Source organism: Hyla sarda, chromosome 9 (genome assembly GCF_029499605.1).
Source record: "Hyla sarda isolate aHylSar1 chromosome 9, aHylSar1.hap1, whole genome shotgun sequence".
Classification (NCBI taxonomy): Eukaryota; Metazoa; Chordata; class Amphibia; order Anura; family Hylidae; genus Hyla; species Hyla sarda.
In genome coordinates this window covers 1474962-1619140 of record NC_079197.1, presented here as the reverse complement: position 1 = coordinate 1619140, position 144179 = coordinate 1474962, and positions in this window count along the sequence as shown.

The following is a 144179-nucleotide window of genomic DNA, read 5'->3' as shown; positions in this document are numbered from 1 at the left end:
CATATATATCACCCTATAGACCTGACCCTATGTACATCAGAATATCCCGCGCGGTGATTACCCGTTTGCCGTAATGTTTTGTTCTTGGATTTGTTAATATTCAGATTTTAAGCCGAGAGATAAATATCTGCAATAACCATAAATAAAATCCAAATAAACGTTGCGGTGACTGTGACCCGACGCTGAAGCTTTTACAATGAGGTAACATGGGATGCGTGCTCTCCAATTTACTGGCGCGTTTTATGTGCGCTGACACCGGCGTAAATCCCTGACTAATAGAGTCTTGGCGGCGTATTTCAGCTCCGGTTAATGGGATTTGATGGCGTTTGTTCTTCAGGCGCGCGCGATATTACAGCGAATCAGACCGGGTGATGAGTCGTATGAACGGGAATCAGATGAAGTATTAAAAAAAATCCCAAAATAATTTCGGATATTGGGATGATCCGTCCTGAGCAGCCGAATGAGACATTTAATGTAATCTAACTAAATGGAATATATTGGAGGGGGAGGAATCATTGTTAGATGGGATATGATCCCGGCAGGTTCTCAGCTGTGCACACTGGGTGCGACATTGTCAGGGAGTGCGGAGAGATGTGACCGGCTGATATAGTCCTCCGCCATGACAGTGATCTAAAGCCGTGGTCTGCAAACTGTGGACATCCAGATGTTGCAAAACTACGACTTTCAGCATGCAAAACTACAACTCCCAACATGCAAGACTACAACTCCCAGCATTCAAGACTACAACTCCCAGCATGCAAGACTACAACTCCCAGCATGCAAAACAACAACTCCCAGCATGGAAAAATACAACTCCCAGCATGCAAGACTACAACTCCCAGCATGCAAATTACAACTCTCAGCATGCAAAACTACAACTCCCAGCATGCAACGCTACAACTCCCAGCATGCAAAACTACAACTCCCAGCATGCAAGACTACAACTCCCAGCATGCAAGACTACAACTCCCAGCATACAAGACTACGACTCTTAGTAGTATGCTAAACCACAACTCCCAGCATGTAAAACTACAACTCCCAGCACGCTCAGGCAGTCGATAGCTCTCCATCAGATGTTGCTTTTTGGGTCTGAGTCTTACAGTGATCAGCGTGCAGTAGACGTGACGCTGATCCCCATAGTCTCTATATGATTTTCCGTCCAGTGTATTGGGAGGGAAGGTTGATAATTATAAGTCAGTGCCGGGATCCTCCAGGGGTCGGGTGTCTGTGGTAACCAGGTAGTCTGTGATGTGGTGGTGAGCAGGGGCCCCCAGGGGCCCCCAGGGGCTGAACAGACACCGCTGCTCCCCCGGCTATTGACTGTTTTCTTTGCAGTCGGAATCTTGCGTCACATTGGGTCAATATGTTCACGGCCAGAATGGGCACTAGGGGGCGACACCACCTCAGCTCCGCACAACACATAAGGCTATAAAGCCAATGGGGGACATGTATCATTATTGGTGGATGGTAGAAGCAGTTTACCCCTTTTGCCGAATTCTAAATTATAGTTTCATAAATTGCGGCCAAATACCGTCATCTCCTCAGTCCACTCTTTGGAAAATACAATCGATGGTTTAGAGCATCTTGCTACGCGCAGTCCATGATGGATTATATTTGCGTTAAAAATGTGGTCATTGCGCAAGATTTCTGCGGGTAAATGAAATGTACGCAGTTAATAAATTCGTGCGTTCTAAATATGTCACACAAGGTTACACCGAAACATACACATCCGGAGGAAATACACCACCAGAATGTGCGCAAAAAAAGACGCAAAAAAACTGCTTGCGCAAAAATGTTAACACAAAACGGGTAAAATCTTTGATACATGTCCCCCATAGAGTACACAGAGACAGCAAACATATGGTTAATGCGTTCACACTGCAGACTGGTCTCTCCAGATATAAGACATGGATCACCGTGTGATCACCGACTGATCCAGTGACCTAGCAGAATCTATAGATCAGTGTTTCCCAACTAGGGGTGCCTCCAGCTGTTGCAAAACTACAACTCCCAGCATGCCCGGACAGCCAACGGCTGTCCGGGCATGCTGGGAGTTGTAGTTTTGCAACAGCTGGAGGCATACTGGGAGTTGTAGTTTTGCAACACCTGGAGGCACCAGGGTTAGGGAACAGCTGTACAGGCATGCTGGGAGTTGTAGTTTTGCTACAGCTGGAGGCATACTTGGAGTTGTACTTTTGCAACAGTTGGAGGCACCAGGGTTAGGGAAGAGCTGTCTGGGCATGCTGGGAGTTGTAGTTTTGCAACAGCTGGAGGTATACTGGGAGTTGTACTTTTGCAACAGCTGGAGGCACCAGGGTTAGGAAACAGCTGTCCTTGCATGCTGGGAGCTGTACTTTTGCAACAGCTGGAGGCACCAGGGTTAGAGAAGAGCTTTCCGGGCATGCTGGGAGTTGTAGTTTTGCAACAGCTGGAGGCATACTGGGAGTTGTACTTTTGCAACAGCTGGAGGCACCAGGGTTAGGGAACAGCTGTCCGGGCATGCTGGGAGTTGTAGTTTTGCAACAGCTGGAGGCACCAGGGTTAGGGAAGAGCTGTCCGGGCATGCTGGGAGTTGTAGTTTTGCAACAGCTGGAGGCATACTGGGAGATGTAGTTTTGCAACAGCTGGAGGCACCAGGATTAGGGAACAGCTGTCCGGGCATGCTGGGAGTTGCAGTTTTGCAACAGCTGGAGGCATACTGGAAGTTGTACTTTTGCAACAGCTGGAGGCACCAGGGTTAGGGAAGAGCTGTCCGGACATGCTGGGAGTTGTAGTTTTGCAACAGCTGGAGGCATAATGGGAGTTGTAGTTTTGCAACAGCGGGAGGCATCAGGGTTAGGGAAGAGCTGTCCGGGCATGCTGTGAGTTGTAGTTTTGCAACAGCTGGAGGCACCAGGGTTAGGGAACAGCTGTCCGGGCATGCTGTGAGTTGTAGTTTTGCAACAGCTGGAGGCGCTCTGGTTGGGAAACACTGGTATAGGTTATGGTGCAACATTCCCAGAGCTGGAGGATTGGTTGGATAAATACTGGTTCATTGCATTTCCGGTGCTTTTAATATAAAATACCGTCAGGATGACCAAAATAGCGGCTGTGCTGGGAAAATACCGACGAGGTGGCGACCCTACCATCCGGCCATTATTAATGTGTTTTTATGTGACAGGCATGCTGGGAGTTGTAGTTTTGCAGCAGCTGGAGGCACCCTGGTTGGGAAACACTGCTATAGATTGACAAACGCCATGGCGAGCAGAGGTGCGCAAATGTATCAGCGCTTCTCCGTCTCATTGTGGAAATCCATAAATAAGACAAAATCTTTAATGAATTTCCCGTATATTGAGGGGACGGAGCACGTTCAGTGTCCGCACTCCTGACGGTCGCAGAATCCTCGCTGTACGCTCATCTATGAGTACAGAGACAACTCATTCACGGCTGAGATCGCCCCAGACTCCCTGGCGGGCTGCAGACGCCGCTTCATCATCCCTTTATACACCTGTCTCATGGTGTAGGCAGCAAATAGATCGGGGAGAACAATCCCATTACCAGGACTCAGATATATGTCAGGACTTGTAAATAAAGCTCAGGAGGATGTGTAGGAGGCATCACACCCCACATAGGGGGCACCGATGAGCGTAATGCATTGGGCTCCTCAGATAGTGACCACAGCGCCCCTACAGGACAGTGAGCAAATCACACAACCTCCAACTGGGTCTGTGACCAGAAGTAAATCCTGCAAACCTCCAAAGAAAAAGGTCAAAACAGGAACCAAAATATCAAGGTGATCACCCCCCCCCCCCCCCCTTACTGAGGCCAGGGGCCCGGTGTGTAAATGGTCGCTCTCATTTATACACATTTTTACTATTGTACTCCTTATGGTAAATAAAAAATCTTTCTAATGTGTTTGAAAAAAGTTTTCTATGTTTTATTTGTGGTTAAAAAGGCTGCCACTAGGTGTCTCCTTACTAGTCCAGAGCACAGTCCCCCCCCCCCCCCACCCCAATCTCTTGCACAGACTTTGGACTCCTGCTGGCCTGGCAGAAGTCCAAAATCAGGAAATGCAGTCTGGAGTGCTGAGGGGTGTGTGTGCAGCCTTAGCCAATCATAGCTCATCTCACACTGAACTGCTCTGGTCTGTGTGTAGCAGAGTGAGGGAGGAAGTTCTCCCCTGTATGGCTTCAGATGATGTCACGCCTGCTGGGGAACGCCCCTTCCCAATCTGTGAATCTGACTGAGACTGAGCAGAAAATACAGAACAATATCAAGGTGGAAATCTAACAAATAATAAAAATAAAGGCCGGGGGGGGGGGTTATCATGATGGGGGCCGTGACCTGGGAGGATTTTAAAATATAACAAGATCATGAGGGGTTCTCTTTAATGCATGAAATGTGTATATCAGATACTGGAGAGTTTTGCAAATGTATTTTTACGTATTGCACATGATGTATACACAGTGTCAAGGGTTAACAGAACTGCATATATTGTATACAAGGGATGATGCTTTGGTCACATGACACTCCTAGCCAGTTGTTGCAGGAGTACTTAGTGTTTAGTCCTCCCCTCCTCTCCTATGGAAAGAAAGGATCTGAGCCTGATAGAACCCGTCTAGGCCTTGGCAGAGGGACATCTTCTGGCCCTTCGCTCCCGGAGACTTACCTACACAGGGGCCACATGTCTCATCCTACAGGTAAGTCACTGCTCCTAATTCTGGTTCCTGTCTACACAGTGAGGATGCGTTGTACATGATACCTCTCCCCGAGAGCAACAAAACCAAAGAAAAGAAAGTGGAGTCACTGGGGGACATGTATCAAAGATTTTACCCCTGTTTTGTGTGTATTTTTTTGCCCAAAATTTTGCGCACGTTTTGGTAGAACATGTCCTCCAGATGTGGCTGAATCAGGGCACCTTGGAGTGACATCTATAGTACACATGGATTTATTCACTGCGTACTTTTTTTTTTACACCAAAAATTTTGCCGCAAGAGCTGTTTTTTTTGCGCAAATATAAGCCATCTTGGACTTAACGTAGCGAGATGCTGTAAATCATCGATTCTATTTTCCAAAGAGTGGATTGAGGAGATGATTATATTTACCCGCGATTTATGAAACTCATTGCGCTTGATTGATAAATTTAGCGCTTCTGCACATAATTTAGAATTCGGGAAAAGGGGTAAAATGCTTCTACCATACACAAATAATGATACATGTCCCCCTTTGAATAGAAATAAAATGCCAAATGTTATTAATATGTATTAAAAACAACAGACACAACAGGAGGAAACAAAACATCAACACACGCGGCATCACCGGACGCCCTACATACAGAGGTGTCAATCACGCGGCATCACCGGACGCCCTACATACAGAGGTGTCAATCACGGGGCATCACCGGACGCCCTACATACAGAGGTGTCAATCACGGGGCATCACCGGACGCCCTACATACAGAGGTGTCAATCACGCGGCATCACCGGACGCCCTACATACAGAGGTGATAATCACGCGGCATCACCGGACGCCCTACATACAGAGGTGTCAATCACGCGGCATCACCGGACGCCCTACATACAGAGGTGTCAATCACGGGGCATCACCGGACGCCCTACATACAGAGGTGTCAATCACGCGGCATCACCGGACGCCCTACATACAGAGGTGATAATCACGCGGCATCACCGGACGCCCTACATACAGAGGTGTCAATCACGCGGCATCACCAGACGCCCTACATACAGAGGTGTCAATCACGCGGCATCACCGGACGCCCTACATACAGAGGTGATAATCACGGGGCATCACCGGACGCCCTACATACAGAGGTGATAATCACGCGGCATCACCGGACGCCCTACATACAGAGGTGTCAATCATGGGGCATCACCGGACGCCCTACATACAGAGGTGATAATCACGGGGCATCACCGGACGCCCTACATACAGAGGTGATAATCACGCGGCATCACCGGACGCCCTACATACAGAGGTGTCAATCATGGGGCATCACCGGACGCCCTACATACAGAGGTGATAATCACGGGGCATCACCGGACGCCCTACATACAGAGGTGATAATCACGCGGCATCACCGGACGCCCTATATACAGAGGTGATAATCACGGGGCATCACCGGACGCCCTACATACAGAGGTGTCAATCACGGGGCATCACCGGACGCCCTACATACAGAGGTGATAATCACGCGGCATCACCGGACGCCCTACATACAGAGGTGATAATCACGCGGCATCACCGGACGCCCTACATACAGAGGTGATAATCACGGGGCATCACCGGACGCCCTACATACAGAGGTGTCAATCACGCGGCATCACCGGACGCCCTACATACAGAGGTGTCAATCACGGGGCATCACCGGACGCCCTACATACAGAGGTGATAATCACGGGGCATCACCGGACGCCCTACATACAGAGGTGATAATCACGCGGCATCACCGGACGCCCTACATACAGAGGTGATAATCACGGGGCATCACCGGACGCCCTACATACAGAGGTGTCAATCACGGGGCATCACCGGACGCCCTACATACAGAGGTGATAATCACGGGGCATCACCGGACGCCCCACATACAGAGGTGATAATCACGGAGCATCACCGGACGCCCTACATACAGAGGTGATAATCACGGGGCATCACCGGACGCCCCACATACAGAGGTGATAATCACGGGGCATCACCGGACGCCCTACATACAGAGGTGTCAATCACGCGGCATCACCGGACGCCCCACATACAGAGGTGATAATCACGGGGCATCACCGGACGCCCTACATACAGAGGTGTCAATCACGCGGCATCACCGGACGCCCTACATACAGAGGTGATAATCACGGGGCATCACCGGACGCCCTACATACAGAGGTGTCAATCACGGGGCATCACCGGACGCCCTACATACAGAGGTGATAATCACGGGGCATCACCGGACGCCCTACATACAGAGGTGATAATCACGGGGCATCACCGGACGCCCCACATACAGAGGTGATAATCACGCGGCATCACCGGACGCCCTACATACAGAGGTGATAATCACGGGGCATCACCGGACGCCCCACATACAGAGGTGATAATCACGGGGCATCACCGGACGCCCTACATACAGAGGTGTCAATCACGCGGCATCACCGGACGCCCTACATACAGAGGTGATAATCACGGGGCATCACCGGACGCCCTACATACAGAGGTGTCAATCACGGGGCATCACCGGACGCCCTACATACAGAGGTGATAATCACGGAGCATCACCGGACGCCCCACATACAGAGGTGATAATCACGGGGCATCACCGGACGCCCTACATACAGAGGTGATAATCACGCGGCATCACCGGACGCCCTACATACAGAGGTGATAATCACGCGGCATCACCGGACGCCCTACATACAGAGGTGTCAATCACGGGGTATAGTATATACTGGTATACTGATAGTAACAGTGAATAAGCACCCGCAGCTAATATATATATATGCATGCAAGTGCACTGCGTGTTTCGGCACGCTGACCTTCGTCCGGGAGGCCCGAGAGGCAGAATTTTGTCTTTACAAGAGAGGAGAAGTTGAACAAGGGCCTGTCAGCCCCATCGGGTGGACTTCCCTGGACGCAGGTTTTCGGTGTCATGTCACAAATTTACCACCAATGTAAAATAAAGTCTCTATTACACCTTACACCACGGTGGAGCGACTAGTGAAGATCCTCATCCAGCAGAGGTGCAGGGACCCTGACAGTCCTGAGGGGGGTCCTCATGTACCACCATACATCCAGGACATGGCCACAGTGGCGGTGGTTGGCGGTCGGGGGTGGGGGCAGGGCTGGGCTCCATTACCCTCTGTGAGGATAGACAGGATGATACCATCTGATGCTCGGGGGGGTCCAGGAATAGATTTTGTATCGAGTCCAAAGAGTCTGGAGCCAGAAATGAAGCATTAATAGAGAATGGATCTCCTTTACGTTGCGAAGTTGCCATTTATTGGCAGCGCCCTGAGGAGACGCCATCGTCTTCCTGATCGGGCTCCTTCAGCCGCCGCACTAATAGATTTTATAACAGATGGTTCATCAATTTCCTTACCTGTCCGGAGGGCGAGATTTACACCCCCTAAAAGCGCATAATCTAATTATCCCATTGATTCATCGGGCGGAGAGAATACGTTCCGTTCTCTTGTAGGGTATCAGGGACTTGGCGCAGGATTTTAGCTGCGGATTTATTCTCGCTCATTAGCTTTAACTTTCTGAAATATCAGGAATTGGCGCAGTGGCCGCCTCTGATGTCACCCCGAGGATTATACGCCTCCTTATAGCGGTCATGAGATTCCGCTACTGTCTGATAGAAAATGCTGGAAACTACATTCTGTCACATGACCTGACATTTATCGAAAACGGAGGAACAAGCGGCCAGATCTGCGAATTCACAGGAACCACATTGTTTCTACTTACTATGTTATTTTATTTGTTTCCCAACCAGGGTGCCAAAGGCTGTTCGGGCATGCTGGGAGTTGTAGTTTTGCAACAGCTGGAGGCACCCTAGTTGGGAAACACTGATCTATAGAGTCACATCACAAGGGGGGGGGGTCCAGGTTTGGGGGGTCACATCACAGGTCTATAGAGTCCAGGCCTCTAAGGTCACATAACAGGTCAATGGGGTCTGGGCCTTGGAGATCACATACATCACTGGTCTTTGAGGTTGTGGCCTCGAAGGTCACATCACAGGTCAATGGGGTCCAGGTTTGGGGGGGGGGGGTCACATCAAAGGTCAATGGGGTCCGGGCCTTTGAAGTCACATCACTGGTCTTTGAGGTCCATTACACTCTGTGAGGATAGACAGGATGATACCACATCACAGGTCAATGGGGTCCGGGCCTTGGAGATCATATCACTGGTCTTTGAGGTCCATTACCCTCTGTGAGGATAGACAGGATGATACCACATCACAGGTCAATGGAGTCCGGGCCTTGGAGATCACATCACTGGTCTTTGAGGTCCATTACCCTCTGTGAGGATAGACAGGATGATACCACATCACAGGTCAATGGGGTCCGGGCCTTGGAGATCACATCACTGGTCTTTGAGGTCCATTACCCTCTGTGAGGATAGACAGGATGATACCACATCACAGGTCAATGGGGTCCAGGCCTTTGAAGTCACATCACTGGTCTTTGAGCTCCATTACCCTCTGTGAGGATAGACAGGATGATACCACATCACAGGTCAATGGGGTCCGGGCCTTGGAGATCACATCACTGGTCTTTGAGGTCCATTACCCTCTGTGAGGATAGACAGGATGATACCACATCACAGGTCAATGGGGTCCAGGCCTTTGAAGTCACATCACTGGTCTTTGAGGTCCATTACCCTCTGTGAGGATAGACAGGATGATACCACATCACAGGTCAATGGGGTCCGGGCCTTGGAGATCACATCACTGGTCTTTCAGGTTGAGGCCGCGAGGGTCACGGCACAGGTCAATGGGGTCCAGGCCTCTTACCTTACAGGATCTGCTGCTGATACCCCAGAGGACAGAATTCTAGATGCAGCTTTGGATGTGACTGGAGTAATCATGTAACTGAAGATAGATACAAAGTATTGGTAAAGTCTTACACAGAGATGATGTGATGGAGCAGAGCGGTGCCTCGAGGTCTATAAAACTTTAAAGCAGCATCAATGTTTTATGACGCTGAACCGTTCGCGGTCTGATTATCTCTCGACAATTAATCGGCGGGGTCACTCACTCCAGTCTCTCACTTATAATAATAGCGCTTCCAGCTTTTCCACATCGGAGACCTCTGTTTCATGTATAACAGGGGTCACTTCCTGTAATGGCTGCGGCTACAGTGAATACATCACAGCCGATCGGAGAAGCACCTGACACCGGATTCACCTCCTATTCAACCTTCCCCGGAGGGGGCGGCGAGCAGACGCTATAACAAGCGCATTCAATGCAACCGCCAGATCAAAACCTCCCGTCCCACGTAAGATTTTGTTATTCTTTCATTCGGAAAATCTAAGTCTTTTAAGTCTTCTTGCAGGGGCGGTGGGGGGGGAAGTTCTTTTTTGGTATTACGGTCGCACAGTCTACGGCTTTTTGAAGCGTTTGCCGAGATTTAATTTTAATGGCTATTCAAAGCAAAAACAAGAAGAGATCTCGTCTGGCATACAAAACTGAGGAGACGCGGGGCGCAGACGTGTGGACCTTGGATTTAGGTTAGAAGGAGAAAAGCGGCTGGTAAAATACCGAGACCCACTACACCGCGCCAAAACCGAGCAGACATCAAACGGCGGCTCCCTCAGCAAGAAGCTGTCAGGGGAGGGAGATGAAAGCGGCGGCTGCGCTGGTGGATTTGTAGAATTCTAATAAACAGCAATGGAGGGGATTTTCCCATAATTAATGATTCTTTCTTACTGGAGGCTCTTTGAAGGTTCGCCCTTGTTCCTCGAGAGCTGAATCATGGCCGACTGTATTCGCGCGCAGTTTCGTGGATTTTTCCAGTGAGGGTGGGGGAGGCATGAGGCAAACTGTCTCCATTTATCATATTGACCTTGTTTTTTTTTCTTTTTGCATTGTTTGCTATATTGAGTCCTATAGGACATGAGTAATTTTGACAGTTCATTGCAATATAAAGTTCACTTCAATATAAAGTTCACTGCAATATAAAAATCACTGCAATATAGAGGTCACTGCAATATAAAGTTCACTGCAATATAAAAATCACTGCAATATAGAGGTCACTGCAATATAGAGTTCACTGCAATATAGAAATCACTGCAAGATAGAGTTCACTGCAATATAAAGTTCACTGCAATATAAAGTTCACTGTAATATAAAGTTCACTGCAATATAGAGTTCACTGCAATATAAAAATCACTGCAATATAGAGGTCACTGCAATATAATGTTCACTGCAATATAGAGTTCACTGCAATATAGAAATCACTGCAATATAAAGTTCACTGTAATATAAAGTTCACTGCAATATAAAGTTCACTGTAATATAAAGTTCACTGTAATATAAAGTTCACTGCAATATAGAGACCACAGCAATATAGAGATCACAGCAATATAGAGTTCACAGCCATATAAAGTTCACAGCAATATAGAGATCACAGCAATATAGAGATCACAGTAATATAGAGTACACTGCAATATAGAGATCACAGCAATATAAGGCTCTCTGCAATATAGAGTTCACCGCAATATGGAGATCACAGCAATACAGAGATCAGAGCAATATAAGGTTCAAAGCAATATGGAGATCACAGCAATATATAGATCACAGCATTATAGAGATCACAGCAATATAGAGTTCACTGCAATAAAAAGATCACAGCAATATAGAGTTCACAGCAATATGGAGATCACAGCAATATAAGGTCTACAGCAATATAGAGGTCACTGCAATATAAAGTTCACAGCAATATAGAGTTCACAGCAATATAGAGTTCACTGCAATATAGAGTTCACTGCAATATAGAGTTCACTGCAATATGGAGATCACAGCAATATAGAGATCACGGCAATATAGAGATCACGGCAATATAGAGATCACAGCAATATAGAGTTCACAGCAATATAGAGATCACAGTAATATAGAGTTCACAGCAATATAAGGTTCACTGCAATAAAGAGATCACATCAATATAGAGATCACACTAATATAGAGATCACAGCAATATAGAAATCACAGCAATATAGAGGTCACAGCAATATAGAGTTCACTGCAATATAGAGATCACTGCAATATAAGGTTCACTGCAATATAGAGATCACATCAATATAGAGATCACAGCAATATAGAGTTCACTGCAATATAGAGATCACAGCAATATAGAGATCACAGCAATATAGAGATCACAGCAATATAGAGTTCACTGCAATATAGAGATCACAGCAATATAGAGTTCACTGCAATATAGAGATCACAGCAATATAGAGATCACATCAATATAGAGATCACAGCAATATAGAGATCACAGCAATATAGAGTTCACTGCAATATAGAGATCACAGCAATATAGAGATCACAGCAATATAGAGTTCACTGCAATATAGAGATCACAGCAATATAGAGATCACAGCAATATAGAGATCACAGCAATATAGAGATCCCAGCAATATAGAGATCACAGCAATATAGAGATCACATCAATATAGAGATCACAGCAATATAGAGATCACAGCAATATAGAGATCACTGCAATATAGAGTTCACTGCAATATAGAGATCACAGCAATATAGAGATCACTGCAATATAGAGATCACTGCAATATAGAGTTCACATCAATATAGAGATCACATCAATATAGAGATCACAGCAATATAGAGATCACAGCAATATAGAGATCACAGCAATATAGAGATCACAGCAATATAGAGATCACACTAATATAGAGATCACAGCAATATAGAGATCACAGCAATATAGAGATCACATCAATATAGAGATCACAGCAATATAGAGATCACAGCAATATAGAGATCACTGCAATATAGAGTTCACTGCAATATAGAGATCACAGCAATATAGAGATCACTGCAATATAGAGATCACTGCAATAGAGAGTTCACATCAATATAGAGATCACATCAATATAGAGATCACAGCAATATAGAGATCACAGCAATATAGAGATCACAGCAATATAGAGATCACAGCAATATAGAGATCACACTAATATAGAGATCACAGCAATATAGAGATCACAGCAATATAGAAATCACAGCAATATAGAGGTCACAGCAATATAGAGTTCACTGCAATATAGAGATCACTGCAATATAGAGATCACTGCAATATAGAGTTCACTGCAATATAGAGATCACAGCAATATAGAGATCACTGCAATATAGAGATCACTGCAATATAGAGATCATTGCAATATAGAGATCACTGCAATATAGAGATCACATCAATATAGAGATCACAGCTATAGAGAGATCACAGCTATAGAGAGATCACATCAATATAGAGATCACATCAATATAGAGATCACAGCAATATAGAGATCACTGCAATATAGAGATCACAGCAATATAAAGTTCACTGCAATATAGAGATCACTGCAATATAGAGATCACTGCAATATAGAGATCACAGCTATAGAGAGATCACTGCAATATAAAGTTCACTGCAATATAGAGATCACTGCAATATAGAGATCACAGCAATATAGAGATCACTGCAATATAGAGGTCACTGCAATATAGAGATCACTGCAATATAGAGATCACTGCAATATAGAGATCACAGCTATAGAGAGATCACTGCAATATAAAGTTCACTGCAATATAGAGATCACTGCAATATAGAGATCACAGCAATATAGAGATCACTGCAATATAGAGATCACAGCAATATAGAGTTCACTGCAATATAGAGATCACAGCAATATAGAGATCACAGCAATATAGAGATCACTGCAATATAGAGATCACAGCAATATAGAGTTCACTGCAATATAGAGATCACAGCAATATAGAGATCACAGCAATATAGAGATCACTGCAATATAGAGATCACAGCAATATAGAGTTCACTGCAATATAGAGATCACAGCAATATAGAGTTCACTGCAATATAGAGATCACAGCAATATAGAGATCACATCAATATAGAGATCACAGCAATATAGAGATCACAGCAATATAGAGTTCACTGCAATATAGAGATCACAGCAATATAGAGATCACAGCAATATAGAGTTCACTGCAATATAGAGATCACAGCAATATAGAGATCACAGCAATATAGAGATCACAGCAATATAGAGATCACAGCAATATAGAGATCACAGCAATATAGAGATCACATCAATATAGAGATCACAGCAATATAGAGATCACAGCAATATAGAGATCACTGCAATATAGAGTTCACTGCAATATAGAGATCACAGCAATATAGAGATCACTGCAATATAGAGATCACTGCAATATAGAGTTCACAGCAATATAGAGATCACATCAATATAGAGATCACTGCAATATAGAGATCACTGCAATATAGAGATCACTGCAATAGAGAGTTCACATCAATATAGAGATCACATCAATATAGAGATCACAGCAATATAGAGATCACAGCAATATAGAGATCGCAGCAATATAAAGTTCACAGCAATATAGAGATCACACTAATATAGAGATCACAGCAATATAGAGATCACAGCAATATAGAAATCACAGCAATATAGAGGTCACAGCAATATAGAGTTCACTGCAATATAGAGATCACTGCAATATAGAGATCACTGCAATATAGAGTTCACTGCAATATAGAGATCACAGCAATATAGAGATCACTGCAATATAGAGATCACTGCAATATAGAGATCATTGCAATATAGAGATCACTGCAATATAGAGATCACATCAATATAGAGATCACAGCTATAGAGAGATCACAGCTATAGAGAGATCACATCAATATAGAGATCACATCAATATAGAGATCACAGCAATATAGAGATCACTGCAATATAGAGATCACTGCAATATAGAGATCACAGCAATATAGAGATCACTGCAATATAGAGATCACAGCTATAGAGAGATCACAGCAATATAGAGTTCACTGCAATATAGAGATCACTGCAATATAGAGATCACAGCAATATAGAGATCACTGCAATATAGAGGTCACTGCAATATAGAGATCACTGCAATATAGAGATCACAGCAATATAGAGTTCACTGCAATATAGAGATCACTGCAATATAGAGATCACATCAATATAGAGATCACTGCAATATAGAGATCACTGCAATATAGAGATCACATCAATATAGAGATCACAGCAATATAGAGATCACATCAATATAGAGATCACAGCAATATAGAGATCACACTAATATAGAGATCACAGCAATAGAGAGATCGCTGTGAAAAATCGGCCACAGACACTATTGACTTCAATCGCCCCATTCAGATCCACAGTGGGAAACACTTCGAGTTTACAGGTAAATCCTCCGCTGTGGACGCATCCTTATGATAAATCACCCCCCCCCCTTGGTGATGCTTATCTCTCTCTGCCCCCCTTGGTGATGCTTATCTCTCTCTGCCCCCCTTGGTGATGCTTATCTCTCTCTGCCCCCCCCTTGGTGATGCTTATCTCTCTCTGCCCCCCCCCCCCTTGGTGATGCTTATCTCTCTCTGCCCCCCCTCCCCCTTGGTGATGTTTATCTCTCTCCCCCCCCCCCCTTGGTGATGCTTATCTCTCTCTGCCCCCCCTTGGTGATGCTTATCTCTCTCTCCCCCCCCCCCCCCCTTGGTGATGCTTATCTCTCTCTCCCCCCCCCCCCCCCTTGGTGATGCTTATCTCTCTCTCCCCCCCCCCCTTGGTGATGCTTATCTCTCTCTGCCCCCCCCTTGGTGATGCTTATCTCTCTCTGCCCCCCCCCCCCTTGGTGATGCTTATCTCTCTCTGCCCCCCCCCCTTGGTGATGCTTATCTCTCTCCCCCCCCCCCCCTTGGTGATGCTTATCTCTCTCTCCCCCCCCCCCCTTGGTGATGCTTATCTCTCTCTGCCCCCCCCCCCTTGGTGATGCTTATCTCTCTCTGCCCCCCCCCTTGGTGATGCTTATCTCTCTCTGCCCCCCCCCCCTTGGTGATGCTTATCTCTCTCTGCCCCCCCCCCCTTGGTGATGCTTATCTCTCTCTCCCCCCCCCCAGGCAGAGGCCGCTCTAAATTTTGTGAGGCCTTATGCGACCCTCAAACATGAGGCCCTCACTGACACTTAAAGGAAAACGGTCATCCTGTCAACCTGCACTAAACCTAATACACTGGGATATAGTTTGGGTGAACAGGGGTCCGATGAGGGGGTCACTGGCTAAAGTACAAACTTTTGGTCCAGATGTCTGTTTCAATCATCTCTGAATTGCGCACTGGAGGCGGGCCTCATCGGCTCAATTTGCATATTCATTGTCTGTGACTCCATGTCCTAGTAAGATGGAGTCGCTGGTCACGTAAACGCATGCGCTGAGTGAGCGCTCACATGACTAGCGACAATTAATATTCTAACTGAGCCTCCAGCACATAATACAGAGAAGACAGAAGCGGATCTTCAGTAGGACGTATCTGTGGATCCAAGGTGCGTATTTTAGTCAGTGACCCCCTCATCGGTCTTCTGTTCACCCCACTATAACCCAGTGTATTCGGCTTAGTGTGGGTGAACAGGATGACCGTCTTCCTTTAAATGGGCCACTGTCATGATATCAAAAAATTGATACTTAAGTGCTACAACATATCTCTAATATACTTTAATTAAAAAAAAAGTGATTTTAAACCAGTGGCAGTGACGTCACTACAGAATTTCGACAAATTTAAGCCTGGCAATGAGTCGAAATTCAGTCACTGCTGTGCTCGCTAGAGTGAGCACGCTGATAGCTCCACTGGCCTAAGCCCCCCCCCCTCCCTGTGCCCGCTAGCGGTGTCAAATGTGCCCCCCGCGATCGCTACCATCACCGCTAGCGGGATCCATGTGCTCACTAGCGGTGTCACAAGAATGCCGAGCGCGATCGCTACCATCACTGCTAGCGGGGTCCCTGGTCCCTGTGCTCACTAGCGGTGTCACAAGAATGCCGAGCGCGGCTCTGTTCCCCGTCCCTGTCAGCTCTCAGGGTACGGGAACAGATTTAAAAGCCTCGCGCGCAGCTAACGTAGTACTGCGCAGGAGCAGCACTACACAAATAGCGTAGGGCTAACGCCAGGCTCCTAGCGCTGCCTACGTTAGCCCTACACTATGTTAGCCGCGCACAAGACTTTTAAATCTGTTCCCGTACCCTGAGAGCTGACAGGGACGGGGAACAGAGCCGCGCTCGGCATTCTTGTGACACCGCTAGTGGGCACAGGGACCCCGCTAGCGGTGATGGTAGCGATCGCGCTCGGCATTCTTGCGACACCGCTAGTGAGCACAGGGACCCCGCTAGCGGTGATAGTAGCGCTCGCGCTCGCAGGAGGCATTCATACCGGTACTGTATACCGCCCAGCACTAGGCATGAATGTTATTTATCTAATAGGGTGCCTCCAGCTGTTTCACAACTACAATTCTCAGCATGGCCTGACAGCTAATAGCAATCATGGCATGCTGGGAGTTGTAGTTGGGAAACAGCTGGAGGCACCCTATTAGATAAATAACACTCATACATAGACGATGTGAGGGTGGAAGCAAGCGCCCAGTAAGGCATCAGTGACGTCGCGCCTGTTGGGAATCGCTGCTTCCTGCCCTGCTTTATAAATCTGCTCTATTAAAGCGATGAAAACATTTATTGAAGCGAGGAAGAGGTTTAGGGCTGGATTACTACTAGGCAGGGACAGATTCGATTATATAGTACTTGGTGGGAGCTGCCCTGCAATATAACGTATCCCTATTGGAAGGATAGAGGATAAATTATAGATCGCGGGGGATCCAACCACTGGGACCCCTGCGATCTCCAGTACAGGGCCACGGCAGGATGCTGGAAGGGGGCGATCTGTCCCCGCATGATGCTGCCGACACGCCTCCTCCTGTATACCATGTTTGGGCATGCTGGGAGTTGTAGTTTTTCAACAGCAGGAAATGCACTGATTTAGCAGGCACACTGTTTGGAGTCAGCGGCCTAACTGGCCTAATAAGAACGCCGCCTGCTACCGGAAAGTGCAGCAGACTGGGGGAGTCGGGGAAGAATGGCGCTCTGGATGACAATTACAATTTGCATTAACAATTCTGTAAATGTTTTCATCTCTTTCACCAGCACCAGAGCTACAAACAATACAAAGAGCAGCGCAGGTGGCGGCGCACAGGTCAGGGGTCACAGGGCTCCACATTGCGATCACATGACCCCCACGATCTATTCTCTGGCTTCATAATAATTCCACTTCATTAAGCCGTCTGCACTTCTCTCAGATTTCGTCTTTCTTCTCTTTTGTTTTGCGGGTTCCCAGTGGCTTTGAGAGCAAACTGGAGCTTGTCAGGTATAATTTTATCAAAGCCGGCCTGAAATCCCAATGAGGAACTCGCACGCGTTCCGACTCGGCGCATCATCCGCGAAGATGAATCTCTCTGAAGGAACAGCGATGGCTTTGAAATGAACGCCGCTCTCTTCGTGGAGGGTTAACATAACATATGCGCCCCTTTACCTCGCGCCTTCCTGCGTCTCATTAATAGGAGAGATGAGCGTCCCATATGTCGCCGCCGCCGCCGCTGCCGCGCTCCCCCTCTTTTTTATCGCTCGGCACAATAGAACAACGAGTTCTGCTTTTATGTTGCACATGAAAGACGCGTCGGATCAGCTCACAATTTACAAAGAAAACGCTACAAATAAAAAAGTCAATTATTTTGAAATGATAATGGGGGGCTGGGAAAGAAGCGATGGCGGCGGCAGCGGCGGAGGAGGGTTTGATGCTGATTCTGCAAACTCTGCAGCCAAAGCGTCATTAGGAGGACGGGGGATAAAATATCATAAGAGGAGCTGTAAACGGGTTCACTTTATTTCTGATATTATCTGCTCTTTTAACAGGCATGTGCCCTATAAGCAGCACAGTATGTGTGGTCATATAGTTACAGCTGCACAGTCCTCTCTATCCCCTCCCTGCACTCATCTGTATGATCATAGAGAGAACTGTGTGGTCATATAGTTACAGCTGCACAGTCCTCTCTATCCCCTCCCTGCACTCATCTGTATGATCATAGAGAGAACTGTGTGGTCATACAGTTACAGCTGCACAGTCCTCTCTATCCCCTCCCTGCACTCATCTGTATGATCATAGAGAGAACTGTGTGGTCATACAGTTACAGCTGCACAGTCCTCTCTATCCCCTCCCTGCACTCATCTCTATGATAATAGAGAGACCTGTGTGGTCATATAGTTACAACTGCACAGTCCTCTCTATCCCCTCCCTGCACTCATCTCTATGATAATGGAGAGAACTGTGTGGTCATACAGTTACAGCTGCACAATCCTCTCTATCCCCTCCCTGCACTCATCTCTATGATAATGGAGAGAACTGTGTGGTCATATAGTTACAACTGCACAGTCCTCTCTATCCCCTCCCTGCACTCATCTCTATGATAATGGAGAGAACTGTGTGGTCATACAGTTACAGCTGCACAATCCTCTCTATCCCCTCCCTGCACTCATCTCTATGATCATAGAGAACTGTGTGGTCACATAATTACAGCTGCACAGTCCTCTCTATCCCCTCCCTGCACTCATCTCTGGGATCATAGAGAACTGTGTGATTATAAAGTTACAGCTGCACAGTCCTCTCTATCCCCTCCCTGCACTCATCTCTATGATAATAGAGAGACCTGTGTGGTCATACAGTTACAGCTGCACAATCCTCTCTATCCCCTCCCTGCACTCATCTCTATGATAATGGAGAGAACTGTGTGGTCATATAGTTACAGCTGCACAGTCCTCTCTATCCCCTCCCTGCACTCATCTCTATGATAATAGAGAGACCTGTGTGGTCATACAGTTACAGCTGCACAATCCTCTCTATCCCCTCCCTGCACTCATCTCTATGATCATAGAGAACTGTGTGGTCATATAGTTACAGCTGCACAGTCCTCTCTATCCCCTCCCTGCACTCATCTCTATGATAATGGAGAGAACTGTGTGGTCATATAGTTACAGCTGCACAGTCCTCTCTATCCCCTCCCTGCACTCATCTCTATGATAATAGAGAGACCTGTGTGGTCATATAGTTACAGCTGCACAGTCCTCTCTATCCCCTCCCTGCACTCATCTCTATGATAATGGAGAGAACTGTGTGGTCATACAGTTACAGCTGCACAGTCCTCTCTATCCCCTCCCTGCACTCATCTCTATGATAATGGAGAGAACTGTGTGGTCATACAGTTACAGCTGCACAGTCCTCTCTATCCCCTCCCTGCACTCATCTCTATGATCATAGACAGAACTGTGTGGTCATACAGTTACAGCTGCACAGTCCTCTCTATCCCCTCCCTGCACTCATCTATATGATCATAGAGAACTGTGTGGTCATATAGTTACAGCTGCACAGTCCTCTCTATCCCCTCCCTGCACTCATCTCTATGATAATGGAGAGAACTGTGTGGTCATATAGTTACAGCTGCACAGTCCTCTCTATCCCCTCCCTGCACTCATCTCTATGATAATAGAGAGACCTGTGTGGTCATATAGTTACAGCTGCACAGTCCTCTCTATCCCCTCCCTGCACTCATCTCTATGATAATGGAGAGAACTGTGTGGTCATACAGTTACAGCTGCACAGTCCTCTCTATCCCCTCCCTGCACTCATCTCTATGATAATGGAGAGAACTGTGTGGTCATACAGTTACAGCTGCACAGTCCTCTCTATCCCCTCCCTGCACTCATCTCTATGGTCATAGAGAGAACTGTGTGGTCATACAGTTACAGCTGCACAGTCCTCTCTATCCCCTCCCTGCACTCATCTCTATGATCATAGACAGAACTGTGTGGTCATACAGTTACAGCTGCACAGTCCTCTCTATCCCCTCCCTGCACTCATCTCTATGATGATAGAGAACTGTGTGGTCATATAGTTACAGCTGCACAGTCCTCTCTATCTCCTCCCTGCACTCATCTCTATGATCATAGACAGAACTGTGTGGTCATACAGTTACAGCTGCACAGTCCTCTCTATCCCCTCCCTGCACTCATCTATATGATCATAGAGAACAATGTGCTGCCTATCTTAGTGTGTTTCTTGCTATATACATATATACACACACACAGTGGTAACACTTCTCCGGATCATTGTCACACCTCCTCCTCCTCCTCCTCCTCCTCCTCCTCCTCTCAGGTGCTACACACATACAGACGGGGGTTAGATTTGTCATTGACGCCTTTACCTGTTGTCTGTCGCCTCCGGCGTTGCAGTTTTCACGCTGTTCACATCTTTCTTCCTCCCTCAGATCCCGGATCAGGTCTCCGGCTGCTTCTATTGCCTGTGAGGAAGACGAAAAATACTAATCAAATAATGAGTGGCCATTAAAAGGGCGGCCTGATCAGCCGGGACAGGTACACAGCTCTCTGGCTCCTGATCAGCCGGCACAGGTACACAGCTCTCCTGCTCCTGATCAGCCGGGACAGGTACACAGCTCTCCTGCTCCTGATCAGCCGGGACAGGTACACAGCTCTCTGGCTCCTGATCAGCCGGCACAGGTACACAGCTCTCTGGCTCCTGATCAGTAGTGACGGGTACACAGCTCTCCTGCTCCTGATCAGCCGGGACAGGTACACAGCTCTCCTGCTCCTGATCAGTAGTGACGGGTACACAGCTCTCCTGCTCCTGAACAGTAGTGATGGGTACACAGCTCTCCTGCTCCTGATCAGCCGGGACAGGTACACAGCTCTCCTGCTCCTGATCAGTAGTGACGGGTACACAGCTCTCCTGCTCCTGAACAGTAGTGACGGGTACACAGCTCTCCTGCTCCTGAACAGTAGTGATGGGTACACAGCTCTCCTGCTCCTGATCAGAAGTGACGGGTACACAGCTCTCCTGCTCCTGATCAGCTGGCATGGGTACACAGCTCTCCTGCTCCTGATCAGAAGTGACGGGTACACAGCTCTCCTGCTCCTGATCAGCTGGCATGGGTACACAGCTCTCCTGCTCCTGATCAGCTGGCATGGGTACACAGCTCTCCTGCTCCTGATCAGTTGTGATGGGTACACAGCTCTCCTGCTCCTGATCAGTAGTGATGGGTACACAGCTCTCCTGCTCCTGATCAGTTGGGACGGGTACACAGCTCTCCTGCTCCTGATCAGCCGGGACGGGTACACAGCTCTCCTGCTCCTGATCAGTAGTGATGGGTACACAGCTCTCCTGCTCCTGATCAGTAGTGATGGGTACACAGCTCTCCTGCTCCTGATCAGTTGGGACGGGTACACAGCTCTCCTGCTCCTGATCAGCCGGGACGGGTACACAGCTCTCCTGCTCCTGATCAGTCGGGACGGGTACACAGCTCTCCTGCTCCTGATCAGTAGTGATGGGTACACAGCTCTCCTGCTCCTGATCAGTAGTGATGGGTACACAGCTCTCCTGCTCCTGATCAGCTGGGATCTCTATATTGCAGTGATCTCTCTATTGCTGTGATCTCTATATTGCAGTGACCTCTATATTGCAGTGACCTCTATATTGCAGTGATCTCTATATTGCAGTGACCTCTATATTGCTGTGATCTCTATATTGCAGTGATCTCTATATTACAGTGACCTCTATATTGTAGTGACCTCTATATTGCAGTGACCTCTATATTGCAGTGACCTCTATATTGCAGTGACATCTATATTGCTGTGATCTCTATATTGCAGTGATCTCTATATTGAAGTGACCTCTATATTGTAGTGACCTCTATATTGCAGTGAACTCAATATTGTAGTGACCTCTATATTGCAGTGATCTCTATATTGCAGTGATCTCTATATTGCAGTGATCTCTATATTGCAGTGATCTCTATATTGCAGTGACCTCTATATTGCAGTGATCTCTATATTGCAGTGAACTATTAAACTACCGATGTCCTATAAGACTCCTATCATGGTGGCCATGGACGACTTCGGAAGGTTTCCAGCTGACAACTAATCGGTGGCCTGTGATTATGGGAGTGGCTTCTGACCCCCTAGATTCTATGGTAACTATGGACAGAACAATCTAGGAGCCTAAATGACCAAAATAGGCGCACACTCCAATGCCGGTCACTGACCAGGAACTCAGCTACTGAGAACCCACTGGTTGGTATGGAGGGGTCTTTGCTCTCAAGTCCACTCATACATTTATAAGGGAGGTCCAACTGCTGGGACCCACCACATTTTTCGGAACAGGCCTCCCAAATGGGACTCTAATGTTCAGACGGCAGAATTTCCGATGCAGCAGCCTCCATTGTCTTCAATGTGGTCCCGCTGAACCGTGCGTTTGTTGTCCATTATTTCACCGGACTTACTTTGCATCATATGCACTGATATCTATGGAGATTGTGCATGTCCGAGCGGTCCTAGTGCCGGCTGATTCAGTCAGCACCCGCAGCTGACGCAATATATCCGCCCAAGATTTGGTAGTGTGAATGCATCCTAAATAAAGCGGTTGTGCGCAGACCGAACAGAACGTCATCATCATTGGCCCAGGTTTACGAAAGTGTAGCCAACTGGGATTTATCTGGTTGTGCGCCGCAATTTTGTCTGTGCCACAATAACAAACATACATCGGATTTCTGTAAAAACTGAATAAAAAGTGGCGTGGCCACCAACATTACCCGGCCAATTTACTAAAGTTTAAAAATAAATTAGTGAGGTATTTTACATGTTTTAGAATGTTTTTCTTTTCTTTTCACGTAAGTATCAAATTAATTAGAAACTATAATTATACACGGAAATGTGACATCTGTTTTGTTTCCAGAATTCATTAAAAAATACCTGATAACTACCTAGTAAAAAAAAAAAAAAAAAAAAGTTTTAGGTTCTTTTTTTTTTTTTTATAAAGTTAATTAACTAATTGTTGGAACAGTCGGCATTTACTCAGTTGGGTTTTCCCTGTCGCGCTGCGCCAAATTTAAGCGTGCATCAAAATGAATGCCCAGCATGCGCCAAATTAGTAAATATAGCTGAGTTTCAATACCCGGGTGCCTCCACCTGTTGTTAAACTACAACTCCCAGCATGCCCAGTAAACCAGTGGGCACACAGCTGTTGCAAAACTACATCTCCCAGCATGCTGTGTGTTGTAGTTTTGCAACAGCTGGAGGCACCTTAGTTGGGGAACACTGTCATAGACAATGACAATGGACCTGATTTACAAGGCCATGTACACATACGTACACGTGATATCACCTATACTAGCTGACTCGATGGCTGACTCTGGGCATGCTAGGAGTTGTAGTTTTGCAACAGCTTGGAGGTCCACAGTTTGGAGACCACTGATCTAGGCACCCCTCAGTGACCCTCAGCAATTCTCAGTGACCCTCAGCAACTCTCAGTGACCCTCAGTGACTCTCAGTGTTCCTCAGCAACTCTCAGTGATCCTCAATGACCCTCAGTGATCCTCAGTGACCCTGGTGACTCTCAGTGATCCTCAGTGACCCTCAGTGATCCTCAGTGACCCTCAGTGATCCTCAGTGACCCTCAGTGATCCTGAGTGACCCTCAGTGACCCTGGCGACTCTCAGTGATCCTCAGTGATTCTCAGTGACCCTCAGTGACCCTCAGTGACCCTACCGACTCTCAGTGATCCTCAGTGACCCTCAGTGATCCTCAGTGACCCTCAGTGACTCTAGTGACTCTCAGTGACCCTCAGTGACCCTAGTAACTCTCAGTGATCCTCAGTGACCCTCAGTGATTCTCAGTGACCCTCAGTGACCCTCAGTGACCCTCAGTGACCCTGGCGACTCTCAGTGATCCTCAGTGATTCTCAGTGACCCTCAGTGACCCTCAGTGACCCTACCGACTCTCAGTGATCCTCAGTGACCCTCAGTGATCCTCAGTGACCCTCAGTGACTCTAGTGACTCTCAGTGACCCTCAGTGACCCTAGTAACTCTCAGTGATCCTCAGTGACCCTCAGTGATTCTCAGTGACCCTCAGTGACCCTCAGTGACCCTCAGTGATCCTCGGTGATCCTCAGTGACCCTCAGTGATCCTCGGTGATCCTCAGTGACCCTCAGTGACTCTAGTGACTCTCAGTGATCCTCAGTGACCCTCAGTGATCCTCAGTGACCCACAGCAATCCTAAGCGACTCTCGGTGATCTTCAGCGACTCTTAGTGACCCTCAGCGATCCTCAGCAACTCTCAGTGATCCTTAGTGATCCTCATTGACCCTCAGCAACTCTCAGTGATCCTCAGTGACTCTCAACGACTCTCAGTGACCCTCCGCAACTCCCAGTGATCCTCAGCGATCCTCAGTGACCCTTAGCGATTGTCAGGGACCCTAAGTGATCCTCAGTGACCCTCAGCGATCCTCAGTGACCCTTAGTGATCCTCAGTGACCCTTAGCTATCCTCAGTGACCCTTAGCAATCGTCAGGGACCCTCAGTGATCCTCAGTGACCCTTAGCGATCCTCAGTGACCCTCAGTGATCCTCAGTGACCCTTAGTGATCCTCAGTGACCCTTAGCGATCCTCAGTGACCCTTAGCGATCCTCAGTGACCCTTAGCGATCCTCAGTGAGCCTTAGCGACCCTCAGTGACCCTCAGCGATCCTCACATGACCCTCAGCGATCCTCACGTGACCCTTAGTGATCCTCAGTGACCCTCAGCAATCCTCAGTGACCCTTAGCGATTCTCAGTGATTCTCAGTGACTCTCAGTGACCCTTAGTGACCATCAATGACTCTCAGTGATACTCAGTGTTCCTCAGCAATCCTCAGTGATCCTCAGCGACTCTCAGTGACCCTCACTGACCCTCAGTTACTCTCACTGACCCTCAGTGATCCTCAGTGACCCTAGCGATTCTCAGTGACCCTCAGTGATCCTCAGCGATCCTCAGTGACTCTCAGTGACCCTTAGTGACTCTCAATGATCCTCAGTGTTTCTCAGCGTTCCTCAGTGATCCTCAGTGACCCTCAGTGACCCTCAGCAACTCTCAGTGACCCTCAGTAACCCTCAATGATTCTCCTGTGACCTGCAGTAACTCTCAGTGATCCTCAGTGACCCTCAGTGATCCTCTGTGACCCTTAGCAAACCTTAGTGACCCTTAGCGATCCTCAGTGACCCTTAGCGACCCTCAGTGACCCTCAGCGATCCTCAGTGACCCTCAGCAATCCTCAGTGACCCTTAGTGATCCTCAGTGACGCTTAGCGATCCTCAGTGACCCTCAGCAATCCTCAGTGACCCTTAGCAATCCTCAGTGACCCTCAGTGATCCTCAGTGACCCTCAGTGACCCTCAGCAACTCTCAGCGATCCTCAGTGAGCCTCAGTGACCCTCAATGATTCTCCTGTGACCTTCAGTAACTCTCAGTGATCCTCAGTGACCCTCAGTGATCCTCAGTGACCCTCAGCAACTCTCAGCGATCCTCAGTGACCCTCAATGATTCTCCTGTGACCCGCAGTAACTCTCGGTGATCCTCAGTGACCCTCAATGATCCTCAGTGACCCTCAGTGATCCTCTGTGACCCTTAGCGATCCTCAGTGACCCTTAGCGACCCTCAGTGACCCTCAGCGATCCTCAGTGACCCTCAGCAATCCTCAGTGACCCTTAGTGATCCTCAGTGACTCTTAGCGATCCTCAGTGACCCTCAACAATCCTCAGTGACCCTTAGCGATCCTCAGTGACCCTCAGTGATCCTCAGTGACCCTCAGTGACCCTCAGTGACCCTCAGTGACCCTCAGCAACTCTCAGCGATCCTCAGTGAGCCTCAGTGACCCTCAATGATTCTCCTGTGACCTTCAGTAACTCTCAGTGATCCTCAGTGACCCTCAGTGATCCTCAGTGACCCTCAATGATTCTCCTGTGACCCGCAGTAACTCTCAGTGATCCTCAGTGACCCTCAGTGATCCTCAGTGACCCTCAGTGATCCTCTGTGACCCTTAGCGAACCTCAGTGACCCTTAGCGATCCTCAGTGACCCTTAGCGACCCTCAGTGACCCTCAGCGATCCTCAGTGACCCTCAGCGATCCTCAGTGACCCTTAGTGATCCTCAAAGACCCTCAGCGATCCTCAGTGACCCTCAGCGATCCTCAGTGACCCTCAGTGATCCTCAGTGACCCTTAGTGATCCTCAGGGACTCTTAGCGATCCTCAGTGACCCTCAGCAATCCTCAGTGACCCTTAGCGATCCTCAGTGACCCTCAGTGACCCTCAGCAACTCTCAGCGATCCTCAGTGAGCCTCAGTGACCCTCAATGATTCTCCTGTGACCCTCAGTGACCCTCAGTGATCCTCAGTGACCCTCAGTGATCCTCAGTGACCCTCAGCGATCCTCAGTGAACCTCAGTGATCCTCAGTGACCCTAGCCACTCTCAGTGATCCTCAGTGACCCTCAGTGATCCTCAGTGACCCTCAGCGATCCTCAGTGACCCTCAGCAACTCTCAGCGATCCTCAGTGACCCTCAGTGATCCTCAGTGATCCTCAGTGACTCTCAGTGATCCTCAGTGAACCTCAGTGAACCTCAGTGATCCTCAGTGACCCTAGCCACTCTCAGTGATCCTCAGTGACCCTCAGTGATCCTCAGTGATCCTCAGTGACTCTCAGTGATCCTCAGTGACCCTAGCCACTCTCAGTGATCCTCAGTGACCCTCAGTGATCCTCAGTGACCCTCAGCGATCCTCAGTGACCCTCAGCAACTCTCAGTGATCCTCAGTGACCCTTAGCGTTCCTCAGTGATCCTCAGTGACCCTCAGTGACTGTCAGTGCATCTCAGTGACCCTCAGTGACTCTCAGTGACCCTCAGTGACTCTCAGTGACCCTCAGTGACCCTCAGAAACACTCAGCAACTCTCAGTGACCCTCAGCAACTCTCAGTGACCCTCAGCAACACTCAACAACTCTCAGTGACCCTCAGCAACACTCAGCAACTCTCAGTGACCCTCAGCAACTCTCAGTGACCCTCAGCAACTCTCAGTGACCCTCAACAACTCTCAGTGACCCTCAGTGACACTCAGCAACTCTCAGTGACCCTCAGCAACTCTCAGTGACCCTCAGCGACACTCGGCAACTCTCAGTGACCCTCAGCAACTCTCAGCGACCCTTAGTGACCCTCAGTAGTCTCCAATAGGGGTCTAACAGAAGACACTGCCGGCCAGGGATAAGGAGGAGAAATCCCTCCAGCCGCCTCCACGTATCGCTCCTGACACTGAGCGACAGAATCCTCTAATTACAATTAGCCGTCAGTAATGGAACATCCGGTGGCGCGCTTGTATTCCTGACACACTGACACGACGCCACAACAAACACGTATGCGGAGGCTTTCTTCTGTAATGAATGACATATTAAACATGATTCGCCTCTGGCTACGGAAGACGAGTGCGGAGAGAGAGGCCGCAGCGGCGAATAGGGAGGGAAAGCAAAATGAGAGACGGGACCGCGGCGCCGGGAGAGCCATCGCGTACTGAATCCTAACAAGCGATCGGGGCCTCTCAGACATTTGTCAAGATGAGAGAATAAGGCCCATGTCACCGGACGCTGCCGCCATTTTATGGGCTCTGCGCACACAGCGATGGCGGATGGGCTTCGCTTTTATGCTCTGTTGTTGGGAGATTCATGGTATTTCCCCTCCAGCAATGGAGCCGTCAATCTGCTGAGATGTCCATCTACCCACAAATGGCGCAGAGAGCAATAGTACACTCCATACATCACGCTGACGAGTCCGATCGGAGGCTCTCACGTTAGGTGAAGGACTCTATGGTGGAAAACATATAAGTGTAATAAAGCTTCAACTTATTCTCTAGGTCAGTGGTCTCCAAACTGCGGCCCTCCAGATGTGGCAGTCTGGGCATGCTGGGAGTTGTAGTTTTGCAACATCTGTAGGGCCTCAGTTTGGTGACCACTGCTCTAGGTCTACAATGGTACCGGGAGTTGTGCCCCCACTGGTCTAATATTGATGGTCTCCAAACTCTGGACCTCCAGCTGTTTCAAAACTACAACTCCCAGCATGCCCGGAGAGCCGTTTCCTTACGCTGCGGCTGTATACGGATTGAGCTCTGCAGTGGATCAGTGACCCCTTCACCTCCATTGTTCTATCTCAGGATCCCGGCTTCTGCTGATGAAATCCTCTCATATATATTCCTGCGGCGTTCCTGCCTAAATGCTCTGCTCCTGATCTGCGCGCTGGCAGGGGGTGATCCGGGGGGCGCTGTATGAGCTCTGTGGTCAGGGGTCCGGGTCACATGGGGTCCCTGCTTGTCATCTGCTGCAGATCTCCGGGAACAACCATGGGGCAGGCGTCAGGGAGGCAGTAAAAACGGCTGCGTCACGCATACGGCAGAGAATTCAGTACGTGAATTATGCTCTGCGCAATTATAATACACATTAAAGGGAGATATCACCCTGAGATAAAGCGCCGCAGAACGTGATCCCCTTACATACAGCGCCGCAGAACGTGATCCCCTTACATACAGCGCTGCAGAACGTGATCACCTGACATACAGCGCTGCAGAACGTGATCACCTGACATACAGCGCTGCAGAACGTGATCACCTGACATACAGCGCTGCAGAACGTGATCACATGACATACAGCGCTGCAGAACGTGATCCCCTGACATACAGCGCTGCAGAACGTGATCACATGATATACAGCGCTGCAGAACGTGATCCCCTGACATACAGCGCTGCAGAACGTGATCCCCTGACATACAGCGCTGCAGAACGTGATCCCCTGACATACAGCGCTGCAGAACGTGATCCCCTGACATACAGCGCTGCAGAACGTGATCCCCTACATACAGCGCTGCAGAACGTGATCACCTGACATACAGCGCTGCAGAACGTGATCACCTGACATACAGCGCTGCAGAACGTGATCACCTGACATACAGCGCTGCAGAACGTGATCACCTGACATACAGCGCTGCAGAACATGATCACCTGACATACAGCGCTGCAGAACGTGATCACCTGACATACAGCTCTGCAGAACGTGATCACCTGACATACAGCGCTGCAGAACGTGATCCCCTTACATACAGCGCTGCAGAACGTGATCACATGACATACAGCGCTGCAGAACGTGATCACCTGACATATAGCGCTGCAGAACGTGATCACCTGACATACAGCGCTGCAGAACGTAATCACCTGACATACAGCGCTGCAGAACGTGATCACCTGACATACAGCGCTGCAGTACGTGATCCCCTGACATACAGCGCTGCAGAACGTGATCACCTGACATACAGCGCTGCAGAACGTGATCACCTAACATACAGCGCTGCAGAACGTGATCACCTGACATACAGCGCTGCAGAACGTGATCACCTGACATACAGCGCTGCAGAACGTGATCACCTGACATACAGCGCTGCAGAACATGATCACCTGACATACAGCGCTGCAGAACGTGATCCCCTGACATACAGCGCTGCAGAACGTGATCCCCTGACATACAGCGCTGCAGAACGTGATCCCCTGACATACAGCGCTGCAGAACGTGATCACCTGACATACAGCGCTGCAGAACGTGATCACCTGACAGCGCTGCAGAACGTGATCACCTGACATACAGCGCTGCAGAACGTGATCACCTGACATACAGCGCTGCAGAACGTGATCCCCTGACATACAGCGCTGCAGAACGTGATCACCTGACATACAGCGCTGCAGAACGTGATCACCTGACATACAGCGCTGCAGAAGATGATCACCTGACATACAGCGCTGCAGTACGTGATCCCCTGACATACAGCGCTGCAGAACGTGATCACCTGACATACAGCGCTGCAGAACGTGATCACCTGACATACAGCGCTGCAGAACATGATCACCTGACATACAGCGCTGCAGTACGTGATCCCCTGACATACAGCGCTGCAGAACGTGATCACCTGACATACAGCGCTGCAGTACGTGATCCCCTGACATACAGCGCTGCAGTACGTGATCCCCTGACATACAGCGCTGCAGTACGTGATCTCCAGACATACAGCGCTGCAGTACGTGATCACCTGACATACAGCGCTGCAGAACATGATCCCCTGACATACAGCGCTGCAGTACGTGATCCCCTGACATACAGCGCTGCAGAACGTGATCACCTGACATACAGCGCTGCAGAACGTGATCACCTGACATACAGCGCTGCAGAACGTGATCACCTGACATACAGCGCTGCAGAATGTGATCACCTGACATACAGCGCTGCAGAACGTGATCCCCTGACATACAGCGCTGCAGAACGTGATCACCTGACATACAGCGCTGCAGAACGTGATCACCTGACATACAGCGCTGCAGAACATGATCACCTGACATACAGCGCTGCAGAACGTGATCACCTGACATACAGCGCTGCAGAACGTGATCACCTGACATACAGCTCTGCAGAACGTGATCACCTGACATACAGCGCTGCAGAACGTGATCCCCTGACATACAGCGCTGCAGAACGTGATCACCTGACATACAGCGCTGCAGAACGTGATCACCTGACATACAGCGCTGCAGAACGTGATCCCCTTACATACAGCGCTGCAGAACGTGATCACATGACATACAGCGCTGCAGAACGTGATCACCTGACATATAGCGCTGCAGAACGTGATCACCTGACATACAGCGCTGCAGAACGTAATCACCTGACATACAGCGCTGCAGAACGTGATCCCCTTACATACAGCGCTGCAGAACGTGATCACCTGACATACAGCGCTGCAGAACATGATCACCTGACATACAGCGCTGCAGAACGTGATCCCCTGAATACAGCGCAGCAGAACGTGATCCCCTGACATACAGCGCTGCAGAACGTGATCCCCTGACATACAGCGCTGCAGAACGTGATCACCTGACATACAGCGCTGCAGAACGTGATCACCTGACATACAGCGCTGCAGAACGTGATCACCTGACATACAGCGCTGCAGAACGTGATCACCTGACATACAGCGCTGCAGAACGTGATCCCCTGACATACAGCGCTGCAGAACGTGATCACCTGACATACAGCGCTGCAGAACGTGATCACCTGACATACAGCGCTGCAGAAGATGATCACCTGACATACAGCGCTGCAGTACGTGATCCCCTGACATACAGCGCTGCAGAACGTGATCACCTGACATACAGCGCTGCAGAACGTGATCACCTGACATACAGCGCTGCAGAACATGATTACCTGACATACAGCGCTGCAGTACGTGATCCCCTGACATACAGCGCTGCAGAACGTGATCACCTGACATACAGCGCTGCAGTACGTGATCCCCTGACATACAGCGCTGCAGTACGTGATCCCCTGACATACAGCGCTGCAGTACGTGATCCCCAGACATACAGCGCTGCAGTACGTGATCACCTGACATACAGCGCTGCAGAACATGATCCCCTGACATACAGCGCTGCAGAACGTAATCACCTGACATACAGCGCTGCAGAACATGATCACCTGACATACAGCGCTGCAGTACGTGATCCCCTGACATACAGCGCTGCAGAACGTGATCACCTGACATACAGCGCTGCAGAACGTGATCACCTGACATACAGCGCTGCAGAACGTGATCACCTGACATACAGCGCTGCAGAACGTGATCACCTGACATACAGCGCTGCAGAACGTGATCACCTGACATACAGCGCTGCAGAACATGATCACCTGACATACAGCGCTGCAGAACGTGATCACCTGACATACAGCGCTGCAGAACGTGATCACCTGACATACAGCGCTGCAGAACGTGATCACCTGACATACAGCGCTGCAGAACGTGATCACCTGACATACAGCGCTGCAGAACGTGATCCCCTGACATACAGCGCTGCAGAACGTGATCACCTGACATACAGCGCTGCAGTACGTAATCACATGACATATAGCGCTGCAGAACGTGATCACCTGACATACAGCGCTGCAGAACGTGATCACCTGACATACAGCGCTGCAGAACGTGATCACCTGACATACAGCGCTGCAGAACGTAATCACCTGACATACAGCGCTGCAGAATGTGATCCCCTTACATACAGCGCTGCAGAACGTGATCACCTGACATACAGCTCTGCAGAACGTGATCACCTGACATACAGCGCTGCAGAACGTGATCACCTGACATACAGCGCTGCAGAACATGATCACCTGACATACAGCGCTGCAGAACGTGATCCCCTGACATACAGCGCTGCAGAACGTGATCCCCTGACATACAGCGCTGCAGAACGTGATCCCCTGACATACAGCGCTGCAGAACGTGATCACCTGACATACAGCGCTGCAGAACGTGATCACCTGACATACAGCGCTGCAGAACGTGATCACCTGACATACAGCGCTGCAGAACGTGATCACCTGACATACAGCGCTGCAGAACGTGATCCCCTGACATACAGCGCTGCAGAACGTGATCCCCTGACATACAGCGCTGCAGAACGTGATCACCTGACATACAGCGCTGCAGAACGTGATCACCTGACATACAGCGCTGCAGAATGTGATCACCTGACATACAGCGCTGCAGAACGTGATCCCCTGACATACAGCGCTGCAGAACGTGATCACCTGACATACAGCGCTGCAGAACGTGATCACCTGACATACAGCGCTGCAGAACATGATCACCTGACATACAGCGCTGCAGAACGTGATCACCTGACATACAGCGCTGCAGAACGTGATCACCTGACATACAGCGCTGCAGAAGATGATCACCTGACATACAGCGCTGCAGTACGTGATCCCCTGACATACAGCGCTGCAGAACGTGATCACCTGACATACAGCGCTGCAGAACGTGATCACCTGACATACAGCGCTGCAGAACATGATCACCTGACATACAGCGCTGCAGTACGTGATCCCCTGACATACAGCGCTGCAGAACGTGATCACCTGACATACAGCGCTGCAGTACGTGATCCCCTGACATACAGCGCTGCAGTACGTGATCCCCTGACATACAGCGCTGCAGTACGTGATCCCCTGACATACAGCGCTGCAGTACGTGATCCCCAGACATACAGCGCTGCAGTACGTGATCACCTGACATACAGCGCTGCAGAACATGATCCCCTGACATACAGCGCTGCAGAACGTGATCACCTGACATACAGCGCTGCAGAACATGATCACCTGACATACAGCGCTGCAGAACGTGATCACCTGACATACAGCGCTGCAGAACGTGATCACCTGACATACAGCGCTGCAGAACGTGATCCCCTGACATACAGCGCTGCAGAACGTGATCACCTGACATACAGCGCTGCAGAACGTGATCACCTGACATACAGCGCTGCAGAACATGATCACCTGACATACAGCGCTGCAGAACGTGATCACCTGACATACAGCGCTGCAGAACGTGATCACCTGACATACAGCGCTGCAGAACGTGATCACCTGACATACAGCGCTGCAGAACGTGATCACCTGACATACAGCGCTGCAGAACGTGATCCCCTGACATACAGCGCTGCAGAACGTGATCACCTGACATACAGCGCTGCAGTACGTAATCACATGACATATAGCGCTGCAGAACGTGATCACCTGACATACAGCGCTGCAGAACGTGATCACCTGACATACAGCGCTGCAGAACGTGATCACCTGACATACAGCGCTGCAGAACGTGATCACCTGACATACAGCGCTGCAGAACGTGATCACCTGACATACAGCGCTGCAGAACGTGATCACCTCACATACAGCGCTGCAGAACGTGATCCCCTGACATACAGCGCTGCAGAACGTGATCACCTGACATACAGCGCTGCAGAACGTGATCACCTGACATACAGCGCTGCAGAACGTGATCACCTGACATACAGCGCTGCAGAACGTGATCACCTGACATACAGCGCTGCAGAACGTGATCACCTGACATACAGCGCTGCAGAACGTGATCACCTGACATACAGCGCTGCAGAACGTGATCACCTGACATACAGCGCTGCAGAACGTGATCCCCTGACATACAGCGCTGCAGAACGTGATCCCCTTACATACAGCGCTGCAGAACGTGATCACCTGACATACAGCGCTGCAGAACGTGATCCCCTGACATACAGCGCTGCAGAACGTGATCCCCTGACATACAGCGCTGCAGAACGTGATCACCTGACATACAGCGCTGCAGAACGTGATCACCTGACATACAGCGCTGCAGAACGTGATCCCCTTACATACAGCGCTGCAGAACGTGATCACCTGACATACAGCGCTGCAGAACGTGATCCCCTGACATACAGCGCTGCACTTCAGTACAGTGTTCCTTTGGCTGTCTGGGCATGCTGGGAGTTGTAATTTTACAACAATCCATTTTTTTCTTTATACTGTAAGTCAATAGATAACACATTCTGTTGCGCGGCGCACAATCCGTTTTTAAATTGATAACATATAATTTTTTTTCTTTGCTTTGTATAAAACGCACGTGTCAGCCAGTGTGAACGCAGCCCGACGTGCCGTCCCGCAGACTTGGGACTTTGCAGGGGACTTTGGATCTTCGTTGTTTTGCGCCATATATTCGCATTCATCTCTCGTTGCGTCGCCTGTGCTCCACGGATTCCCTATTTGGCGATCGGATTGTGTTTCCCCCGCGGTCAGACAGTGTAATATGAAATCAATTCGCCCTTCTCCCTGACCTTGAGCGATGGCGGCGGTGGGAAGGGATTTCGTGTCAGTGGGGGACGCGATGGTGGAGAGTGATGAAGCTCGTGTCACCTCCGAAGATGCGGCCCATAAATCTTCCAACATTATGTGACCCACCGGGGGACGCACCATGACTGACAGGTACGGGGATCCCCGCTCTGCCGCCGCCGTGACTATTTCTCCACCGCACAAATAAACCTTCTCTTTGTCTCTAATATACTTTGCATATCAAGATCTCTGCTTGCTGTCACTGAAGGAGAACCTGATCACTCAGAGCTGTGGCTTTGTTACAATGTATCAGTGCAGGTAACGCTAAACTCGACAGCAGATACAAATCTCTCTACTGTCCCAGTGTCCGACCTTCACTGACACATTGTAACGAGTCCATCAAAATGCGGAAGCTAAACGCAGCATCAACCGCACATCCCTGGACTCCTGATAAGACGCTGTTCCCACCTGCATTATAGGCTCCGTGTGTGTAGAAAAATAGTGCAGAAAAATGTCGGACGCCGGCCCTGGCAGTTCCCATTAAAGTAGCACTCCGGAAATGTAATGTTTGCTTATACACTGCGCAAAAAAATAAAGGTCTCACTGCGATAACACAGTTATCAATGCAAATGAAATGTATCAACCCATGGAGGTCTGGATATGGAGTTGTGGTAGCTATGGGGGTGTAGGGGATGGGGAGTGTAGCTGTGCAGGTAATAAAGGGTGCTTGTTTACCCTTACTATTCGTGACGCCAGGGTGAGGGCTCCTCAATAAAGCTTTTCCTACCGCCGCCCTTCCCAGGAACGATAGGGAGGTAGATGATACTGAGTAGATAGTAATAATGGATTGTCCACAACCGGAAAGCTTCTGCAAACAGCGTTAACTTTACTGAAGATTTTCTGCATATTCATCAACATAACAGTCTCTCATCAATACAGCTTCCTTTTGGAGATTGACAATGGTTGGGACTTTAGCTTTAAGAGTCTCTAGACTATTGCGCTGCTCCACTGGATTTAGGGGAATTAGTTGCGGTCCAGTAGTCAGGCTAGTATTAGCAGGAATTGGAGTAAAAATCACGATTTTTGGTTCTGCTGAGGACGTAGGTTTTGAGGCCTAGCGTGTCGTTGAAAGTTGCGCAGAACCGTCCTGTTAGTCCGGCGTCCACGAGAGCAGCAACCCAAGAGAGCAATAATATGATGCAGCTCCCTTATATGGGCAGGGGCTGGACTAACGCTAATTGGTCCATACGGATGTCAATCACTATTACAGAGAATGCTGGGTAACACGTGACCCAAGGACCTCCTAAGGTCCTGCAACATACCATAGAGGTTACTAACTTGGTCACATGACCGAAGGTCCTGCGACGCTGAACAAGGTAAGTGCTATACATTCCTATATAATATAGATAGAATTACTAATATATACATTTATTAATATACAAATTAAACTTAAGGAGAGGCGACTAGGGGCTGTCCCCCCTGAGGAACCCTACCTGAACGTAGTTACTCTGACTTTGGGGACCTCTACACTAGGTACTGGATGAAATACGGTATTGGGACACCACAGAGTCACACTCAAAATCAAAGTGGAAAACCCCACTACAGGCCGATCCAACTTTATGTAATGTCCTTAATACAAGTCCCAATGAGGCTCAGTAGTGGGTGTGGCCTCCACGTGCCCGTATGACCTCCCTACAACGCCTGGGCATGATCCTGATGAGGTGGAGGATGGTCTCCTGAGGGATGTCCTCCCAGACCTGGACTAAAGCATCCGCCAACTCCTGGACAGTCTGTGGTGGATGGAGCGAGACGTCCCAGATGTGCTCAATCGGATTCAGGGGAACGGGCGGACCCTCCTATGGCCTCCTCCACATCTCCTGATGTACTGGCCTGTCTCCTGGTAGCGCCTCCATGCTCTGGACACTACGCTGACAGACACAGCAAACCTTCTAGCCACAGCTCGCATTGATGTGCCATCCTGGATTAGCTGCACTACCTGAGCCACTTGTGTGGGTTGTAGATTCCGTCTCATGCTACCACTAGAGTGAAAGCACCGCCAGCATTCAAAAGTGACCAAAACATCAGCCAGGAAGCATAGGAACTGAGAAGTGGTCTGTGGTCACCACCTGCAGAACCACTCCTTTATTGGGGGTGTCTTGCTAATTGCCTATAATTTCCACGTGTTGTCTGTTCCATGTGAAATTGATTGTCAATCAGTGTTCTTCCTGAGTGGACAGTGGGATCTCACACGAGTGTCAGTGACTTGAAGTTACATTGTGTTGTTTGTTCCCTTTATATTTTGTGCAGTGTATAATGCAGCATAGTCTGTTATTAGAGATTAATGTAGAGGTTCTTGTGTATGACTTGTGCTTACCTGTTTTGGCTGATGTGGCTGTTTAGCTGAAGTTAGGAAACAGCGCTCTAGTACATTGTTTCCTAATCTGTGTGCCTCCAGCTGTTGCAAAACTACAACTCCCAGCATGCCCAGACAGCCTTTGGCTGTCTGGGCATGCTGGGAGTTGTAGTTTTGCATCAGCTAAAGAGCTCCAGGTTGCAGAACAGTGCTCTAGTACAGTGTTTCCCATTCAGTGTGCCTCCAGCTGTTGCAAAACTACAACTCCCATCATGCCCAGACAGCCGAAGGCTTACTATCTTTAATCCTATCTACACTGACACACTGTAACGAGTCCATCAGACGTGGGAGCTGGATAAGGGGAAGTAGAGATTTCAGTGCTGGAATCCGGACTGACACACTGTAACAAGCTCATCAGCTGTGAGAGGCAGGTAAGAATTCTCCCATTCACTGACAGCAAGCAGAGAACATAAAGCTGTGACTTTAGTGACAGGAGGCCCCGCTTTCTCATTGTGCCGGATCTAATCCTGCTGTAAAAGGCGTCCGGGGCCCCGAAACATTAGTGGGTGTTTAATACAATCCCTGCGCCATTAAGGAGATTACAGGCCCCATATTGCCGGCTCCGGCGCTGACACATTTACGGTTAAACCTTCTGGGCTTTATCCGTCTCATCTGTGTAAGATACACGAGGCCGGAGAATCCTCGGCGCGGCCGTCATCCCGGGGACTTCTGCAGATTAATTGTAATCTAAAACTCAGGATTTAGGAGATTTTATCCTGGAAAACCCTAATGAGAAACCCCGAGTCTGTACATGGGGGGAGGGGGGCGAGATCTGACGGGGGCACCTCTCCCCTGACAGGCGTCCCCGCTGTGTGTGAGGAGGAAACGGGGAACATAAATTATTTATCGCCTTTAATCCACAAGACGCTGAATGGAGGAGAAGTAACCTAGATTCCCTCATCGTGTATTCTGCGCCACGGAGAGCAGCCACGTGCCGCACGGATCGGATACACGCCGCCATAATACAGCAGACAGGGCCGCACCGTATAATGGCTGCACAATGTAACCAATCAGACGGGGCAACTAGAACATTCTGCCCCCAATGTTATACGGATCAGAGGGCGTCACAGAATACAGAAGGATCCGGGGACATCTTCTCGTGCGGACTACACCAAGACATCTGTGGCCCCTGACGTCTCCAGCCGTCCCCACATACCGCTATCCTGCTGCTACCACCAATACTGTGCTGCCCCATGTGCCCCCATTACCGTGCCCACAGCGCTGCCCACTGCTCCTATAGGGCCCATAGACATGGATAGAGATCACGGGGGGGTTGTCACTAGGAAATGATGGGGCCGAACCAGACTGCAAAATGAACTCAGACCCCAAATCAGACCAATAAACTTCATACATCACCCCCATTGGTCCCCCATCTCACATAAACTCCTATTATTGACCCCCCTCTCACATAAACTCCTATTATTGACCCCCCTCTCATACAGACTGCTGCTCATGGCTCCCCCTCTCTCACACAGACTGCTGCTCATGGTTCCCCCCCTCTCTCACACAGACTGCTGCTCATGGCTCCCCCTCTGTCACATAGACTGGTGCTCATGGCTCCCCCCTCTCTCACACAGACTGCTGCTCATGGCTTCCCTCTCTCACACAGACTGCTGCTCATGGCTCCCCTCTCTCACATAGACTGCTGCTCATGGCTCCCCTCTCTCACATAGACTGCTGCTCATGGCTCCCCTCTCTCACATAGACTGGTGCTCATTGCTCCCCTCTCTCACATAGACTGCTGCTCATGGCTCCCCCTCTCTCACATAGACTGCTGCTCATGGCTCCCTTCTCTCACATAGACTGGTGCTCATGGCTCCCCCCTCTCTCACATAGACTGGTGCTCATGGCTCCCCTTCTCTCACATAGACTTCTGCTCATGGCCCCCTTCTCTCATATAGACTGCTGCTCATTGCTCCCCTCTCTCACATGGACTGCTGCTCACGGGTCCCCTCTCTCTCACAGACTGCTGCTCATGGCTTCCCCTCTCTCACATAGACTGCTGCTCACAGCTCCCCTCTCTCACATAGACTGCTGCTCACGGCTCCCCTCTCTCACATAGACTTCTGCTCATGGCTCCCTTCTCTCACATAGACTGCTGTTCATGGCTCCCTTCTCTCACACAGACTGCTGCTCATTGCTCCCCTCTCACATAGAATGCTGCTCATTGCTCCCCTTCTCTCACATAGACTTCTGCTCATTACTCCCCTCTCTCACATAGACTTCTGCTCATTGCTCCCATCTCACACAGACTGCTTCTCATGGCTCCCTTTTCTCACATAGACTGCTGCTCATTGCTCCCCTCTCTCACATAGACTGCTGCTCATGGCTCCCCCCTCTCTCACAGAGACTGCTGCTCATGGCTCCCCCCTCTCTCACAGAGACAGGCAATTATAGTCCCCCTCTCACAGAGACTTATAGCCCCCCTCTGGCATAAGCTGCTGTTCATGGCCCCCACTTTTTTTTTATATTTTATTAAATTAATTTTCCTCTTTAAACATAGCACAGTACCACATTACACCAACCACATTTAACATATGAAGCATGTCACTTTTTGGAATATATGCCGCTCACGCCAAGGGGGAGTCGAAGAGTGTAGCTTCCAGCTACTGGAAAACTACAACTCCCAGTATGCCCTGACACATTAGTTTTGCAACCGATGGAGACACACTGACTTAGTTTCTTCCTTCTTTCTTGCAGCTTTATAACTTTTCTCTCACTTTTGCGCACGGAGCCGTAGAGGGAGTTAAAAAAAAATACAACATTAAACCTAATTCTGCTGAATTTTCTTATTGATATTTCATTTAAAGCCCAAATGATTTTGATTCTATAGATTTTTAACGTTTTTCCTCAGCCTTCAGTCAATACGGCTGTGCGGGGACATTTACTACAGGACGGGAAGGAAATTTTCACCTCCGTTTCAGAATCGCTGAAACGCGAACAATGGGAAATGTCAAGGATTCTCTCAATATATTCAATACGGCAAGAAAATGGCCAAATTAAAAATGATTCCCCCGAAGTCTATAAATATTCATAACTACGACCTGAGAAAAAAGATCAGAATAAAGTAAATAAAATGAAATAAAAAAGAAAAAAAAATCTTTAAAAAATCATCAAAAACAAAGAGAAAAAATCAGAATAAAGAGATTGATGAGAGAATCATCGAAGTCGCTTAAAAAATCTTTAAAAAAATCAATTAAAAAATATGAATAAAGATATTGATGAAAGGGTCATTGGTCAAAAAAAAAAGAAAAAAAATTATTTAAAAAATCATTAAAAAAATCTAAATAATCAGAATAAAGAGATTGATGAGAGGATCATCAAAGTCCCCCGAAAAAAATATCATCAAAAAATCAATTTAAAAAATCGCAAAAAAAATTATTTAAAAAAATCGTTAAATATCTATTATAAAATCAGAATAAAGAGATTGATGAGAGGATCAACGAAGTCACAAAAAAGAAAAAAAAATCATTAAAAAAATCATTAAAAAATCTAAATAATAATCAGAATATAGAGATTGATGAGAGGATCATCAAAGTCACAAAAAAAGAAAAAAAATCATTATAAAAATCATTAAAAAATCTAAATAATAATCAGAATATAGAGATTGATGAGAGGATCATCAAAGTCACAAAAAAAAGAAAAATTCTTTAAAAAAATCCTTTAAAAAAAATCTAATAATAATCAGAATAAAGAGATTGATGAGTGGATCATCAAAGTCACAAAAGAAAAAAAATATCAAAAAATGAATTAAAAAATCAGAATAAATCGATTGATGCAAGGATCATCAATCACAAAGAAGAAAAAATTATATTTTAAAAAATGTATCAAAAAATCTATTAAATAATCAGAATAAAGAGATTGATGAGAGGATCATTAAAAAGAAATAAATATTTAAAAATATCATCAAAATATCTATAAACAAAATCAGAATAAAGAGATTAATGAGAGGATCATTGAAGTCGCAAGAACAGAGGAAAAAAAAACTTTAAAAACTAATTTAAAAAAAATCAGCATAAAGGGCGGCAGCTGTTGTGATGCCATGGAGGCACTCCCTCTCAATATGGACAGACACCGCGGCGAGCGTCCTGGATCTGCCTAATGAAGTCGTAAAGCGCGATCTGTTAATTGCGCGTCGTCTTTAATATCTGCTTTTAAATGGAACGGTGAAAATAACGCAGATTTACAGCGTGGTAAAGGAGCCAGGACGTCTACAGAAAACAGCGCCGCTAAGTGTGGATTAAAGGGGCACTAAAATCCCACTTACTGCAATGGGGAGAGATGGAGCGCACACTTCATTAAATCACCACCCCCATTAGAGCGATTATGGACATAAAGCGGCGCTCCGACTCCGAGCCTTGAAGTTTGTGTAATACAGGGGATTCTAGGGTTTTCTTATAAACGATTCTCCCTCCATACTTGTCTCGTACCAACACATCTGACCAGCAGAATATGTCCCATAGATCATCCATAGAACCACATGACGTCACATGACACCGTACACGTATTGTGAGGCTGCGTTATGTCATATACATGTTCTGGTTGGTTTTACATGTAATGCGTCCATATTACGCCTGAACGTCTCAGCCGGACCTCGGGTCTGATGACCAGGACTTGTGCAAAAAGGTTCCCATAATGCACCCATGAGAAAGGAAGGAAATAATTATTGTTATGTTGATGTGTATTACCTGCATAACATGGCCGTCTGTCTCTGTGTGATATATAACATGGCCGCCTGTCTCTGTGTGATATATAACATGGCCGCCTGTCTCTGTGTGATATATAACATGGCCGCCTGTCTCTGTGTGATATATAACATGGCCGCCTGTCTCTGTGTGATATATAACATGGCCGCCTGTCTCTATGTGATATAGAACATGGTTTCCTGTCTCTATGTGATATATAACATGGCCGCCTGTCTCTGTGTGATATATAACATGGCCGCCTGTCTCTGTGTGATATATAACATGGCCGCCTGTCTCTGTGTGATATATAACATGGCCGCCTGTCTCTAGGTGATATATAACATGATCTCCTGTCTCTAGGTGATAGGCTGAAGCGCCGTGTGACGTACCGGGCTAAAGGAAGTAGGAAGCAGACTGCCCAGCCGACCGATCAGCTGTTGCGGAGCTCCGGGGCAACATATGGAGGTAAGTGAAAGCTTGTTTTGTCTTTTTTTGCTGCCCGGGCAGGGCGGAATAGAAAAAGTCTGCGCTGGACATCTCCTTTAAGGTCTCTGTGTCACTGGTCACCTCCTCGGGCCCTGGCTGAACTGTATAGACTTTACCATCTGTCTACCCATTTCCGTAACTTGGTGTTGGAGTCTTTATTGCCCCCGTGCCTAGCCCAGGATCCAGCGGTATACCTTCGGGTGGTTTTAGGCTAAACCACACCCTGGCGTCAAGAATACAAGGGGTTAATGCCATCTGCCCCTAGGGTGGGTAACAATATCTGTCCTCATCACACACCCTGCTACCACACATCTACCTCTGCTTCCTTGGAACCCCAGCAATGGGGGGTGAGGGGGCCAAGAGAATCCCTGGCAACTTTTCGATCCAGAATCCATGCAAAGATGGAAAGATGGCTCAGTATGAACAGTGTGAACAGTATGAACAGTATGAACAGTGTGGACAGTATGAACAGTGTGAACAGTATGAACAGTGTGGACAGTATGAACAGTATGAACAGTGTGAACAGTATGGACAGTATGAACAGTATGAACAGTATGAACAGTATGAACAGTATGAACAGTATGAACAGTATGGACAGTATGAACAGTGTGGACAGTATGAACAGTATGAACAGTATGGACAGTATGAACAGTATGAACAGTGTGAACAGTATGAACAGTATGAACAGTGTGAACAGTATGAACAGTATGAACAGTGTGAACAGTATGAACAGTATGAACAGTGTGGACAGTATGAACAGTGTGAACAGTATGAACAGTGTGGACAGTATAAACAGTGTGAACAGTATGAACAGTATGAACAGTGTGGGCAGTATGAACAGTATGAACAGTGTGAACAGTATGGACAGTATGAACAGTATGAAAAGTATGGACAGTATGAACAGTATGAACAGTGTGAACAGTATGAACAGTATGAACAGTGTGAACAGTATGAACAGTGTGAACAGTATGAACAAGTATGAACAGTATGAACAGTATGAACAGTGTGAACAGTGTGAACAGTATGAACAGTGTGGGCAGTATGAACAGTGTGAACAGTATGAACAGTGTGAACAGTATGAACAGTATGAACAGTGTGAACAGTATGAACAGTATGATCAGTATGAACAGTATGATCAGTGTGAACAGTGTGAACAGTAAGAACTGTATGAACAGTATGAACAGTGTGATCAGTATGAACAGTATGAACAGTGTGAACAGTAAGAACAGTGTGAACAGTATGAACAGTATGAACAGTATGAACAGTATGGACAGTGTGAACAGTATGAACAGTGTGAACAGTAAGAACAGTGGGAACAGTATGAACAGTGTGAACAGTATGGACAGTATGAACAGTGTGAACAGTATGAACAGTATGGACAGTGTGAACAGTATGAACAGTATGAACAGTATGAACAGTGTGAACAGTATGAACAGTATGAACAGTGTGAACAGTATGATCAGTATGAACAGAATGAACAGTATGAACAGGGTGAACAGTATGAACAGTGTGAACAGTATGAACAGAGTGAACAGTATGAACAGTGTGAACAGTATGAACAGTGTGAACAGTATGGACAATATGAATAGTGTGAACAGTTTGGACGGTATGAACAGTGTGAACAGTATGGACAGTATGAACAGTGTGAACAGTATGGACACTATGAACAGTATGAACAGTGTGAACAGTATGAACAGTGTGAACAGTATGAGCAGTGTGAACAGTATGGACAGTATGAACAGTATGGACAGTATGAACAGTGTGAACAGTATGAACAGTGTGAACAGTGTAAACAGTATGAACAGTGGGAACAGTGGGAACAGTATGAACAGCGTGAACAGTATGAACAGTGTGAACAGTATGAACAGTGTGAACAGTATGAACAGGGTGAACAGTATGAACAGTGTGAACAGTGTGAACAGTATGAACAGTATGAACAGTGTGATTAGTATGAACAGTGTGAACAGTATGAACAGTGTGAACAGTATGAACAGTATGAACAGTATGAACAGTGTGAACAGTGTGAACAGTATGAACAGTGTGAACAGTATGGACAGTGTGAACAGTGTGATTAGTATGAACAGTGTGAACAGTATGGACAGTATAAACAGTGTGAACAGTATGAACAGTGTAAACAGTATGAACAGTATGAACAGTATGAACAGTGTGAACAGTATGAACAGTATGAACAGTGTGAACAGTATGAACAGTATGAACAGTGTGAACAGTATGGACAGTGTGAACAGTGTGATTAGTATGAACAGTGTGAACAGTATGGACAGTATAAACAGTGTGAACAGTATGAACATTATGAACAGTGTGAACAGTGTGAACAGTATGAACAGTGTGAACAGTATGGACAGTATGAACAGTGTGAACAGTATGGACAGTATGAACAGTATGAAAAGTATGAACAGTATGAACAGTGTGAACAGTATGGACAGTATGAACAGTATGAAAAGTATGGACAGTATGAACAGTATGAACAGTGTGAACAGTATGAACAGTATGAACAGTGTGAACAGTATGAACAGTGTGAACAGTATGAACAAGTATGAACAGTATGAACAGTATGAACAGTGTGAACAGTATGGACAGTGTGAACAGTATGAACAGTGTGGGCAGTATGAACAGTGTGAACAGTATGAACAGTGTGAACAGTATGAACAGTATGAACAGTGTGAACAGTATGAACAGTATGATCAGTATGAACAGTATGATCAGTGTGAACAGTGTGAACAGTAAGAACTGTATGAACAGTATGAACAGTGTGATCAGTATGAACAGTATGAACAGTAAGAACAGTGTGAACAGTATGAACAGTATGAACAGTATGGACAGTGTGAACAGTATGAACAGTGTGAACAGTAAGAACAGTGTGAACAGTATGAACAGTGTGAACAGTATGGACAGTATGAACAGTGTGAACAGTATGAACAGTATGGACAGTGTGAACAGTATGGACAGTGTGAACAGTATGAACAGTATGATCAGTATGAACAGAATGAACAGTATGAACAGGGTGAACAGTATGAACAGTGTGAACAGTATGAACAGAGTGAACAGTATGAACAGTGTGAACAGTATGAACAGTGTGAACAGTATGGACAATATGAACAGTGTGAACAGTTTGGACGGTATGAACAGTGTGAACAGTATGGACAGTATGAACAGTGTGAACAGTATGGACACTATGAACAGTATGAACAGTGTGAACAGTGTGAACAGTATGAACAGTGTGAACAGTATGAGCAGTGTGAACAGTATGGACAGTATGAACAGTATGGACAGTATGAACAGTGTGAACAGTATGAACAGTATGAACAGTGTGAACAGTGTAAACAGTATGAACAGCGTGAACAGTATGAACAGTGTGAACAGTATGAACAGTGTGAACAGTATGAACAGTATGAACAGGGTGAACAGTATGAACAGTGTGAACAGTGTGAACAGTATGAACAGTATGAACAGTGTGATTAGTATGAACAGTGTGAACAGTATGAACAGTGTGAACAGTATGAACAGTATGAACAGTATGAACAGTGTGAACAGTGTGAACAGTATGAACAGTGTGAACAGTATGGACAGTGTGAACAGTGTGATTAGTATGAACAGTGTGAAGAGTATGGACAGTATAAACAGTGTGAACAGTATGAACAGTGTAAACAGTATGAACAGTATGAACAGTGTGAACAGTATGAACAGTATGAACAGTGTGAACAGTATGAACAGTATGAACAGTGTGAACAGTATGGACAGTGTGAACAGTGTGATTAGTATGAACAGTGTGAACAGTATGGACAGTATAAACAGTGTGAACAGTATGAACATTATGAACAGTGTGAACAGTGTGAACAGTATGAACAGTGTGAACAGTATGGACAGTATGAACAGTGTGAACAGTATGAACAGTATGAACAGTGTGAGCAGTATGAGCAGTATGAACAGTGTGAACAGTGTGAACAGTATGAACAGTGTGAACAGTATGAACAGTGTGAACAGTATGAACAGTATGAACAGTGTGAACAGTATGAACAGTATGAACAGTATGAACAGTGTGAACAGTATGAACAGCATGAACAGTGTGAACAGTATGGACAGTGTGAACAGTATGAACAGTATGGACAGTGTGAACAGTATGAACAGTATGGACAGTATGAACAGTGTGAACAGTATGAACAATTTGAACAGTATGGACAGTATGAACAGTGTGAACAGTATGAACAGTATGGACAGTATGAACAGTATGAACAGTGTGAACAGTATGAACAGTATGGACAGTATGAACAGTATGAACAGTATGGACAGTATGAACAGTATGAACAGCATGGAAAGTATGAACAGTATGAACAGTGCGAACAGTATGAACAGTATGAACAGTATGGACAGTGTGAACAGTATGAACAGTATGGACAGTGTGAACAGTATGAACAGTATGAACAGTATGAACAGTGTGAACAGTATGAACAGTATGAACAGTGTGAACAGTATGAACAGTATGAACAGTATGGACAGTATGAACAGTATGGACAGTATGAACAGTATGAACAGAGTGAACAGTATGAACAGTATGAACAGTATGAACAGTGTGAACAGTATGAACAGCATGAACAGTGTGAACAGTATGGACAGTGTGAACAGTATGAACAGTATGGACAGTGTGAACAGTATGAACAGTATGGACAGTATGAACAGTGTGAACAGTATGAACAATATGAACAGTATGGACAGTATGAACAGTGTGAACAGTATGAACAGTATGGACAGTATGAACAGTATGAACAGTGTGAACAGTATGAACAGTATGGACAGTATGAACAGTATGAACAGTATGGACAGTATGAACAGTATGAACAGCATGGAAAGTATGAACAGTATGAACAGTGCGAACAGTATGAACAGTATGAACAGTGTGAACAGTATGGACAGTGTGAACAGTATGAACAGTATGGACAGTGTGAACAGTATGAACAGTATGAACAGTATGAACAGTGTGAACAGTATGAACAGTATGAACAGTGTGAACAGTATGAACAGTATGAACAGTATGGACAGTATGAACAGTATGGACAGTATGAACAGTATGAACAGAGTGAACAGTATGAACAGTATGAACAGTATGAACAGTGTGGACAGTATGAACAGTATGGACAGTATGATCAGTATGAACAGCTCGGCAAGCAGCTTCGAGGCCTTAGAGAAGAGCTAAAGTTTGCAAGTTGGCAAATCATGCAGCTAAGACCAAGAGGGCAGCATTTTCTGCTAGAGTGAAAACTCTGAAGAAAGAAGTGGAGGACATGGTGCGAATGAGATCGGACATTATGGAGGGTGCCGGTATATTGAGGGAGAAACTTCTCAATGATGATCGTTTCTCCAGCATGTAGGTCTCCAGAGATGACTGCGACAGCGAGGAGGAGGAGATGGAGGAAGGTGATGGAGGTGAGGAGGAAGAGATGGAGGAAGGTGATGGAGGTGAGGAGGAAGAGATGGAGGAAGGTGATAGAGGTGAGGAGGAAGAGATGGAGGAAGGTGATGGAGGTGAGGAGGGAGAGATGGAGGAAGGTGATGGAGGTGAGGAGGAAGAGATGGAGGAAGGTGATGTAGGTGAGGAGGGAGAGATGGAGGAAGGTGATGGAGGTGAGGAGGGAGAGATGGAGGAAGGCGATGGAGGTGAGGAGGAAGAGATGAAGGAAGGCGATGGAGGTGAGGAGGAAGAGATGGAGGAAGGTGATGGAGGTGAGGAGGAAGAGATGGAGGAAGGTGATGGAGGTGAGGAGGAAGAGATGAAGGAAGGCGATGGAGGTGAGGAGGAAGAGATGGAGGAAGGCGATGGAGGTGAGGAGGAAGAGATGGAGGAAGGTGATGGAGGTGAGGAGGAAGAGATTGAGGAAGGTGATGGAGGTGAGGAGGGAGAGATGGAGGAAGGTGATGGAGGTGAGGAGGGAGAGATGGAGGAAGGTGATGGAGGTGAGGAGGAAGAGATGGAGGTGAGGAGGAAGAGATGGAGGTGAGGAGGAAGAGATGGAGGTGAGGAGGAAGAGATGGAGGAAGGTGATGGAGGTGAGGAGGGAGAGATGGAGGAAGGCGATGGAGGTGAGGAGGAAGGTGATGGAGGTGAGGAGGGCGATCTGAGTGAGGGGGATATGGTCACTGGATCTGTATGTGACACCATTGTTACCCCTGACCCCCCACTTACCCTGAGTGCAGACCTTGTGAATCTGGCTCAGGTGGCCTTACCTCTCTCCAGTGATGATGATGATGGCAGTGACTGCAGTGATGGCAGCGGCTTGGCAGATGGGGGTCTCCTGCGGGCGATTGTAATGCAGGAGTCCCCCATCCATCCAGACAACTTTTCTTTTGGAGAAGATTTGGGCCCAGAGGAGAGAGGAAAAATAAAGGAGCAAAGGGCAAAAAAATGAAATGTGGTAACCTTGGGGGATAAAGCCTTGTGGGGTGTAGGGAAGTTAGGGTGTTGCTGTTCAGAATCGTGATGCCAGGGTGAGGGTTAAATTCTGTAATCTTGATAGGCCTATTGCCACCCTTCCCAAGAGCAATAGGTGATGCAGAAATAAAGGATTGTCCACAACCACTTTTAACTGAAAACTTGCAGGAACTTTTACTGAAGAATTTCTGTACATGCAGCAATAGTAACAGTCCAGATAACAGTCTCTATAGATATAGCTGAGCAGCGATTGACAGTCGGTTGGGATCAGATAAGCTCAATTTAGCTTCTCAGGGATTTTGTGGCAGAGATCCGCTGGATTTAAGGGTGCGTTTAGGTCCAGTGATCTTGTGATGAGTAGCGGGGAATTGCTTAGTATATCCGCTAGGTTAGAGGCCGAGGCCGCAAGGCTTTGGCCTAGTAAATTGTCTTGTAAGCTGCGGAGGTCCTACCTCTTCCAGAGTCAGCAACCCAAGAGAGGGACCAAGATGGCGCAGGTCCCTTATATGGACAGGGGCCGGCCGCTTAGGATTGGTCCTTAACAACTATCACTCACCGTTACATTGCATTGTGGGTGAACATGTCATGGGAACCTCCAAAGGTCCTTTAGCAAAACCATAGAGTTCTAAACCTAATCACGTGACCCGCAGGTCCTGCTACGCTGAACGGGTAGGCATTGGAATATATACATATTTATACTTATATTTATATGAATTTCTATACAAATATAAACTAACTAAGGGGTGACAAGGGGATAACTATAGAAGAGGGACCCCGACGTTCCTAGGGACTCTGACTATGGGGACCTCTACAAAGGTACAGTATGAAATACGGTACCGGGACACCACAGAAAGAAAACAGAAGGACAAGTGAAGTTTGTGTTTTCTCCCTTCCAGCGGTCTGAATCAGGGTGCTGGGTCCCCCAATCTGCCAGACCCAGCTTCTGTAGTGGAGCGGGGCCAGCATGGGGGATACAGTAGTGCACCCAAAATGGCCGCGGGTGCTATAGAAAAAAGAAGGGCAACCTTCTGTGAGGGGGGAGGGTGTCCAGGCACCAGAAAATGGTGGCAGTTTCACCCATTCGGGGGGCGGTCCCCTGGTTGAAGTGGGCAGTACAGGTCCTGGCGTTGCAGGGCACTATCCTGTGAGGGGGAGGGGGGGAGTGTCCAGGTGCTGGACCTTGTTGGTTCTGGGGCGGTCCCCTAGGTGATAGGGTCAGTACCAATTCTGACACTGCGGGCCACTCCCCTGTGAACGGGGAGGTTCTGCGTGCATCAGCTGCAGTAGGCAGGGCGAGAGTGCGTCTCAAGGGACAGCTCCCACCAAAATATATGGCATTGTGGGAGGTGGCGGGCCACCCATTCTGGAGGTGGAGCCGGTGTCTGTGCCCCAGGAGACTGGACATAAGAGCTGTGCAACGCTGATCCTAAAATCAGCAACCCTTATACACAGAGAACTAGACCCAGCCAGCCGGCCTGTCACACACCAAGGGAGAGTGTAGGCAAGAGTGAAAGTGAGAGCAAAAATGGGAATAAAAATGGGAATGTACAGAATGGGAGTTATGGTAGTGTGCATGGGAGGAGTTGTAGTAGCAGTATGGATGAGGGGGGTGCAAGTGGAGTGCAAGAGAGGGGTGCAAGTGGGGTGCATGAGAAGGGTGCAAGAGAGGGGTGCAAGTGGGGTGCATGAGCGATAGCTAGGTTGCTGCTAGGTGGTGTATTCAGGGTCCAGTTTACTCCTAAAGCACTAGTCTAACATCTGCTTTAAGGACAGCACCCAAAAAAAGCCCTTTTTAGGGCTCAAATATCAGTCCATGTGTCTTGCAACAGCTGGAGGCACCCCGGTTAAAAGGGGTACTCCAGAATAAAACTTAAGTTTCTTCAAGCAACTAACTACTACAGTATTCAAAGGGCTGAAAGACATCAGTCCGTGTGTCTTGCAACAGCTGGAGGCACCCTGGTTGGGAGGGAACTGCTGGTTAAAAGGGGTACTCCAGTATAAAACTTAAGTTCCTTCAAGCAACTAACTACTACAGTATTCAAAGGGCTGAAAGATATCAGTCCGTGTGTTTTGCAACAGCTGGAGGCACCCTGGTTGGGGACCACTGCTTAAAAGGGGAACTCCGCTGGCAAGCTTTTTTGCTCATTGTCACAGTAGTGCAAATCATATTTGGTGTGACAGTTGTGCAAATAAAAAAAATATGCCTTTTTTGGCTGTTAAATAAAACCAGTCACTGTCAGTTCACATCATAGTTGCCAGTTTTTTTGCCTGCAGGGCAAATTGTGTCACCCTAGTGCAAATCACATTTGGTGTGACACTTGTGCAAATTTAAAAAAAATACCTTTTTTGGCTGTTAAATAAAACCAGTCACTGTCAGTTCACGTCACAGTTTTTATTTTATTTTTTTGCCTGCAGGGCAAATTGTGTCACCCTAGTGCAAATCACATTTGGTGTGACACTTGTGCAAATTTAACCAAAAAAATGACAGGAAGAGGAAGGCCACCCCGCAGGGGCCGTCGTGGTGCTGGGATTCCCTTTGGCCCTAGAATGGCCAGTGTTCAGAGGCCACGTACTCTGAACCCCCAAAGTTCTGAGGACTTAGTTGACTGGCTATCACAAGGCACCCAATCTACTACAGCTTCCACTCGGAACCTTGATGCACCATCCTTCTCCTCCTCTAGCTTACCTTTGGGCACCTCTCATGCTACCACTTGCCCGCCCGCCTGCCGCCACCACCAACACTAGCACCACAGCAGCTTTACTTGATCCGTCAGAGGAATTATTTACACATCAGTTTGAAGACATGAGTGATGCGCAACCATTATTGCCAGAGGATGTAGATAACAGGGATATGTGTCAGTCAGGCAGCATTACACACATGGACGTACAGTGGGATGATGATGTTGTACCCGCTGCTGCTTCCTTTCTTGAGGTGTCAGATAGCGGTGAAGGTGTTGATGATGATGTGTCCGTGGATGCCACTTGGGTGCCCGCTAGAAGAGAAGAAGAGGGGGAAAGTTCAGATGGTGAGACAGAGAGCAGGAGGAGACGAGTTGGAAGCAGGGAGAGGTCGTCGCAAGGAGCTATTGGCACAGTCAGACAGCATGCATAGGCACCCGGGGTCAGCCAGACGGGACACCAATCAATGCATGCTGTTGCCACCACCAGAATGCCATCATTGCAGAACTCAGCAGCGTGGCTTTTTTTTGTGTGTCTGCCTCTGACAACAGCGAGGCCATTTGCAACCTGTGCCAGAAGAAACTGAGTCGTGGGAAGTCCAACACCCACCTAGGCACAACTGCTTTGCGAAGGCACATGATATCACATCACAAACGCCTATGGGATAAACACGTCAGTACAAGCAGCACACAAAGTCAAAGCCGCCATCCTCCTCCTGGTCCAGCATCTTCAGCCAGGTCAACCACTGCTGCCCTCCTTGCCCCCTCTCAACCATCCGCCTCTCCGTCTCTCGCCTTGAGCAGTTCCTGCTCATCTGCCCACAGTCAGGTGTCTGTCAAGGAGATGTTTGAGCACAAGAAGCCAATGTCTCAAAGTCACCCCCTAGCCCGGCGTCTGACAGCTGGCTTATCTGAACTGCTAGCCCGCCAGCTTTTACCATACAAGCTGGTGGTGTCTGAGGCCTTTAAAAAATTTGTAGCCATTGGGACACCGCAGTGGAAGGTACTCGGACGAAATTTTTTTGCACAAAAGGCAGTCCCCAACCTTTACTCCATTGTGCAAAGGGAAATTATGGCATGTCTGGCACACAGTGTAGGGGCAAGGGTCCATCTGACCACTGATACCTGGTCTGCAAAGCATGGTCAGGGCAGGTATATCACCTACACTGCGCATTGGGTAAACCTGGTGACGGCTGCCAAGCATGGAATGCGTGGCTCTGCAGAGGAGTCGGTGACACGGCTACGACTTGCAGGCAGGCCTGCTGCCACCTCCTCTACTCCTCCTACTCCATCCTCTTCCATAACATCCTCGGTCGAGTCTTCTTCCACTGCTGCGTCTTGTTCCACATCACCGGCACCCCCCAGCTCCCCAGGTGCTATTCCACATCCAGGATACGGCAGTGTCACGCCATCTTGGAGTTGACTTGCCTCAAAGCGGAGAGTCACACCGCACCAGCGCTCCTGTCGGCCCTGAACGCACAGGTGGACCAGTGGCTGACTCCGCACCAACTGGAGATCGGCAAGGTTATTTGTGACAACGGAACAAATTTGTTGGCGGCATTGAGGTTGGGCAAGTTGACACGTGTTGTGCATGGCAAATGTGTGTAATCTGATTGTATAACGCTTTGTGCTCAAGTACCCAGGATTACAGGATGTCCTGAAGCAGTCCAGGAAGGTGTGTGGCCATTTCATGCGTTCCTACACGGCCATGGCGCACTTGTCAGATATCCAGCGGCGAAACAACATGACTAAGGACCCTTAGTTGGTCCGAAACGTGTCGGTTGGCGTGGGTTTTAACTCGCTGAGCACTGTCTGTCTTTTTTGTCATTTTTTGGACCTATTTTTAAACATGGAATATTAAAAGTTAATTTTGCGGAGCTGGAGTTCCCCCTTCCCTACCTCCTCCATTTGGATTGTTTGACTTCACCGAGGATATGGCTCGGCCTTCCCACTCTCGTGCTCCCTGCAGATGTATCTCATTGACCCAATGATTTACGGTGAGCTGGAGTCCTTCTTTTCTTACTTGTCTTGGTGAAACAACATGCCAGTGAGGCGCTTGATTTGCGACAGCCCGACACGTTGGAATTCAACACTCCTAATGTTCGACCGCCTGCTCCAATAAGAAAAAGCTGTCAACGAATATTTGTATGACCGGGGTGCTAGGACATCATCTGCGGAGCTGGGAATTTTTTTACCACGTTACTGGAGGCTCATGCACAATGCCTGTAGGCTCATGCGTCCTTTTGAGGAGGTGACAAACCTGGTCAGTCGCACCGAAGGCACCATCAGCGACATCATACCGTTTGTTTTCTTCCTGGAGCGTGCCCTGCGAAGAGTGCTGGATCAGGCAGTAGATGAGCGTGAAGAGGAAGAGTTGTGGACACCATCACCACCAGAAACAGCCTTATCAGCATCACTTGCTGGACCTGCGGCAACGCTGGAAGAGAATTGTGAGGAAGAGGAGTCAGAGGAGGAATGTGGCTTTGAAGAGGAGGAGGAAGACCAACCACAGCAGGCATCCCAGGGTGCTCCTTGTCACCTATCTGGTTCCCGTGGTGTTGTACGTGGCTGGGGGGAGGAAGATGATACCTTCCCTGACATCACTGAGGACGAGGAACGGGACATGAGTAGCTCGGCATCCGTCCTTGTGCAAATGGGGTCTTTCATGCCGTTGTGCCTGTTGAGGGACCCTCGTATAAAAAGGATGAAGGAGAACGACCTGTACTGGGTGTCCACGCTACTAGACCCCCGGTATGAACATAAAGTGCCTGACATGTTACCGCATTACAGCAAGGCAGAAAGGATTCAGCAGGTCCAAAATAAGTTAAGAAGTATGCTGTACACAGCGTATAAGGGTCATGTCACAGCACAACAGGGGAAGAGGTGAAAGTAATCCTCCTCCTCCTCCCACGAACACGCCGGCAAGGACAGGATGCTGTACAGACATGATGTTGATGGAGGACATGCAGAGCTTTTTAAGTCCTACGCATCGCCACAGCCCTTCGGGGTCCACCCTCAGAGAACGACTTGACCGACAGGTAGCAGACTACCTGGCCTTAACCGCAGATATGGACACTCTGAGGAGCGATGAACCCCTTGACTACTGGGGGTGCCGGCTTGACCTGTGGCCTGAGCTATCCCAATTTGCGCTCGAACTTCTGGCCTGTCCCGCTTCAAGTGTCCTGTCAGAAAGGACCTTCAGTGCAGCAGGAGGTATTGTCACTGAGAAGAGGAGTTGCCTTGGTCAAAAAAGTCTGGATTACCCCCCCCTTAAGATGAATGAGGGATGGATCCCGAAGGGACTGACACTGGGCGATACATGTGACTGAACAAGGCCTGATCAGATGAGCTGCCTTGGCCTAAAAATGCTCCACACGCTGCTGTATTTTACCTCTGAATGCCGGATGACTTGTGGGACTTATCCGCCACCAACTAGGGTTCAAGCCACAATGTTTTAGGGCACTTTCTGCCTGGAGAAACAAACAGAAATTTCTGGCCTCTGCTGTTGCACTCGTTATGGTGCTGCAATTTTTCTGGCTGCTGCTACAGCTGCGGCTGCGACAATACCCAATTTTTCCTCCATGTCTACATGCCTAATTTTTCTGGTACTCTCTGCTGACATCTCTGTCCATTTTAGCAACCGTAGATATTAGATGTATGCTAAGGGCAGCATGGGGGCTCAGAGGTTAGCACTGCTGCCTTGCATTGCTGTAGCCTTGGGTTCAAATCCCACTATGAGCTGCCTAAAGGGGGGCTCTAACTATGTGCTGCCTAAAGGGGGGATCTAACTATGTGCTGCCTAATATGGGGGAATCTTATGTGCTGCCTAAAGGGGGGATCTAACTATGTACTGCCTAATATGGGGGAATCTTATGTGCTGCCTAAAGGGGGGATCTAACTATGTGCTGCCTAAAGGAGGGACCTTTGGAGCTTGTCTTCACCCCCTCAGAATCAGCAGTCATGCAGCCAGGAACATACCATCCTACAGACAACAAGCTCCGGATGGATAGTTCTGAAGACACCGTATGATAGATCTCTGGACAGTTTCTATGCACTGGGTGAATATGTCCTAATTCTCACTACATTTTTGTATCGAATGAAAAATTGAGATAAAAGGAACTTTTTAAGTGCAATTCCCGGCTATATGTCTTTTTGTGTGATTTTTACGCCTAAAGGGGGGATCTAACTATGTGCTGCCTAAAGGGGGGCTCTAACTATGTGCTGCCTAATATGGGGGCATCTTATGTGCTGCCTAAAGGGGAGCTCTAACTATGTGATGCCTAACATGGGGGAATCTATGTGCTGCCTAAAGGGGGGATCTAACTATGTGCTGCCTAAAGGGGGGATCTAACTATGTTCTGCCCAAAGGGAGGCTCTAACTATGTGCTGCCTAATATCGGGGAATCTATGTGCTGCCTAAAGGGGGGATCTAACTATGTGATGCCTAAAGGGGGGCTCTATGTGCTGCCTAAAGGGGGCTAAAGCACGTTATTCCAAACCATTTAGGAATGTTAGGTGATTTATGCTCTTTATGGATTAAAACCAGACTCTGCATCAACTATGTAATTTTCCATGGGAGTTTTGCCATGGATCCCCCTCCGGCACGCCGCAGTCCAGGTGTTAGTCCCCTTGAAACAACTATCACTATTGTGCCCAGAAAGAGTCCCTGTGAGTTTTAAAATTCGCCTGCCCATTGAAGTCAATGGCGGTTCGCCCGGTTCACCGGTTCGCGAACTTTTGCGAACCGAAAATTCTATGTTTGCGACATCACTAATGAGGATTAAGCCCTTTCTTTTTATATGTATTCCTTAGGTGTTTGTTCACACCTGAGTCCATGCCATGCGGCATCAAGTAAGTCTTTTCCAGACAGGCTGTTCAACAGCTTCCAACCTTAGAACAAATGAAGTGAAGAACTCCACATACAGCTCTCTCTGGCAGTGTGAGCTGCAACTAGCAAATCCCCCTCAGCTGGTGGAGCAGGCTGCCTTTAAGGCCAACAAAAGACGGCCTGGATTGTGGGGAATGGCCCCCACCCTACACTTGGTCATTCCCAATAAGAGTCGTCCCGGATTGGCCTTCCAGCCATATTACAGCCACAGTGTCAGACTGTATTGCAGAACAGACACTGAATAAATACCGACTCTTGCTTCACCAAGGCCAGGAGCCTTGGTGACACATATCGCCCATCCATCACGATGCCCTTCACCTTCTCACATACCCCCCCCCTTTGTTCAAGCCTGAGGGGGTGAACACTTGTGCAACAGTGGACTCATGATAGGGCATCGGCATTGCCTAGCAAACGACCTTGAACTTAAACTTCTGTAATGACAGAAACCACCAGGTGACCCTGCCATTTTTGTCCTTGGCTTGGCACATCCACTTAAGGGGGGAATGATCCGTCACAAGACAAAACTTCCTGACAAACAGATAATAGCGGAGAGACTCGAGTGCCCACTTAATGGACAGGCGCTCTCTCTCCACTATACTATACCTGGTCTCGGCCGGGGTCTGTTTGCGGCTAAGAAAGACAACTGGATTCTCTTCACCGTTGACTTCCTGGGAGAGTACAGCACTGAGACCTACCTCAGAGGCATCGGTCTGTACCACAAATTTCTTTTTGAAGTTGGGTGTCACAAACACCGGAGACCCACATAGGGCCGACTTCAAAGCCTAAAACGCCTGCTCTTCCTGTTCATTCCAATGGACCATGACGGACTTGCGTCCCTTCCGGAGGTCTGTTAAGGGTGCAGCCACCGTAGAAAAATGGGGGATGAATCTCATATAGTAACCCACCATTCCTAGGAACGACTTCACCTGTCGGGTAGTGACAGGTCGGGGCCAATTCCGGATGGCCTCTATTTTGTTTACATGGGGTTTGACAACTCCACGCCCAATGACATACCCCAGGTATATGGTCTCTTCCAACCCTATGGCACATTGTTTGGGGTTGGCAGTTAACCCGGCCTTCCTAAGGGAGTCTACCGCTGCCTGCACTTTGGGAAGGGGACTTTCCCAGTCTTTACCGTGGATGATGATATTGTCCAGATAAGCTGAGGCATACCGACGATGTGGCAGAAGTACAATATCCATTAGCCTTTGAAACGTGGCTGGAGCGCCATGTAAACCAAAGGGTAACACCTTGTACTGAAATAAACCATAGTCAGTCAACACCTCTTTAGGTAAGTCCACTCGGAAAAACATCTTCTTTAGCTCCTTAGCTATGAGTTTGGCCGAGGTATGTCACAGAGGTAGTGCCTCGGGATACCGTGTCGCATAGTCCAGGACTACCAGGATGTGTTGGTGCCAAGCGGATTTTGGCAGTGGGCCGACCAGATCCATAGCGATATGTTCAAATGGGACCTCGATAATTGGGAAAGGGACCAGAAGACTATGGTAATGTTGCTGGGGGGTAGTGATTTGGCAGGTTGGGCAAGATTCACAATATCTTTTGACCTCTTTATACACACTGGGCCAGTAAAAGCACTGCAAAATTCGGTCCTGCGTCTTCTACTTGCCCAGGTGCCCCCCTGGAACATGCTGATGCTGATTGTTCCACATTTTCACCCCGAATTTGGTTTACACGGTATAGCATCCCTTGGTGGACCACAAAATGGGGGTATACAGTCTCAGCTCTCTGTTGTTGTGGAGCACCTTCTACAATTATTACATTTTCCCTGGCCCGAGATAGAGTTGGGTCCTGGTTCTGTGCTGTACCAAAATTTTCTCCTGTAACATTGAGGTCTGCCAACTCTGGCCCTGACAGCAGATCCTCCATATCTACCTACCATTACCCTCAGTGGAGACGACACCTCCTCTTCCACCATAGTGGTGGTCACCCCAACTGCCATGGTTTCTGATTTGGGTTCCCAGGGTCCCGGGGTTACCCCTGAGTAGGGCCAGTCTATTGGGGACACCCCTGCCTCGCAGGTCTGGGGAACTCTTGTCTGGGGCCACAGAGACACGAACCCTGGAAAGTCTCTCCCAATTATTAACTCATACGGCAACTTAGTGGCAACAGCCTCATAAGTCCAGCTGCCAGTTGCTGTTGACAAAGTTACCAAGGCGATTGGGTAGTCTTTTAAGTCTCGTGTATACACAATACTCCAGCCTGCCGTCCCGTGTTCTCCGTGGGTGGCACCAGGTTGAACCTCACTAGAGTTACCATTCTTCCCGAGTCTATTAATTCCTCCACGACACTACCTCCCAATTTCACTTGGCAGAGGTGACCTGAGTCCCCTGCCCTTGGGACACTGGTGGCACACAGTCTCTGAGCATACAGGGATGGGCGGAGGGCATAATTGGTGTCTGTTGGTTCTTCCCTAGGGCTTTCCAGCCGCCTGGGAAAGGGTGGGGACCTCCTGGGTTTAACCGCCCCCTCCTGCAGTTTTACGGTGGCCTCATACCTTTCTACTAGGTCAACCACCCCCGGTGCGTTGCTAGGGGACGCCTGGCCAATCCAGCTCTGGAGGGAGTAAGGCAGGGCCCTCCAGAACATATTGGCAAGGAGTCGGTCCAGCATGGCAGTGGGATTCAATACCTCCGGCTGTAGCCATTTTTGCAGGCGTTGTAATAGATCGTAATATTGTGGCCTGGCAGGCTCAGACGGCTTATATTCCCACTGTCGTACCCGCTGGGCCCGGACCCACACATTTACCCCCATTCTTGCCAGGATCTCCCCCTTAATGATGTCATAGTCATCAGCCTGGTCATCGGACAAGCGAAAGTACGCCTGCTGGGACCCCCCGATGTCAGGAACGGGGCAATGACCTCAGCCCACTGGTCCCGGGGTAACCTCTCCCTCATGGCCACCTCCTCGAGGACCGCCTGGTAGGTCTCAACATCATCTGAGGGTGTCATCTTGAGGATCGCCATCCTAACAGACTTCCGGGCGTCCGGGTTGGTCCGGGTCGTCGCTGCGGCTTGTAGCGCCATTATGTGCTGTAACAGCAGCTGGTTGGTCTCCTGTTGATGCTTGTTGGACTCCTGCTGTTGCCTGTTGGACTCCTGCTGTTGCTTGGTGGACTCCTGCTGGAGCTTGTTGGTCTCCCGCTGTTGCAAATTGGCCTCCATGAGAGCTTAAATAACCACCTCCATTTTGGCAACTCTGCTTTGCCTTGACTCTCTGGAGAAAACACTACCGCTGTGCTGTCAGTCACTTGTCAGCAGGATCTTTGCCCCCAGCAACCACTCCAATGGGTTATCCCAGGCTCAGTTCTTAGCATCAGCATGCTGCAACTAAATCGCTGACCTCACTGCGTTGCCCGCATCCTCCACCAAATGCAGACAGGTGCGGTTGCAGTATAGAGGCAAGGAAACAGTTCACACCTGAGTCCATGCCATGTGGCATCAAGCAAGTCTTTTCCAGGCCTCCAGTCAGGCTGCTCACCAGCTTCCAACCTTGGAGCAAACGTAGGGAAGAACTCCACTCTCAGCTCTCTCTGGCAGTGTGAGCTGCAACTAGCAAATCCCCCTCAGCTGGTGAAGCAGGCTGCCTTTAAGGACAACAAAAGGCGGCATGGATTGTGGGGAATGACCCCCACCCTGCACTTGGTCATTCTTAGTAAGAGCCATACCGGATTGGCCTTCTAGCCATACTACGCCCACAGTGTCAGTCTGCATCGCAGCACAGACACTGAATTATACCGGCTCTTACTTCACCAAGGCCAGAAGCCTTAGTGACCCTTTTTGTCCATCAACCACCATGCTTTTCACCTTCTCACAATATATATACGGTATTATTGTGGTGTTCTCGGTGTATATATATACTGTATTGTTGTAGTGAGGTGTTCTCTATATACTATTGTTGTAGTGTGGTGTTCTAAATATATACGGTATTGTATTGTTCTCTATATATGGTAATGTTGTGCTGTTCTCTATATATATATACAGTATTGTTGTGGTGTTCTCTATATATACGGTATTGTTGTAGTGTTCTCTATATATGGTAATGTTGTGGTGTTCTCTATATGTATACAGTATTGTTGTGGTGTTCTCATTATATACGGTATTGTTGTGGTGTTCTCTATATATACGGTATTGTTGTAGTCTCTATATATACGGTATTGTTTTCGTGTTCTCTATATGCGGTGTTGTTGTAGTGTTCTCTATATGCGGTATTGTTGTAGTGTTCTCGGCATGCGGTATTGTTGTAGTGTTCTCTATATGCGGTGTTGTTGTCGTGTTTTCTATATGCGGTATTGTTGTAGTGATCTCTATATGCGGTATTGTTGTAGTGTTCTCTATATGCGGTATTGTTGTAGTGTTCTCTATATGCGGTATTGTTGTAGTGATCTCTATATGCGGTATTGTTGTAGTGATCTCTATATGCGGTATTGTTATAGTGTTCTCTATATGCGGTGTTGTTGTCGTGTTTTCTACATGCGGTATTGTTGTAGTGTTCTCTATCTGCGGTATTGTTGTAGTGTTCTCTATATGCGGTATTGTTGTAGTGATCTCTATATGCGGTATTGTTGTAGTGATCTCTATATGCGGTATTGTTGTAGTGATCTCTATATGCGGTATTGTTGTAGTGTTCTCTATATGCGGTGTTGTTGTCGTGTTTTCTATATGCGGTATTGTTGTAGTGTTCTCTATATGCGGTATTGTTGTAGTGTTCTCTATATGCGGTATTGTTGTAGTGATCTCTATATGCGGTGTTGTTGTCGTGTTTTCTATATGCGGTATTGTTGTAGTGTTCTCTATATGCGGTGTTGTTGTTGTGTTTTCTATATGCGGTATTGTTGTAGTGTTCTCTATATGCAGTATTGTTGTAGTGTTCTCTATATGCGGTATTGTTGTAGTGATCTCTATATGCGGTGTTGTTGTCGTGTTTTCTATATGCGGTATTGTTGTAGTGATCTCTATATGCGGTATTGTTGTAGTGTTCTCTATATGCGGTATTGTTGTAGTGTTCTCGGCATGCGGTATTGTTGTAACCTTCTCTATATACAATATTGTTGTAGTGTTCTCTGTATATACGGTATTGTTTTAGTGTTCTCTATATACGGTATTATTGTAGTGTCCTCTGTATATACTATATAAGGAGATGAGATATTTCAGCACGGCGGTCAGGGACATCAGGGCGATGCTTCTTGTGTGCGGCCCGATCCCTAATGGTGAGCGGCTGTTTATTATGCAGACTCTGCTTCATTTCCAATTCTAGAGGCAAAGAGAACCCAAAAAATAGATTATTCGGAATATGAAGCGGCGCTGTTCACTTCACCAGAATGGATGATGCGAAGATTCTGTAATGTTTCATTTCAGGTGGAGGAGAAGTCATCATGAGGACGCATAAATAAGAGGAGGGAGAAACCCGCCATAAGTTCTGCCACCGCCTGAAATAACTTCTCCTTCCACAGTGTTCACATAAAGCAGCGTATCTCCACCTATGGCTCTCCAGCTGTTGTACAACTACAACTACCAGCATGCCCCCAGACAACCAACAGCTACCTGTGCACGCTGGGAGTTGTAGTTTTGTAACAGCTGGAGAGTTACAGGGTTTGTAAGGCCTTAGGTGTCTACACAGCCCGGTATCACCAATAACAGCACTATACAAGAAATAATTCCGCCACACCATGACCACCACCATTACCTCCATATAGTGACAGGATAATACTGAAATACTAATACTGAATACATCAGGAGGACAGGATAATACTGAAATACTAATACTGAATACATCAGGAGGACAGGATAATACTGAAATACTAATACTGAATACATCAGGAGGACAGGATAATGCTACAATACTAATACTGAATACATCAGGAGGACAGGATAATACTACAATACTAATACTGAATACACCAGGAGGACAGGATAATACTACAATACTAATACTGAATACACCAGGAGGACAGGATAATACTACAATACTAATACTGAATACATCAGGAGGACAGGATAATACTACAATACTAATACTGAATACATCAGGAGGACAGGATAATACTACAATACTAATACTGAATACATCAGGAGGACAGGATAATACTACAATACTAATACTGAATACACCAGGAGGACAGGATAATACTACAATACTAATACTGAATACATCAGGAGGACAGGATAATACTACTATACTAATACTGAATACATCAGGAGGACAGGATAATACTACAATACTAATACTGAATACATCAGGAGGACAGGATAATACTACAATACTAATACTGAATACATCAGGAGGACAGGATAATGCTACAATACTAATACTGAATACATCAGGAGGAGGGGATAATACTACAATACTAATACTGAATACATCAGGAGGACAGGATAATACTACAATACTAATACTGAATACACAAGGAGGACAGGGTAATATTACAATACTGAATACATCAGGAGGACAGGATAATACTACAATACTAATACTGAATACATCAGGAGGACAGGATAATACTACAATACTAATACTGAATACATCAGGAGGAGGGGATAATACTACAATACTAATACTGAATACATCAGGAGGACAGGATAATACTACAATACTAATACTGAATACATCAGGAGGACAGGATAATACTACAATACTAATACTGAATACACCAGGAGGACAGGATAATACTACAATACTAATACTGAATACATCAGGAGGACAGGATAATACTACAATACTAATACTGAATACATCAGGCGGACGGGATAATACTACAATACTAATACTGAATACATCAGGAGGACAGGATAATACTACAATACTAATACTGAATACATCAGGAGGACAGGATAATACTACAATACTAATACTGAATACATCAGGAGAACAGGATAATACTACAATACTAATACTGAATACACTAGGAGGACAGGATAATACTACAATACTAATACTGAATACATCAGGAGGACAGGATAATACTACAATACTAATACTGAATACATCAGGAGGACAGGATAATACTACAATACTAATACTGAATACATCAGGAGGACAGGATAATACTACAATACTAATACTGAATACACCAGGAGGACAGGATAATACTACAATACTAATACTGAATACATCAGGAGGACAGGATAATACTACAATACTAATACTGAATACATCAGGAGGACAGGATAATACTACAATACTAATACTGAATACACAAGGAGGACAGGGTAATATTACAATACTGAATACATCAGGAGGACAGGATAATATTACAATACTAATACTGAATACACCAGGAGGACAGGATAATATTACAATACTAATAATGAATACATCAGGAGGACAGGATAATACTACTATACTAATACTGAATACATCAGGAGGAGAGGATAATGCTACAATACTAATACTGAATACATCAGGAGGACAGGATAATACTACAATACTAATACCGAATACATCAGGAGGACAGGATAATACTACAATACTAATACCGAATACATCATGAGGACAGGATAATACTACAATGCTAATACCGAATACACCAGGAGGACAGGATAATACTACAATACTAATACTGAATACATCAGGAGGACAGGATAATACTACAATACTAATACTGAATACACCAGGAGGACAGGATAATACTACAATACTAATACTGAATACATCAGGAGGACAGGATAATACTACTATACTAATACTGAATACATCAGGAGGACAGGATAATACTACAATACTAATACTGAATACATCAGGAGGACAGGATAATACTACAATACTAATACTGAATACACCAGGAGGACAGGATAATACTACAATACTAATACTGAATACATCAGGCGGACGGGATAATACTACAATACTAATACTGAATACATCAGGAGGACAGGATAATACTACAATACTAATACTGAATACATCAGGAGGACAGGATAATACTACAATACTAATACTGAAGACATCAGGAGGACAGGATAATACTACAATACTAATACTGAATACACTAGGAGGACAGGATAATACTACAATACTAATACTGAATACATCAGGAGGACAGGATAATACTACAATACTAATACTGAATACATCAGGAGGACAGGATAATACTACAATACTAATACTGAATACATCAGGAGGACAGGATAATACTACAATACTAATACTGAATACACCAGGAGGACAGGATAATACTACAATACTAATACTGAATACATCAGGAGGACAGGATAATACTACAATACTAATACTGAATACATCAGGAGGACAGGATAATACTACAATACTAATACTGAATACACAAGGAGGACAGGGTAATATTACAATACTGAATACATCAGGAGGACAGGATAATATTACAATACTAATACTGAATACATCAGGAGGACAGGATAATACTACTATACTAATACTGAATACATCAGGAGGAGAGGATAATGCTACAATACTAATACTGAATACATCAGGAGGACAGGATAATACTACAATACTAATACCGAATACATCAGGAGGACAGGATAATACTACAATACTAATACCGAATACATCATGAGGACAGGATAATACTACAATGCTAATACCGAATACACCAGGAGGACAGGATAATACTACAATACTAATACTGAATACATCAGGAGGACAGGATAATACTACAATACTAATACTGAATACACCAGGAGGACAGGATAATACTACTATACTAATACTGAATACACCAGGAGGACAGGATAATACTACAATACTAATACTGAATACATCAGGAGGAGAGGATAATGCTACAATACTAATACTGAATACATCAGGAGGACAGGATAATACTACAATACTAATACCGAATACATCAGGAGGACAGGATAATACTACAATACTAATACCGAATACATCATGAGGACAGGATAATACTACAATGCTAATACCGAATACACCAGGAGGACAGGATAATACTACAATACTAATACTGAATACATCAGGAGGACAGGATAATACTACTATACTAATAATGAATACATCAGGAGGACAGGATAATACTACAATACTAATACTGAATACATCAGGAGGACAGGATAATACTACTATACTAATAATGAATACATCAGGAGGACAGGATAATACTACTATACTAATAATGAATACATCAGGAGGACAGGATAATACTACAATACTAATAACGAATACATCAGGAGGACAGGATAATACTACAATACTAATACTGAATACATCAGGAGGACAGGATAATACTACAATACTAATACTGAATAAACCAGGAGGACAGGATAATACTACAATACTAATACTGAATACATCAGGAGGACAGGATAATACTACAATACTAATACTGAATACATCAGGAGGACAGGATAATACTACAATACTAATACTGAATACATCAGGAGGACAGGATAATACTACAATACTAATACTGAATACACTAGGAGGACAGGATAATACTACAATACTAATACTGAATACATCAGGAGGACAGGATAATACTACAATACTAATACTGAATACATCAGGAGGACAGGATAATACTACAATACTAATACTGAATACATCAGGAGGAGAGGATAATGCTACAATACTAATACTGAATACATCAGGAGGACAGGATAATACTACAATACTAATACTGAATACATCAGGAGGACAGGATAATACTACTATACTAATAATGAATACATCAGGAGGACAGGATAATACTACAATACTAATAATGAATACATCAGGAGGACAGTATAATACTACAATACTAATACTGAATACATCAGGAGGACAGGATAATACTACAATACTAATAATGAATACATCAGGAGGACAGGATAATACTACAATACTAATACTGAATACATCAGGAGGACAGGATAATACTACAATACTAATACTGAATACATCAGGAGGACAGGATAATACTACAATACTAATACTGAATACACCAGGAGGACAGGATAATACTACAATACTAATACTGAATACACCAGGAGGACAGGATAATACTACAATACTAATACTGAATACATCAGGAGGAGGGGATAATACTACAATACTAATACTGAATACACCAGGAGGACAGGATAATACTACAATACTAATACTGAATACATCAGGAGGAAAGGATAATGCTACAATACTAATACTGAATACATCAGGAGGACAGGATAATACTACAATACTAATACTGAATACATCAGGAGGACAGGATAATACTACAATACTAATACTGAATACATCAGGAGGACAGGATAATACTACAATACTAATACTGAATACATCAGGAGGACAGGATAATACTACAATACTAATACTGAATACATCAGGAGGACAGGATAATACTACAATACTAATACTGAATACATCAGGAGGACAGGATAATACTACTATACTAATAATGAATACATCAGGAGGACAGGATAATACTACTATACTAATAATGAATACATCAGGAGGACAGGATAATACTACAATACTAATAACGAATACATCAGGAGGACAGGATAATACTACAATACTAATACTGAATACATCAGGAGGACAGGATAATACTACAATACTAATACTGAATAAACCAGGAGGACAGGATAATACTACAATACTAATACTGAATACATCAGGAGGACAGGATAATACTACAATACTAATACTGAATACATAAGGAGGACAGGATAATACTACAATACTAATACTGAATACATCAGGAGGACAGGATAATACTACAATACTAATACTGAATACATCAGGAGGACAGGATAATACTACAATACTAATAATGAATACATCAGGAGGACAGGATAATACTACTATACTAATAATGAATACATCAGGAGGACAGGATAATACTACAATACTAATACTGAATACATCAGGAGGACAGGATAATACTACAATACTAATACTGAATACATCAGGAGGACAGGATAATACTACAATACTAATACTGAATACATCAGGAGGACAGGATAATACTACTATACTAATAATGAATACATCAGGAGGACAGGATAATACTACTATACTAATAATGAATACATCAGGAGGACAGGATAATACTACAATACTAATACTGAATACATCAGGAGGAGAGGATAATGCTACAATACTAATACTGAATACATCAGGAGGACAGGATAATACTACAATACTAATACTGAATACATCAGGAGGACAGGATAATACTACTATACTAATAATGAATACATCAGGAGGACAGGATAATACTACAATACTAATAATGAATACATCAGGAGGACAGGATAATACTACAATACTAATACTGAATACATCAGGAGGACAGGATAATACTACTATACTAATACTGAATACATCAGGAGGACAGGATAATACTACAATACTAATAATGAATACATCAGGAGGACAGGATAATACTACAATACTAATACTGAATACATCAGGAGGACAGGATAATACTACAATACTAATACTGAATACATCAGGAGGACAGGATAATACTACAATACTAATACTGAATACACCAGGAGGACAGGATAATACTACAATACTAATACTGAATACACCAGGAGGACAGGATAATACTACAATACTAATACTGAATACATCAGGAGGAGGGGATAATACTACAATACTAATACTGAATACACCAGGAGGACAGGATAAAACTACAATACTAATACTGAATACATCAGGAGGAGAGGATAATACTACAATACTAATACTGAATACATCAGGAGGACAGGATAATACTACAATACTAATACTGAATACATCAGGAGGAGAGGATAATACTACAATACTAATAACGAATACATCAGGAGGACAGGATAATACTACAATACTAATACTGAATACATCAGGAGGACAGGATAATACTACAATACTAATACTGAATAAACCAGGAGGACAGGATAATACTACAATACTAATACTGAATACATCAGGAGGACAGGATAATACTACAATACTAATACTGAATACATCAGGAGGACAGGATAATACTACAATACTAATACTGAATACATCAGGAGGACAGGATAATACTACAATACTAATACTGAATAAACCAGGAGGACAGGATAATACTACAATACTAATACTGAATACATCAGGAGGACAGGATAATACTACAATACTAATACTGAATAAACCAGGAGGACAGGATAATACTACAATACTAATACTGAATACATCAGGAGGACAGGATAATACTACAATACTAATACTGAATACATCAGGAGGACAGGATAATACTACAATACTAATAATGAATACATCAGGAGGACAGGATAATATTACTATACTAATACTGAATACATCAGGAGGAGGGGATAATACTACAATACTAATACTGAATACATCAGGAGGACAGGATAATACTACAATACTAATACTGAATACATCAGGAGGAGGGGATAATACTACAATACTAATACTGAATACACCAGGAGGACAGGATAATACTACAATACTAATACTGAATACATCAGAAGGACAGGATAATACTACTATACTAATAATGAATACACCAGGAGGACAGGATAATACTACAATACTAATACTGAATACATCAGGAGGACAGGATAATACTACTATACTAATAATGAATACATCAGGAGGACAGGATAATACTACAATACTAATAATGAATACATCAGGAGGACAGGATAATACTACAATACTAATACTGAATACACCAGGAGGACAGGATAATACTACAATACTAATACTGAATACATCAGAAGGACAGGATAATACTACAATACTAATAATGAATACACCAGGAGGACAGGATAATACTACAATACTAATACTGAATACATCAGGAGGACAGGATAATACTACAATACTAATACTGAATACACCAGGAGGACAGGATAATACTGCAATACTAATACTGAATACATCAGGAGGACAGGATAATACTACAATACTAATACTGAATACACTAGGAGGACAGGATAATACTACAATACTAATACTGAATACATCAGGAGGACAGGATAATACTACAATACTAATACTGAATACATCAGGAGGACAGGATAATACTACAATACTAATACTGAATACACCAGGAGGAGGGGATAATACTACAATACTAATACTGAATACATCAGGAGGACAGGATAATACTACAATACTAATACTGAATACACCAGGAGGACAGGATAATACTACAATACTAATACTGAATACATCAGGAGGAGGGGATAATACTACAATACTAATACTGAATACACCAGGAGGAGGGGATAATACTACAATACTAATACTGAATACATCAGGAGGACAGGATAATACTACAATACTAATACTGAATACATCAGGAGGACAGGATAATACTACAATACTAATACTGAATACATCAGGAGGACAGGATAATACTACAATACTAATACTGAATACATCAGGAGGACAGGATAATACTACAATACTAATACTGAATACATCAGGAGGAGAGGATAATACTACAATACTAATACTGAATACATCAGGAGGACAGCATAATACTACAATACTAATACTGAATACATCAGGAGGAGAGGATAATACTACAATACTAATACTGAATACACCAGGAGGACAGGATAATACTACAATACTAATACTGAATACATCAGGAGGACAGGATAATACTACAATGGAGGAAAATAGAAGGGGTCCAGCTCCTGGGTAGATAATCCAATAAAACTTAACCTTTAATGTTAACCAATTAAAACATGGAAAGTCGCCACAGAGGTGACGAGTGACATGTCACTAAAAACAAGGGGGGGGGGTGAAACGCAGACGCGTTTCGAGCAGTTGCTCTTAGTCATGGCGTTGGTACCTAGTCACACGGGGGTTTAAATACCCTCTGGCATATGGTCGGGTCCCACCGTGGAAAAAACTCCCCGCCTCCGTCCAACAGGATGTGACGTGGCATAGGGAAGGTAGTCAAGAAAAAAGAAGGTGCGGCCAGGTAAGAACTGACTAGGTGAAAAAAGATGGCCGATTAACCCATGCGTGACCCGTATGTCAATACATGCTAAGTGTAAAGGCATACGATGTATGCGAACAATGCAGTGTAATAGTGCAGCGGCCGCTAGTGGGATATTAGCCTGTCGGGTAATTAGCCTGTCATATAACAAAAAGCGCATGTTGTGAATTAGCCTGTCATATAGCAAAAAGCGCATGTTGTGAATTACCACCTAAAAGTCCAAACTTGCAAATAAATATATTCATACACATGAGAGTTTAGCCCGTAACTAAATGTAACATGATAATGAACATGTTTAGCAATTGAGCAAATTAAGTGCTTGAATGCGATGTATAAAGGATACATATAGAAACATATGATAAAACCGTCTGGGAGACATGAGAATTCATGAATATGTTTTAGTATACGGACACATGGGGACCTGTGGGCAAGTATAAACAGGAGGACAGGATAATACTACAATACTAATACTGAATACATCAGGAGGACAGGATAATACTACAATACTAATACTGAATACATCAGGAGGACAGGATAATACTACAATACTAATACTGAATACATCAGGAGGACAGGATAATACTACAATACTAATACTGAATACACCAGGAGGACAGGATAATACTACAATACTAATACTGAATACATCAGGAGGACAGGATAATACTACAATACTAATACTGAATACATCAGGAGGACAGGATAATACTACAATACTAATACTGAATACATCAGGAGGACAGGATAATACTACAATACTAATACTGAATACATCAGGAGGACAGGATAATACTACAATACTAATACTGAATACATCAGGAGGACAGGATAATACTACAATACTAATACTGAATACACTAGGAGGACAGGATAATACTACAATACTAATACTGAATACATCAGGAGGACAGGATAATACTACAATACTAATACTGAATACATCAGGAGGACAGGATAATACTACAATACTAATACTGAATACATCAGGAGGACAGGATAATACTACAATACTAATACTGAATACACCAGGAGGACAGGATAATACTACAATACTAATACTGAATACATCAGGAGGACAGGATAATACTACAATACTAATACTGAATACACCAGGAGGACAGGATAATACTACAATACTAATACTGAATACATCAGGAGGACAGGATAATACTACAATACTAATACTGAATACATCAGGAGGACAGGATAATACTACAATACTAATACTGAATACACTAGGAGGACAGGATAATACTACAATACTAATACTGAATACATCAGGAGGACAGGATAATACTACAATACTAATACTGAATACATCAGGAGGACAGGATAATACTACAATACTAATACTGAATACATCAGGAGGACAGGATAATACTACAATACTAATACTGAATACACCAGGAGGACAGGATAATACTACAATACTAATACTGAATACATCAGGAGGACAGGATAATACTACAATACTAATACTGAATACACCAGGAGGACAGGATAATACTACAATACTAATACTGAATACATCAGGAGGACAGGATAATACTACAATACTAATACTGAATACATCAGGAGGACAGGATAATACTACAATACTAATACTGAATACATCAGGAGGACAGGATAATACTACAATACTAATACTGAATACATCAGGAGGACAGGATAATACTACAATACTAATACTGAATACATCAGGAGGAGGGGATAATACTACAATACTAATACTGAATACATCAGGAGGACAGGATAATACTACAATACTAATACTGAATACATCAGGAGGACAGGATAATACTACAATGCTAATACTGAATACATCAGGAGGACAGGATAATACTACAATACTAATACTGAATACATCAGGAGGACAGGATAATACTACAATACTAATACTGAATACATCAGGAGGACAGGATAATACTACAATACTAATACTGAATACATCAGGAGGACAGGATAATACTACAATACTAATACTGAATACATCAGGAGGAGGGGAAAATACTACAATACTAATACTGAATACATCAGGAGGACAGGATAATACTACAATACTAATACTGAATACATCAGGAGGACAGGATAATACTACAATGCTAATACTGAATACATCAGGAGGACAGGATAATACTACAATACTAATACTGAATACATCAGGAGGACAGGATAATACTACAATACTAATACTGAATACATCAGGAGGACAGGATAATACTACAATACTAATACTGAATACATCAGGAGGACAGGATAATACTACAATGCTAATACTGAATACATCAGGAGGACAGGATAATACTACAATACTAATACTGAATACATCAGGAGGACAGGATAATACTACAATACTAATACTGAATACATCAGGAGGACAGGATAATACTACAATACTAATACTGAATACATCAGGAGGACAGGATAATACTACAATACTAATACTGAATACATCAGGAGGACAGGATAATACTACAATACTAATACTGAATACACCAGGAGGACAGGATAATACTGCAATACTAATATTGAATACATCAGGAGGACAGGATAATACTACAATACTAATACTGAATACACCAGGAGGACAGGATAATACTACAATACTAATACTGAATACATCAGGAGGACAGGATAATACTACAATACTAATACTGAATACATCAGGAGGACAGGATAATACTACAATACTAATACTGAATACATCAGGAGGACAGGATAATACTACAATACTAATACTGAATACACCAGGAGGACAGGATAATATTACTATACTAATACTGAATACATCAGGAGGACAGGATAATACTACAATACTAATACTGAATACATCAGGAGGACAGGATAATACTACAATACTAATACTGAATACATCAGGAGGACAGGATAATATTACTATACTAATACTGAATACATCAGGAGGACAGGATAATACTACAATACTAATACCGAATACATCAGGAGGACAGGATAATACTACTATACTAATACCGAATACATCAGGAGGACAGGATAATATTACAATACTAATACCGAATACATCAGGAGGACAGGATAATACTACTATACTAATACTGAATACATCAGGAGGAGGGGATAATACTACAATACTAATACTGAATACATCAGGAGGACAGGATAATACTACAATACTAATACTGAATACATCAGGAGGACAGGATAATACTACAATACTAATACTGAATACATCAGGAGGACAGGATAATACTACAATACTAATACTGAATACATCAGGAGGACAGGATAATATTACTATACTAATACTGAATACATCAGGAGGACAGGATAATACTACAATACTAATACTGAATACATCAGGAGGACAGGATAATACTACTATACTAATAATGAATACATCAGGAGGACAGGATAATACTACTATACTAATACTGAATACATCAGGAGGACAGGATAATACTACTATACTAATACTGAATACATCAGGAGGACAGGATAATACTACAATACTAATACTGAATACATCAGGAGGACAGAATAATACAACAATACTAATACTGAATACACCAGGAGGACAGGATAATACTACTATACTAATACTGAATACATCAGGAGGACAGGATAATACTACTATACTAATACTGAATACATCAGGAGGAGGGGATAATACTACAATACTAATACTGAATACATCAGGAGGACAGGATAATACTACAATACTAATACTGAATACATCAGGAGGACAGGATAATATTACTATACTAATACTGAATACATCAGGAGGACAGGATAATACTACAATACTAATACTGAATACATCAGGAGGACAGGATAATACTACTATACTAATAATGAATACATCAGGAGGACAGGATAATACTACAATACTAATACTGAATACATCAGGAGGACAGGATAATACTACAATACTAATACTGAATACATCAGGAGGACAGGATAATACTACTATACTAATAATGAATACATCAGGAGGACAGGATAATACTACTATACTAATACTGAATACATCAGGAGGACAGGATAATACTACTATACTAATACTGAATACATCAGGAGGACAGGATAATATTACAATTAAGGCAGTCACTGGGTAGAGGGGAGGGCAGTCATTGGGTGCAGGGGAGGACAGGCATTGGTTGCAGGGGAGGACAGGCACTGGGTGCAGGGGAGGGCAGGCACTGGGTGCAGGGGAGGGCAGGCACTGGGTGCAGGGGAGGGCAGGCACTGGATGCAGGGGAGGTCAGTCACTGGGTGCAGGGGAGCGCAGTCATTGGGTGCAGGGGAGGGCAGGCACTGGGTGCAGGGGAGCGCAGTCACTCGGTGCAGGGGAGCACAGTCAATGGGTGCAGGTGAGTGCAGGCACTGGGTGCAGAGAGGGCAGGCACTGGGTGCAGGGGAGCACAGGCACTGGGTGCAGGGGAGGGCAGGCACTGGGTGCAGGGGAGGGCAGTCACTGGGTGCAGGGGAGGGCAGTCACTGGGTGTAGGGGAGGGCAGGCATTGGGTGCAGGGGAGCGCAGTCACTCGGTGCAGGGGAGCACAGTCAATGGGTGCAGGGGAGCGCAGGCACTGGGTACAGGGAGGGCAGGCACTGGGTGCAGGGAGCGCAGGCACTGGGTGCAGGGGAGCACAGGCACTGGGTGCAGGGGAGCGCAGGCACTGGGTGCAGGGGTGGGCAGTCACTGGGTGCAGGGGAGCACAGTCACTCGGTGCAGGGGAGCACAGTCAATGGGTGCAGGGGAGCGCAGGCACTGGGTGCAGGGGTGGGCAGTCACTGGGTGCAGGGGAGCACAGTCACTCGGTGCAGGGGAGCACAGTCAATGGGTGCAGGGGAGCGCAGGCACTGGTTGCAGGGGAGGGCAGGCACTGGGTGTAGGGGAGCACAGGCACTGGGTGCAGGGGAATGCAGGCACTGGGTGCAGGGAGGGCAGGCACTGGGTGCAGGGAGGGCAGGCACTGGGTGTAGAGGAGCACAGGCTCTGGGTGCAGGGGAGCACAGTCACTGGGTACAGGGGAGCACAGTCACTGGGTGCAGGGGAGCACAGTCACTGGGTGCAGGGGAGCACAGTCAATGGTTGCAGGGGAGCACAGTCACTGGGTGCAGGGGAGCACAGTCACTGGGTGCAGGGGAGCACAGTCACTGGGTGCAGGGGAGCACAGTCACTGGGTGCAGGGGAGCACAGTCACTGGGTGCAGGGGAGCACAGTCAATGGGTGCAGGGGGCACAGTCAATGGGTGCAGGGGAGAGCAGGCACTGGGTGCAGGGAGGGCAGGCACTGGGTGCAGGGGAGCACAGTCAATGGGTGCAGGGGAGGGTAGGCACTTGGTGCAGGGGAAAACAGTCACTGAGTGCAGGGGAGCACAGGCACTGGGTGCCGGGGAGCACAGTCAATGGTTGCAGGGGAGCACAGTCACTGGGTGCAGGGGAGCACAGTCACTGGGTGCAGGGGAGCACAGTCACTGGGTGCAGGGGAGCACAGTCACTGGGTGCAGGGGAGCACAGTCAATGGGTGCAGGGGGCACAGTCAATGGGTGCAGGGGAGAGCAGGCACTGGGTGCAGGGAGGGCAGGCACTGGGTGCAGGGGAGCACAGTCAATGGGTGCAGGGGAGGGTAGGCACTTGGTGCAGGGGAGCACAGTCACTGGGTGCAGAGGAGGGTAGGCACTGGGTGCAGGGGAGAGCAGGCACTGGGTGCAGGGGAGAGCAGGCACTGAATGCAGGGGAGCATTTATGATATTATTTGGTTTAGTGGGCAGCACGTAGACTCCACCGATCCTCCTGACACCTAGAACTGATCTCCTCCTCCACCCAACAAGATTAATAGAAAATAGTTGTGATAATAATCAAAGCAAGAAGAACAACAAGAACCCCGACGCGTCCTGACTGCGAACAGTTCCCCGTAGATGAGAGGAGACGCGCGCCGTGACAGCCGACAGATTACTCGTGAGATGCTGCGCTATTTGTTTCAGCCCAGTCGAAATTGCCAGTGCGACCATTATACGGCCTCGGCGCGCTCCTCCACATGAGAAGGATGACATTGTCTCGGAGGATTAATTTTTCAAGACAACGTTCCGTCCTCCGCCCCCCCGGCCCCCCGACGTTCTGTCTCCAGGTGAGAAATCACAGCTGACGCCTGGAATCAATGGATCTAAGGAAGACGAATGGTGATGTGCGGGATGGAGTACGCCCGACACTCACCATCCTCACCACTGACATCTATCTGTATACGGACATGAGAGGGGACGTAAGGTCTTACAGCATCTAATACAGTTCTCCAACCAGGGTGCCTCCAGCTGTTACAAAACTACAATGCCCAGCATGCCCGGTCAGCCGTTGGTTGTCCGGGCATGTTGGGAGTTGTAGTTTTGCAATAGCTGTAGGCACCCTGGTTGCCAATACTTGAAATTTTTTATATGCAATATATGCAAGAAAATATTGCACATGCACCATAGGAAACTGCAGTCATGAGCTGACTGATTAACTCTTAGGGGACAGTGTTGTGGGCATGCTCTGTGACCTGTGAATAGGTGATAGTGCAGGGAGGTGGGGGAGCTGTGACCATCGCCTATTTAATTTCTGTAAAGAATATTGTGGGCGTGCTCTGTGATCTATGTATAGGTCATTATGAGAGGGGGAGGGGAACTGTGCCCATCATTTATTGACTTCAATGGGCGATTGATGTTGGCATGCCATGTGACTTATGCAGGGGTTTGTGACTCATGCAGGACCATCACGTATTGTCTTCTATGGGAAAGTGTTGTGGGTGTGCAGGGAGTGGGAGGAGGTGAGCAGTGACCATCACCTATTGACTTTTATGGGAGAATGTTGTGGGCATGCTCTGTGACTTATACTGTGACTTTGTGTAGGGAGAGGAGGAGGTAAGCTTTGCCCATTAACTATTGACGTCAGTAAGAGATTGTAGTGGGCATGCTCTGTGACCGGTGCAGAGGTCAGAGTGGAGGGAGAAAGAGAGGAGGGGAGCTGTGACCATCACCTATTGTCTTCTATGGAAGAGTGTAGTGGGCATGCTCTGTGACCTGTGCAGGTAGAGGGAGGAGGGGAACTGTGCCCATCGCCTGTTGACTGCAAAAAGAGTGTTGTGGGCATGCCACTTATGTGACTTATACAGGGGTTTGTGCAGGGAGAGGAGGAGGTAAGCTGTGCCCATCACCTATTGACGTCAGTAGGAGAGTGTAGTGGGCATGTTCTATGACCATCATCTATTGTCTTCTATAGAAGAGTGTTGTGGGCATGCTCTGTGACCTTTGACCGGTCAGAGTTCAGGAAGGGGGAGTAGGTGAGCTTTGAATGTTACGTATAGTGAATGGTGGATCCTGTGTTATCTCCGTTTAACCCTATAACATCTAGACCATCAAATACAATAATTCTCTATTTCCTTCTATTTAACACAAATTTCTGACTAAACCGCCAAACAGCGCTGACAGTGCAGAGAAGACCAGAGGGATCTGTGGATACGGGCGATGGAAATAATCCCAGTTTACATAGAATGTTCTGCAGTATATACTAATATAGGCATCTCAGTAGTATATAGCGCAGTATACCCCATCCTCCATCCTTCCAGCTGTTGCAAAACTACAATTCCCAGCATGCTCTGACAGCCTTCGGCATGCTGGAAGTTGCAGTTTTGCAGCAGCTGGAGAGCGTCAGGTTTGGGAATGCTGCTCTAGAGGTCACAGTGTATAATTCGGCTTCGCTCTACGTGACATTAGCGCACAGATCGCTGCCGGACGCACAGCTCGACTCCCCGGGCGCCGGAGTAATCCATCAATATTAGAATAAGTGAGCAGCGCGGTATGTATGGGGAGCGGACGTTATTTGGCTCTGCGGCTCGGAGCGCCTGCTGCTGGGGCGCAGACATTATGGGCAATCGATGGGCGGTGGAGTCTCTCGGCCCACTATTTGTTAATTATGTATTTATCCGTTAACCGGGCAAAATATGTTTCACCAGCAGAGCGACATTTTCTGCTTTTCTGTTTCCCATTGATTTCCCATTAATGATGAAGCTGGAAAGTCGATGGCGTTTAGTAGACGTCTGCGGCCAAGACAAAATAACGCGACTAAAAGGAGGAACGAGGAGGACGAGGCGGTACTAGGAGGAACAAGGAGGAACGAGGGGGAATGTGGGGGAACAAGGGGGGAAGAACGAGGAGAAACGAGGAGGAGCGAGGAAAAATAAGAGGGAACGTGGGGGAACGAGGAGGAACAAGGGGGGAAGAACAAGGGGGAATGAGGAGGAACAAGGGGGGGAAGAACAAGAGGGAACGAGGAGGAACAAGGGGGAAGAACGAGGAGAAATGAGGAGGAGCGAGGAGAAATAAGAGGGAACGTGGGGAACGAGGAGGAATAAGGAGGAACGAGGAGGAACAAGGGCGGAAGAACAAGAGGGAACGAGGAGGAACAAGGGGGGAAGAACAAGGGGGAACGAGGAGGAACAAGGGGAAAGAACAAGGGGGAACAAGGAGGAACAAGGGGGGTAGAACAAGAGGGAACGAGGAGGAACAAGGGGGGAAGAACAAGGGGAAACTAGGAGGAACAAGGGGGGAAGAACAAGAGGGAACGAGGAGGAACAAGGGGGGAAGAACAAGGGGAAACTAGGAGGAACAAGGGGGGAAGAACAAGAGGGAACGAGGAGGAACAAGGGGGAAAGAACAAGGGGGAACAAGGAGGAACAAGGGGGGTAGAACATGAGGGAACAAGGAGGAACAAGGGGGAATGAGGAGGAATAAGGAGAACGAGGAGGAATGAGGAGAAACAAGGAGGAATATGGGGGTAAGAACTAGGGGGAATGAGGGGAAACGCGGGAGAATGAGGGGGAATGATGGGGAACGAGGAGGAATAAGGGGGGAAGAACGAGGGGAAATTAGGGAAAATAGGGGGAACAAGGGGGAATGAAGGGGAATGAGGAGAAATGAGGAGGAACAAGGGAGGGGGAAGAACGAGGAGAAATTAGGGGTAATGAGAAGGAATGAGGGGAAATGAGGGGGAACGAAGGGGCACAAGGAGGAACAAGGGGGGGAGAACGAGGGGGAATGAGGAGAAATGAGGGGGTACGAGGAGGAATGAGGGGGAACGTGGGGGAGCGAGAAGGAATGAGGGGAAATGGGGAGGAATGAGGGGAAATGAGGAGGAATGAGGGTAAATGAGGAGGAACCAGGAGGAACAAGGGGCAGAATGAGGAGGGACTACGAGGAACAAGGGTAGGACGAGGGAAATGAGGAGGAATGAGGGGGAAAGAAGAGGAATGAGAGGATCAAGGGGGAACGAGGGGAAATGAGGGGGAACGAGGAGAAATGAGGGGAAATGAGGAGGAATGAGGAGAAATTAGGGGTATGAGGAGGAATGTGGGGGAATGTGGGGGAGCGAGAAGGAAAGAGGGGGAACTAGGAGGAATGAGGGTAAATGAGGAGGAATGAGGGTAAATGAGGAGGAACAAGGAGGAACAAGGGGGAACGAGGAGGGACTAGGAGGAACAAGGGGGTAGGATGAGGGGAAACGAGGAGGAATGAGGGGAAATGAAGAGGAACAAGGGGAGGGTGTGGAAGCAGGGGAGAATTATGGGAGAATTATGAGGAACGAGGGGCAAGAAAAGAGACCCCAACTTGGTATCTTGTGATCAGGTGCCATTTTCAAGAATTAGTTGACAATGTATCTGTCTTTACGGAGGTTTGGTCTTAAAAGGTATGGTATTTAAGAGATTTATTGTTTTTAGGGGTGTTGTCTTTATGGTGTTGGCAAGTAGCGATCGTCTTGGTGTTGGCGAGTAGTGATCATATTGGTGTTGGTGAGTAGAGATGATCATGTTGTTGGGGAGTAGTGATCGACTTGGTGTTGGCGAGTAGTGATCCTCTTGGTGTTGGTGAGTAGTGATCATTTTGGTGTTGGTGAGTAGTGATCGTCTTGGTGTTGGTGAGTAGTGATCGTCTTGGTGTTGGCCAGTAGTGATCGTCTTGGTGTTGCCGAGTAGTGATCGTCTTGGTGTTGCCGAGTAGTGATCGTCTTGGTGTTGGCGAGCAGTGATCATCTTGGTGTTGGTGAGTAGTGATCGTCATGGTGTTGGCGAGTAGTGATCATCTTGGTGTTGGTGAGTAGTGATCATCTTGGTGTTGGCGAGTAGTGATCGTCTTGGTGTTGGCGAGTAGTGATCGTCTTGGTGTTGGCGAGTAGTGATCGTCATGGTGTTGGCGAGTAGTGATCGTCTTGGTGTTGGTGAGTAGTGATCATCTTGGTGTTGGCGAGTAGTGATCGTCTTGGTGTTGTCGAGTAGTGATCGTCTTGGTGTTGGCGAGTAGTGATCATCTTGGTGTTGGTGAGTAGTGATCGTCTTGGTGTTGGCGAGTAGTGATCGTCTTGGTGTTGGCAAGTAGTGATCATCTTGGTGTTGGCGAGTAGTGATCATCTTGGTGTTGGCGAGTAGTGATGGTCTTGGTGTTGGCCACTAGTGATCGTCTAGGTTTTGGCGAGTAGTGATCGTCTTAGTGTTGTCGAGTAGTGATCGTCATGGTGTTGGTAAGTAGTGATCGTCTTGGTGTTGGCGAGTAGTGATCGTCTTGGTGTTGGTGAGTAGTGATCGTCTTGGTGTTGGCGAGTAGTGATCGTCTTGGTGTTGGCGAGTAGTGATCGTCTTGGTGTTGGCGAGTAGTGATCATCTTGGTGTTGGCGAGTAGCGATCCTCTCGGTGTTGGTGAGTAGTGATGGTCTTGGTGTTGGCCAGTAGTGATCGTCTAGGTTTTGGCGAATAGTGATCGTCTTGGTGTTGCCGAGTAGTGATCGTCATGGTGAGTAGTGATCGTCTTGGTGTTGGTGAGTAGTGATCGTCTTGGTGTTGGCGTGTAGTGATCGTCTTGGTGTTGGCGAGTAGTGATCGTCTTGGTGTTGGCGATAGTGATCATCTTGGTGTTGGCGAGTAGCGATCCTCTTGGTATTGGTGAGTAGTGATGGTCTTGGTGTTGGCCAGTAGTGATCGTCTTGGTGTTGGCGAGTAGTGATTGTCTTGGTGTTGGTGAGTAGTGATGGTCTTGGTGTTGGTGAGTAGTGATGGTCTTGGTGTTGGCCAGTAGTGATCGTCTTGGTGTTGGCGAGTAGTGATCGTCTTGGTGTTGGCGAGTAGAGATGATCATGTTGTTGGGGAGTAGTGATCGACTTGGTGTTGGCGAGTAGTGATCCTCTTGGTGTTGGTGAGTAGTGATCATTTTGGTGTTGGTGAGTAGTGATCGTCTTGGTGTTGGTGAGTAGTGATCGTCTTGGTGTTGGCCAGTAGTGATCGTCTTGGTGTTGGCGAGTAGTGATCATATTGGTGTTGGTGAGTAGAGATGATCATGTTGTTGGGGAGTAGTGATCGACTTGGTGTTGGCGAGTAGTGATCCTCTTGGTGTTGGTGAGTAGTGATCATTTTGGTGTTGGTGAGTAGTGATCGTCTTGGTGTTGGTGAGTAGTGATCGTCTTGGTGTTGGCCAGTAGTGATCGTCTTGGTGTTGCCGAGTAGTGATCGTCTTGGTGTTGCCGAGTAGTGATCGTCTTGGTGTTGGCGAGCAGTGATCATCTTGGTGTTGGTGAGTAGTGATCGTCATGGTGTTGGCGAGTAGTGATCATCTTGGTGTTGGTGAGTAGTGATCATCTTGGTGTTGGCGAGTAGTGATCGTCTTGGTGTTGGCGAGTAGTGATCGTCTTGGTGTTGGCGAGTAGTGATCGTCATGGTGTTGGCGAGTAGTGATCGTCTTGGTGTTGGTGAGTAGTGATCATCTTGGTGTTGGCGAGTAGTGATCGTCTTGGTGTTGTCGAGTAGTGATCGTCTTGGTGTTGGCGAGTAGTGATCATCTTGGTGTTGGTGAGTAGTGATCGTCTTGGTGTTGGCGAGTAGTGATCGTCTTGGTGTTGGCAAGTAGTGATCATCTTGGTGTTGGCGAGTAGTGATCATCTTGGTGTTGGCGAGTAGTGATGGTCTTGGTGTTGGCCACTAGTGATCGTCTAGGTTTTGGCGAGTAGTGATCGTCTTAGTGTTGTCGAGTAGTGATCGTCATGGTGTTGGTAAGTAGTGATCGTCTTGGTGTTGGCGAGTAGTGATCGTCTTGGTGTTGGTGAGTAGTGATCGTCTTGGTGTTGGCGAGTAGTGATCGTCTTGGTGTTGGCGAGTAGTGATCGTCTTGGTGTTGGCGAGTAGTGATCATCTTGGTGTTGGCGAGTAGCGATCCTCTCGGTGTTGGTGAGTAGTGATGGTCTTGGTGTTGGCCAGTAGTGATCGTCTAGGTTTTGGCGAATAGTGATCGTCTTGGTGTTGCCGAGTAGTGATCGTCATGGTGAGTAGTGATCGTCTTGGTGTTGGTGAGTAGTGATCGTCTTGGTGTTGGCGTGTAGTGATCGTCTTGGTGTTGGCGAGTAGTGATCGTCTTGGTGTTGGCGATAGTGATCATCTTGGTGTTGGCGAGTAGCGATCCTCTTGGTATTGGTGAGTAGTGATGGTCTTGGTGTTGGCCAGTAGTGATCGTCTTGGTGTTGGCGAGTAGTGATTGTCTTGGTGTTGGTGAGTAGTGATGGTCTTGGTGTTGGTGAGTAGTGATGGTCTTGGTGTTGGCCAGTAGTGATCGTCTTGGTGTTGGCGAGTAGTGATCGTCTTGGTGTTGGTGAGTAGTGATTGTCTTGGTGTTGGCGAGTAGTGATTGTCTTGGTGTTGGCGAGTAGTGATTGTCTTGGTGTTGGCGAGTAGTGATTGTCTTGGTGTTGGTGAGTAGTGATGGTCTTGGTGTTGGTGAGTAGTGATGGTCTTGGTGTTGGCCAGTAGTGATCGTCTTGGTGTTGGCGAGTAGTGATCGTCTTGGTGTTGGCGAGTAGTGATCATCTTGGTGTTGGCGAGTAGCGATCCTCTTGGTGTTGGTCAGTAGTGATGGTCTTGGTGTTGGCCAGTAGTGATCGTCTAGGTGATGACGAGTAGTGATCGTCTTGGTGTTGGCGAGTAGGGATCGTCATGGTGTTGGCGAGTAGTGATTGTCTTAGTGTTGGCGAGTAGTGATCATCTTGGTGTTGGTGAGTAGTGATGCTCTTGGTGTTGGTGAGTAGTGACGATGATATGGCTGCATTCTTTGTTGTGACGCAGTGATTTCCGGTTATCTCACATCCTCCTTTGAAGTTTTTGGGAAAAGAATAAAGGGCAGTTCCCCTTTAAGAACCGACCCCTCACTGTGCGGATCTATAAGGGTAGTGGAAAGATGGAATGGCGCGGCGCTGGTGTGACAAGCGGGGGGCTGCGGAGTCGCGGCGTGCAGACAGACCCACTTTACTTGACTGATTACAGGCAGAGGAGCCCGGACCGGGAGCTCGGCCGCCACCAATCAGGCCTCAGCGCTGACAAATAAATGAGTTTTGGGAAGCGGCCGTACAGAGGAAATCACAGACTCCTTGTCTTCTCTGACCTTTTACAATCAGCCTTAATAAAGCCGAAGCAGAGAGCGCACGGAGCCAGCGATTACCAGGCCGCTGCTCCACGTATTCCTACACAATAAGATATACAACTGCGACCAAAGACAAGAGGGGGCGCCGGTCAGCCCAATAGTGCAAGAGCCAACACAGGAAGTTGTGGCCCCCAACCTGTGGCTCTTCAACATGAGGCACACTGTATAAGACTATGCTGAAGGCTGCCCATGCCAGATGTGCTGTATTAGCTTTCACTAGACTAGTGTTTTCCAACCAGGGTGCCTCCAGCTGTTGCAAAACTACAACTCCCAGCGTGCCTGGACAGCCAACGGCCCTCATGACCCTTTCCCTGGTTGTTCCTGGGCCCTGATGACCCTTTCCCTTGTTGTTCTTGGGCCCTCATGACCCTGTCCCTGGTTGTTCCTGGGCTTTCGTGACCCTGTCCCCAGTTGTTTCTTGGCCCTCATGACCCTGTCCCTGGTTGTTCCTGGGCCATCATTACCTTGTCCCCGGTTGTTCCTTGGCCCTCATGACCCTGTCCCTAGTTTTACCTTGGCCCCCCTGACCCTATCCCCAGTTGTTCCTTGGCCCTCATGACCCTGTCCTCAGTTGGTCCTTGGCCCTCATGACTTTGTCCCCAGTTGTTCCTTGGCCCGCATGACCCTGTCCCTGGTTGTTCCTTGGCCCCCCTGACCCTGTCCACAGTTGTTCCTTGGTCCCCCTAACCCTGTCCCTGGTTGTTCCTTGGCCCTCATGACCCTGTCCCTGGTTGTTCCTTGGCCCTCATGACCCTGTCCCCAGTTGTTCCTTGGCCCCCCTGACCCTGTCCCCAGTTGTTCCTTGGCCCGCCTGACCCTGTCCCCAGTTGTTCCTTGGCCCTCCTGACCCTGTCCTCAGTTGTTCCTTGGTCCCTATAACCCTGTCCCCGATTGTTTCTTGGCCCCTCTGACCCTATACCCGGTTGTTCCTTGGCCCTCATGACCCTGTCCCCGGTTGTTCCTTGGCCACCCTGACCCTGTCCCCAGTTGTTCCTTGGCCCACCTAACCTTGTCCCCGGTTGTTCCTTGGCCCTCATGACCCTGTCCCCAGTTGTTCCTGGCCCGCCTGACCCTGTCCTCAGTTGTTCCTTGGTCCCTATAACCCTGTCCCCGATTGTTCCTTGGCCCCTCTGACCCTATACCCGGTTGTTCCTTGGACCTCATGACCCTGTCCCCGGTTGTTCCTTGGCCACCCTGACCCTGTCCCCAGTTGTTCCTTGGTCCCCCTAACCCTGTCCCTGGTTGTTCCTTGGCCCTCATGACCCTGTCCCCGGTTGTTCCTTGGCCCCCCCTGACCCTGTCCCCAGTTGTTCCTTGGCCCGCCTGACCCTGTCCTCAGTTGTTCCTTGGTCCCTATAACCCTGTCCCCGGTTGTTCCTTGGCCCCTCTGACCCTATCCCCAGTTGTTCCTTGGCCCTCATGACCCTGTCCTCAGTTGGTCCTGGGCCCTCATGACTTTGTCCCCAGTTGTTCCTTGGTCCCCCTAACCCTGTCCCTGGTTGTTCCTTGGCCCTCATGACCCTGTCCCTGGTTGTTCCTTGGCCCTCATGACCCTGTCCCCGGTTGTTCCTTGGCCCCCCTGACCCTGTCCCCAGTTGTTCCTTGGCCCGCCTGACCCTGTCCTCAGTTGTTCCTTGATCCCTATAACCCTGTCCCCGGTTGTTCCTTGGCCCCTCTGACCCTATACCCGGTTGTTCCTTGGCCCTCATGACCCTGTCCCCGGTTGTTCCTTGGCCACCCTGACCCTGTCCCCAGTTGTTCCTTGGCCACCCTGACCCTGTCCCCAGTTGTTCCTTGGCCACCCTGACCCTGTCCCCAGTTGTTCCTTGGCCACCCTGACCCTGTCCCCAGTTGTTCCTTGGCCCACCTAACCCTGTCCCCGGTTGTTCCCTGGCCACCCTGACCCTGTCCCCAGTTGTTCCTTGGCCCACCTAACCCTGTCCCCGGTTGTTCCCTGGCCACCCTGACCCTGTCCCCAGTTGTTCCTTGGCCACCCTGACCCTGTCCCCAGTTGTTCCTTGGCCACCCTGACCCTGTCCCCAGTTGTTCCTTGGCCCACCTAACCCTGTCCCCGGTTGTTCCCTGGCCACCCTGACCCTGTCCCCAGTTGTTCCTTGGCCCACCTAACCCTGTCCCCGGTTGTTCCCTGGCCACCCTGACCCTGTCCCCAGTTGTTCCTTGGCCCACCTAACCCTGTCCCCGGTTGTTCCCTGGCCACCCTGACCCTGTCCCCAGTTGTTCCTTAGCCCACCTAACCCTGTCCCCAGTTGTTCCTCGGCCCTTAGGATTCTGTTACCAGTTGTTCGTTACTACCCAGGGAAGCACCCGGTTTATACGTAACATTTCTGCTGCAGGATCAGGGCTGACATTTATATCATTGTGTTCGCCGGGATGAGAATTTCACCCTTTCTGTGACCCAATGGAAATCTTCTGTTTTTGAGGATTTCATGTAAAGTTTTAGCGCGGTTCATCTTCACTCCTCGCTTTGTTGTAAAACGTCAGAACCTAACACGCTGTTAATTTGCGATTGATCGCTGTGCGCCGGTCCCTTGAAGTCTCCCAAACGTCCCGACCGGCTTTTGATCAAACCATCTCCTGCGGCAGAGATGTCAGCGCAAATACGTGTCTGAACGCCAGAGCGAATCTCCGAGTCTATTGATCTTCTGAGGGACGGATGTCACCACATTAACCGGGTGTGATCAGATATTTACTAATCACCGCCGCGCTCCGCTCTCATTCCCAACATTTATTTTTAATGTTTTTTTCAATATCCGGATTTCCGCCCCCTCCCCCCCATGTCCCTGATTAGAGGCACGTGCGGCCGGGCCCATGAATCATTGAGCGCACCTTGTAGCGGCTCCTCGTAATTCTTGTCCTACTTGTTAGGCAGAATTAGATTTCCGTCCTTTATTGTGATCGTGATGAGGCAGAGATAAAAACCGAGAAGCGATGAACATCATTAAGGAGGAGACGCTGGAGAAATTCGCGTTCTCCTTCAAGACGATGCGCGAGGATGAATTATAGGCACCCCGAATATTTAAAGGGGAATCGTTGGGGGGGGGGGGGAAAACCACAAAGCTTATGAAAAAGAGGATCTGATATGTCTGACTGCAAAACTACAACTCCCAACATGCCCAGACAGCCTTTGGCTGTCCGGGCATGCTGGGAATTGTAGTTTTGCAACAGCTGGAGGCTCCCTGGTTGGGAAACGCTGGTCTAATGCATAAATGTATATCAAGTACTAGAGGTTGTATTGCACTTACTTTAAAGGAATACTGTAGTGGAAAATAACTTATCCCAGCGGGATCCCATGTGGGATCAAACCCCGGAGGTCATAGCCAATTACCCCATATGTGGATTGGGATCACACCCAGGAGGTCACAGCCAATTACCCCATATGTGGATTGGGATCACACCCCAGAGGTCACAGCCAATTACCCCATATGTGGATTGGGATCACACCCCGGAGGTCACAGCCAATTACCCCATATGTGGATTGGGATCACACCCAGGAGGTCACAGCCAATTACCCCATATGTGGATTGGGATCACACCCCGGAGGTCACAGCCAATTACCCCATATGTGGATTGGGATCACACCCCGGAGGTCATAGCCAATTACCCCATATGTGGATTGGGATCACACCCCAGAGGTCACAGCCAATTACCCCATATGTGGATTGGGATCACACCCCGGAGGTCACAGCCAATTACACCATATGTGGATTGGGATCACACCCCGGAGGTCACAGCCAATTACCCCATATGTGGATTGGGATCACACCCAGGAGATCACAGCCAATTACCCCATATGTGGATTGGGATCACACCCAGGAGGTCACAGCCAATTACACCATATGTGGATTGGGATCACACCCTGGAGGTCAAAGCCATTTACCTCATATGTGGATTGGGATCACACTCAGGCGGTCACAGCCATTTACCCCATATGTGGATTGGGATCACACGCCGGAGGTCACAGCCATTTACCCCATATGTGGATTGGGATCACACCCCGGAGGTCACAGCCATTTACCCCATATGTGGATTGGGATCACACCCAGGAGGTCATAGTCATTTACCTCATATGTGGATTGGGATAACACTCAGGAGGTCACAGTCATTTACCCCATATGTGGATTGGGATCACAACCAGGAGGTCACAGTCATTTACCCCATATGTGGATTGGGATCACACTCCGGAGGTCACAGCCATTTACCCCCTATGTGGATTGGGATCACACCCCGGAGGTCACAGCCATTTACCCAATATGTGGATTGGGTTCACACCCCGGAGGTCACAGCCATTTACCCCATATGTGGATTGGGATAACACTCAGGAGGTCACAGCCATTTACCCCATATGTGGATTGGGATCACACCCCGGAGGTCACAGCCAATTACCCCATATGTGGATTGGGATCACACCCCGGAGGTCACAGCCAATTACCCCATATGTGGATTGGGTTCACACCCCGGAGGTCACAGCCATTTACCCCCTATGTGGATTGGGATCACACTCTATAATTTATCACTGACTCATTTTAAGTGTAAAACTTCTGAGATCATCCAAATTTAATGATTAAAACAAGAAATAACAGGATGTGATCCCCATCTGTTCTATGTAAGATCAAACATAGGAATAAATTATTTACCCCCCGCTCATTTATTTATGATCCTATCCCATTACCGGAGCTGAGCATCTCCTCCCAACCCTGTTCACACCTTGCAGTTTTGTATAACAAGGGATCTAAGTTTAGTTCAGGAGAAATGACACTCGATGGAAGAATTATGGTCTCGTGACATTTACCTAAAAAAGAGATTCCTGGTTGGGGCTGATTCACAATGCAGAGGGGACATTACTCCACAGGACTCTATAAAATAGATAAAATGTAACCATTCAACATTATGCGGTATAAAACATAAGCTCACCATTGACTCTCATACACGGGACGGTCATTATTGACTCTCATACACCGGACGCTCACCATTGGCTCTCATACACCGGACGCTCACCATTGACTCTCATTTACCGGACGCTCACCATTGACTCTCATTTACCGGACGCTCACCATTGACTCTCATTTACCAGATGCTCACCATTAGCTCTCATACATGGGACGCTCACCATTGACTCTCATATGCCGGACACTCACCATTGACTCTCATACAAAGGATGCTCTCCATTGACTCTCATACACCAGACGCTCACCATTGACTCTCATTTACCAGATGCTCACCATTAGCTCTCATACATGGGACTCTCACCATTAGCTCTCATACATGGGACTCTCACCATTGACTCTCATATGCCGGACACTCACCATTGACTCTCATACACCGGATGCTCTCCATTGACTCTCATACACCGGACGCTCACCATTGGCTCTCATACACCGGACGCTCACCATTGACTCTCATTTACCGGACGCTCACCATTGACTCTCATTTACCAGATGTTCACCATTAGCTCTCATACATGGGACGCTCACCATTGACTCTCATATGCCGGACACTCACCATTGACTCTCATACACCGGATGCTCACCATTGACTCTCATACACCAGACGCTCACCATTGACTCTCATTTACCAGATGCTCACCATTAGCTCTCATACATGGGACTCTCACCATTAGCTCTCATACATGGGACTCTCACCATTGACTCTCATATGCCGGACACTCACCATTGACTCTCATACACCGGATGCTCTCCATTGACTCTCATACACCAGACGCTCACCATTGACTCTCATATACCAGACGCTCACCATTGACTGTTGTACACCGGAAGCTCACCATTGGCTCCCATTCAATGGACGCCCACCATTGACTCTCGTACACCGGACTCTCACCATTGACTCTCATATACTGGACGCTCACCATTGACTGTCGTACACCGGAAGCTCACCATTGGCTCTCATTCAATGGATGCTCACCATTGACTCTCATACACCTGACGCTCACCATTGACTCTCATTTACCAGACGCTCACCATTAGCTCTCATACATGGGACGCTCACCATTGACTCTCATACACCGGACGCTCACCATTGACTGTCATACACTGGACGCTCACCATTGACTGTCATACACCGGACGCTCACCATTGACTGTCATACACCGGACGCTCACCATTGACTGTCATACACTGGACGCTCACCATTGACTGTCATACACCGGATGCTCACCATTGACTCTCATACACCTGACGGTCATTATTGACTCTCATACACTGGGCGCTCACCATTGACTGTCATACTGTCATTCCATCCATGACCATGTGCTCTCAAGTCATGGGCTGACCTCATAACAGAACATGTGCCGTGCAGCTACCATACTGAATTCATTACCTGTTAGCGCATTATCATGGATCTCTACGTGGCCTCCTATCTCCAGGTCTCCATTGTCCTGATTTCACATGGCCTCCTATCTCCAGGTCTGCATGGTCCTAATCTCACGTGGCCTCCTATCTCCAGGTCTCCCTGGTCCTGATCTCATGTGGCCTCCTATCTCCAGGTATGCATGGTCCTGAGATGACGTGGCCTGCTATCTCCAGGTCTGCATGGTCATGCTCTCACGTGGCCTCCTATCTCCAGGTCTCCCTGGTCCTGATCTCATGTGGCCTGCTATATAAAGGTCTGCATGGTCATGCTCTCACATAGCCTCCTATCTCCAGGTCTCCATTGTCATGCTCTCATGTGGCCTCATATCTCCAGGTCTCCATTGTCCTGATGTCAAGTGGCCTCCTATCTCCAGGACTGCATGGTCCTAATCTCACGTGGCCTCCTATCTCCAGGTCTCCATGGTCCTGCTCTCATGTGGCCTTCTATCTCCAGGTCTCCATTGTCCTGATCTCACGTGGCCTCCTATTGATGAATTCATTACCTGTAAGCGCATCATCATGGATCTCTCCAGGTCTGCATGGTCCTGATCTAACATGGCCTTCTCTCTCCATGTTTCTGATCTCACGTAGCCTCCTCTCTCCACATCTTCATGGTTCTGATCTCTCGTAGCCTCTCTCTCCACATCTGCATGTTTCTGATCTCTCCTGGCCACCTCTCTCCACGTCTTCATGGTTCTGACCTCTCGTGGCCTCCTCTCTCCACGTTTTCATGGTTCCGACCTCTCGTGGCCACCTCTCTCCACGTTTTCATGGTTCTGACCTCTCGTGGCCACCTCTCTCCACGTCTTCATGGTTCTGACCTCTCGTGGCCTCCTCTCTCCACGTTTTCATGGTTCTGACCTCTCGTGGCCACCTCTCTCCACGTCTTCATGGTTCTGACCTCTCGTGGCCTCCTCTCTCCACGTTTTCATGGTTCTGACCTCTCGTGGCCTCCTCTCTCCACGTCTTCATGGTTCTGACCTTTCTTGGCCTACTCTCTCCATGTCTTCATGGTTCTGACCTCTCGTGACCTCCTACCAGCTGGGACTCTTCTTCTTTCTTGCTTCCAGAGATTACAGATTCTGGAGGATAATAATGCAGCTTTGCAGTTTCTTTTGAACATGTTAAACCAGTGAAATCTCACAAACAGAACATCTCATGGAGCCGATGGGGCGACTGACATTACGGGTGTCGCTGTAATACCGTTCCGCTGCGCTGCGCTGCTTTATGGCAGAGCTCAATACAGTAGTTAAGCTTATGAACAAGAACATAAAGCTGTGAAAATGCAATAACCATTCACAGGAACAGTGCGGAGGCTTTTATACCAGAAGCCTTGGAAGATTCTTAAATTTGTCACCTGTAAGATACTGAACCCAGCGCGGCAATCATCAAGAACAAAAACAGATAATACCACTGAGAATCCCAATACAGCCGCTGCCAGACACTTCATCCAGACACATACAAGACTTTATAAACACTGATTGCAGGTGTAATTCTGGGAATACCGCTATACATCACGTGACCCCACAGAGAGGTCACAGGAAATATAAACCAAGTAGCTGAGATGTCTCTGGGATCCTGTCTCACATGCAGTCACAGGTCTGCGCTCCCATTTGTGGGACATCCTGTACTCAAGTGTCTGTCTCTCTTCTCCCTCTCTCAGATGAATGAGACAACAACAAATCCCATTCCTTATCTCCAGTGTTTCTTGTCTCCCCTCTTATGCTGTCTGTCTCTGGAGGGATTGTGTTTCTCATACTTAGCAGCAGCATTTAAAATTATTAAGTAATCGATTGTTGGTAAGAAATCCTTGTTTTTCGGCTAAAAAACTATATCCTGGGGAGGCAGGAGAGGAGATGTAAGAAGCCGGTCTGCATCCTACAGAGGGAACATGGACCACAATGTGCACTGACGCGGACAGTACTAGTACCTTGGGTGAGGGACTATGGCGCATGCTCGGGAACTAGAAAGAATATCAGTAGGATACAATAGAAACAAAGGGCCCTGTAAGATATAGTGGAGCATACGGAGAAGTTTAGGATAGAAGGTTTTGTGCACTCTTCATAAATGAGATAAAAATCCTTATTTTACAACAATTAGTTGTTGGTTCCTTATAAAACAATATCTTGTGAGGAATGAGAGAAGATGTAAGAAGCCGGTCTGCAGCCTACACAGGGAACGCCGGCTGTGCCAAGGATCGTGGTGTGCGCTAATGCAGCAGCTGAGATGAATTTTCGGAGGCCGCGTCTAGACTCCGTGCTGCCCACGCACCAACATATCCCAGAGAAAAGACGGGGCCTGAAGAGAAGATCTCACTCCTTACAAGAAGAGAAATCCAGGTCTGAAGGGGTTAAACGACGCCTTGTTTTTCAGGAACAATTTCCATTCTGGCAACTGCTGCTCCGGCTGCGTCTGATCTGCTGAAAGTCCTCATCTACACTATATACAGGACTGCGGCACATGGATATATATACACTGCTCAAAAAATAAAGGGAACACTAACACATCCTAGATCAGAATGAATGAACTAATCGTATGAAATCCTTTCCTCTTTACATAGTTTAATTCGCTGACAACAAAATCACCAAAAATTATCAATGGAAATCATCAACCCCTGGAGGTCTGGATATGGAGTCACTCAAAATCACAGAGGAAAACCCCACTACAGGCTGATCCAACTTTATGTAATGTCCTTAAAACAAGTCCCAATGAGGCTCAGTAGTGTGTGTGGCCTCCACGTACCCGTATGACCTCCCTACAATGCCTGGGCATGATCCTGATGAGGTGGAGGATGGTCTCCTGAGGGATGTCCTCCCAGACCTGGACTAAAGCATCCGCCAACTCCTGGACAGTCTGTGGTGGATGGAGCGAGACGACCCAGATGTGCTCAATCGGATTCAGGGAAACGGGCGGCCAGTCCATAGCATCAATGCCTTCCTCTTGTAGGAACTGCTGACACACTCCAGCCACATGAGGTCTAGCATTGTCTTGTATTAGGAGGAACCCAACCGCACCAGCATAAGGTCTCACAAGGGGTCTGAGGATCTCATCTCGGTACCTAATGGCAGTCAAGCTACCTCTGGCAAGCACAACCTCTGCGGCCCCCCAAAGAAATGCCACCCCACACCATTATTGACCCACCGCCAAACCGGTAATGCTGGAGGATGTTGCAGGCAGCAGAACGTTCACCACAGCATCTCAAGACTCTGTCACATGTGCTCTGTGTGAACCTGCTTTCATCTGTGAAGAGCACAGGGCGCCAGTGGCGAATTTGCCAATCTTGGTGTTCTCTGGCAAATGCCAAACGTCCTGCACAGTGTTAGACACTTGTGGACGTCGGGCCCTCATACCACCCTCTTGGAGTCTGTTCCTGACTGTTTGAGTGGACACATGCACATTTGTGGCCTGCTGGAGGTAATTTTGAAGGGCTCTGGCAGTGCTCCTCCTGCTCCTCCTTGCACAAAGGTGGAGGTAGCGGTCCTGCTGCTGGGTTGTTGCCCTCCTACGGCCTCCTCCACATCTCCTCATGTACTGGCCTGTCTCCTGGAAGCGCCTCCATGGTCCGGACACTACGCTGACTGACACAGCAAACCTTCTTGGCACAGCTCGCATTGATGTGCCATCCTGGATGAGCCGCACTACCTGAGTCACTTGTGTGGGTTGTAGACTCCATCTCATGCTACCACTAGAGTGAAAGAATGTGTATATATATATATATATATATTATACTGTATAAACATATCTGCTATATACAGGACTGAGGCAAATGAGAGGTTAGAGAGGAGAGCATACATGGAGGGCAGCTCACACAGGCTGAAGATAGGGAGGAGAACATACATGGAGGACAGCTTACACAGGCTGTAGATATGAAGGAGAACATACATGGAGGACAGCTCACACAGGCTGCAAATAGGCAGGAGAGCATACATGGAGGGCAGCTCACACAGGCTGTAGATGTAGAGGAGAACATACATGGAGGGCAGCTCACACAAGCTGTAGATATACATGAGAGCATACATGTAGGGAAGCTCACACAGGCTGAAGATAGGGAGGAGAATATACATGGAGGACAGATTACACAGGCTGTAGATATGAAGGAGAACATACATGAAGGACAGATCACACAGGCTGTAGATAGGGAGGAGAGCATACATGGAGGGCAGCTCACACAAGGATGTAGATATGGAGGAGAGAATACATGGAGGGCAGCTCACACAGGGTGTAGATAGGGAGGAGAACATACATGAAGGATATCTCACATAAGCTGTAGATAGGGAGTGAAGCATACATGGAGGACAGCTCACACAGTATGTAGATAGAGAGGAGAGCATACATGGAGGGCAGCTCACACAGTCTGTAGATAGGGAAGAGAACATACATGGAGGACAGCTCACACAGGATGTAGATATGGAGGAGAGAATACATGGAGGGCAGCTCACACAGGGTGTAGATAGGGAGGAGAACATACATGAAGGATATCTCACATAAGCTGTAGATAGGGAGTGAAGCATACGTGGAGGACAGCTCACACAGGCTGTAGATAGGGAGGATAGCATACATGGAGGGCAGCTCACACAGGATGTAGATAGGGAGGAGAACATACATGAAGGACAGCTCACACAGTCTGTAGATAGGGAAGATAACATACATGAAGGACAGCTCACACAGTCTGTAGATAGGGAAGAGGACATACATGGAGTACAGCTCACATAGACTGTAGATAGAGCGGAGAACATACATGGAGGGCAGCTCACACATGCTGGAGATAGAGGGGAGAGCATGCATGGAAGGCACCTCAACCAGGCTGAAGATAGGAGAGTATACATAGAGGGCAGGTCACATGCTGTAGATGGGGCAGGGGGCATACATGAAGGCTAGTTCTCACCACTTGTAGCTATAGGGGAGAGCATACATACAAGGATCTGAATTGAGGAGCAAACTGCAAAATTATGAACACAAAATATGTGACCACAATGGATAGACAGAGTTTATTGGAGCTAATATGATCTGTCTTGTTCATCCATTGCGGTCACTATTTGTCCTGTGATACAGCAGCGCCCATTAGACCCTTGTTTCTACCATGAAAAGGTGATGACTCGATGCACCCGCGGCCAAGAGGAGTGATAACCAGAACAAGACATCTCCATTAGATGCCTTGTTGCTCTTCTAAAGGACATTCTCATGGTGGCCTCTTCATCCAACCCATTGATTTCCTGCACAGGATCATTAAGTATTTAAATGGAGATGGATGAGCGTCCTCGCCTTCAGCTCGCGTCTTAATTCTTCGTAACTACCAGGAAAATCATTAGTTCAATCACGGCCATTAATGAAGTCATAAATCATTACGGGAATCATTTCCTCTGCACTGGATTCGTTTTCACTTATTGTGTTCCTTCTACACCTGACAGAATTATATCCAGGGCGAGGGCTCCGCTTCTATAGGGGTGGGGGGACCTCGTAAATGTCAGAGAAATGTAATGCTTTATACTTAATGCCACAATTGTCCCGTTGTTGGTGAATCTGCATTATACAGTTGAGTAGTGAGTTGTCACCATAGGTTGTGCTATATTGGTGTCGCCCCAGCATCGTAAGGGTTACTGTGTGAGCGCATTGTAATGGGAGCGTGGCGGATTATTCCCGTTATTTATGTGATTTTTCTTATATAACACTAAAAAGCCTCTTTTTGCAGCTTCTCCTTCGCTGGATAACAGAACATGTTCTTCTAACACTCGGAGCATTATTATTTCATAGATAAAAGCTTCCAGCCGGCGTTCGCCAGACACATTTAATAGAGCACTTGGCAGTCGGCGTCAGCAGGGCTGCCCCACTTCTGAAGTACAAAAGAAGACACTTATGTATCCGAGCCAAGAAATTAAGATTTCATTCTGGCCGGCGCTGATTTATAATAGAACAACAATAACTCTGCCGCCGCCAAACAGAGTAAAACTTTGATGCCAACATAATATAGTCAATGGGAACATCAGAGGAGCCCCTGAAGAAGCCGTTGCACCTTAGAAAGGGAACCTATTATCTCTCATAGGAAACGAACGCCTGCAGGAGTGAGACACCGCCTCATACCCAATCTATGTAATTGGAGCGTGACCAAAGCTCCGGAGGCATTTCCCAGAAGCCTCCAGCACGGCTCCACCATCAATGACCTCCATCCTTGTGCTCGTCCTCACACAGATTTTTTTAGCCATTTTGTGCATTAAAAATGGACCAAAAATGTATAATAATAATAAAAAATTGGTCATTTTTTAAAATTATTTTTTAAATCTGTTTTTAGACTAACTTTTTTTTTTACATTTAAATGGCCCAAAATACTGTGTGTGAACATGGACAACATTTCCATTGGCACACAGCATTAAAATAAAATGTTTATTAGGACCTATTAAACATTTACTGTTATGAAAAAATAATAATAGATGTATACAGAGAGACATGATAAGAGGCAATGGTTCAAGACAAACACATCGTACCCAAGAGAAACAGGAACAGACGATTGATTTGGGCCACGTGTGCAGTCAATTCCATAATAATATGTGGGATATACAGAACCATAAACAATGTCATGTGATCTTAAACCTGATTTCAGGGCTACAGTTAATTGGTGACAAAATTACCCCCATTTACTTGCATGTTAAATACCTGGTCAAATACTTAAGTGGACCTGTCCCTACGTGTTTCACCTGGATGGTACATCAGGGGACAAAAGATCAAACAAGAATCAACATAAGATAATGGTCCAAGATACCCAGATAGACAGCGATTGAGGGCCATAAACTGAAATGGTAATAATGACCAAGTTCTCAACACAACCACTTACTACTACCCAGAGACCCTTCTCCTTTGTTTTCCATGGCTCCGGGTAGCAGTAGTGGCTTTATTAAGAATCTGGTCATTATTACAATTTCAGTTTATGGCCCTGTCTATCTGGGTATCTTGGGGCATTATCTTATGTTGATTCTAGCATGATCTTTTGTCCCCTGATGACCCCTGCACCATCCGAGTGAAGTGCGTTGGGATGTGTCCAAGTGATATATGGTTTTGTGTATTTTACCTGTACTAAGCAGTGGGTAATATTGTTACTAACTATACATATATATATATATATATATATATATATATATGTAGTTTTGCATAGGGTTAAACTATTGTGGTAACTGGACACGGTGTGTCCCAGTCAGTCATATATTCCTGCCTCTCTTGGGTACCATGTATAGGTCTTGAACCATTGCCTGTTATGATGTTTCTTTATTTGGATGGTTAATTTTTCATATCAGTATACATTATAATATGTTTGGCGCATGATGTTAATAAATATAGTAATGCCTTTCTCCTAAATAATTTTCTCGTAAATGATGGTAAGTGGGTGGAATATTCTAAACTGAATTTGCCTTTTTTGGGTGTAAACTGCACCAGATTGATTGAAAAAGTGGCACGAGGCTTATAATAATTTTACCTTGTTTTTACTATTTTTTATTTAGAAAAGGGGCGTGGCCTCAGAAAAAGGGCAGGTCTTAAATGTTACCAAATTGTCAATAGTATATGGCAAAAAAAAAACCTGGCAATAACAATACCTCATAATGGTAGACCGTGGTAAGATGCGCCAAATTTCCAAGCAGCCTGATACAATGTCAAAATTCTGGTGCAATCTTCGATTCAAAAATTGCCCAGTTTTTTATTATTCCTCCCAATTTACTCACCTAGAGACTAATACCAAAGCAGTAAGTAACTGCGACATCTCTGCAATCCGACAAGGCCGCAGCAATACTTGTGATGGAAATGGCGCCAGACCATAAGGAGCCGCAGTATATGGAGGGTTCCGGAGATCTCTACTGTTTAGGGTGTTTGCATTCCTATGGAATATTTACCGATGTAAAAGAAGTGCAGCTCCGGAGGCAACGGCGCTGGATTTATTAAACCCTTCAGCTGCTTTAATATTTAATCACATCGGGCAACTCTTTAGGAACTGCGTAGGAGCGGGCGCGCGCTCCCTACTACGGATAATATAGTGCTAGATAAAAGAGCTTTATTAGTCCTGAGACTCGTATCGTACGGAAGAAACTCTGCGCCAGAAAAACCTATTTATTGAATTGCATTTCAGATGTTAATATACTGCAGAGTTGTAGCCGATGCGAGGACGGTGTATATTGACGGAGAGCGGGAGAATGGCGCTGCGGCGAGATTTATGGCATTATAAGTCTAATACTTATTTATGAGGAGCCAAGGTGGGGGGAGGGGGTTGTTGATTATTAGAACTGAACAATCTCTTACATAATGCGTTTCTATATAAAGACTAAAAACACAAAAGTGGCGTCTTCTAAAAAAAAAACTAAAAAAAATTAGGAGAATCCCATAATCCCAGAATTTTTCACCTCGGCTCCATTCTAGAGCAGTTCTAAGAAAGAGATGGCAGATGCTCTATGGCAGTGGTCTCAAACTGTGGCCCTCCAGATGTTGCAAAACTTCAACTCCCAGCCTGCCCGGACAGCCAACGGCTGTCCGGGCATGCTGTGAGTTGTAGTTTTGCAACATCTGAAGGGCCACGGTTTGAGACCAATGCTCTTTGTGAAAAGATGATTTCGCAACTCTTTGGGTACCAAGTTTATATCCTGTCCTGAAGCCTCCTCTGCGTAATCGTGTATACTGTATGCCAACAACATGATGAGAGTGTACCGCTGCGTCCTGCTTCTTGTTAAACCTTTAAAGGGGTAGTCCAGTGGTGGAAAATCTTATCCCCTAGCCCAGTGGCCTCCAACCTGCGGCCTTCGGCTGTCCGGGCATGCTGGGAGTTGTAGTTTTGCAACATCTGGAGGGCCGCAGGTTGGAGACCACTGCCCTAGCCTAAGAATAGGGGATAAGTTTCAGATCACGGGGGGTCTGACCGCTGGCCCCCCCCCCCCCCCCGCGATCTCTCTGTACGGGGCCCCTGGCCAGGTAGCGCGTATTGACCACTGCACGAAGCAGCGTCCTACATGCCCCCTCAATACATCGCTATGGCAGAGCCGGAGATTGCCGAAGGCAGCGCTCCGGCTCTGCCATAGAGTTGTATTGAGGGGGCGTGTCAGCAGCCGCTTTGTGCGGTGGTCAACCCGCCCCCTTCCCACGGGCTGTCGGGGCCCCGTACAGGAGATCGCGGGGGGGCCCCAGCAGTCGGACCCCGTGATCTGAAACTTATCCCCTATCCTTGGGATAGGGGATACGTTTTTCACCACTGGACTACTCCTTTAATTCCAATGTGGAACCGTCCCGTCAGACAGACATAGAGGCAGCCCTGAGCTCCCCCATAGCCACTTTCTATGTAATGATCTGGCCTAAGCCAATCCCCATCTCTGTCTTTGTCCATCTCCCCTGTGCTGTACCTGAGACAATAAAGGAGATCCTTTTTATGAATCCATGTACGGTGAGTGCTCCAACTATTGTACTCTTTGGATATTTTATTAATTTTCTTCATTCAGCACATTTTCCTCCTCCTCCTGCTATTCCTGCTCCTTTCCTCTCCTTGTTGACAGCTCATTGCCTAGGTTACTGACCACCGCTCCACTCTAGAGGAGATGGTGAAGCTCTATACACATATGTATATATGTAATTATATATATATATATATATATATATACACACACCAGCCCGACCACTCCTTCTAAAGTGGAGCAGTGGTCAGCAACCTAGACAACTATTATCAGTAATATAGAAAGGAGGCAAATTTTCCTCCTCCTCCCGATATTCCTGCTCCTTTCCTCTCTGTTGACAGCTCATTGCTAAGGTTACTTACCACCACTCCACTCTAGAGGAGATGGTAAGGCTATATATATATACACACACACACATACATATGCACACACCAGCCCGACCACCCATTCTAGAGGGGAGAAGTGGTCAGTAACCTAGACAACTAATATGAATAATATCAAAAGGCAGCAAATTTGCTAAATGAATACATTTGCAAATATATTTTACTTGACGTCTTCAACAAGTTTAACTACATTAGTTGGGAAAGGAATACCCCTTTTACCCATGTACCTTCAGTCAGCATTGTCTGTGCTTATTCTGCCAGGTATTGTCCATAAGAGACTGCAAAATTGAAGGTACATTCACATACAGGTTTTGTTGCAAAAGTACAACTCCCATCATGCCCTGACAGCCTAAGGCTGTCAGGGCATGATGGGAGTTCTACTTTTGCATCAGATGAGGGCCACAGGTTTGGGATCACCGTTGCAGAAGACACGTTGGTCCAACTCAGCCTTTAGACCTCAGCCCGTTACGTTGTCACGTTCTCCTTTCGTCTCATCGCACGTTCTCCCAGAGCTCGGGGCTGAACCGTATGAACCAGATCGTTGTCAGCGCAGATGTATTGGATTCCGGCCAACGCCGTTCACTGCCGTGTAATCAATTCATTAATTATAATGGCCTCATATAAAAAAAAAAAAACCTGCCGAAAAAAGTATCGCTGATTGTAATCCATCATCGCCCAACAGGGACCCAGAGATGAGGGGAGGAGAGGGGGATTTATTTACAGCCCAATCAGCTCCATCATCCATATTTCATTATTGGCGCGCTCCTTCGTCTATCGGAATGACACGAGACCTTCTGATATTTGTAATTATAAGAGATTAGAGCTACGAAAGGGAAATATCAAGATCAGAGTCCATCATGGAGATCATGGAAATGTAACGTAACGGATCAGCAACTATAAAGAACTGGTGTCAATACGCCTTGTCAGGGATATGGATGTAATACGGGGATCCAGTTTGGATATCAATGCCCCCCCCCCCTGTCCTCCAATGTTATGTCAAAGAGTGTCTTACCTTCTAGTGAACCCAATGTATCTCAGATACTTGATTTCCATGTGGATGGTCTAGGTCTAGGTTGACATCTGCATTACTTCTTCCATAGTTCTGCTCCATCATTGGTGCCTGGTGGACTCCATTGACTTTAATGTCTGTTAGGTCTCCATCATTGTGCTGGCGTACTTCATTGACTTTAAAGTCTGTTGGGTCTCCATCATTGGTGCCTGGTAGACTCCACTGACTTTAATTGGTCTGTTGGATCTCCATCATTGGTGCCTAGTGGACTCCATTGGCTTTAATGTCTGTTGGGTCTCCATCAATAGTGCCTGGTGGACTCCATTGACTTTAATGTCTGTTGGGTCTCCATCATTAGTGCCTGGTGTACTTCATTGACTTTAATTGGTATGTTGGGTCTCCATCATTGGTGCCTGGTGGACTCCATTGACTTTAATGTCTGTTGGTCTCAATCATTGGTGCCTGGTGGACTCCATTGACTTCAATTGGTCAGTTGGGTCTCCATCATTGGTGCCTGATGGACTCCATTGACTTTAATGTCTGTTGGGTCTCCATCATTGGTGCCTGATGGACTCCATTGACTTTAATGTCTGTTGGGTCTCCATCCTGGTGCATCGAGCTGTGCTATGTTGTTTGCCTCCCTTCATACTCTGAAATCCTCCAATGCAGTTGTGAACAGGGTCCTATACATGTCCTGCCGGAAGCCACCGCTAGAAATAGTAGGATGGAGAGGATGATAGGTTGGACTACTTAAAGGGGATTTTTTTTAAAGGGCTACTCTGGTGGAAAAAAAAATATTTTGATATCAACTGGTGGCAGAAAGTTAAACATATTTGTAAATGATTTCTATATAAAAATCTTAACCCTTCCAGTACTTATCAGCTGCTGTATGCTCCACAAGAAGTTGTGTAGTTCTTTCCAGTCTGACCACAGTGCTCTCTGCTGCCGCCTCTGTCTGTGTCAGGAACTGTCCAGAGCAGGGACAAATCATCATAGCAAACCTCTCCTGCTCTGGACAGTTCCTGACACGGACAGAGGTGTCAGCTGAGAGCACTGTGGTCAGACTGGAAAGAACTACACAACTTCCTGTGGCGCATACAGCAGCTGATCAGTACTGGAAGGATTATTATATAGAAGTAATTTACAAGTCTGTAGAACTTTCCAGCACCAGTTGATTTGAAAACATTTGTTTTCCACCAAAGATCCCCTGTAAGTAATATCTCTGCGTGTTCTTCATTTTGACTTTTCGTGGTTCCGTTGGAGGTTATTAAAGTTTTATACTGTGCGCAGATGCGATCACCATACAGCGCGTATCTGAAGACGGAGAGAAAATATATCAAGGAGAAAGGTGACAAACTGAACAAGTCAGAGTGAAGAACAGATGACAGAACGTGTCCACGAGGATCGCAGCAGGTGCCACGGAGCCAACATCCGGGATCGGGGGATGGAAATATATGAAAAGTGGGGGGAAAAGGCGACGGAGTGAAAAGAATGGAGGACAAGAGGAAGAAAGAGAAGGTGAGGACGGAGGACAATGGAGGCGGAGAGCGAAGAACAACGAACAAAGAGAGAAATATATGGAAAATCAGAATAATGGCAGATAGATATGAGATAGATAGATATGAGATAGATAGATAGATATGAGATAGATATGAGATAGATAGATATGAGATAGATATGAGATAGATAGATAGATATGAGATAGATATGAGATAGATATGAGATAGATAGATAGATAGATATGAGATAGATATGAGATAGATAGATAGATATGAGATAGATAGATATGAGATAGATAGATAGATATGAGATAGATAGATAGATATATATGAGATAGATAGATATGAGATAGATAGATATGAGATAGATAGATAGATATGAGATAGATAGATATGAGATAGATAGATATGAGATAGATAGATATGAGATAGATAGATAGATATGAGATAGATAGATATGAGATAGATAGATAGATATGAGATAGATATGAGATAGATAGATATGAGATAGATATGAGATAGATAGATAGATAGATATGAGATAGATATGAGATAGATAGATAGATATGAGATAGATAGATATGAGATAGATAGATAGATATGAGATAGATAGATAGATATATATGAGATAGATAGATATGAGATAGATAGATATGAGATAGATAGATAGATATGAGATAGATAGATATGAGATAGATAGATAGATATGAGATAGATAGATATGAGATAGATAGATAGATATGAGATAGATAGATATGAGATAGATAGATAGATATGAGATAGATATGAGATAGATAGATATGAGATAGATATGAGATAGATAGATAGATATGAGATAGATATGAGATAGATAGATAGATATGAGATAGATATGAGATAGACAGATAGATATGAGATATAGATAGATATGAGATAGATAGATAGATATGAGATATAGATAGATATGAGATAGATATGAGATAGATAGATATGAGATAGATAGATAGATATGAGATAGATAGATATGAGATAGATATGAGATAGATAGATATGAGATAGATAGATATGAGATAGATATGAGATAGATAGATAGATATGAGATAGATATGAGATAGATAGATAGATATGAGATAGATAGATATGAGATAGATAGATAGATATGAGATAGATAGATATGAGATAGATATGAGATAGATAGATAGATATGAGATAGATAGATATGAGATAGATAGATAGATATGAGATAGATAGATATGAGATAGATAGATAGATATGAGATAGATAGATAGATAGATAGATATGAGATAGATATGAGATAGATAGATAGATATGAGATAGATATGAGACAGATAGATAGATATGAGATAGATAGATAGATATGAGATAGATATGAGACAGATAGATAGATAGATAGATAGATAGATAGATAGATATGAGATAGATGTTACGCCGAGCGCTCCGGGTCCCCGCTCCTCCCCGGAGCGCTCGCTACACTCTCCTCACTGCAGCGCTCCGGTCAGATCCACTGACCCGGGGCGCTGCGATACCGCCTCCAGCCGGGATGCGATTCGCGATGCGGGTAGCGCCCGCTCACGATGCGCACCCCGGCTCCCGTACCTGACTCGCTCTCCGTCAGTCCTGTCCCGGCGCGCGCGGCCCCGCTCCCTAGGGCGCGCGCGCGCCGGGTCTTTGCGATTTAAAGGGCCACTGCGCCGCTGATTGGCGCAGTGGTTCCAATTAGTCTGATCACCTGTGCACTTCCCTATATCACCTCACTTCCCCTGCACTTCCTTGCCGGATCTTGTTGCCATTGTGCCAGTGAAAGCGTTCCCTTGTGTGTTCCTAGCCTGTGTTCCAGACCTCCTGCCGTTGCCCCTGACTACGATCCTTGCTGCCTGCCCCGACCTTCTGCTACGTCCGACCTTGCTTCTGTCTACTCCCTTGTACCGCGCCTATCTTCAGCAGCCAGAGAGGTTGAGCCGTTGCTAGTGGATACGACCTGGTCACTACCGCCGCAGCAAGACCATCCCGCTTTGCGGCGGGCTCTGGTGAAAACCAGTAGTGACTTAGAACCGATCCACTAGCACGGTCCACGCCAATCCCTCTCTGGCACAGAGGATCCACTACCTGCCAGCCGGCATCGTGACAGTAGATCCGGCCATGGATCCCGCTGAAGTTCCTCTGCCAGTTGTCGCTGACCTCACCACGGTGGTCGCCCAGCAGTCGCAACAGATAGCGCAACAAGGCCAACAGCTGTCTCAACTGACCGTGATGCTACAGCAGTTACTACCACAGCTTCAGCAATCATCTCCTCCGCCAGCTCCTGCATCTCCTCCGCAGCGAGTGGCCGCTTCTGGTCTACGACTATCCTTGCCGGATAAATTTGATGGGGACTCTAAGTTTTGCCGTGGCTTTCTTTCCCAATGTTCCCTGCACCTGGAGATGATGTCGGACCAGTTTCCCACTGAAAGGTCTAAGGTGGCTTTCGTAGTCAGCCTTCTGTCTGGAAAAGCCCTGTCTTGGGCCACACCGCTCTGGGACCGCAATGACCCCGTCACTGCCTCTGTACACTCCTTCTTCTCGGAAATTCGAAGTGTCTTTGAGGAACCTGCCCGAGCCTCTTCTGCTGAGACTGCCCTGTTGAACCTGGTCCAGGGTAATTCTTCCGTTGGCGAGTATGCCGTACAATTCCGTACTCTTGCTTCAGAATTATCCTGGAATAATGAGGCCCTCTGCGCGAGCTTTAAAAAAGGCCTATCCAGCAACATTAAAGATGTTCTGGCCGCACGAGAAATCCCTGCTAATCTACATGAACTCATTCACCTAGCCACTCGCATTGACATGCGTTTTTCCGAAAGGCGTCAGGAGCTCCGCCAGGATATGGACTCTGTTCGCACGAGGCGTTTCTTCTCCCCGGCTCCTCTCTCCTCTGGTCCCCTGCAATCTGTTCCTGTGCCTCCCGCCGTGGAGGCTATGCAGGTCGACCGGTCTCGCCTGACACCTCAAGAGAGGACACGACGCCGCATGGAGAATCTCTGCCAGTACTGTGCTAGTACCGAACATTTCCTGAAGGATTGTCCTATCCGTCCTCCCCGCCTGGAAAGACGTACGCTGACTCCGCACAAAGGTGAGACAGTCCTTGATGTCTACTCTGCTTCTCCACGTCTTACTGTGCCTGTGCGGATGTCTGCCTCTGCCTTCTCCTTCTCTGCTGTGGCCTTCTTGGACTCCGGATCTGCAGGAAATTTTATTTTGGCCTCTCTCGTCAACAGGTTCAACATCCCGGTGACCAGTCTCGCCAGACCCCTTTACATCAATTGTGTAAACAATGAAAGATTGGACTGTACCATACGTTTCCGCACGGAGCCCCTTCTAATGCACATCGGACCTCATCACGAGAGGATTGAACTTTTGGTCCTTCCCAATTGCACTTCTGAAATTCTCCTTGGACTTCCCTGGCTTCAACTTCACTCCCCAACCCTGGATTGGTCCACTGGGGAGATCAAGAGTTGGGGGCCCTCTTGTTCCAAGGACTGCCTAAAACCGGTTCCCAGTAACCCTTGCCGTGACTCTGTGGTTCCTCCCGTAACCGGTCTCCCTAAGGCCTATATGGACTTTGCGGATGTTTTTTGCAAAAAACAAGCTGAGACTCTACCTCCTCACAGGCCTTATGATTGTCCTATCGACCTCCTCCCGGGCACTACTCCACCCCGGGGCAGAATTTATCCTCTGTCCGCCCCAGAGACTCTTGCCATGTCTGAATACGTCCAGGAAAATTTAAAAAAGGGCTTTATCCGTAAATCCTCCTCTCCTGCCGGAGCCGGATTTTTCTTTGTGTCCAAAAAAGATGGCTCTCTACGCCCTTGCATTGACTACCGCGGTCTTAATAAAATCACGGTTAAGAACCGCTACCCCCTACCTCTCATCTCTGAACTCTTTGATCGCCTCCAAGGTGCCCACATCTTTACCAAACTGGACTTAAGAGGTGCTTATAATCTCATCCGCATCAGAGAGGGGGATGAATGGAAAACGGCATTTAACACTAGAGATGGACACTTTGAGTATCTGGTCATGCCCTTTGGCCTGTGCAACGCCCCTGCCGTCTTCCAAGACTTTGTTAATGAAATTTTTCGTGATCTTTTATACTCCTGTGTTGTTGTATATCTGGACGATATCCTGATTTTTTCTGCCAATCTAGAAGAACACCGCCAGCATGTCCGTATGGTTCTTCAGAGACTTCGTGACAATCAACTCTATGCCAAAATAGAGAAATGTCTGTTTGAATGCCAATCTCTTCCTTTCCTAGGATACTTGGTCTCTGGCCAGGGACTACAAATGGATCCAGACAAACTCTCTGCCGTCTTAGATTGGCCACGCCCCTCCGGACTCCGTGCTATCCAACGTTTTTTGGGGTTCGCCAATTATTACAGACAATTTATTCCACATTTTTCTACCGTTGTGGCTCCTATCGTGGCTTTAACCAAAAAAAATGCCGATCCCAAGTCTTGGCCTCCTCAAGCGGAAGACGCCTTTAAACGGCTCAAGTCTGCCTTTTCTTCGGCTCCCGTGCTCTCCAGACCTGACCCATCTAAACCCTTCCTATTGGAGGTTGATGCCTCCTCTGTGGGAGCTGGAGCTGTCCTTCTACAAAAAAATTCTTCCGGGCATGCTGTTACTTGTGGTTTTTTTTCTAGGACCTTCTCTCCGGTGGAGAGGAACTACTCCATCGGGGATCGAGAGCTTCTAGCCATTAAATTAGCACTTGAGGAATGGAGGCATCTGCTGGAGGGATCAAGATTTCCAGTTATTATTTACACCGATCACAAGAACCTATCCTATCTCCAGTCTGCCCAACGGCTGAATCCTCGCCAGGCCAGGTGGTCTCTGTTCTTTGCCCGATTTAATTTTGAAATTCACTTTCGGCCTGCCGATAAGAACATTAGGGCCGATGCTCTCTCTCGTTCCTCGGATGCTTCTGAAGTTGAACTCTCTCCGCAACACATCATTCCTCCTGACTGCCTGATTTCCACTTCTCCAGCCTCCATCAGGCAAACTCCTCCAGGAAAGACCTATGTTTCTCCACGCCAACGCCTCGGAATCCTCAAATGGGGCCACTCTTCCCATCTCGCAGGTCATGCGGGCATCAAGAAATCTGTGCAACTCATCTCTCGCTACTATTGGTGGCCGACTCTGGAGACGGATGTTGTGGACTTTGTGCGAGCCTGCACTATCTGTGCCCGGGATAAGACTCCTCGCCAGAAGCCCGCTGGTTTTCTTCATCCTCTGCCTGTCCCCGAACAGCCTTGGTCTCTGATTGGTATGGATTTTATTACTGATTTACCCCCTTCCCGTGGCAACACTGTTATTTGGGTGGTCGTTGATCGATTCTCCAAAATGGCACATTTCATCCCTCTTCCTGGTCTTCCTTCAGCGCCTCAGTTGGCTAAACAATTTTTTGTACACATTTTTCGTCTTCACGGGTTGCCTACGCAGATCGTCTCGGATAGAGGCGTCCAATTCGTGTCTAAATTCTGGAGGGCTCTCTGTAAACAACTCAAGATTAAATTAAATTTTTCTTCTGCATATCATCCTCAATCCAATGGACAAGTAGAAAGAATTAACCAGGTCTTGGGTGATTATTTACGACATTTTGTTTCCTCCCGCCAGGATGACTGGGCAGATCTCCTTCCATGGGCCGAATTCTCGTATAACTTCAGAGTCTCTGAATCTTCCTCCAAATCCCCATTTTTCGTGGTGTACGGCCGTCACCCTCTTCCCCCCCTCCCTACCCCCTTGCCCTCTGGTCTGCCCGCTGTGGATGAAATTTCTCGTGATCTTTCCATCATATGGAGAGAGACCCAAAATTCTCTCTTACAGGCTTCATCACGCATGAAGAAGTTCGCGGATAAGAAAAGAAGAGCTCCTCCCATTTTTTCCCCTGGAGACAAGGTATGGCTCTCCGCTAAATATGTCCGCTTCCGTGTCCCTAGCTATAAGTTGGGACCACGCTATCTTGGTCCTTTCAAAATTTTGTGCCAGATTAATCCTGTCTCTTACAAACTTCTTCTTCCTCCTTCTCTTCGTATTCCTAATGCCTTTCACGTTTCTCTTCTTAAACCACTTATCATTAACCGTTTCTCTCCCAAATCTGTTCCTCCCACTCCTGTTTCCGGCTCCTCGGACATCTTCTCCGTCAAAGAGATTCTGGCATCTAAAAAGGTCAGAGGGAAAACCTTTTTTTTAGTGGATTGGGAGGGTTGTGGTCCAGAAGAGAGATCCTGGGAACCTGAGGACAACATCCTAGACAAAAGTCTGCTCCTCAGGTTCTCAGGCTCTAAGAAGAGGGGGAGACCCAAGGGGGGGGGTACTGTTACGCCGAGCGCTCCGGGTCCCCGCTCCTCCCCGGAGCGCTCGCTACACTCTCCTCACTGCAGCGCTCCGGTCAGATCCACTGACCCGGGGCGCTGCGATACCGCCTCCAGCCGGGATGCGATTCGCGATGCGGGTAGCGCCCGCTCGCGATGCGCACCCCGGCTCCCGTACCTGACTCGCTCTCCGTCAGTCCTGTCCCGGCGCGCGCGGCCCCGCTCCCTAGGGCGTGCGCGCGCCGGGTCTTTGCGATTTAAAGGGCCACTGCGCCGCTGATTGGCGCAGTGGTTCCAATTAGTGTTATCACCTGTGCACTCCCTATTTATACCTCACTTCCCTTGCACTCCCTTGCCGGATCTTGTTGCCATCGTGCCAGTGAAAGCGTTCCTTGTGTGTTCCTAGCCTGTGTTCCAGACCTCCTGCCGTTGCCCCTGACTACGATCCTTGCTGCCTGCCCTGACCTTCTGCTACGTCCGACCTTGCTTCTGTCTACTCCCTTGTACCGCGCCTATCTTCAGCAGCCAGAGAGGTTGAGCCGTTGCTAGTGGATACGACCTGGTCACTACCGCCGCAGCAAGACCATCCCGCTTTGCGGCGGGCTCTGGTGAAAACCAGTAGTGACTTAGAACCGGTCCACTAGCACGGTCCACGCCAATCCCTCTCTGGCACAGAGGATCCACTACCTGCCAGCCGGCATCGTGACAATAGATAGATAGATATGAGATAGATAGATAGATATCCGCTCCAAAAAACAAGAAGCCGCAGCACTCCAGGGTATAAGGTGAATAAGATTTATTGACCCAACATCAGGAACAACGTTTCAACTGCCCAATTGCAGTCTTTCTCAAGCTTCAAGCTTGAGAAAGACTGCAATTGGGCAGTTGAAACGTTGTTCCTGATGTTGGGTCAATAAATCTTATTCACCTTGTACCCTGGAGTGCTGCGGCTTCTTGTTTTTTGGAGCGGATATCTATGGGACCCTGGACCTGGGACCTTTACCGCCTGCACCCGTCGCTCTCTTTGGAGGTTGTGCTGCTCTACCCTTTTGCTTGTCTAGATAGATAGATAGATATGAGATAGATATATATGAGATAGATAGATAGATATGAGATAGATAGATATGAGATAGATAGATAGATAGATATGAGATAGATAGATAGATATATATGAGATAGATAGATAGATAGATAGATATGAGATAGATAGATAGATAGCTAGATAGATATGAGATAGATAGATAGATATGAGATAGATAGATATATATGAGATAGATAGATAGATAGATATGAGATAGATAGATATGAGATAGATAGATAGATATGAGATAGATAGATAGATAGATAGATATGAGATAGATAGATAGATAGATAGATATGAGATAGATAGATAGATATGAGATAGATAGATAGATAGATAGATATGAGATAGATAGATATGAGATAGATAGATAGATAGATAGATATGAGATAGATATGAGATAGATATGAGATAGATATGAGATAGATAGATATATATGAGATAGATAGATAGATATGAGATAGATAGATATGAGATAGATAGATAGATAGATAGATATGAGATAGATAGATATGAGATAGATATGAGATAGATAGATATGAGATAGATAGATATGAGATAGATATGAGATAGATAGATATGAGATAGATAGATAGATAGATATGAGATAGATAGATAGATATATATGAGATAGATAGATAGATAGATAGATAGATATGAGATAGATAGATATATATGAGATAGATAGATAGATAGATAGATATGAGATAGATAGATAGATAGCTAGATAGATATGAGATAGATAGATAGATATGAGATAGATAGATAGATATATATGAGATGGATAGATAGATAGATATGAGATAGATAGATAGATATGAGATAGATAGATAGATATGAGATAGATAGATAGATAGATAGATAGATAGATATGAGATAGATAGATAGATAGATAGATATGAGATAGATAGATAGATATGAGATAGATAGATAGATAGATAGATAGATAGATAGATATGAGATAGATAGATATGAGATAGATAGATAGATAGATATGAGATAGATATGAGATAGATATGAGATAGATAGATAGATATGAGATAGATAGATAGATATATATGAGATAGATAGATAGATAGATAGATATGAGATAGATAGATATGAGATAGATAGATAGATAGATAGATATGAGATAGATAGATATGAGATAGATATGAGATAGATAGATATGAGATAGATAGATATGAGATAGATATGAGATAGATAGATATGAGATAGATAGATAGATAGATATGAGATAGATAGATATGAAATAGATAGATAGATAGATAGATATATATGAGATAGATAGATATGAGATAGATATGAGATAGATAGATAGATAGATAGATATATATGAGATAGATAGATATGAGATAGATATGAGATAGATAGATAGATATGAGATAGATAGATAGATATGAGATAGATAGATATGAGATAGATAGATAGATATGAGATAGATAGATAGATATGAGATAGATAGATAGATATGAGATAGATATGAGATAGATATGAGATAGATAGATATATAGATAGTTAATATCCATGACATAAGAGTATGTGGCGGCTGTAGAATGGCGCGGGGTCAGTGATATTAATGTGAACGGACAGGATACATTGTAATTACGGGATTGATCGCGGTCTCATTACTCGCCGTGCGCCGTATTGAAATTAATTACAAGTAAATGAGATTTTAATTATTAGGAAGCGTCTCCTCTATAACGTCTCTGACTTCTCTCTCCTCCTCTGCAGTGATGGAGTCAGACCCCAATAATCATCCCTGGGGGTCCCGGGAGATGAGGGATTATGGGACGGTTATGGATCATTGGGTCTTATTATGGTTCAGTAAAAGAAATAATGATGAATAAACCTGCAGGAGACATGGAGCATTATAGGTGGCGATTACATACACCAGTGTTTCCCAACTAGGGCGCCTCCAGCTCTTGCAAAACCACAACTCCCAGCATGTCCGTACAACCAACGGCTGTCTGGGCATGCTGAGAGTTGTAGTTTTGCAAGAGCTGGAGGCAACACTGACATAAGCCAAGCGAAAGGCTGTGTGAGCTCACTGGGATTTGTAGTGTTGTAAAGGCCCAGACGGGGAGCAATGCCCTAGATGTGCAGTTGTACGTGTCCAGGGCATGCTGGGATTTGTAGTGTTGTAAAGGCCCAGACGGGGAGCAATGCCCTAGATGTGCAGTTGTACGTGTCCAGGGCATACTGGGATTTGTAGTGTTGTAAAGGCCCAGACGGGGAGCAATGCCCTAGATGTGCAGTTGTACGTGTCCAGGGCATGCTGGGATTTGTAGTTTTCCAACACCTGGAGGCGCAGGTTGGGGAACAGCACCACCAACTCTCCACCAAACATCAGGGAGGAGAATTATCCAGGACGCAGGTTACCGGCGCCGCGCCATTCTTATTAACATTCACCGCTCACAGCGCTGTCAATTACAGCCGAGAGCAAAGCATCAAATGTGCAGTAAATCATATTACTACAGGTTTATATCCACATAAAAAGAGCTTTACTGGGGCCGTCACATTATACAAAGAGCGCGGAGGGATCCGAAACCGTAAGAGGACGATGCCAGGATCCACTCCCGAAACTAAAGCCTCAGGAAACTCCAGCTATACAGCAACAATTATATATCACACTCACTGTATACAGACATTACTGATCCTCTACTGATCCTGAGTAACAGTGGGGGGGGGGGGGATATTTAGTCAGCCCCCAATTGTACCCGTTCTCCCCCTTATAAAGATGAGGCTGTAATTATCATCATAGGTTATAACCTCAACTATGAGACAGAATGAGAAAAATCCATAAATCCCATTGTCTGATTATTAACGAATTTATCTGCAAATTATGGTGGAAAATAAGTATTTGGTCAATAACAAAAGTTCATCTCAATACTTTGTTATATCCCCTTTGTTGGGAATGACAGAGGTCACATGTTTTCTGTCTTCACAAGGTTCTCACACACTGTTGGTAATGACAGAGGTCACATGTTTTCTGTCTTCACAAGGATCTCACACACTGTTGCTGGTATTTTGGCCCATTCCTCTATGCAGATCTCCTCTAGAGCAGTGATGTTTTGAGGCACCACGGACTTTCAACTCCCTCCAAAGGTTTTCTATGGGGTTGAGATCTGGAGACTGACTAGGCCACTCCAGGACCTTGAAATGCTTCTTACGAAGCTCCTCCTTCATTGCCTGGGCGATGTGTTTGGGATCTTTGTAATGCTGAAAGACCCAGCCACGTTTCATCTTCATTGCCCTTGTTGATGGAAGGAGGTTTTCACTCAAAATCTCACAATACATGGCCCCATTCATTCTTTCCTTTACACAGATCAGTCGTCCTGGTCCCTTAGCAGAAAAACAGCCCCAAAGCCTGATGTTTCCACCCCCATGCTTCACAGTAGGTATGATGTTCTTTGGATGACACTCAGCATTCTTTCTCCTCTAAACATGACGAGTTGAGTTTTTACCAAAAAGTTCTACTTTGGTTTCATCTGACCATATGACATTCTCCCAATCCTCTTCTGGATCATCCAAATGCTCTCTATTAAACTTCAGACGGGCCCGGACATGTACTGGCTTAAGCAGGGGGCACGTCTGGCACTGGCGGCGTAGTGTATTACTGATGGTAGCCTTTGTTACTTTGGTCCCAGCTCTCTGCAGGTCATTCACTAGGTCCCCCGTGTGGTTCTGGGATTTTTGCTCCCTGCTCTTGTGATCATTTTGACACCACGGGGTGAGATCTTGCGTGGAGCCCCAGATGGAGGGAGATTATCAGTGGTCTTGTATGTCTTCCATTTTCTAATAATTGCTCCCACAGTTGATTTCTTCACACCAAGCTGTTTGCCTATTGCAGATTCAGTCTTCCCAGCCTGGTGCAGGTCTACAATTTTGTTTCTGGTGTCCTTCGCCAGCTCTTTGGTCTTGGCCATAGTGGAGTTTGGAGTGGGACTGTTTGAGGTTGTGGACAGGTGTCTTTTATATTGATAACAAGTTCAAACAGGATCCATTAATACAGGTAACGAGTGGAGGACAGAGGAGACTCTTATAGAAGAAGTTACAGGTCTGTGAGAGGCAGAAATCTTGTTTGTCTGTAGGTGACCAAATACTTATCTTCCTCCATAATTTGCAGATAAATTCTTTAATAATCAGACAATGTGATTTATGGATTTTTCTCATTCTGTCTCATAGTTGAGGTTATAACCTATGATGGAAATTACAGCCTCATCTTTATAAGGGGGAGAACTTGTACAATTGGGGGCTGACTAAATACTATTTTTCCCACTGTATATCCTGTACTGATCCTGAGTTATATCCTGTACTCACTATTCTGCTGGTGAGGTCACTGTGTGCATACATTACATTACTTATCCTGTACTGATCCTGAGTTATATCCTGTATTATACTCCAGAGCTGTACTCACTATTCTGCTGGTGAGATCACTGTGTACATACATTACATTACTTATCCTGTACTGATCCTGAGTTATATCCTGTATTATACTCCAGAGCTGCACTCACTATTCTGCTGGTGGGGTCATTGTGTACATACATTACATTACTTATCCTGTACTGATCCTGAGTTATATTCTGTATTATACACCAGAGCTGTACTCACTATTCTGCTGGTGGGGTCACTGTGTACATACATTACATTACTTATCCTGTACTGATCCTGAGTTATATCCTGTATTATACCCCAGAGCTGTACTCACTATTCTGCTGGTGAGGTCACTGTGTACATACATTACATTACTTATCCTGTACTGATCCTGAGTTATATCCTGTATTATACTCCAGAGCTGTACTCACTATTCTGCTGGTGAGGTCACTGTGTACATACATTATATTACTCATCCTGTACTGATCCTGAGTTATATCCTGTATTATACCCCAGAGGTGTACTCACTATTCTGCTGGTGAGGTCACTGTGTACATACATTACATTACTTATCCTGTACTGATCCTGAATTATATCCTGTATTATACCCCAGAGCTGTACTCACTATTCTGCTGGTGAGATCACTGTGTACATACATTACTTATCCTGTACTGATCCTGAGTTATATCCTGTAAATCTTTTATTAGAAAAATATAAATCATAACAAACACAGAACCAGCACAACTTTGCCATAATGGAAAACAACAAAATGAAATAACATAAACCCATACTTTTCAAGAACAAAAATCCTGCCTAAACGGCCAGCCCAGCTTTTCCTAAAAATACTAATACTACACCAAACATAACCAAACACACTCACATGCATGCATACCTAATGTGCAAAAACCAAAAATAAAATTGCATATTTAGCTTTAACAAAAAAAAAAAAAAAAAAAAAAAAAAAAAAAAAAATATGGTTCGACTGCCATCTATCACTACTATAAACACTATATAATACACAAACCAAAATATAAAACAAACAAAATTATAATATTTACTATATATACTATATACATACTATATACATATAACCTATATACACCTATAAATATACAGAAAACAACCTACTCTAAACTGTCCCTTCACCCGCACCACCCACCCTCCTGTACATGGGTCAGAGTCCATAGAGTCCATAGTCCTCAATGTCCAGTCCATAACTGACCCATGCCAGGTCCACCAAAACAAACAACCACCACCACCCACAAAAACACCCTCCCAACCTAGAACTCCTCCCAACCAACTTTACCATAACCAGCTTTATAATATACAAAAACAAACAATACAACCCACTTTAGGCCCAAGTTCGGTGCCTGTAAGCCCTACATAACTTTAGCGTCTGAAAACAAAACAAAAAGCTATGGTGCACATGCATTAGCCCACCACCAGGAAGAAGGATGGCAATCCTGATACATACAAAATATTTACATTCTTTCCCTAACTGCACCCTACCTCTCACCCTACCATTATCCCTAAAAATAAACTGACCCTACTATCACCCTAACCCTGTCCCTACATCACTGTCCCTAACCAAAACCAGGGTACTCTACCCAAAAGGTCTAGTACCTAGGGCACATCAAAACAAAACCCTCTCCATAGGAGAGAAGCCCTACTGGTACCAAGACTGCCATACTCCAAAGACCTGATCTTCCCAAGGTCACCGGTGATGTTCCTACAGACCTCCACCTCGGAGAGGACTTTCCGCTGTGTAGACACTAAACACCGTGCATTCCACGTGTAGTACCTAACCACTAAACTGACTAAGAATAAAGTGCCCCGATCACGGCCACCCAGGGTCCTGAATGCCCCATAAGCCCATTCCGGATAGGTAAGGCCGGCAAGTTGACTCCAGCCGATGGAAGCGCCCACCCGGTTGTAGACCCCTATATTAAAGGAACAATGAAGCAGGAAATGGTCCATGCTTTCCAGCATGTCCCTGCACTCTTCTCGGGGACACCCCCGGTCATCAGATCTCCTACACTTCAAATTGTCCCTCACATATAGCTTCCCCTGAAAGCAGCGCCAGGCCAAGTCCAAAAACTTCTGGGGGATCCTTTTCATGTTTAAAAGATACAACCCCACCCTCAGATCCCGACCTGGGCAGTCCCTGAGCGCCAGAGGCTTCTGGAAGTGGGTCAACAGAACCCGTTTGTCAAGGAACTGCCTTGACTGGGTCCTGATCTCCCACACTCCCAGACCCCACCGACGTATCGCCTTCAGAGTCGGGGTAGCGTAAGCCGGAAGATATCCATGGGGCGTACGGAGGTCCTTCACTTGCCCTCCTGTCTCCCATTCCTGGAAGAAAGGCCGAAACCATTCCCTGCAGGAGAGTACCCATGGAGGAGCCGTCTCTGACCAGAGGTTCGAGATGTTAGCTTTCAAGAAGGTGTTCGTTAAGAACACCACAGGGTTTACCATAGATAAACCCCCTAGTCTCCTCGTGCGGTACGTAACCTCCCTCTTGACTAGGTTTATCCTGTTCCCCCATAACAGTTGGAAAAACAGGCTGTAGATCCTAGTATAGTAAGCCTCTGGCAAAATACATACGCTGCCCAGATAGATAAACAAGGGGAGCAGGTACGATTTGATCAGGTGTACCCTTTCCCTGAGGGTCATAGACCAACCCTTCCACTGGTTCACCTTCTGAGTGGCATCCTGGAGCTTACCATCCCAGTTTTTGGTGGGATAATCATCCTGGCCGAATGTGATGCCCAGAAGTTTTGCTGACTCTTGGGGCCCTGGAAGGGTGTCCGGGAGATCAAACGTGGGATCTCCCCCTCCCAGCCAGAGACTTTCACACTTATCCTGGTTGATCTTAGACCCGGATGCCTCCGAGTAGCGGTCCACTTCCGACATCACCACATCGACCTCCTCTCTCGAGGACACGAAGATGGTGACATCATCAGCGTACGCCACCACTCTCTGGGCGACATCCAGCTCCGCCAGACTCATCCCGACTCCCGCCAACGGCCCACAATCTACCCTCCGGATGAAGGGATCGATTGCGAACACGTATAAAAGCGGGCTCAAAGGACAACCCTGACGGACTCCGGACCCAACCTCAAAAGAGCGGCCAGACCAACCGTTCACCAGTGGGAAACTCTCTGCCCCTGCATACAAGATCTTAAGCCAATTAACGAAAGTACTCGGTAAGCCATATCTCAGGAGGACGGACCAGAGGTACTCGTGGTTCACCCGATCAAATGCTTTGGCCTGATCCAGGGACAGCAAGTACCCCTTCCAGAGACCTGCACTACTCCGCTCCACTGCCTCCCTGACACTAAGGACAGCACTTAAGGTGCTTCGGCCTGGAACAGAGCAGTGCTGGGCCCCCGAAAGGAGCCGGGGTGCAAACTTCACCAGCCGATTAAACAGTATCTTGGCCAGAAGTTTCCTGTCCGCATTGAGAAGAGCTATGGGTCTCCAATTCTCAATACGGCTGGGATCTTTACCCTTTGAGAGAAGAATCAGGGCTGACCTCCTCATTGACTTCGGCAGAGTGCCCGAGGAGAGACACTCATTGAATACCTCAGTCAAGAGGGGAGCTAAAGACTCCTTAAAGGTCCTGTACCACTCGGATGTTAAGCCATCCGGACCTGGCGACTTCTTAGGGGCGAGCCCCTCGATCGCCAGTCTCACTTCCTCTTCCCTGATTTCTTCTGCCAAAACATCAAGAGAGGGGTCTACCCCTGGCTCAGGAATGGTTTCAGCCAGGAAAGCCGACATCCTGTCTCGATCTAGATCCTTCCTTCCCAAGAGGTGTGAGTAGAAGGATCTGACGACCTCCAAAATCCCTGATCTGGACCGATTCAGAGATCCCGTACTATCAATCAGTCCTGAGACCACTTTACTACTCACTGACATCTTACAGTTTCTGTAAGGGTCGGGCGAGCGGTACTTCCCGAAATCCCTCTCAAAAACCAAAGATGCGTGCCTATCGTACTGACACCTCATCAGCAAGGACTTCACTCTGGAGATATCCTCACGGCTACCTCCAGTCGAGACGAGAAGCTCGAGTTTCCTCCTCAGACCCTGATACAGGCGATACCTGTTCAGGGACCTGAGGCTCGAGAGCTGGCGGAAGAACCCCGCAACCCGCTTCTTGAATATCTCCCACCACTCTGACTTACTACTACATAGGTCCAGTAAAGGTACCTGACTCTGAAGAAAATCCTCAAAGGACTGTCTTATCTCCGCTTCCTCCAGGAGGGACGAATTCAGCTTCCAATAACCTTTACCCATCCGGGGGGTCTCTGAAACATTCAGGGAAAACAAAATCATACAGTGATCGGAGAACTCCACCTCAACCACGGACACTGCGGAAGAGACGGCTTCCTCCTTTAAATAAAACCTGTCTATTCTAGACCTGCAGCTACCTCGATGATAGGTGAAACCCGCGTGGCCTGAGGGGCTCCGGATGTGGGCATCCTCTAGGCGAGCTTCCCTAACTATACTATTGAGGGCTATGCTATCATAAGCCAACCGATCATTGGAGCCTCTCCTATCTTGGGATCTCGTGACAGTATTGAAATCCCCTCCAAAGATCACCTGTCGGCTTGTAAAAAGAAAGGGCTTAATCCTCATAAAGAGATCTTTTCGTCCCCACTTTGTTTGTGGGGCGTAGATGTTAATAAGCCGAAGCTCTTGCCCCTTCATGAGGACATCTAAGATCAGGCACCTCCCCATTTCTAACTCAATAACCCGTCTGCATTCAACAGGAGCGGTAAAAAGGACCGCCACCCCACTATACGGCTCAGCCGCAAGAGACCAGTGGGAGGGGCCGCGCCTCCACTCTCTCCTGGCTTTTACCAGGGAGGCTAGATCTAACAACCTGGTCTCCTGTAAAAAGAAAATGTCGGCATCAACACGGCCGAGAAAATCAAAGGCTGCGAATCTAGCCGTATCAGACTTTATGCTGGCACAGTTAATAGATGCCAGCGTCAATGGGGTGAGTGCCGCCATCATGGGTGATTGAGTTAGATGGCCCTAACCCCCATTATCTCTGTTTTTTCTTCACCCCCTCATCCCCAGATGAGGAGGCTTCTTTCTCTTTGGACCGTTTTTTGGATTCTGATTGGTCCATTTTTAAATCCCCATTTCCACCTGGCTCCGGTTTGGCCCCATCCCCTGAGGAAATTGCCCCATCAGGACAGGGCCCAGTTCCCCCCGGAGGCTCCCCCACTTCAGGCACCCCATCCTCGACCCCCCCCTCCATGGAGGGGGAGGAGATGTCATCAAGGACAGAGTACCGGTTAGACAGATCAATCAGAGGGGGGGCAGGTAAGCTTCCGCTTGGGACCTGGTCCGTAGCACGGGGACTAGAGGGCTCCGACCTCTTCTTTCTCCCTTTACTGCCCTTTTTTTTTGGCCTCTCTTCACTCTCCTCATCCACACTTTCATAGTGGGAGGAATCGGAAAGATCGGCCTTGCTGCCCTCTTCTTTACAGATTCTCCCCATTTCCTCATCCAGCACATTCTCCCCCAGGGCCTCAGCAGTTTCAGGACTAACCTCTGGAGCAGGGCCAGAAGCTACCCCTGCCACATGGGAACTCTCCAGTTCCCTGCTCCTTCTCCGATTAGCCTCCCGCCTCAGCTTGGCGGGACTTTTCCTCTTCACTGACCCTGTTGCACCTTCTCCCGCGCTCGTGCCCTCCCCAGCTGAGGCAACATTACTGCTTTCCCCAGCCAAGGTGACCGTCGCACGGGCAAAGGCGCTAGGACAACGGCTGAAAGGGTGTCCTAAGACACCACACAGATGACACCGGATCTGCCTACAGGATGCGGCAAGATGACCTACCCCACCACACAGAGCACAGACCTGCACGGTACAGGCTGCGCTAAAGTGAGTGGGGCTGCCACACCTGTGACAGACCTTGGGCTGCCCCTGGTAGAAAATTTGGATTCTGTCTCTCCCAAGAAAAGCAGCTGATGGGATGTGGGCAACAGTGCTCCCCGAACGCTTAAGTTTGACGGAAAACGTCCAGGCCCCAGACCAGATCCCATGTTCGTCATAGTTCTTTTTCGGCATGTCCGTCACATCACCATATCTGCTGAGCCAGGTCATGATGTCATAGCAAGATAGTGACTCGTTACGTGTCAATACAGTCACTTTCTTGGCCAGATTCTGACGGGATATCGCCTTTACGGCGAAATCCCGCCAGCCGGGCTCGCTTTTCACCACCTCATAGTTCGACCAGAAAAGTTCCAAACCCTCCGGTCGAACGAAGCTGATGTCAAACTCGGAAGTACCATAGGGGTGGATCAGGGCAAAGATGTCACTTGCCCTGAATTCCATCTGGAGGAGGAGCTCAACCACCTTACCCCGAGGCGGACACGCATCTTCGCCCCTCCACACCAAACGGACCACATTCCTACGGCCACTTTCCTGCCCGGATGTTGGGAGGGACCAGACCACCTCCCCATTATGTTCTCGGAATGCGCCTAAGCCATGTCTTTCTATCCAAAAAGACAGGTCAACCTCACCCCTCCCCTCTACATGGATTGACCTGTCTCCCCTACGTAGAGCCTCCAGGAGGCGCTGTTGCAATTGACCCCCAGAGCCAGATGGAGATGGAGATCCCCCTGATCCCCCGGCAGTGACGCTGGCATAGCTTCTGGGAGAAGCAGCCACTACCGGGGGGGCAGTCGAACCAGAACCAGACCCCAAACCAGGACCCTTGTTCCTAATGTAAGCCTCAGCCATAACACCTCTCTTTTGCATACCACTACCACTCCTCACCTGTATTTCACAAACACCCCTCTCTTGCACCCCACTTGCACCCATCTCTTGCACCCCGCTTGCACCCCTCTCTTGCACCCCGCTTGCACCCCTCTCTTGCACCCCGCTTGCACCCCTCTCTTGCACTCCGCTCCCTTCATCCATACTGCTACTACAACTCCTCCCATGCACACTGCCATAACTCACATCCTGCACATTACCATTTTTATTCACATTTTTGCTCTCACTTTCACTCTTGCGTACACTCTCCCTTGATGTGTTACAGGCCGGGCTGGCTGGGTCTATTACTCCAGGTATAAGGGTTGCTGGCTTAATGATTGGAGCTGCACGGCTCTTCTGTCCAGTGTCTTTGGGCACAGACACAGACTCCGCCCCCATCATAGGTGGCCCCGCCCCATCGCACGCCATCGATTTTGACAGGAGTTGTCCCTCCGGACGCACTCCCGCCCCGCCTACTGCGGCTGACGCGCAGGGAACCTCCTCCTTCACAGTGCCAGGATCGGTACCGACTGTATCACCTAGGGGACCGCCCCCTGAACCAACAAGGTCCGGTGCCCGAACACTCCCCCCCCTCACAGGGGAGTGCCCTGCAGTGCCAGGACCTGTACCGCCCCCCAAACAAGGGAATCTGCCACCATTTTCTGGTGCCTGGGCACCCTCCCCCCTCACAGGAGGGTGCCCTTTTTTTTCTATCGCACCCGCGGCCATTTTGGGTGCACTACTGTATCCCCCATGCTGGCCCCGCTCCACTACAGAAACGGGGTCTGGCAGGTTGGGGGACCCAGCATCCTGAATCGGCTTCTCAGCTGACTCAGACTGCTGGAAAGAAGAAAAGACAAACTTAACTTGTCCTTGCGTTTTCTTCCTCTTCCTGCCCTTCGCTTTTTTATTCTTCCTCTCCTCCTCTGGGCCTAAATCCTCTCCAAAAGAGAAGTTTTCCAGACGGGTGGGGGACTCCTGCATTACAATCGCCCGCAGGAGACCCCCATCTGCCAAGCCGCTGCCTTGACTGCAGTCACTGCCATCATCATTATCATCATCATCCTCACTGGAGGTAGGTAAGGCCACCTGAGCCGGGTTCACACGGTCTTCACTCAGGGTAAGTGGGGGGTCAGGGGTAGCAGTGGTGTCACGCACAGAATTAGTATCCATATCCCCCTCACTCACAATGCCCTCCTCACCTCCTTCACCTTCCTCCATCTCCTCCTCCTCACTCTGGCAATCATCATCATCCTCTCTAGAGACCGGCATACCAGAGAAACGAGCACCATGGACAAACTTCTCACGGAAAATGCCGGCACCTTCCACAATGTCAGACCTCATCCGCACAATCTCCTCCACTTTTTTCTTTAATGTTTTTACCTTAGCGGCAAATGCTGCCTTCTTGGCCCTGGATGACTGATCCACTTGGTATCGGGCAAATTTTAAATCCGCTCTTATTCCTCTGAGCTGCTTCCCAAGCTCCTCATATTGAGCCATCTTGGCCTGCATTCTGGATGTGAATATTGCCAGGGATTCCCTTGGCCCCTTTACCCCCCATTGCTGGGGTTCTGGGGAGACTGATGTAGACGCCTTTACTCCATTCCTCTGCCTGGATGAGCTTCTTGGCCTGGATGAACTTTTGCTAGAAGCTTTGCAGCTCCCAGCTGGGGATGGGGGAGGGGGCCCCACATTGCTGTGGGCCCTGGTCGATCTTCTGACCCCATCCTGGCTACTGGCCGTTGCATGTTCGCGCACACACCCCTCCGGCCTAGAACGGGGAGCGCAAAATGAAGTCCTGGATTCCCGGGGCTCCATAGCAGAGACCCCTACCCAGGAGTCTGCCACACACCTGGGGAGGGGCGGAAGAAAAGTCTGCTTCTCTGGAAGTTTGCTGGAAGTCACAGGAGCACAGACACACCCAACCTTACTCCAGAGCTGGACTCACTATTCTGCTGGTGAGGTAACTGTGTACATACATTACATTACTTATCCTGTACTGATCCTGAGTTATATCCTGTACTCACTATTCTGCTGGTGAGGTCACTGTGTACATACATTACATTACTTATCCTGTATTGATCCTGAGTTATATCCTGTATTATACTCCAGAGCTGTACTCACTATTCTGCTGGTGAGGTCACTGTGTACATACATTACATTACTTATCCTGTATTGATCCTGAGTTATATCCTGTATTATACTCCAGAGCTGTACTCACTTTTCTGCTGGTGAGGTCACTGTGTACATACATTACATTACTTATCCTGTACTGATCCTGAGTTATATCCTGTATTATACTCCAGAGCTGTACTCACTATTCTGCTGGTGAGGTCACTGTGTACATACATTACATTACTTATCCTGTATTGATCCTGAGTTATATCCTGTATTATACTCCAGAGCTGCACTCACTATTCTGCTGGTGGTTCCTGTACTGATCCTGAGTGTTTCTTATTATTTATGGAGGTTTCTGGAGCTGTATTTGGTATTGTTTCGCACACCTCACACCTCTTCTCCCCCCGATTTTTGCTGTACACATCACAGATGAATTGCGCTCGATGATCTCAGCAGAGGTGACACTTCTCTCCGCTCGGGGGGGGATCAGCGCTGCACAACAAAGATGATTAACCGCAGAATTTCTTGTCATTCATCCTCAGATCGGCTCCTGTACAGTGCGAGGTCAACGACCGATGGCGTTACGAACAGGATTGTACCGCGTCAGGTTCACATTTCACCCCAATGAGATGAATTAACTCCGCGGTTGGCGCCTGTGATATTTCTGAGGAGCGTTCAGTCCCCCGGAGCAGTAATCATGACTAGTCATACAGGAAACCTATAAATACATTTCATCTGAGCAGGAGGCCGGGGGTGAGTGTCCTCCGGAGCTTCGCTCCCTGGGATCGGGATATTGGGATTATAATATTAGGAGATGATTTCTTATTACAATCCGATACAAAATGAATTTCCTGGTTTCTCCTCCTGCTGCGGCTTTTTTCCTGTAAATAGATAAAAATATATTTCTAAGGTCCGGAGATAAGACACAATGTATGATTCCAGCACAAGCACCACTATTACCGCCCCCTATAGGTGCACAGCGCCCACTATGGGCACCGGACGGGACATTGGGTGTAATGTGTCCAACAGTGGCTGGCAGCGTCTCCGTCCAGGACGACAAGAGCATTCATCCCATTCATCTCATTCATCCCATTCATCTCATTCATCCCATTCATCTCATTCATCCCATTCATCTCATTCATCCCATTCATCTCATTCATCCCATTCATCTCATTCATCCCATTCATCTCATTCATCCCATTCATCTCATTCATCTCATTCATCCAATTCATCTCATTCATCCCATTCATCTCATTCATCCAATTCATCTCATTCACCCCATTCATCCCATTCATCTCATTCACCCCATTCATCCCATTCATCTCATTCATCTCATTCATCCCATTCACCCCATTCATCCCATTCATCTCATTCATCCCATTCACCCCATTCATCTCATTCATCCCATTCATCTCATTCATCCCATTCATCTCATTCATCCCATTCACCCCATTCATCCCATTCACCCCATTCATCTAATTCATCCCATTCATCTCATTTATCCCATTCATCCCATTCATCTCATTTATCCCATTCACCCCATTCATCTCATTCATCCCATTCATCTCATTCATCCCATTCACCCCATTCATCCCATTCATCTCATTCATCCCATTCATCTCATTCATCCCATTCATCTCATTCATCCCATTCATCCCATTCATCTCATTCACCCCATTCATCCCATTCATCTTATTCATCCCATTCATCTCATGTATCCCATTCATCTCATTCATCCCATTCATCTCATTCACCCCATTCATCCCATTCATCTCATTCATCTCATTCATCCCATTCATCTCATGTATCCCATTCATCTTATTCATCCCATTCATCTCATGTATCCCATTCATCTTATTCATCCCATTCATCTCATGTATCCCATTCATCTTATTCATCCCATTCATCTCATGTATCCCATTCATCTTATTCATCCCATTCATCTCATTCATCTCATTCATCTCATTCATCCCATTCATCCCATTCATCTCATTCATCCCATTCATCTCATGTATCCCATTCATCTTATTCATCCCATTCATCTCATGTATCCCATTCATCTCATTCATCCCATTCATCTCATTCATCCCATTCATCTCATTCATCTCATTCACCCCATTCATCTCATTCATCCCATTCATCCCATTCATCTCATGTATCCCATTCATCTCATTCATCCCATTCATCCCATTCATCTCATTCATCTCATTCATTCCATTCATCTCATTCACCCCATTTATATCATTCATCCCATTCATCTCATTCATCCCATTCATCTCATTCATCCCATTCATCTCATTCATCTCATTCACCTCATTCACCTCATACATCCCATTCATCTCACTCACCACATTCACCTCATTCATCTCACTCACCACATTCACCTCATTCATCTCACTCACCACATTCACCTCATTCACCCCATTCATCTCATTCATCTCATTCGTCCGATTCATCTCATTTGTCTCATTCATTCCATTCATCTCATTTATCTCATTCATCTCATTTATCTCATTCATCTCATTCACCTCATTCACCCCATTCATCTCATACATCCCATTAATCTCATTCGTCTCATTCATCTCATTCATCTTATTCATCTTATTCATCTCATTTATCTCATTCACCCCATTCATCCCATTTATCTCATTCATCTCATTCCTCCCATTCATCTCATTCATCCCATTCATCTCATTCACCCCATTCATCTCATTCACCCCATTCATCCCATTTATCTCATTCATCCCATTCATTTCATTTATCTCATTCACCCCATTCATCTCTTTCATCCCATTGATCTCATTCACCCCATTCATCCCTTTCATCTCATTCATCCCATTCATCTCATTCATCCCATTCATCTCATTCATCCCATTCATCTCATTCATCTCATTCATCCCATTCATCTCATTCATCCCATTCATCCCATTCATCTAATTCATCTCATTCATCTCATTCACCCCATTCATCCCATTCATTCCATTCACTCCATTCACCCCATTAATCTAATTTATCTCATTCATCCCATTCATCTCATTTATCTCATTCAACTCATTCACCCCATTCATCCTATTCATCTCATTTATCCCATTCATCTCATTTATCTCATTCATCCCATTCATCTCATTCACCCCATTCATCCCATTCATCTAATTTATCTCATTCATCCCATTCATCTCATTTATCTCATTCATCCCATTCATCTCATTTATCTCATTCATCCCATTCATCTCATTCATCCCATTCATCTCATTCACCCCATTCATCTCATTCACCCCATTCATCCCATTCATTTAATTCACCCCATTCATCCCATTCTTCTCATTCACCCCATTCATCTCATTCACCCCATTCATCCCATTCATCTCATTTATCTAATTCATCTCATTCACCCCATTCATCTCATTTATCTCATTCATCCCATTCATCTCATTCATCCCATTCATCTCATTCACCCCATTCATCCCATTTATCTCATTCATCCCATTTATCTCATTCATCCCATTCATCTCATTCACCCCATTCATCTCATTCATCTCATTCACCCCATTCATCTCATTCACCCCATTCATCTCATTCATCCCATTCATCCCATTTCTCCCATTCATCCCATTTATCTCATTCATCCCATTCATCTCATTCACCCCATTCATCTCATTCATCTCATTCACCCCATTCATCTCATTCACCCCATTCATCTCATTCATCCCATTCATCCCATTTCTCCCATTCATCCAATTCATCTCATTCATCCCATTCATCTCATTCATCCCATACATATGTATGTATATATATATATGTGTGTGTGTGTGTGTGTGGTGTATCTATGTATGTATGTGTATATATGTATGTGTGTACATGTGAATGTGTGTATATGTATGTATGAATATATATATATATATATATATATGTGTGTGTGTGTATCTATGTATGGATGTGTATATATGTATGGGTGTAAAAACGTCTATGTATGTGTGTATATCTATATATGTATGTATATATAGGTGTATCTGTATGTACAGCACATCATCCTCATGGCTGAAGATGTTTCGATTAAACTTGGTCACATGTTTATTATATGGCAAATAAAAATAGAGTTTAGGACGTCACAATACCGATGCGATCAAGAGATGTATAAGAAGTCCCATGTAATCTTATAGGAGATGTATCAGAAGTCCCACGTAATCTTATAGGAGATGTATCAGAAGTCCCATGTAATCTTATAGGAGATGTATCAGAAGTCCCATGTAATCTTATAGGAGATGTATCAGAAGTCCCATGCAATCTTATAGGACTTCCAGTACATCTCGGGCAGCAGAGATCACCCGGAAGTTTTAGACATCCTGCAGCCAGAACAACACCATGGTAAAGTATGATTTCACTGTCTGGCAGGCAGGAGCAGAGGACAGTTTGTGCGGGGGCAGGGGACAGAAGATTATTGAGGGCTGAGAGAAGAGTAAGGTGGGAGAGAAGTGAGCATGGAAGCGTTGCTGCAGTAACGTCAAGCAGTCTGTAAATACTGGGGCTTCAGGAAACTGGGAAAGCTGGGTGGCACACAGTTTGGAAGGAAACAAAAACACAAAAACGAAAATTAGCTTTGTCCTAAAGCCAGTGTTTACGAAACAGTGTGTCTCCTAGCTGTTGCAAACTACAACTCCCAGCATGCCTGGACAGCCAACGGCTGTCCGGGCATGCAGGGAGTTGTAGTTTTGCAACAGCTGGACGCACCCTGGTTGGGAAACACTGCCTTTAGTATAGGAACCGTCAGAGCCCTTGCGGTATTGTCTGATGTATTCGCGCTCCGGAGCGTCATCGGGGGACACAATCCTGTGCAGGATGAGGTGGAGCGGAGAAGATCTTTACAGGACACCGATCCCTTATGTGGAACAACAATCTGAAATTCTTTATGTTCCGTCCAATCTCCGTAACTCCCCTTCTCCTCTCCGCTTCTGCGCTAAAGCCCTGAGCTCAGTTATTATTCAGGCGCCCTTACGTATTTCGCCTCTACCTCTCCATATGAATCCATCCCCCTCCCCCATCACTTTATTTTTTTCCATTTTTTATTTTTTTTTGAAAATGCAGAAACTTAATCTCCGTCGGAACATCTGGGATTCATCAATAAAAAGACGCGGCGAGTTTGGGCGTAATCCTCTCCTCTCGCCGTCGTCTTCCATCTCCAGCCTCCTGCTCGCTCTCTACCAGGAATTTACGCCAGGAAGTTTTATTTCAGCATCTGCTGCTCTTCAAGTACGAGTTTCCATGGAAACAGCATCTGGCGACCGGCGTGCATTTCCCAGCCAATAAATAAATAACAACAGGGCGGTCGGGGCGAAAAACGCTTTTGTTGACTTTTGTTGTTTTTTTTTACTGAAATTGTAAAAGAACAAAAAAAAAACAAAAAGAAAAAGAAATTAAATCCTCGGATGACAAAGTAATTTTATTTTAATCCGCGGCGTCTGCGGGGGGTTTAGGAGAATTTACGCTTAGCCTCAGAGCCGCGTCCCGTTGTTTATCTCTTTGCTGAGATATCTGGGCCGCCGAGAGCCGCTCCCTGCCGCTGCAATCGCTTCACCAGGGGATTGAAATAAAACAAGATTAAATTATTTGAGGGCGCAAACGGCGAAATCCATATACCGGTCTTATATTTGGCGCTTTTATGACCTGAAATCACTACTTCCTTATTTTGCGCTTCGGAGATAAAATATTTGTGGTGTTTTTTTTTATTTCTTTTTTTCTCAAAAAATGTAGTGTTTTATGGTTTTATTTATTTTTTTTCACGTCATAGTTTCACCGCACTGTAATATTTTTTTTTTTTAAAGTGCCCCTGAACCGATTAATGCCAATGGAAACAAAAAAGCGGCAAAGTCCAAGTGAGTTTGTTGTTTCGTATATCGGTCCTGATTCCTAGATAACATCTGGCAATGGCAATTTTTTGCCTATAGAAACACTGCACGGTAAGTTTGTAAAGTATGATTTAACTGTCCAGCAGGCAGGTACAGAGAATAGTGCGGGGGCAGGGGGAGGGGGTGAGAAGATTTATTGTGAGCTGAGAGAAGAATGAGGGGGGAGAGAAGAGATCAGTGCGGGGGCAGGGAGAGGGCAGGGCATCACCGCTGGGGTTTCAGAAAACTGGGAACGCTGAGTGGAAAGCAGTTTGTGAAACAGGGAGGAGAAAACTAAAATACAAAAAGGAAAATTGTCTGTGTCCTTAGTCAGTGTTTCCCAACCAGGGTGCCTCTAGCTGCTGCGAACTACAACTCCCAGCATGCTCAGAGAGGCAACGGCTGTCCGGGCATGCTGGGTTTTGTAGTTCTGCAACAGCTGGAAGCACCCTGGTTAGGAAACACTGACTTATGGGGTAAAATATTTCTGCCCCATAACCTTTCCATCACTATATATGTGACCATGAGGGGGCAAATGGCTCCTACCTGAACGAAACTGTGGAAAAAGCCGCATTACGCTTGTTGTTTGAGTATTTCGGAGGACGCCTGAGTCTGCAAAAAAACTTTACAACTTTTCCCCTTTTTACGGCGCTCTCGGCACTTAAGAAAAAAGTACAGGAGGAGTCTGGAGGAGAGGACGGAGGAGTCTGGAGGGAGGAGGAGGACAGAGGAGTCTGGAGGGAGGACAGAGGAGTCTGGAGGGAGGAGGAGGACAGAGGAGTCTGGAGGGAGGAGGAGGACAGAGGAGTCTGGAGGGAGGAGGGGGACAGAGGAGTCTGGAGGAGGAGGACAGTGGAGTTTGGAGGAGGAGGACAGTGGAGTCTGGAGGAGGAGGACAGTGGAGTCTGGAGGAGGAGGACAGAGGAGTCTGGAGGAGGAGGACAGTGGAGTCTGGAGGAGGAGGACAGAGGAGTTTGGAGGAGGAGGACAGTGGAGTCTGGAGGAGGAGGACAGTGGAGTCTGGAGGAGGAGGACAGAGGAGTCTGGAGGGAGGAGGTGACAGAGGAGTATTGAGGAGGAGGACAGAGGAGTCTGGAGGAGGAGGACAGAGCAGGACAGAGGAGTCTGGAGGGAGGAGGTGGACAGAGGAGTATTGAGGAGGAGGACAGAGGAGTCTGGAGGAGGAGGACAGAGGAGTCTGGAGGAGGAGGACAGAGGAGTTTGGAGGAGGAGGACAGAGGAGTCTGGAGGAGGAGGACAGTGGAGTCTGGAGGAGGAGGACAGAGGAGTCTGGAGGAGGAGGACAGAGGAGTCTGGAGGAGGACAGAGGAGTCTAGAGGATGAGGACAGAGGAGTCTGGAGGAGGACAGAGGAGTCTCGAAAGGAGACCCTTCTCCGGACCCTTTATTATATACACCCCATAGGACTCCTCAGCTCTGCTGTATACTCTGTTTTCCCTCGTCTGCTCCTCTTCTCGGTTTGCGGCGCTGCAGATGCAGAGATTATTTCTCCGTATTATCATCTCATATATTCTGAAGCTTCTCCCTGAATCCTCTGCCGTCTCCCGGATTGTGATGTTGGCCAAATCCTTGTAAAGCTTTTTATTTTAAATTACAAAACCTACAGCGCAGATCTGGGAGCGGCGGCCGGCGGAGGCTTTGATGGCGTAATCATCACAATGGCCGACACAAAGGGATTAGAGAACTGCAGATATTGTAAATCCGTAATAGTGAAGCGTTTAGTATGTGGGGCTCCGGGGGATAACATGGTAATAAATGGGGGGCTCCGGGGGGTGACATGGTAATAAATGGGGGGCTCCGGGGGATGACATGGTAATAAATGGGGGGCTCCGGGGATGACATGGTAATAAATGGGGGGCTCCGGGGGATGACATGGTAATAAATGGGGGGCTCCGGGGGATGACATGGTAATAAATGTGGGGCTCCGGGGATGACATGGTAATAAATGTGGGGCTCCGGGGGATGACATGGTAATAAATGGGGGGCTCCGGGGGATAACATGGTAATAAATGGGGGGGCTCCGGGGGATGACATGGTAATAAATGTGGGGCTCCGGGGGATAACATGGTAATAAATGGGGGGGCTCCGGGGATGACATGGTAATAAATGGGGGGCTCCGGGGGATGACATGGTAATAAATGTGGGGCTCCGGGGGATAACATGGTAATAAATGTGGGGCTCCGGGGGGTGACATGGTAATAAATGTGGGGCTCCGGGGGGTGACATGGTAATAAATGTGGGGCTCCGGGGGATGACATGGTAATAAATGTGGGGCTCCGGGGGATGACATGGTAATAAATGGGGGGCTCCGGGGATGACATGGTAATAAATGGGGGGCTCCGGGGGATGACATGGTAATAAATGTGGGGCTCCGGGGGATAACATGGTAATAAATGTGGGGCTCCGGGGGATGACATGGTAATAAATGGGGGGCTCCGGGGATGACATGGTAATAAATGGGGGGCTCCGGGGGATGACATGGTAATAAATGTGGGGCTCCGGGGATGACATGATAATAAATGTGGGGCTCCGGGGATGACATGGTAATAAATGGGGGGCTCCGGGGGATGACCTGGTAATAAATGGGGGGCTCCGGGGGATGACCTGGTAATAAATGGGGGGCTCCGGGGGATAACATGGTAATAAATGGGGGGCTCCGGGGGATAACATGGTAATAAATGTGGGGCTCCGGAGGATGACATGGTAATAAATGTGGGGCTCCGGGGATAACATGGTAATAAATGGGGGGCTCCGGGGGATGACATGGTAATAAATGTGGGGCTCCGGGGGATGACATGGTAATAAATGTGGGGCTCCGGGGGATGACATGGTAATAAATGGGGGGCTCCGGGGGATAACATGGTAATAAATGGGGGGCTCCGGGGATGACATGGTAATAAATGTGGGGCTCCGGGGATGACATGGTAATAAATGTGGGGCTCCGGGGGATGACATGGTAATAAATGTGGGGCTCCGGGGGATGACATGGTAATAAATGTGGGGCTCCGGGGATGACATGGTAATAAATGGGGGGCTCCGGGGGATGACATGGTAATAAATGTGGGGCTCCGGGGGATAATATGGTAATAAATGTGGGGCTCCGGGGGATAACATGGTAATAAATGTGGGGCTCCGGGGGATGACATGGTAATAAATGTGGGGCTCCGGGGATGACATGGTAATAAATGGGGGGCTCCGGGGGATGACATGGTAATAAATGGGGGCTCCGGGGATGACATGGTAATAAATGTGGGGCTCCGGGGGATGACATGGTAATAAATGTGGGGCTCCGGGGGATGACATGGTAATAAATGGGGGGCTCCGGGGGATGACCTGGTAATAAATGTGGGGCTCCGGGGGATGACATGGTAATAAATGGGGGGCTCCGGGGGATAACATGGTAATAAATGTGGGGCTCCGGGGGATGACATGGTAATAAATGTGGGGCTCCGGGGGATGACATGGTAATAAATGGGGGGCTCCGGGGGATGACCTGGTAATAAATGGGGGGCTCCGGGGGATGACATGGTAATAAATGGGGGGCTCCGGGGGATAACATGGTAATAAATGTGGGGCTCCGGGGGATGACATGGTAATAAATGTGGGGCTCCGGGGGATGACATGGTAATAAATGGGGGGCTCCGGGGGATAACATGGTAATAAATGGGGGGCTCCGGGGATGACATGGTAATAAATATGGGGCTCCGGGGGATGACATGGTAATAAATGTGGGGCTCCGGGGGATGACATGGTAATAAATGGGGGGCTCCGGGGGATGACATGGTAATAAATGTGGGGCTCCGGGGGATGACATGGTAATAAATGGGGGGCTCCGGGGATGACATGGTAATAAATGGGGGGCTCCGGGGGATGACATGGTAATAAATGTGGGGCTCCGGGGGATGACATGGTAATAAATGTGGGGCTCCGGGGGATGACATGGTAATAAATGTGGGGCTCCGGGGGATGACATGGTAATAAATGGGGGGCTCCGGGGGATGACATGGTAATAAATGTGGGGCTCCGGGGGATGACATGGTAATAAATGGGGGGCTCCGGGGATGACATGGTAATAAATGGGGGGCTCCGGGGATGACATGGTAATAAATGTGGGGCTCCGGGGATGACATGGTAATAAATGGGGGGCTCCGGGGGATGACATGGTAATAAATGGGGGGCTCCGGGGATGACATGGTAATAAATGTGGGGCTCCGGGGGATGACATGGTAATAAATGTGGGGCTCCGGGGGATGACATGGTAATAAATGTGGGGCTCCGGGGATGACATGGTAATAAATGGGGGGCTCCGGGGGATGACATGGTAATAAATGGGGGGCTCCGGGGATGACATGGTAATAAATGTGGGGCTCCGGGGGATGACATGGTAATAAATGTGGGGCTCCGGGGGATAATATGGTAATAAATGTGGGGCTCCGGGGGATAATATGGTAATAAATGTGGGGCTCCGGGGGATAACATGGTAATAAATGTGGGGCTCCGGGGGATGACATGGTAATAAATGGGGGGGGCTCCGGGGGATGACATGGTAATAAATGGGGGGCTCCGGGGGATGACATGGTAATAAATGGGGGGCTCCGGGGGATGACATGATAATAAATGTGGGGCTCCGGGGGATGACATGGTAATAAATGTGGGGCTCCGGGGGATGACATGATAATAAATGTGGGGCTCCGGGGGATGACATGGTAATAAATGTGGGGCTCCGGGGGATGACATGGTAATAAATGTGGGGCTCCGGGGGATGACATGGTAATAAATGTGGGGCTCCGGGGATGACATGGTAATAAATGTGGGGCTCCGGGGGATGACATGGTAATAAATGTGGGGCTCCGGGGATGACATGGTAATAAATGTGGGGCTCCGGGGATGACATGGTAATAAATGTGGGGCTCCGGGGATGACATGGTAATAAATGGGGGGCTCCGGGGATGACATGGTAATAAATGTGGGGCTCCGGGGGATGACATGGTAATAAATGTGGGGCTCCGGGGGATGACATGGTAATAAATGTGGGGCTCCGGGGGATGACATGATAATAAATGTGGGGCTCCGGGGATGACATGGTAATAAATGTGGGGCTCCGGGGGATGACATGGTAATAAATGTGGGGCTCCGGGGATGACATGGTAATAAATGTGGGGCTCCGGGGGATGACATGGTAATAAATGTGGGGCTCCGGGGATGACATGGTAATAAATGGGGGGCTCCGGGGATGACATGGTAATAAATGTGGGGCTCCGGGGGATGACATGGTAATAAATGTGGGGCTCCGGGGGATGACATGGTAATAAATGTGGGGCTCCGGGGGATGACATGGTAATAAATGGGGGGCTCCGGGGATGACATGGTAATAAATGTGGGGCTCCGGGGGATGACATGGTAATAAATGTGGGGCTCCGGGGGATGACATGGTAATAAATGTGGGGCTCCGGGGGATGACATGGTAATAAATGGGGGGCTCCGGGGATGACATGGTAATAAATGTGGGGCTCCGGGGGATGACATGGTAATAAATGGGGGGCTCCGGGGGATGACATGGTAATAAATGTGGGGCTCCGGGGGATGACATGGTAATAAATGGGGGGCTCCGGGGGATGACATGGTAATAAATGGGGGGCTCCGGGGGATGACATGGTAATAAATGTGGGGCTCCGGGGGATGACATGGTAATAAATGGGGGGCTCCGGGGGATGACATCTGATACAGCAGCTGATAAGTACTGGAAGGATTAAGATTTTTATATAGAAGTAATTTATAAATCTCTATAACTCTCTGGCACCAGTAAATTTGAATATATTTCCCTCCTGGAGTCCCCCTTTAACATTCCAATAAGGATGGTCATCAGGCTTTCCCAAGTATGGCGAATCTGGTTACTTACGCAGATCCTTCCCAGATTTCATCAACCTCTTTACGAGAAACCCTTCACCAGCGTCCGAAAATCAGCATTATCTGCCGCAACTCATCATCGCAAGAAATAAGGTTCATAACACGTTTACTGCGCTCGCTGCAACCGCTAAATATCGTATCCTCGCCACCGGCAAACCCTAGGACTATGAGGGAGACTTATCAACACCGAGCGGAGGGAAAGGTGACCAGATGCCTGTAGCAACCAATCAGATCACTGCTTTCATTTCTCAGAGGACTGTGCTTGAAAGTGAAAGCAGCCATCTGATTGGTTGCTATGGACAACTGGTCACCTTTCCCTCTGCACAGAGAAATCTCCTCCATATAAACATAAATCCGGGCGGATTTACAATAACGAGACCCAAATGGCGCAGAGATCCCTCCGGTGACTTCACTATCGATTATTATTCCGGCTCCTCGGTCTATTTTAGGATCCTGGACAAAGCAATAGAGGCCGAGGTTTATTCCGTGCGGCGGTGGATTCCGGGGGGTCAGGTGGTGCGGACGGCCAATCGGGGGATCGTTCCAGGAAAGTCTGTATTTCATTTTATTGATTACAATAAAAAAAGCCGCGGGGAGCGGAGAGTGATAGAGCGGACGATACCGCGGGGAAATCCTGCGGCTAATAAACACATCGCCGGCCGCGATTCCAGATGAAATGAAGTAATAAATATGTATGTATCTGTACACAATGTACGGCGGAATATAGATCAGGTTACAGCCGCGCCAAAATCAATTACGCCTTTATTGATGCTCCCTGGTATTTACGTTACGGGGTTGGCGCCGGCGCTCGCTCCTTACCAGGGGTCGCATTTTTAAGAAGTGTTTTGTTGCCCTGACTGCGAAAAAAAACCCAAGAAGAGCGGCAGGATCTCTGCTCCGGAAGATTAATGCAGCCGGCGGAATGAAGCGCCTCACACCCCGCAGCGTTATTCATGCGGATGGGCGACCGGAATCCTACAGCCATGAATATGGAGGAGAAGATTTGTGTATGCGCCAAAGATCTGGGAGAAGATACACGGATATCTATAACTGGGGGTCCTATAACCGGTGCAAAACTACAACTCCCAGCATGGCCGGACAGTATCAGGTGCAGCTGTAATTGTAGAATCTAGGGCAGTGGTCTCCAAACTGTGGACCTTCAGCTGTTGCAAAACTACAACTCCCAGCATGCCCAGTCAGTCAACAGCTGTTCATGCATGCTGGGAGTTGTAGTTTTGCAACAGCTGGAGATTCCCAGTTGGAGACCACTGATCTAGGGCAATGTTCCCAAACCTGTGGATCTCTGGCTGTTGCACAACTACAACACCCAGCATGGCCTGGCAGTCTGCAGTGCAGCTGTAATTGTAGAATTTTAGGGCAATGATCTTTAAACTGTGGACCTTAAGCTGTTGCAAAACTACAACTACAACAAGTTACAGCCTCAATAGCCAGAAAAATTGATATTTGGTCACTGTCCCTTTAATCGATGCTTCTATAGACAGAGCCAATCTCTATAGCAAACCTCTCCTGGGGTGTCAGCAGAGAGCACTGTGGTCAGACTAGAAAGAACTATACAACTTCCTGTGGAGCATACAGCAGCTGATAAGTACTGGAAAGACAACATGACTTCCTCCAGGACATACAGCAGCTGATAAGTACTATAAAGACTACATGACTCCTCCAGGACATACAGCAGCTGATAACTACATGACTTCCTCCAGGACATACAGCAGCTGATAAATACTATAAAGGCTACATGACTCCTCCAGAACATACAGCAGCTGATAAATACTATAAAGACTACATGACTTCCTCCAGGACATACAGCAGCTGATAAGTACTGGAAAGACTACATGACTCCTCCAGAACATACAGCAGCTGATAAGTACTATACAGACTACATGACTCCTCCAGGACATACAGCAGCTGATAAGTAATATAAAGACTACATGACTCCTCCAGGACATACAGCAGCTGATAAATACTATAAAGACTACATGACTCCTCCAGGACATACAGCAGCTGATAAGTACTGGAAAGACTACATGACTCCTCCAGGACATACAGCAGCTGATAAGTACTGGACAGACTACATGACTCCTCCAGGACATACAGCAGCTGATAAGTACTATACAGACTACATGACTCCTCCAGGACATACAGCAGTTGATAAGTACTATAAAGACTACATGACTCCTCCAGGACATACAGCAGCTGATAAATACTATAAAGACTACATGACTTCCTCCAGGACATACAGCAGCTGATAAGTACTGGAAATATTACATGACTTCCTCCAGGACATACAGCAGCTGATAAGTACTGGAAAGACTACATGACTCCTCCAGGACATACAGCAGCTGATAAGTACTGGAAAGACTACATGACTCCTCCAGGACATACAGCAGCTGATAAGTACTGGAAAGACTACATGACTCCTCCAGGACATACAGCAGCTGATAAGTACTGGAAAGACTACATGACTCCTCCAGGACATACAGCAGCTGATAAGTATTGGGAAGACTACATGACTCCTCCAGGACATACAGCAGCTGATAAGTACTGGAAAGACTACATGACTCCTCCAGGACATAAAGCAGCTGATAACTACTGGAAAGACTACATGACTCCTCCAGGACATACAGCAGCTGATAAGTACTGGAAAGACTACATGACTCCTCCAGGACATACAGCAGCTGATAAGTACTATAAAGACTACATGACTCCTCCAGGACATACAGCAGCTGATAAGTACTATACAGACTACATGACTTCCTCCAGGACATACAGCAGCTGATAAGTAGTGGACAGACTACATGACTTCCTCCAGGACATACAGCAGCTGATAAGTACTATAAAGACTACATGACTCCTCCAGGACATACAGCAGCTGATAAGTACTATAAAGACTACATGACTCCTCCAGGACATACAGCAGCTGATAAGTACTGGAAAGACTACATGACTCCTCCAGGACATACAGCAGCTGATAAGTACTGGAAAGACTACATGACTCCTCCAGGACATACAGCAGCTGATAAATACTGGAAAGACAACATGACTCCTCCAGGACATACAGCAGCTGATAAGTACTGGAAAGACTACATGACTCCTCCAGGACATACAGCAGCTGATAAGTACTGGAAAGATACATGACTCCCTCCAGGACATACAGCAGCTGATAAGTACTGGAAAGACTACATGACTCCTCCAGGACATACAGCAGCTGATAAGTACTGGAAAGACTACATGACTCCTCCAGGACATACAGCAGCTAAGTACTATAAAGACTACATGACTCCTCCAGGACATACAGCAGCTGATAAGTACTATAAAGACTACATGACTCCTCCGGGACATACAGCAGCTAAGTACTATAAAGACTACATGACTCCTCCAGGACATACAGCAGCTGATAAGTACTATACAGACTACATGACTCCTCCAGGACATACAGCAGCTGATAAGTAATATAAAGACTACATGACTTCCTCCAGGATATACAGCAGCTGATAAGTACTGGAAAGATTACATGACTCCTCCAGGACATACAGCAGCTGATAAGTACTGGAAAGACTACATGACTCCTCCAGGACATACAGCAGCTGATAAGTACTATACAGACTACATGACTTCCTCCAGGACATACAGCAGCTGATAAGTACTATAAAGACTACATGACTCCTCCAGGACATACAGCAGCTGATAAGTACTATAAAGACTACATGACTCCTCCAGGACATACAGCAGCTGATAAGTACTGGAAAGACTACATGACTCCTCCAGGACATACAGCAGCTGATAAGTACTGGAAAGACTACATGACTCCTCCAGGACATACAGCAGCTGATAAGTACTGGAAAAACAACATGACTCCTCCAGGACATACAGCAGCTGATAAGTACTGGAAAGATACATGACTCCCTCCAGGACATACAGCAGCTGATAAGTACTGGAAAGACTACATGACTCCTCCAGGACATACAGCAGCTGATAAGTACTATAAAGACTACATGACTCCTCCAGGACATACAGCAGCTAAGTACTATAAAGACTACATGACTCCTCCAGGACATACAGCAGCTGATAAGTACTATAAAGACTACATGACTCCTCCAGGACATACAGCAGCTAAGTACTATAAAGACTACATGACTCCTCCAGGACATACAGCAGCTGATAAGTACTATACAGACTACATGACTTCCTCCAGGACATACAGCAGCTGATAAGTACTATACAGACTACATGACTCCTCCAGGACATACAGCAGCTGATAAGTAATATAAAGACTACATGACTTCCTCCAGGACATACAGCAGCTGATAAGTACTGGAAAGATTACATAACTTCTCCAGGACATACAGCAGCTGATAAGTACTGGAAAGACTACATGACTCCTCCAGGATATACAGCAGCTGATAAGTATTGGCTGTCCAGGCATGCTGGGAGTTGTAGTTTTGCAACAGCTGGAGGCACACTGGTTGGGAAACTGTGCCTTACAGCAATATTCCCACTGAGGTTCATTCCATATCATTTGCTGCGTGTTACATCTTCATGTGGATTTCGATGAGGATTCTTCATCTAGAATTGATGTTGGTTCTTTACACTGCAGCTCGGCTTCCTATGGGGGGGTTGTTTCCATTACAGCAGCGAGTTCCTCCATAACTACAACTCCTATCCTACCCTGACTGCCAAAGGCTGGAGTTCTGAAGCAGTTCTGAGGAACCCTGCTCCAGGTGCTGCAGAGGGGCATGCTGGGAGTTGAAGTCTCACAACAGCTGGAGGGCCACAGGCTGGGGAACACTGCATTAGCGACAGGAAAGAATGTGAATAAACAGGATAGAGAATGAGAGGAAGCAGCTCCTGCCCATCCCCCTGCTGTACGCGCTTCGCCCGCGCCATGCCGTTCCTGTTCGTTTTTATTCGCTGCGCTGCACTGCGTCGCCGCTCCTGCTCTTTTACGATCACCTCCAGGATGTTAGTGGCGCTGTGACCCCAGGATCTGTCCAGCTGTTATGATGGGAGTTATAGTCCGCCGCAGCTGCACAAGAGGAATCCCAGGAAATGTAATTAAAATGTTGGCAGCGCCGGACGGGAGAAAACCGCTGCGAGATCGGATGAACGCGGGAGGAGATCGGATGAACGCGGGAGGAGAACGGATGAACGCGGGAGGAGAACGGATGAACGCGGGAGGAGAACGGATGAACGCGGGAGGAGAACGGATGAACGCGGGAGGAGAACGGATGAACGCGGGAGGAGATCGGATGAACGCGGGAGGAGATCGGATGAACGCAGGAGGAGATCGGATGAACGCGGGAGGAGATCGGATGAACGCAGGAGGAGATCGGATGAACGCGGGAGGAGAACGGAGTCCGGAGCGGAACGAAATAGGAACCAATAATTCACCAAAGACATAAAAAGGGCAAAAAACGGAGAATAAAGTGCAGAGGAAAATGTCACAACTGCGTAATGTGCCGACACCGGGAACCGGACGAGTATCACCGGATAGGGGGCTGGCGGGGTCCAGCTTGGCATCATAGAGGGCACCGGTGTAATATGGAGGGAAGGATTGGGCACCGGTGTAATATGGAGGGAAGGATTGGGCACCGGTATAATATGGAGGGAAGGATTGGGCACCGGTGTAATATGGAGGGAAGGATTGGGCACCGGTGTAATATGGAGGGAAGGATTGGGCACCGGTATAATATGGAGGGAAGGATTGGGCACCGGTGTAATATGGAGGGAAGGATTGGGCACCGGTATAATATAGAGGGAAGGATTGGGCACCGGTGTAATATGGAGGGAAGGATTGGGCACCGGTGTAATATGGAGGGAAGGATTGGGCACCGGTATAATATGGAGGGAAGGATTGGGCACCGGTGTAATATGGAGGGAAGGATTGGGCACCGGTATAATATAGAGGGAAGGATTGGGCACCGGTATAATATGGAGGGAAGGATTGGGCACCGGTGTAATATGGAGGGAAGGATTGGGCACCGGTGTAATATGGAGGGAAGGATTGGGCACCGGTGTAATATGGAGGGAAGGATTGGGCACCGGTGTAATATGGAGGGAAGGATTGGGCACCGGTGTAATATGGAGGGAAGGATTGGGCACCGGTATAATATGGAGGGAAGGATTGGGCACCGGTATAATATGGAGGGAAGGATTGGGCACCGGTGTAATATGGAGGGAAGGATTGGGCACCGGTATAATATAGAGGGAAGGATTGGGCACTGGTATAATATGGAGGGAAGGATTGGGCACCGGTATAATATGGAGGGAAGGATTGGGCACCGGTGTAATATGGAGGGAAGGATTGGGCACCGGTGTAATATGGAGGGAAGGATTGGGCACCGGTGTAATATGGAGGGAAGGATTGGGCACCGGTGTAATATGGAGGGAAGGATTGGGCACCGGTGTAATATGGAGGGAAGGATTGGGCACCGGTGTAATATAGAGGGAAGGATTGGGCACCGGTATAATATGGAGGGAAGGATTGGGCACCGGTGTAATATGGAGGGAAGGATTGGGCACCGGTGTAATATAGAGGGAAGGATTGGGCACCGATATAATATGGAGGGAAGGATTGGGCACCGGTGTAATATGGAGGGAAGGATTGGGCACCGGTGTAATATGGAGGGAAGGATTGGGCACCGGTGTAATATAGAGGGAAGGATTGGGCACCGGTATAATATAGAGGGAAGGATTGGGCACCGGTATAATATGGAGGGAAGGATTGGGCACCGGTATAATATGGAGGGAAGGATTGGGCACCGGTGTAATATAGAGGGAAGGATTGGGCACCGGTATAATATGGAGGGAAGGATTGGGCACCGGTGTAATATGGAGGGAAGGATTGGGCACCGGTATAATATAGAGGAAAGGATTGGGCACCGGTGTAATATGGAGGGAAGGATTGGGCACCGGTGTAATATGGAGGGAAGGATTGGGCACCGGTATAATATAGAGGGAAGGATTGGGCACCGGTGTAATATAGAGGGAAGGATTGGGCACCGGTGTAATATAGAGGGAAGGATTTATTATATCGATCACATTATCCTCTAGATTCACTTTGATTCTCGATTTAATGTTTATTGTTTATTTTAAGTCAAATCTGCACTGAAATAAGAGTGAAAGGCTGTCAGGGCATGCTGGGAGTTGTAGTTTTGCAACAACTTTAGAGCCTCAAACTTGAGGTGGAGTCAGAATAGACCGTGTGGTGGCCAAGTACAGCTCCAGCTGCCACCCATCAGACTAGTCGGGGGAGGGGGGGGGGTGTCTGGGGGGCGGGGCTGAGATAACATCAGGTTTGCTGGATTTAAAGTATTTGTCTTAAATCTGCATATTTGTATAAAATGTGTTGTGTTCAGAATGCAGAGGGTTAATTGTTCTCTGTGCAGCTGAATGAGGAATCTAGTCACAAGGCGACTCCCGAACAATGAATGGAGGAAGAGGCTGGGACCTAACATTGCCCTAGTTAGTCTTAGTTAAAGGGGTACTCCGCTGCTCAGCGTTTGGAACAAACTGTTGCGAACACTGGAACCAGTGTCGGGAGCTCATTACGTCATTGCCCCGCCCCCTCATGCCCTCACGCCCCCTCCCATAGACTTGCATTGAGGGGGCGGGATGTGACATCATGAGGGGGCGGAGCTATGATGTCACGAGCTCCCAACACCCACTCCAGGAACAGTTTGTTCCAAACGCTGAGCAGCAGAGTACCCCTTTAAGCCTTGGCCTAGCCAAGACCCCTTGTCAGCTCCTCAGCTCTTCGTGAGGAAACCACTAGTCAGTGAGCCCGGGTACAACTAATGCCAGGAATACCTCCTACAAATAGGCCACATTGTCCGTAGTCTTGCCTGTGCCTATCAAAGTCCTGCTGCAAGGATTGTTCCACTTTTAAAGGGGTACTCCAGTGAAAAACTATTTGCTTTTTATATCAACTGGTGCCAGAAAGTTAAACAAATGTGTAAATTACTTCTATTAAATAATCTAAATCCTTCCAGTACTTATCAGCTGCTGTATAATACAGAGGAAGTTCTTTTCTTTTTGAATTTCTTTTCTGTCTGACCACAGTGCTCTCTGCTGACACCTCTGTCCATGTCAGGAACTGTCCAGAATAGGAGCAAATCTCCATAGCACACCTCTCCTGCTCTGGACAGTTCCTGACATGGACAGGCAGCAGAGAGCACTGTGGTCCGACTGAAAGGAAATTCAAAAAGAAAAGAACTTCCTCTGTAGTATCTCATTCTGGTCTTCAGAGGTCTCATTCTGGTCTTCAGAGGTCTCATTCTGGTCTTCAGAGGTCTCATTCTGGTCTTCAGAGGTTTCATTCTTGTCTTCAGAGATCTCATTTTGGTCTTCAGGGGTCTCATTCTTGTCTTCAGAGATCTCATTCTGGTCTTCAGTGGCCTCTTTCTGGTCTTCAGAGGTCTCATTCTGGTCTTCAGAGGTCTCATTCTGGTCTTCAGGTGTCTCATTCTGGTCTTCAGAGGTCTCTTTCTGGTCTTCAGAGGTCTCTTTCTGGTCTTCAGAGGTCTCTTTCTGGTCTTCAGAGGTCTCATTACGGTCTTCAGTGGTCTCTTTCTGGTCTACAGAGGTCTCTTTCTGGTCTTCAGAGATCTCTTTCTTCAGAGGTCTGTGCTGAGCTCGTTCAGTGTCTGTGCTGAGCTTGTTCAGTGTCTGTGCCAAGCTTGTTCAGTGTCTGTGCCGAGCATGTTCAGTGTCTGTGCCAAGCTTGTTGAGTGTCTGTGCCGAGCTTGTTGAGTGTCTGTG